Here is a 144,179-nt window from a genome sequence, read left to right as displayed (position 1 = left end):
TTAACCCATACTTAGAAGATAGGTTATTAAATAGATTTAGTTAACTGCATTGAACAAATCCTCTTATATTTATTGATTTAGATAACCCAGAAAAAAGAATTAATACTGTCTAATTTGTTAATCAAATATTTGAAACAACAGAGTAAGCTACACGTGTCCAGTATTAATATAGAAAGTTTATTCTTTAATTATTTTATGTATTCACTATGAAAATTTAAAAATCTTATTTCCAGAGTTCACCTTAATTTCAAGTTAATTTCTATCAACTCTCTAGTTCTTTCAGTGATTACCTGAGGTTTTTCTTTCTGAAAAGTAGTAAAATGACATATTGGAGTTTACTATTTCTCACTAAAGTGGAAGGTATTACTATAAATATGTTTTGGAGTTCCACGTTTGAACATAGGAAGAAGAAATGTTTCTCTCTCCTTACACTCTTCCATCTGGGCCACCCAACTTCTACACAGACCACAAACTGAGCAAAGTTGCATGTCCCGTGATAAAGAAGAAAAAATAAAATTACCTAGTAGTCATGATTCCTTGTTTCTTAGAGTGCCTGAAAATTGCCTCATGTCTTGGCACATTCACAACAAGCATAGACGCCCCACCCAAATTCCAGAAACCATACAATCAAGGCTTGGCTGCCAGCACTGATAAGAGTTTCTTCAATCTGGACCCTCAAAAGCCCAAAGTGGATTGGAGTATAGAAGTGCAGGCAGAAGGGCCCTTTTGGCCTCAGAAGTAAAAATTCATAGCCTGTGTGTCATCCCTCCTCCTCCCGCAACTGTACTGTAGTCTTATTTTCCAAGTGTTTTTCCTGTCCATGTACAGACATTGCTGTATATGTGTATTGAAAGGTGTGGTTGATTTGGACTTGAATAAACTTTTTCTTGGAATCTTCTAACTGTATGATATAATACCATGAACAACTTCCTTGTTATATGAAAGTACAATAACACACTAGTGGCCCCAAATGGAGATTGACTACAATTGCAAATTCTTGAGGGAGCAAAAACAAAAACAAACAAAAGATTTATATAGATTAAAACATGTTCTTGGCATAGCACCAAAGTTGAACAGAGATGAGGACATTTTCAGCAACAAATGAACAAAACATTTTGCCTAAAAGGAAAATGTGGATATCAAATTAAAGTAGCTAGAATGTCAACAATAAACCTTGTAGAACAGCTGTCCCAACAAAAAAACAGAATGTTGACTTCTTAAATATACATGTATTCAGAAGAATTATGGGAAAATTTTTATGTCCATTTCTAAATATCTCTAAGTATTGGAAATATGTAAAGTATTTTGGCATAGATTCAAAAAACAATGTGTAAGACATTAATTTGGAAGATATTTAAAAGATTAAATGTAGGTTGGTTATGCAAAGGATTGAAAAAGAATACTGTGCTCTTATTGCAGTTCTCCTTGCTGCATGAACCAGTGTGAACTGGCCAACTTAAATGACTTCTTTGTGCCCAGGATATAGCTCATCCCAAATAGCTTTTGCATTGCCTGGGGGCTCATGAAAAAGTGGGGGGTGGTCTCTCAAGGATTTCTAGGACTATGGAGTAGTTTGAGTGCACCGTGCTTTCTTTGTATATAGTATCCAGCAGAGTTCAAAGTACAAATAGACACATAATAAATAATGTTGACTTGAATGAATTAACTAGATTTTTTTTTTTTCCTGTAGCTTAAGGTTAATCTCCCCTGGGACAAATATCAAACCATCTTTCTTTAAATATTTATAATATGATATGCACTTTAAACCACAATGTAAAAGTGAATAATCATAATTTCATAGACATATACTATTTCAAAATTCTTTTCCCACTGAAAAGCAAATTCAGGGAGACCTTTAAACTTCCCCTTACCCAAGATACTAAATTTCATTGCTTCTGGCTAGAACAGATGAGCTAATACATTCTATTTATAATTGATTCATATTCCTCTCTGTCATAGAATGGGTTCCAGGAAAGAGGTGGGATATTGTGACTGTGTGCAGTACCATTTTATCATTCTTTAATTCATTAGAAGAACAGATGGAAAATTTCTTCCCTTCCTCATATTTTTACAAAAGGCTGAGTTGCAAGATTTTTAAGCTCGATGGTAAGAATACAACTACATATTATCACCCTTGACATTTGCAGACTGAAAAGAACTCTTTTTTCCACTTGGTTTCTGGCTTCACTCACTGACTCAATAAACAAGACTTACTTATTGTAGAAAGATTTAAAGACCAAACCCAGCATGGTGAAATGGCAAGAGGATAGATTTTGGAGTAACAGCCCTAGTCACAAATCCTGACTCTTCCCCTTCATAGCTGGATGACCTCAGCCTTCTGACCTTCTTCATTTGTAAAATGTGGAGGAAAAAAAAAATTCACCCCAGGGATGCTTAGTTTTGAAGAAGCAAATGTATGTGAAGCACTTAGCACATACCATTTATAACTGTCTATTCCCTTTTCTTTTGTCTCCTTGCCCTCTTCTTTCCTTGATGTTGTGATGCATAATAATGTTGCCAGAAGAAAAGATTAAGCCATACATTTCTCTATTCTTTATTTACATAAATTATACTTTTCTTTCTAATATGAATCATTATGCAGTTCTACCACATTAATATCAACATAAGAAAGTCTGATTAAAATATACTTCTAATAATGACATTTGTCATAAACATCACCTTCCCAGTTGTTTGAAGAACTTGCATCATAAACTCTAAAGGGTATGATTACCTTATATAACTGAGTCCAAGAGTAGAACTACCATTAGGCAAGGCTTGATCTAGATGCTCAACAGATCTCACCACGAACCAGGTTTTGTGGTTTTATCCACAGGCTAGGTTGTCTCCTAGTGGTCCTGATGATGCAGGAGGGAGGAAATTCTTTGAGGGAGAGATACTGGAAAAGGCAAGCAGGGATGAGTAGATATTTGAGCAGCTTATCTGAGGGAAAAACATTCCAGGCAGAGGTAAATCAGAAGCAGAAGTAATGGAGGAAGGAGTACACTTGGTATATTTGAGAAACAGCAAGAAGGCTAGTGTGGCTGAAGAAGAGTGAACCACACAGGGTGTGGTAAGAGATGTGATCAGAAAAGGAGCAAAAGGCCAATTAACATAGACAGGGCCTTATAGGGCATTGGCTATTGCCCTGAGTAAGATGGGCAGTCATTGGAGGATTTTGGACAAGGAGTCACATGATCTCCCACTTTATAAAGATTATCCTGGTTGCTGTGTTGAAGAGAGCAAAGGAAAACAGGAGAAAGCCAGGAGACTGGTTAGTATGTTTGTAATAGAGCAGGTGGAAGATATTTGTACCTTGGACAAGGATGTAGTAATGAAAGTATTGGGAAGAATTTGGATTCTGAACATATTTTGAAAGGATTTTCTCATAGACTAGATGGGGAACATGATAGGAAGCAATAGTTAAGTATGTGAGGGAAGTGTTCAGGAGGGGGAGCTTAAGGGAGAAAATTTGGAAATTTGGTTTTGAACTTGTGACATTTGAGATGCCTATTAGGCAGCTTGCAAGTTTATAGCTGATTATACAAAGTACTCTATTCCAGGCAGTTTTAAGTGCCTAATCAATATTAATTCACTTAATCCTCACTTCAACCCAGTAAATGAGGTATTTTGAATTGGTGTAGCCTCAGTTCTCGATAGTATTTAAAACACAAGACTGGATGAGATCACCAAGAAAGTTAAGCGTAAGCGGAGAAAAGAACATGTGGTGGTTGTTTTTTCATTCCTAAGATATACTACCTAGGATAATGGTCTCCAGTTCCATCCAAGTTGTTGCAAAAGACATTATTTTATTCCTTTTTATGACTGAGTAGTACTCCATGGTGTGTGTGTGTAATATATATATACACATATAGAAAGAGTGTGTGTGTGTGTGTGTGTGTGTGTGTATACACACACTACATTTTCTTTATTTATCCACTCCTGAATTGATGGGCACTTAGGTTGATTCCATATCTTTGCAATTGTGAATTGTGCTGCGATAAACATTCATCCCTCAACATTTTAAATATTTACTCCTCTCTCTTTGTTTGCATGGTTTTTGAGCAGTCAAATGTGATTCTTATCTTTTTGCTCCTTTATAGATAAGGTATTTTTTCCTCCGGCTTCCTTCAAGACTTCTTCTTTACCTTTGATTTTCTGTAGTTTGAATATATTACCAGTTGTAGTTTTGGATTTTGGATTTTTCTTTGCTTATTTGTTTTTTGACATTTAATCTACTGTGTTCTCTGGGTTTCTTAGGTCTGTGGTTTGGTGTCTGACATTAATTTAGAGACATTCTCACTCATTATTGCTTCAGCTATTTCTTCTGTTCCTTTCTTTCTTCTTCTTGTATTCCCATTACAAATATGTTACACCTTTTACAGTTGTCCCACGGTTCTTGAATATTCTGTTTGGTTTTTTCCAGTCCTTTTTTTTTCTTTGCTTTTCCATTTTAAAAGTTTCTATGGACAAATCCTCAAGCTCACAGTTTTTTTTCAGCCATGTCCAGTCTACTAAAGAGCTCATCCAAGGCATTCTTCAGTCCTGTTATTTTTGATCTCTTGCATTTTTTTATCCTTAGAATTTCCATCTCTCTGATTATATTGCCCATCTTTTTTAAAATACTGTCTACTTTATGCATTAGAGACCTTAGCATATTAATCATAGTTTCTTTAAATTCCTGATCTGATAATTTCAACATCTCTGCCATATCTGAGTCTAGTTCTGAGGCTTGCTTTGTCTCTTCAAATTGTTTTCTGTTTGTTTGTTTTGCCATTTAGTATATTCTGTGATTTTTTTCTTGATAGCCGTACAGGATGTACTGGGTTAAAGGAGCTGAAGTAAATAGGCCTTTAATAATGTGATGGTAAAGTGTGGGGGGAGGGGCAGCATTCAACAGCCCTATGATTAGGTCTTTCAGAGAGCCTGTGCCTCTGAACTGTAAATTTAAAAGGTGTGTCTCAGGTTTTCTCCCTTAGGTGGGATAGGATGCCTAGAGTTAGCTGCAGTTGAGTATTTCTCTCTCCCTAGGTGAATTATGCTCTGATTAAAACCCCCTGAGGTTAAACTCTGGTAATATAATTTCTCTTGCAGTCAGGCCTTGTTAAGAACAGAATGCTCTGGCATATTTAAAAATGGTTCCTTTTTTCTCCCCCCTGCTTGATGCATGAGGTAATTTTTCTTCAGTATTCACTAAAAGAACCAGGTTGAGCTCCTGGAGGTAAAACTACCAAAAGTGTGGGACCTTCCTATTACTGAGTCCCTTTGCATTTTTAAATTGTCTGCTGTACTGAGCCTCCAGCAATTCATCAGTGACAGTTCAGGTTCTCCTACACAGGCATTGCTTCCCTTCTAGGGGTCTGCTTTGGGAATTCTGCTCTGGTAAGTTGTGATTTTCTGTATTCACCTATCTCTCCAATTGTGCAGGTAGCAGTTGCCCTGAGACCACACTTCTCTGATGGATCTAAGAAGAGTTGTTTATTTTTCAGTTTGTGTGGCTTTCTGCTTGTTAGGACAGAGTGACAACTTTCAAGCCCCTTACACGCTGGACCAGAAACCAGACTCTGTTCTTACTTTTAAGATAAGAGATATTACAGTATATCTGTATACTGATGGGGAATGATTTATTAGGGGTAGGAAAACTGATAATATAGGAGAAAGGATAAGTGAGAGAGAGAGGAAGGGAGGGAAATATCCTGGAGAAGGTAAGGGGGTGGGATCCGGTGCATAAGATGCTGTTGGATTTAGACGGGAGCACAGACATTCATCCACGGTAAAAGGTCGGGCAGAGTATATGGGATATGGAACCCAGTGCAAGCAGGTTAGTAGACGTGGCTGTGGGAGCACGTGGAAGTTCTCTCCTAATTGCTTCCATTTTCTCGACAAAATGGGAAACAAGTCATCAGCAGGGTAAGGATGGGAGAAGTGGCAGCAAAGGTTTGAGGAGGGGAAAGGCATGAGATAATCAACAAATTAATTGACTTGGAAAGTACAGTAGGCTCTTAGGGCCACGCCTAGGCATGAATTTGAAGTGAGAACAATCAACATCTTTGTTTTTCTTTCGTTTCGTTCAGCTGCCCAGGTACAGGCAGGAGGAGGGACAGAGGTGAATTGGACCAGGGAGGAGTTTTGCAGCCGTGTGTGAAGGCTAAGAGCACAGACTCTGAAGGCAGACAGCCCAGGTTTAAATCCCGGTTCTGCCCGTAGCAGCTGCGTGGTCTTATGCAAACTTTATCCACTCTGTGCTTCAAATTCCTCTTCTGTGAAATGAGTACAGACTTGTTTCCAATTTACAGAGAGATTAGAAACATTTAAGAGAAAGTGCTTCCACTGCCCTCTCTCCAACCTTCCTGCATCTGGGCCCATGCACTCTGCCATACATTCATAGTGAGTCGTTGAGTTAATAGGTGTAACATGCCTAGACCAGTGGTTGGCATGTACAAAGTTCAGTAGAAGTGATTTGTTATCTGCTAAGAGAGTAAGATAGAGGAAGAAAGTTTCAGGAAAGTTGGAGGTAGATACAAAGGAGTGATTTGGGTGATGACTGATGAACTGAAATCCTTCTTCTTTAGATCACTGTAAAAGTAAAGGAAACTCCTTTTATTTTCAAGGAAACCCCTTCATCCAAAAAGAACACTGTGGAATTTGATTGGAATCCAAATGAGAGAGAGGCAGACTGGAAACACGTCATCTCTTATATGATTTTTCAAGGATGAAAAGAGAAACATATGCCAAGAAAATGACAAATACTTACTGCAAATCAGAAAAATTCTGCAACTTTGTTGAAATTGGTCTCTTTTTTTCCTGCTATAATTAGTTTAGTGTTGTAGGATTGACTCTAATCCCTGTTCAAAAGCAGCCTGAGAGCTGTTTTCATACTACTAGTTTCAGGAGTCTAGAGTTACATGGCAGTTTGCTGCATCTCTTAAGTGTTCTGTGTTCATTGGCCACAAAATTACTTCCATATTCTCACTCGCATTTTTTTTTTTTGTCAAAAGAAAGGCAGTCTCAGTGTTTATTGCCCTTACAGAGTTCCATCAGAGTTTCTCTATTTTCCTGTTAACTCAGTGACTGTCTCATGTTTGTCATGAAAATCTTTCTTTCGTACCATATCATAAGGTATTAATACTTTATTAGAGAAGGGAGAGGAGAATAGGTATGAGGTAAAAAGGCATTTACCAGGCACACAAATGAGCAAGTGAAGTCTACTGCTTAAAACATGGCCCCTGGAGCCAGACTGTCAGGATCAGCTCCCACTTCCCTTCACTGCTACTAGCTGTGCATTCTTGGATTTTTCTCTTGGTTTTCTCATTTGCAAAATAAGCTGAATAGGGTTGGGTGTGAGGATTCAATAAAGTAATATATAAACTGTCTGTGACAGTACTTGACATAATATGCACTCAATAAATATTATACAGCACAATTAAATAAATAACACATGAATGGATTGCATACCTCATCCTTTTTTTTTTTTTTTTGCTTACATGACCCTGGGCTTTTCCCTACAAAATCTCTCCACTATCTTAAGGGTAGGCAGTATGTGAGTGGTGGAAAAAAGGTGAAGCAGAGATGTCTCGAGGAGGATCATGAGTTCACATTCTCTGCTATATACTGGTTGGGTTGTTGTTGAGTTAATATGTGTAAAGTGCTTAAAACTATGCCTGGCTGAAGTGTTTCTTATCTGCTAGGGGAGAGGGGGCTGGGGGGAAGGAAGGGCAAGGAATCTGAGGAAGAACTATCTCTAGTTATCCAAATCATTACCAAGCCCTCCTAACTACCTTGGGTTGCATCACCCTGCCTCCAAGTTTCCTGGACACACTCTGCTCCCTACAGCTGCAGGAGTCCTGTGAATGCTTGTGGTTCTGCCTGGAAGGCTCTTATGCATGGCCAACACACCCACTGTTTTTTTTTTTAACCCCTCTTCCTCCTTCAGATCTCAATGAGATGTTGGTTCTTTCTGAGAAAAATTTTTTTGACTCCTAAATCAGGTCTTCAGTCCTGAAACTTCATAGCACTTAACTTTGTGTGATTGTATTTATGATTGTTTGGTTAGTCTGCCTACTTGTGGTTAGTCTGACACACAGTAAACAATCTGTAAATATATATTAAATGATAAATGAATATTGCTGCCATTCTTACACTTTGAAACTTTTCTCTTCTCCCTAACTTCTTCACAGTGAATGGTGGAACAGTGACTGAATGAAGTAGCCAGAAGAGAAAGAAGCTGGGGTTTATATCATTTAGTGGCTATATAACCAGGGCAGAACCAAAAAAAAAGGCATAAAGCTCATTTAAAACATTGCAGAATACAAAAATTGGAAGTGTTCTTAGAGATTATATAATCCAACATCTTTGGTATTGACAACACAAGAAAATCCATCATTTGGTGTTTTAGTTGAGGACTTTAGACAGCCACCTTCTAAGCAACTACTTCATGTACAAATAAAAAATGTGTTTCAAACTATAAGAGCTTACATGTGACTCATCAACATCTGCTTTCTTTAAATATTTTTCTCTCAGAGACTAGAACCACTTACAAAGATGGATAAATACTCGCAACTTAATACATGGAAAAGGACCAGCCTTTTATGCCACTTTCTTTGTAATTTCCTCATTTTTAACCTACTTGATGTTCTCTATCACAGGACTGTTTTATGAGGAATGTTCAAAAGGATCTATTGAATCACAGCTGTAGAACTGCTCATTTAAGCTTGCTTAATAAAGGAATAATCAAAGTAGCATCCTGTTTCAGTGGAAAACTACTACATTTTGATGTTGATATCATGTAACCCAAATATTAGAGGACTAAAAGAACTCTAGGTTAGGGGGTGGGAATCAAAGTTTGTTTTGATCATCTTCTCTTTTTGTCTTTCTTTTTCTTTCTTCATGAAAAAGGAAAAATTTTCCCTGAAATTGCTTCCTCACTGCCCAGAGCCCTCCATAAAATGTCTTCAATAACATGGACTCAAACATTCCTTACTGTACCTGTATATCTCATTCCTTCCACGTTCTTTCTCTATTCAGTAAAAAAGAATGGAAAAACACTTAATCAAAGAACATAATCACTGTTAATGTGTCAGTAGGCTCATATCCTCTCTCAACAAGATAATAACACCCTTTACCCAGTTAAAATCCAACTTCCCAGAAAGTCCTTCAGGAATGACTGTGCGGCATCAGACTCATGGGTTGGAATGTATTTGAGCAGCTGAGGATTTTTCTTCTCATCCTTTAAATGATACTGTTTAAAGAGCTTCATATAATTGACTTTGGGAAGAGTCAGCCCTGGAGATCAAACAAACCAGTTTGATCTACCAGTTAGGCCAGTAAAACAGCCTAAAAATCCAAAAGTGCAAAAAATTTTGTGCAAATAAAAGTTGTTTCCTACTATAGACATCTACCACAAAGCTAAAGACAAAGGATAGCTATAGATAACAATCAAAGGATTAGTGCTCAGACTCTGTGTGAAGAATTTCTACAAATTAAGAAAACATGAACAATCCAATCAAAAACAAGCAAAAGTTATGAGCAGGAAACAATAAAAATGTAAATTTTTAAAATTTACATTAAAAATTAAATGTAAATTATTCACAAACATTTGAAAAGATATTCAACTTCATTTGTAACCAGAAAAATGCACATTGAAAAAACAATGAGATTTTTCATCTGCCAGATTAAAAAATATTTAAAAGTTTGATATTATCAATATTTGGGTAGGAAGTTAGGAAATCCTTATTTTTTATATATATATATTGTTAATGAGAGTGTAAAGTGATAATGCCTTTTGAAAGTATCTATGATGTGTAAAATGTACACTATGTGGAAGCAGTTCTGCAATCTCCCTATTCGTCCCAGAAAATACTTCACATATGCATAATGAGGTACCTACAAGGGCACCTATTGTGGTATCATTTGTATGACAACATATGGAATAATACTTCTCTGCTGTCTTATTCCCCAAACTGAAATAAATATGTGCTAGTCTACTCACATTCTAGGGAGATCTACTAATGATCCTCCAAATTTGTTCCCTAAGGACACCTAAAACTTCAGGCACAACATTGGGGCCATGATGGGAAATAGCCTGAGAGGACAAGCCAACATGCAGAGAAGGAATCTGACATCTTTCAGGATATCATTCAGCCAATAGCAGTAAACTTTGGAGCAATTCTACCTGGGGATTCCTTTTTCCAAGATTACCAATGTCTGTTGTTACAGGTATTTTTATTAAGTTTTCTAACTTTCCTTACCCAGTCATCTGCTAACCTCTAAACCTGATATCTTCCTAGACGTTTGTAACCCATGCACAGTCTTCCCCTTCACCTTAACCCATATCACCCTCCCAAGGGTAAACACTGAGCTATGATTCATGAAGATACTGAAAATAACACTAAATATTAATAAAAACTATACTTTGAGCCCTTATTAGGTGTCGAATGCAAAGCACTTTACATATAATATCCCATTTAATCCTCACAACAGTTATAAAATATAGGAACTAATATGACCTCCATTTTGTGGATGAGAAAACAGACATGCAAAAATTTAGTAACTTACACAGGGTCACCCAACTAGAGAGAGTGGTAGAGCTGAGACTTGGAGCCAACTTTTTTTTTTTCAGCATATTATGGGGGTACAAAAGTTTAGATTATGTATATTGCCCTTGCCCCCCCCCGCTCCTCGAGTCAGAGCTTCAAGCATGCCCCAGACGGTGCGTACCGCACTCATTATGTATGTATACACCCATCTCCTCACCCCCCCCACATCTGCCCGACGCCCGATTAATGTCATTCCTAAATGTTCTCCTAGGTGATGATGAGTGAAACCAATTTGATGCTGAGTACATGTGGTGCTTATTTTTCCATTCTTGGGATACTTCACTTAGTAGAATGGGCTCCAGCTCCAACCAGGAAAATACAAGAGGTGCTATATCATCATTGTTTCTTATAGCTGAGTAGTACTCCATGGTATACATATACCACATTTTATTAATCCATTCATGTATTGATGGGCACTTGGGTTGTTTTCACATCTTTGCAATTATGAATTGTGCTGTTACAAACATTAGAGTGCAGATGTCTTTTTTATAGAATGTCTTTTGTTCTTTTGGGTAGATGCCCAGTAATGAGATTGCTGGATCAAGTGGTAGGTCTACTTGTATCTGTTTAAGGTATCTCCAGATTGCTTTCCACAGAAGTTGCACTAGTTTGCAGTCCCACCAGCAGTGTGTGAGTGTTCCTGTCTCTCCACATCCACGCCAACATTTATTGTTTTGGGACTTTTTGATAAAGGCCATTCTCACTGGAGATAAGTGATATCTCATTGTGGTTTTGATTTGCATTTCCCTGATGATTAGAGATGTTGAGCATTTTTTCATATGTTTGTTGGCTATTCTTCTGTCTTCTTTTGAAAAATTTCTGTTCATGTCCTTTGCCCACTTTTTGATAGGGTTGTTTAATTTTTTCTTGCTGATTTTCCTGAGTTCTAAATAGAGTCTAGTTATCAGTCCTTTATCTGATGTGTAGCATGTGAAAATGTTTTCCCATTCTGTAGGTTGTCTGTTTGCTCTCATGACTGTTTCTTTGGCTGTGCAGAAGCTTTTTAATTTGATCAGGTCCCATTTATTTATTTTTGTTGTTGCTGTGATTGCCTTTGGGGTCTTCTTCATAAATTCTTTGCCTAGGCCAATGTCTATAAGAGTTTTCCCCACATCTTCTTCTAGAATTCTAATAGTTTCACACCTGAGGGTTAAGTCTGTTATCCACCGTGATTTGATTTTTGCGAGACGTGAAAGGTGTGGGTCCTGTTTTAGTCTTCTACATGTGGCTATCCAGTTTTCCCAGCACCATTTATTGAATAAGGATTCTTTTCCCTAGTGTATGTTTTTGTCTGCCTTGTCAAAGATTAGATGGCTATATGAGGATGATTTTATATCTGGATTCTCAGTTCTGTTCCACTGGTCTGTGTCTCTGTTCTTGTGCCAATACCAAGCTGATTTGATAACCACAGCTTTGTAGTATAGTTTGAAGTCTAGTAAATTAATACCTCTCATTTTGTTCTTATTGCCTAAAATTGTTTTTGCTAAATGAGGTCTTCTCTGGTTCCATAAAAAGCATAAAATTGTTTTTTTTATATCTGTGAGAAATGATGTTGGTAATGTAATAGGGATTGCATTAAATCTGTAGATCACTTTGGGTAGTATAGACATTTTAACAATGTTGATTCTTCCGATCCAGGAGCATGGTATGGTTTTCCACCTGTTTATGTGGAGCCAACCTTCTGACTGCAAAGCTGATGTGGTAATACTGACTGGGTCGTGTTCCTACACAGCCTTTCCTCACTGCTTTCTGGACCTCCCAAAGCAGAAACTCCACTCTTCTAGGTTATTCCCTGGGAAGACCTCCTTAGACTGAAATTTTACTTGATGTGGGTTAACTTCAAAAATTTTGACCCCTGAAAATCTACATTCTGACCTCAACTTCAAATCCTCCATTTCCTTGTGGTCACTGAACTTACTTTTAATCCTAATGGTGTTCGTTTGTGTCTTGAACTCTCTTTTTTCTTCAGTGTATTCTCTTTTCTGAGCACATGTGTCAGGAATATTCTCTTCACCACCACACAGCATCTCTTGCCATTTTTCTCTTCTCTTGTTGTCTTAGCATTTTTAGGATCAATATAAAGAAAAATATGCTTTCTCTGCTCTTACTCCCTGGACACCTAACATTTCTAAATAAAATCAGTACATTGGGTTCTATAGCAATTTAATTTGTCTAATTTCAGCTCTCATTACTGCCCAGAAGTGATTATATTCAGCTACAGTCAACACTCAACCTTCCTTATGGCTCTCCTGTCCTTCAGCTCTTACCCTATTCCTAGTAGTCTCTCACAATATACTACTCACTTTCTCATTTGCCAGTAAGATCCAAGACATTTGATGTAGGCCTTGTGCAATTTCATTTTCTCTACATCAGTATCTCTTGATAATTTTAGTTTTGCTCACCCCTTTTCTTTACTCTTGCCTCCATGGTAAATGAGAGACTCTGCCTTTATGGGACTCAACCTGGGCTCTATTCCAATCTTCCTTGCTTCCTCTAGGATCTTATTCCATCAAGGACCTCCCTGGATGATGTTTTTATTTGGTCTGCCTGTTTGAGTTTCTACAAATATTCTTCCTCCTTATAATGATTCTTCTTTTGACCTTGCTGCCCTCTCAGCTTCTGCCCTGTTTTTTTTCTCTTCTTTGGAAAACAGCTTTAAAAAGTAGGCTACCATCATAGCTTCCATTTTTCCTACCACCCACTCATTCCTCAGATTCTTGGAATTTGATTCCACTCTTGGTTCTCTTTCTAAAACTGTTCTTTCAAAGGTCACGGATTACCTCATAATTGGCAAAGCCTACAATTCTTCTCAGGCCTTTATGTACCATTTAGCACTTTTGAACATTCCGCCCCCCCCCCTCGTTCTTATAATTTTCTCCTTCCTTGGTACTGTGACTAGTGTCATTCTACATCTACTTCTGGACCACTAATCTCTCCTTAGAATCAAACCCTGGAACTGAATCTCTACCCCAATTACTCTCATCCCTCAACCTCGAAATTGAATTAGCTTTTTTTTTTATGAATATTCGTTTTTGGGCTGTGTTTCCACACTTAATCTTTATCCTACCATTGTGCTGAACACTTGCAATTTTCAAAAAGAATCAGTTTTTCTTTTCTTTTTTTTTTTTTTTTGAGACAGAGTCTCACTTTCTTGCCTGGGCTACAGTGAGTGCCGTGGCATCAGCCTAGCTCACAGCAACCTCAGACTCCTGGGCTTAAGCGATCCTACTGCCTCAGCCTCCCGAGTAGCTGGGACTACAGGCATGAGCCACCATGCCCGGCTAATTTTTTTTTTTTTGTATATATATTTTTAGTTGGCCAGATAATTTCTTTCTATTTTTAGTAGAAACGGGGTCTCACTCTTGCTCAGGCTGGTCTCGAACTCCTGACCTCGAGCGATCCACCCGCCTCGGCCTCCCAGAGCTAGGATTACAGGCGTGAGCCACCGCGCCCGGCCAAGAATCAGTTTTTCTTCACATGTAACAATATGGTGTACAAATGGTTGGTTCGCCTTTATGTTGTGACAGCAAAGAAAGGCAAGCTTTGAGATGATTTCTCCTTCTGACACTCATTTAATTCATGCAGAACCCATCTATCTAACTTCTTTACCTTGCCAATTTGTTTGAAATGGTCCAGTATTGTTGGAATAGGAAAATCAAACATTGCTACTAATTCATGTGCAGGTTAAGATGGATTTGCTTCCACTATAGCTTTCAGCTCATCATTATCTCAGGTCACCCATGTGGCTCATTTTCAAGATTAAAATCATCAGAATGGAACTTCTACCACCATCGATGTACTATGCATTCATTAGCTACATCCTTCCCAAACACTTGGTTGATATTTCCAGCTGTCTGCATTGCGTTGATTCCACAACAGAACTTATATTCAAAAATAACACAAATTTTTGATTTACCCATGCTTTCACAAAAATTGCTCTAAAAAAACTGAAAGATAATCACAAGCCAAACCATGCATTTGAAAGACTGAGGATGTACCTTCACAACAAAAATGAAACAAGAAGCGTCAAAGTGAAATGTCAGAAATACCAACTGTCAAACTTAGTTCTTATGGAAATTGGACATTTCGTACTTAATAATCTAACAGTAACTCTCAGAACTTTACACAAAATAAGTTTTGAGAATTTGGGAATCTGATAAATAAAATATTATTTTTCTTGTAAGTCAAAACTAGTTGGAAAAAAAGCTATCAAAGTAAAATTTGTAGAGAAATATCAGCTTTATTACTGATAAAAACTAGGTTTGAAAATATGACCAAATGACTTGATAGTTTACCTCTAAAACAGTAGGCTTATCATCTACCCTGTCATGGAAGAACTAGACAAGCTAAAGTCTTCCTCAAGGGCCAGGTCTGACTGCCTGGTGGAGATCCACACCAGAACGTACTGCTCAGCACAATGACAGATCCACTGACCCAGTGTCTTTTCCCAAACCCATCAATCAAATAAGTCACCCTTCCTCCAGGAGAGAAGTAAGTGAAAGGGCAGACAGAGCTGAAGTGTTAGTCCAGCTGAAGCCCCTTCACGTGGGCACATGAGGATTGACCTTAAAGAAGATGATGAGAGCTGAAAGGATAGTCTGTCTTCAACTAACACTCAGCCAGATTTATGAAACAAAGAACAGATGGAAAGTAGACCGGGCGTGGTGGCTCATGCCTGTAATCCTCCTCTGGGAGGCTGAGGTGGGAAGATTGCTTGTGGTCAGGAGTTTGAGACCAGCCTGAGCAAAAGAGAGACCCCCATCTCTACCAAAAATAGAAAACTTAGCCAACCGCGGTGGTGCATGCCCACAATCCCAGCTACACAGGAAGCTAAAACAGGAGAATCCCTTGAACCCAGGAATTTGAGGTTGCAGTTAGCTGCGATGACACCACTACACACTAGTCAGGCGACAGAGTGAGACTCTGTCTCCAAAAAAATAAATAAATAAAATAAAATAAGAATAGATGGAAAGTGATTGAATATAGAGGAACTTAGAGACGCTCATGAATGTAATAATGATGGTTGTAGTAGTGACAACATATACTGAATTTTATAGTGAGTTAAAGCTTCATTCCAAGTCTTTTCACTGTTTTAACTTACCATCCCAATAACTCTATGAAGCATGTACTAATATTATCTCCACTTTACAGAAAAAAGAAAGTTAGATTAAAAGAGTTTAAAAATTTGTTCAAATTCACATAGCTAGTAAAGGTGAATTCAGAAGTAATCTTCCTCTAGAACTCAACTATTTGTAAGCCGAAAAATATTAATGACTCTTTTCATATTGCTGTGGTATATAAACCTTCCCAACCCATACTCCATTTCCCCGCTCGTAGCAATTTTGATAACTCAAGGTTTCTCTTTGTCATGAATAGGTTATTTTATTGTTACTTTGATAGCTTGGAAATGCAGAATATCTGTTATTGAGTGATTAAACCATTAGATAGCTGCATCACTTATGAAATCCCAGATTGCTTTCCTGAATCCAAATAGCTTTCTGCACGTAGCAAGCAGTATCCTCCAGATCTGTTTTTCATTGACTATTTTCCATAATAATGTTTATTTATTTTATGTAATAAACTCTCTTGTCTTTTCTCCCACTCCTATTCCTTAACCCATATATGTGTTGATTGTATTCTCTAAAAAGTTCGGTTTACTACAGTAAGACACTTTGCTTAGCTAAGAAAACATGGTAAAGGCTGTGTGGCATGAAGGTATTAACATGGGAGTAAAAAAAATTTCTTGCTGATTAAATGCAGGCCTGAAAGACAAAAATGATTGTCTCTTGGGACATGCTGAATTAGCACTAATCGATTAAGTGCAATGAGTTATGAAAAAAAGTAAGTACGTGCAACACTCAGTTATTGAGGTCAGTTGCCTCCTAAGCTGCTACTAGTATGAAACTCCAGAGGGTTAACCCCACACAAGTCTAACACCAGATAACAAAATCCACCCAGCATTGCTGCCAGTGGAGGAGATGTGATTGCATCCCCTTTAGGAGTCTCAGAATACCCCGGAATGCAGGGGAGGGGAGGGGAGGGGAAGCAGGATGAGGTAAGTAGAGCAACAGAAACAGACTGATTTTTGTCATGTCACAATCAGCTGTATTTTGATGGCTACTTTAATGAAAAGTTTAAATTATCTTTGGAACTTGGACAAAATCGGGTGGAGTCTGGCACACTTTAACAGTCCCTCCTCAGCCCCCACCAAGGCCTGGGGCACCCCCTGTGCAGGGTCAGCAGTTTCACCTGGCTGCTCAGGGAATATCTATCTGCCACCAACCCACCATCCCTTACCCCATCTGCTTTGTTTTAGCAAATCCAGTGTTGTCATTATTTAACAATCCTTACTGAGCAAGGGCTGTATATAAAATAAACACAGTTTCTACCCTTATTAAACCTGTCTAAGAAAGGAGAATACACTTTTCTGTATAAAGCACTTACATTATGCTTAGTGTATAGTAAGTGCTATATAGATATTAATAATAATATTTCCTATTATTTTACGTGCTATTGCCTCTTATCTAGAATCAGTCTTTCTGTCTATTCTTCTTAAATTCATACCTGATTTTGCTCCTTGACACTTTCTTGTATCACCTGAACTCCACGTTCCCCAGACAATTGGTCATTTTTTGTCATTCTCTGTCTGTCTCTCTCTTTCTCAACCCCCAGGCCTCCCTCCACACACACACCCTCCTGCCTTCAGGATCAGAGCTCAGGTTCACTGCCTCAGATTTGAATATGGAGGATACTTCTCAACATTTAAATTGGTGAATTTACACGTTAGTTACAACTGAAAGGGCAAAAAATTTCACTGTCCTGTTCTGAAAAAAATGTCTATGTTCAAAAGAGTAATAGTATAGGCCTACCTGCTAAATGATCAAACTTAATTACTTGGAATTCTATTTCCATTAAAAACGTTAAGTGTTGAATGAGCAATTGCTCCATCGGGGAATTATATACATCTTTCCAGTCAGCCAGCAGGATGTTGTTCAAAATGTGTTTCTAAAGAACATGAGTTATGATGATTTCACACTTGCCAAAAAGAATTATAATTCCTCTTTTGAAGCCAGTGGAAGCTCAAATGCTTCTGACTGTGTCCAATTTGACTGGAAACAAAGCCCTTAAGAGAATGAATCATTGAACAAAATCGTTTATTAATACTGACATTATGTAGAGAACTCAGCTAGACCCTTGCCTTGTAGCCTTGTAGCAGCTTGTAGCACAACGGGGACATAGGACAGATGTGTGTGTGTGTGTGTGTGTGTGTGTGTGTATAAAGATGACCACTAAAAAAAACAACCTGCATTATATAAGTAGTATAGCCAGTACTGCTAAGAATATCTGAACTGCTACCCTTTTAACCAGGGAATTTCACACCTAATGCTAAAGCAGAGTATGTTTTCTCAAGATTCCCACTGTGTATACTATAGTAGCATTTCAACAGTGGCTACAACACATGGCAAGATAAAATAATGGGAAATGTAGTAAACTTGTCCAACATCTACTTACCCCACTTCTGGTAAAAGCTCACAATTTATGCTTGAGGCTTGAACCTCTCCCCACTCTCAGCCTATATAGCGAATTTTATATCCTTCAGACTTCACATACCATCTCATACACACTTGGCCAAACAGAGCATCGTTTTAGATGGTGTCCATTACTAATTCGCAAGTAGATCATGCTAATGAGACTCTCAAAGGTGGCAGACTCCTTTCCTGCTGGACTTGAACCAGAAAGCTTGTGAAGATGAGGCTGTTGCAGTTCTCTTGTCACCACGAGGAGCCTTAGCAGGAAGCCTGAGCATATCTCATAGATCTTAGCATGGAGTTGAGCAAGAGATAAACAGAAGCCAAGAGGTTCCCACACCTGGAGTTTATACTATCAATATGTAAGCCAAGAAATTCATTTCTTATGCTTAATTGTGTTTGAAGGATTTTTGTTTGAGGGTTTGGTTTTGGCCTCATACAACTTGCAAGTGTAGTAAAATTTTTTATTTATTTAACTTCTTTTAGTAAAGTGTAGTAATTTTATCTTAGGCAAACAAAGGCTAATTCAGGAGCTAGACGTTAAGGAAATTCCCTCTCTCTAATCTGTTGAGTCAATGCTGTTTTTTCTCCAGAAGCTGTGACTCAGGTGGCTGCTGTCGGTCGGGGTTATTGCTTCTTCTCTGAGGAAATTCTCCTGTCAGATTTTCTGTACCACTCTCTTGACCCTGGAAGTACCCCAGGAGCCAGTGTGGCTGGGATTCATCAGTTACCCTCTCCCATCTTCCTTTCTTCCCACTTCATGGTACTGTCACTCACAGGCTGTGGAGACCTTGGAAAACCCACTCCCTGCCTCCACCCTCTCCTCTTCTTTCCCTACCACCACTACTGCAGTCCTTCCTCTCACCAGCTATCTTGTGTGGTCGTCATTGAGGACGGGTCTGGCCTAAGGGAAATGAGAGCATTAATCTCCTAGTGCTACATTCTGTGGGCAAGTAATAATTCCTAGCATTTTTTGAATGTACATTAGGAGACAGTTACTGCTAAGGGTTTTACATCAATTATCTTATATAATCCTTTCAACAACCCTGACATATAGGTTTAATATTATTCCCACTTTACAGATCAGGAAACTGAAGCATAGATTAGTTAAATAAATTTTCCAAGGTCACACAACCAGTAAATGACAGTATTATAAAGTAGGAAGAAATATTACATCCTCCTGTGAATCTTGGCTATGCTTTTTTGGACTCTAGCCAGATATTGATATTTGTCATGGGGTGAGGGGGCAGGGGAGAGGGAAGCCAGGGTCAGGCAGAGACCAGATGATTCAGTTAAGCGGAAATAAGGTAAAAGAATATGTGTAAGATCTTATCCAGTGTGGAAAAGATCAGAAAGATAATGTATAATTACAAGATAAGTGTGTTTTCCAATTTGCCCTTACTCATAGCAAAGACAATTCTGGAAAGATGTGATGACCCCCAAATCCATGTATCTTTTGACAGAGTCTTCCAGAAACCTTGTCTTGTTGTGTGTTCTATCAGCAGTCTTTTCCTATCAGTGTGCTCTATGTACTCATTAATTCAGCAAATTTTTATTGCTTGTTTATTATGTACCAGGCACTGTGCCAGGCATGGGGATACAATCACTGGCAAAAACGATCAGTGTGCCTGCCTCAATGGACCTTACACTATCAATCTATATAGTACAGAAAAAAGTGTTAACTTACAACTGAGATAAGTGTGTCAAAAGAGACGGATGATCCTCTCTGTGAGGGCCTGTGATAGGAGACGTGGCCCAGTGAGGGAGGCCAGGGCAGCCTTCCTTTAAGGGTAGACCTAGAAAACGAGGGGCGTTTACTGGATGAGGAGGGGACCTTGTGGGAGAAGAGGGAACAGGATAGAAGATGTTCTAAGAGAAGGAGAGTGCGACTGTAACACAGGTATCAAGGGTGTGGGGCTACATCACGTAGGACCTCGAAAACTATGTTAAGGATTTTAACCACATTTTTAAGAATGGGCTTGAGTTGATTTGATTTGTATTTTAAAGTGATGAGTCTCATTTATATATTCTGATCTTATTGTAACACCTCTGAGGCAAGGACTGTGTTGGTTTGGACTAAGATTATCCAGTTCTTTATTCTATATCCTAGTACAAAATAATGGGATAGAAGTCTCCTAGACAAAAAAAAAAAAAAAAAAAAAAGAAAAGAAAGAAAGAAAAGAAGGAAGGAAGGAGGGAAGGAAGGAAGAAAGAAAAGAAAGGAAGTAAAGAAAAGATACATTGGAACACAGTTATTTAGGCCTTTATTCTCTACATTTGTTTCTGTCCAGACACTCCCCTTCATCATTTTTTTTCTTATTCCTAAATTCTCAACCCCTTTATGCCCTGTATGTTGAATGCCCACACATACTGCCTAAGCCTGTCCTTCCTTACCCTTTGCTGAGCTCTATTATGACTTTAAGTCCCAATCAAAATGTATATGTTATTGCCTCATTTCTCAGACCTTGCTCTATTTTTCAATCATATAGTTGTGATCACACCGTATAGGTGTGGCAAAGATTGCCAGCCGCCTAGCCAACGTGCACTTCTTCCTACATATTAGAATCCTGTTTTATTTGATTTATTAAGGTGCCCAGCTAAAATACTCTATTTGTCAGGCTCCCTTGAAGGTAGGTGGGGGCCATAAGACTAAGTTTTGGCAAGTGAGATGTAAGCAGATGTGTCGTGCAGAAGCTTTCAGAAACCTTCTTGAAAAGGCAGTGAGTGTGGACTATTTGTCTCTTTTTCTTCTATATCTCTTTCTCTTTTCTACTGGCTAGATTATAGATGTGTTGGCTGGAGCTAGAACAGCTATTTTGATCCACGAGGTGATGTTGGGATGCAGGCTGCTAAGAGATATCCAGCAAGAAAGGAGCCTGAGTTCCTGAGGGTGTTGCAGAGCAGAGCTGCCATATCCACTCCAGCTCTGCGGAGAAATAAACTTTGATCATATTTAATCCACTATTGGCTTGAGCATCTGTTACTTTGTCTCCAACTTAATTTTAACTAAAACAGCCGGACTTCTAGGAAAACTCCCTGAAAATAGGACATGGCTTTAACATATATTTTCTTGTTCTTTTCTTCCTCCTGCTTCCTGCCTGGATCATGCACATGAGGGCCAGAGCTCCGGCAGCTATCTTAGCCAAGTTTGAAGATAATAGACAGAAAGAGACTGAGAGCCTATTGACTATGGCACTGCCCCTCCAGCTCTGGACCTATTTTTCTGTGAGAGAAATAGAAACTTCTCTCTTTTTCAAGCCATTATTACGTTAGGTCTTTAGTACTAGTAGCTGAACAAAACTTATAACTGATAAAATCTCTATCTCTACAAGGAATCTCTTTCATCCACTTAACATAGTGATATAGTTAGAATCTGTCTCCTCCAAAACTCAGGTGTTGGCAATGTGATTGTATTAAGAGGAGGGGCCTTTAAGAGGTGATTAGGCCATGAAAGCTCCTCTGGCATGAATAGGACTAAGACTCTTATAAAAGAGGTTTCATGCAGCCTCTGGCTAGCTCACTTCCCTTCTGCCTGCTGCCATGTGAGGACGCTGCATTCTTCCCCTCCAGAGGATGCAGCAGTCAAGGCACCATCTTGGAAGCAGAGACTGGACTCTCTCCAGACCCTAAATCTGCCAATGCCTAGATCTTAGACTTCCCAATCTCCAGAACTGTGAGGAAATAAATTTCTGTTCTTTATAAATTACCCAAAGTCGGGAATTTTGTTATAGCAGCAGAAAACAGACCAAGACACATGCCAAGAGCATTTTTAAGCTATTGACAACTCTTTGTGATTGTCATTGTTAATGCCAGAATTATATTTCATTGAATAGGTACACCATGATTTAACCATACAGGGCACAATTTTCAGAGGTTTACAACTTGTTCTTTGATTTAATTGCCATTCTAATTCATGATTAGAAAATTATTCCATATTAAAGTTTGATTATTATACATGTCATTTCCTGTGAAGGTTCATGGTTTTCATCTTTCCAGTTTTCTCATACCAGGCTGTCTTGTGAATAAAGTTAAACTGGATCTTAATAAAGTTAACATTTTTAGAGGCACTCTCTCTCCCTGCAAAGAGAAGAGAATCTGGGTAACTTATAAAACCTAACTCCATTCTATTCCAGCAGCAGCTCAGGGTATCTTTTCACAATCCACCACTGTGTGCTCTTTCAGCCCTCTGCTTAGGCATTCCTAACTCTAGGCTTTTGCTTGATGTCTACATTTTGCATCTTGCCTATTTGCCAGCTTCTTAGATTTACATCTCGGTTGCACCGTCTGTCTGGATTTCCATTTTCCCCGAGACACCATATCTCTGTCTACTGCATTTCCTATAGCTGGGTGCTGGCCCCAACCTACTCCTGTGCCCAACTCCAGGCACAGGCATACTTCGGAGATGTGTGGGTTTGGTGCCAGCCCACTGGAATAAAGCAAATATCGCAATAAATTAAGTCACATGAATTTTTTGGTTTACCAGTGCATATAAAAGTTATGTTTATATTAGACGGTAGCCTATTAGGTATGCAATAACATTATGTCTAAAAGATGTGCATGCCTTAATTAAAAAATACTTTACTATTAAAAAATGCTAATGATCATCTGAACGTTGAATGGATTTTAATCTTTTTGCTAGTGGAGCATGTTGCTTTGATGTTGATGGCCACTGACTGATCAGGGTGCTGGTTCCTGAAGGTTAGGGTGGCTGTGGCAATTTCTTAAAATAAGGCAGCAATGAAGCTTGTCACATCAATTGACTGTTCCTTTCATGAAAGATTTTTCTGTAGCGTGTGATGCTGTTTGACAACATTTTACCCACAGTAGAACTTCCTTCAAAATTGAAGTCAATCCTTTCAAAATTGAGGTCAACCCTCTCACACCCTGTCGCTGCATTATCAACTAAGTTTATGGAATATTCTAAATCCTTTGTTGTCATTTCAACATGTTCACAGTGTCATCACCAGAAGTAGATTTCATCTCAAGAAATCACTTTCTTTGCTCATTGTTAAGAAGCAACTCCTTATCTGTTAAAGTTTGATCACGAGATTGCAGCAATTCAGTCACATCTTCAGGCTCAGCTTGTAATTGTAGTTCTCTTGCTATTTCCACCACATCTGCACTTACTTCCTCCATTGAAATCTTAAACCCCTCAAAGTTATCCATGAGCGTTGTTGGGATTAACTTCTTTCAAATTCCTGTTAATGTTGATATTTTGATCTCCTCCCATGAATCATGAATGTTCTTAATGGCATCTAGAATGGTGAATCCGTCTGGGCGCGGTGGCTCACGCCTGTAATCGTAGCACTCTGGGAGGCCGAGGCGGGCAGATTGTTTGAGCTCAGGAGTTCGAGACCAGCCTGAGCAAGAGCGAGACCCCGTCTCTACTATAAATAGAAAGAAATTAGCCAAACAACTAAAAATAGAAAAAAAATTAGCCGGGCATGGTGGCGCATGCCTGTAGTCCCAGCTACTCTGGAGGCTGAGGCAGGAGGATCGCTTGAGCCCAGGAGTTTGAGGTTGCTGTGAGCTAGGCTGACGCCACGGCACTCTAGCCCAGGCAAGAGAGTGAGACTCTGTCTCAACAACAACAACAAAAAATAACATAGAATAGTGAATCCTTTCCAGGTTTTCAATTTACTTTGCCCAGATTTATAAGAATAATCACTATCTATGGCAGCTATAGCCTTATAAAATGTATTGATTAAATAATAAGACTTAAAAGTCAAAATTACTCCTTGATCCACAGGATACAGAATGGATGTTGTGTTAGCAGTCATGAAAACAACATTAATCTCCTTGTACATCTCCATTAGAGCTTTTGGGTGACTAGGTTCATTGTCAATGAGTAGTAATATTTTGAAAGAAATTCTTTTTTCTGAGCCATAGGTCTCAAAGGTGGGCTTAAAATATTTAGTAAACCATGTTGTAAACAAATGTGCTATCAACCAGGCTTTGTTGTTCCATTTATAGAGCACAAGCAGAGTAGATTTAGCAGCATTTTTAAGGGCCCTGGGATTTTTAAAATGGTAAACGAGCATTGGTTTCAACTTAAAGTCACTAGCTGCCATTAGTCCCTACAAGAAAATCTGCCTGTCCTTTGCAGCCAGGCATTAACTTCTCCTTTCTAGCTATTAATATTAAAGTCCTAGATAGCACCTTCTTAAAATATAAGGCTGTTTTGTCTAGATGGAAAATCTGTTGTTTAGTGTAGCCACTTGCGTCAATTATTTTATTACAGCTAGCTCTCCTGGATGACTTGCTACAGGTTTTACATTAGCACTTGTTGCTTCACCTTACAGTTTTCTGTTATGGAGAGGGCTTCTTTCCTTAAACCTCATGAACCAACTTCTGCTAGCTTCAGATTTTCTTCTACAGCTTCCTCACATCTCTCAGCCTTCATAGAATTGAAGAGCATTAAGATATTGTTCAAGATTAAGCTTTGTCTTAAGGGAACATTGTGGCTGTTTGATCTTCTATCCAAACCACTAAAATTTTCTTTATATCAGCAATAAGGATATCTCACTTTCTTATCACTCTTGTGTTCACTGGAGTAGCGCTTTTTAGTTCCTTTAAAACTTTTCCTTTGCATTCATGACTTGGCTAACTGGTGTGAGAGGCCTAGTTTTCAGCCTGTCTCAGCTTTTTTTTAAGAGACAAGGTTTCACTATGTTGCCCAGGCTAGTCTCAAACTCCTGGCCTCAAGAGATCCTCCTGCCTCAGCCTCCCAAAGCTCTGGGATTATAGGCTTGAGCCACCATACCTGGCTGCTATCTCGGCTTTCAGCATGCCTTCCTTACTAGGTTTAATTATTTATAGCTTTTGTTTTAAACTGAGAGGCATGAGACTCTTCCTTCTACTTGAACATTTAGAGGCCATTGTAGGGTTATTCACTGGCCTAATTTCAATATTGTTATGTCCTAGGGAATAGGGATGCCTGAGGAAAGGGAGAGAGTTAGTGGAATGACCAGTTGTGGAGCAGGCAGAACACATACATTTATTGATGAAGTTTGATATCTTATATGGGCATGGTCCTTAGTGCCCTAAAACAACGACAATAGTAACATCAAAGATCACTGATCACAGATCACCATAACAGATACAGTAATAATGAAAAAAGGTTTACAATGTTGTGAGAATTACTAAGATGTGACACAGGGACATGCAGTAAGCATATGCTGTTGGAAAAATGGCACCTATAGAGCTGCTTGGTACGAGATTGCCACAAATTTTCAACTTGTAAAAAACTCAGTATCTGTGAAGTGCAATGAAGTGAAGCACAATAACATGAAGAAGTATGCCTATATAATGTCAGGTAATCTCCCTAAGAATTCCTGTGGTGTGTTTTACTCACTTAATTTTGCCTGGGTGTCTCAGGTACCTGAAGTTCCTGGACTTCAAGGCATCCAGCGCTAGGGATGATCTTTCACAGGGAGCTTTCACTGTTGTCCTGTTGGCTGGAGATCCATATTTCACTTTTCATGCTTCATCAAAACTGCTTTCCAGGGGCTGGCCTCTTTCCGTGCTCTGCTTTACCTTGTTTCCAGAAGAAATTCCTGGAATATATAGGCTATGTGTCTTACTTGACCATCATTTATGCTCTGCATTTTGAAGGCTTCTTCCCATGCCTCCCAAATATGCCCCAGCTTTGATTCGGGACTTTGGATAACTAGCCTTCACTAGACTGAATTTGCAATATCCAAATTTCGCTTCTGATATTTGATCCTTTTTCCTGGAAACTGAAAACTAGCCCTAGTTTACCACTAATTTTGCTAGCTTCTTACTAACTGCCCTCCATCCCCTGGGATTAGTTTTCCTTACTCTCAATTTGTCACTCTTACAAGGGTGAGGTATATTGGTAGGTCCTAACCCTCCAGGTCTCTCTAGTTTACTACAAGCCAACCATGACAACAAAAACTGCTGTGGCATCTAGTAGAGAGATAACTGCCAAGTTAATTTTGTGAGTTATAACAGACCCACCAAATTGCTGATCTAATGAACTATTAACAGCCATGTCAGAGATCAATACCAAGAGAATTCTGACAATACCAGTGATAGCATCCAGACAATAAAGGCTGACATTTATTATGCATTTAACTATGTTCTGTGTCTGTCATGTTCTTAAGCATTTTAATCTTTGTCTTATTTAATCTTTACCAAAACCATGGGAGGTACATGCTATCGTTACCCATATTTCAGAGATACCCAAATTTCAAGAGATAAGAAAATGGTTCTGAGGGCATGATGGACTAATAAAGAACCCTTTCTGCCATTACCTAGAACTGTTAGATAAAATGAAATACGTTGTAAATCGCAATGTAAGCTCATAAAAAAGAATTGAAAACTTCCAGAAGAAACTAAAACTTGGTAGGTAAGTTTTACCCCTAGGTCGTTATATGTTTGAAATAGGCCAGCAAGTTTAGGGATTTGGACTTTAAAAACTTAAAAGAAGTGAGACACAAGCTAGAGATCTGAAACTGAGACCCGGATATGAACCATAACTCACAAAGGTCCCCACTCTCGGTGAAAAGAGAATTAGAGAAAGTCTGCCTATGAGCTCCCAGGAGAGTGCCAGGAAACATCTTTGCCTGGACAATTTTGTTGTGGACCAGTGATGGTCAGGAATGCATAGTAGAAAGGAGCACTCTGAAGGACATTTCCATAAATACGGCCGAAGGAAGTTCTTTTAAGAAAAGCAATCCCTGATGATGAATTCTAAGACATATAAGGAAACAATTTGTCATAAGCAATAGCCAAAAGATACTGTAATTTGGAAAAATTAGTACCTCCAAGAACTTGAGAAAACAGAATAATATGAAATAGGCTAGGCTACAAAATAATTATTTTGAAAATAAATAAACATATTGTTAGGTAGTTAGCAAGGGATTCTGGGTCTCCTAGGGACAAAAGTGGAAGCTATTGCCTTAGTGCAATTGCCCCACCTGGGAAGAAGGACAAGGGTGGGCCCCAGGCCCCCATCTTGGTCATGCCCCACCCTGATCCTGCCCTGAGCTACTGCCATACATGGGGAAGGAGAGAATACCCTATGAATCTGCCAATCAGAACTTAGCACACCAACTGCAAAAGAATGCAGAGGACTCTCTAGCCCATGGCCAAGCAGCATAGGTACCATAGAGTCTGGAAATTGACCTAAAATAATCTGCATGCATAGTAAGACAGGTCATGCAACCCCCAGCTGTCCAATCACAGTGGTTCTATGGTGACCTCTGAACCACGAGGGCAGTCCCAATCTGGGCACTATAAAACAAGATGCAGACCATAACCAATCCTGTTTTTTTTTGTTTTTTTTTTTTGCCCTTCCTTTTGCACTCCCTTTGCTAGGACAATCTGTGGCATATGTATTACACTCTGTAAACCTATATCTTGCTCTTGCTCTATAATCCTATTTTTCTCTCCTCAATAAACCTCATTTTCCTGCTTGCCCTACTTTGGTGTGTCTGGTCATTCTTTGGCCATCTCAGACTGACACCTGACAATATGAACAAAGGAGGAGAAACATATGGAAAAAAATCAAATTACAATGAAAAAGATCAGTGGATTTGAAAAAGGATTAGCTAGGATAACTGGAAAAGAAAAACATAGTCATTGAGAGGTTAAGTAACTTGCTTGAGGTCACTCAGCTAGAAAGTGACAGAAATGGAGCTCAAAACTCAGCTTTATCTGTCCCACACTGTGTTTTCTAAACATTGAGACACATTAGCTTTCTAAAGATCAAAATCTAAGCTGATGAATTCCCCAGGAAAATCTCACTCTTTTGACATGGTACAATCTCTTTGGAGTAAGCATATTACTAAAAATCACACATTGAGGAAAAACAACACTAATCCTTGGCTTTTCTATAGGGATTAACAAGTTATAACAAAAAATTTTTGAAACTGGTAATGATAACAGAAACCACAAACTCTGTAAAATACTTTAAAGAGGTTTATTCTGAGCCAAACATGAGTGACTGACAGTCCAGGGAATCCATAAACTCAAGAAGCCTTGAGTAAGTGGTCCCAAAGGTATAGGGTTACAGTTTGGTTTTGTACATTTTAGGGAGACAGAAATTAAGGATAAAATCATAAATCAATACATGGAAGGTATACCTTTGGTTTGGCCCAAAGAGGTTGGACCCCTCAAAATAGGGCTTATAAGTCATAGGTAGATTCAAAGATTCTTTGATTTTTAATTGGTTAAAGAAATAAAGCTTTGTCTAAATGCTTGGAATGTTTTAAGTTAAGATAAGGAAGCCTGTTAATTAGAGACAAGCCATGATATATGACTCAAGTGACCTGTTAAGCAAATTGATGACCTGCAGGTGTGATTTAACCTTTGCTTTGCTTGGGCCTTGGGTCCTGTTAATAATTTAGTATCTTAGTGTCACAAAGAGTCTGTTTAGTCAGTCTTACAATTTCTGTTTTAACATTAATGCTGGTCAATTGTCTCTAAACCCCAAAAGGGAGGGGGTACTAGGAGGCTTCATGCCTGAGAAACTCAGTTTTAAGGGTTTTTTTTTTTTTTGTCGGGGGGAGTCCCCTTGGGTAAGAGGGGGGTCTGTTCAGTCAGCAGGGGGCCTTGGAATTTTATTTTTAGTTTACAGTAAGGTCAACATTATTGTAAATTATAAATGTTTCCTGGCCCTCTCCTAGGAGCTCATAGGCAGACTTTTTCTTATTCTCATTTCACCAGGGATGGGGACCTTTTTGAGTCTTGGTTCATATAGAGGTCTCAGTTCAGATCTCTAATTTGTGTCTCGTTTCTTTTAAGTTTTTATAATGTTACAAATTTATTTGTTATAAATTACAAATTGCTATAATTTATAAAAATCTTTATAAAGTAAACAGACCCATGAGTGGCTGTGATAATGAGTGATACAAGTCTTCTGTTTTTCATTTAAACTTCTGCACTATTTGCCATTTGTTGTGTATGATTATTTGCATGAGTGGGGTAGGCATCCGAGTGAGATTATGGGTTGGAGATGGATTATTGAGTCACGGAGGTGAATTTAAACAGAGAGTTGAAGGGTATTTACTGCTTTAAAAAATAAGTGACTGAAGCAAAGATTTCAATCGACGGAGGTTTATTAAGCCACAGTTTGAGGATGTGCCCAGGAAACACAAACCACAGATGCATCTGTGACTGCTCTTCTGAAGGGGGATGTGGGAACTTCAGTATTTGAAGGAAGAAGATATACAGAAAAACAAAAAGGAAGGCGGATGAGGCGAATGGTTCCATTCTTGTGAGGTGCAGGAAATCTACATTTTACATAAGATAAGGTGAATGTATGATGAGAAAAAAGGAGTGAAGGAAGAATCAATTATGTAAGTGTTCTTGGGTAGATGGAGGAATGGTTGATCTTGCCTTGTCTCTGTTCTACACCTGGGAAACTTGTAATCAACATTATCGGTGTGGAATGGAACAGACTTTAGTTTCAGGAGGTAGACTTAGCCAGCAGACCCTAAGTACAATTTGCATGTCCTTGTCTATGGGAAGTGGGCAAAGAATTTCCTTATGAATGATCTGTGTGGGCAGTTTTTTGTAGATGCCTGAGACCTTTTACTTTTCTATAGGGATCTGGCTGATGCATAATGTTAGAAACAGCTATTCCTTTGGCAGCAGGTGTTGCATGACTCAGCCTCCAGGCTTGACCTTCCATTTTACATAAGAGTTAAAGGGAGAGGGGAGTCCTGAGATTTTTATTTTCCTATATATGTCCTAGTTAGCTCTCTTTGTCTCCTCCCTAACTATTCTATCAATTCTAACAAACAGGCAATTTATAGATCATTACTCCAAACCAAACAACTGTGGGGACTGAGAAAGAGTTTGCCTAGGTTTATTGCTCTACAGGACTGGCAATAACCATATATACACCACATCCAGGTCATGCAGCTAGATTTTTTATATCAAACTCTTCTGATGAGGTTTGCTATATTGGATATTTAACAAATACATCATTTTCAAGTAATATAGTCTCCAATGCAAGCACATACAAAGTGTTGTTAATGACAAATTTGTTATTGTTTTGCCCTTCTCATAGATTAGTGTTATTTTACAAGTACTTATCTCTCATTCACAGAATCTCAATGCAGTTAATGCCTCATGCTGTTCTTTCCACACTTTTCATTATATCCCATGATGCCTCGTGTATAAAATGCTCAAAACGTTAGTGAACATATAGAAGAATAAAATGTGGGAATTTTGTGGTTGATGCCAGGTAGTAACATGGGATCAAATGAATGTGATGTATCTCCCTTTTCAAGTCTTTCCTTATTACAGGGCAGATTATGTCTCCTCTCCTCCAAATAGGATACAGACTTCAAAGAGGTGTTTATTAAAACTGAATTATGAAACCAGGGTTTTAAATGATCTTATGCAGCAAATGAAGATTAGTCTTGTGTTTTCAGCTTTCTGTGTTTCACTGTGCAATTTGGTTTTAGTTTTTGTCAGGCAACCAGAATCTGATCATGCACATGCAGAGCTGATCATGCCCATGCAGTTCTGGAAAAGAGTCTCTGCAGATACAGTCACTCAGCAAGAGAAGGCAGTTTGGTCATCCTTTCAGGCTATAACTGCATTCTGGTCCAGTGAGCAGTGGTAATTAATTGTACTTTGTGCCCAGTGTAAAAATAAACAAACATGAGGGGGAAGGGCAGTGTCTGATAAATGCCACAGGCATTCTTGGAATTTAAGCTAGTTTCTTTGAATGGTGTAAAGGAAGTGAATGTCTCACTTTCTCCCAGAATAAAACCAGGTTGTAACAAGCAGCCAACCTGTAACAGCACCTTTACTCCAGCTCCAAAGGAAACCATGACAGCTTTTGATAACAAAAATAGCTTTATAAAATACAGCATTAATATTACTTAGATTCTCTCGAAAAACATAAGTTAACTGTACAGACCTATACAAAGCTTCTCCTAGATAAGCACTTTGGAAGAAAGGCAAGTAAATGGAAATATATACACATATATATATAATTTTTTTTTAATTTCAAAGGGAGAAGACTATCAGAGGAGATTTCACATACACATTTATTTGCTGTCCCAATGTAGCCCAGGAAAAAATATATAAACCATTGAAGATACGTTGAGTGTGGAATAATAGACTAAAAGACTGGAAGAAACAATTTAATTTGATCATTTATTTCTTAATAAAGAAACTGAATTCAAGGAAGCTATGAAAACCTGACTAGGGTTAGTTAGTGGCAGAGCTTGGATCCAACTTACAGGCTCTGAAAGAATATTATGTCAAGAGCTCTTTCTACAACACAATACTGAAGAAAGTAGGAGTAGCAGACTCGTTCAGGTTGTTATCGAATCTAAATTTTACAGGACAAATCCTTTTAGGGATTTGTCCTGTAAATTTGGATTCAGTCAAAAGGCCACATTCAAGGATCCAGAAGGCCACATGTAGCTCCAAGGCTGTAGGTTCCCCACCTCTGCAAATAAAAACACATAATGTTAAATAAATACTATCTTAGTTACTGTTTTGTTACCATATTGTACACTGCACTGCTGTGGTGTGGGCTGAGTTTTAAGAAACTGTGGATAAGCCTCTCATGGAAGGAAGAGTAAACTACATTGCTCAGAACAAAAACATTTTTAGGTGGCTGACTTTGTATGAAGGACCAAGAAAGTTAACTTCCTCCTCATTCTGGGAGACTTAAGAATTGCTTTCCACTTAGCCCTCTTTCAGCTCCAGGGCAAAAGTTTTCTGAAAGGGCACACTAAGTAGAGGACCCACAGTTAAAAGTTTGCAAAACAGTTAGCCTCCCACTCCCTGAAGGTCTTGTTGTACTTCTTCTGAGTCACCTTTTCAAGTTGGCAGCCTTTCAACCTGCTGTTGGGGCCACCCAGCATCAGTTGCACCTGTGGACTTAAGGTGGTTTCCCAGGGCGTGGTAGCTGCTGCTGGAGTTGTTGAGGGAGGCAGGTCAAGTTCTGGTCACAGGTTCTAGAATGTTTGGTCTCTAGGATAGAGGATTAAACAGAGAAGAGATGGAGGGTATAGGCTAGGCATAAAAAGAGAAGAGAATGTATGATGAATGAAGTGTCAAAGAAAAACCGAGATAAATAAAAAGGAAAGAAAAAATACTCCAAGGGGTACCACTTTAGCACAAAAAGCATTTCTCAACCTGAACAAATCTACAAAAAGAAAAGATTGTGATTTAAGGAAGATGGCATAAAAATGGATGACACCAAAGTGACAAAATTAGGAGACAAAAGAGTAAGGTGTTAGGTAAGGAAAGAAGGCTTTTATAGAAGGTTCTTCCAGCTAACTTTATGTCAGCAGCCATCTGTTTTGTGTAAGTCTCTGTTGTCTATATGCTATATTTGTATCGGTAGCTTTGAAAGCATACTTTTATGTTGTTGACACATGTATGTGAAAAGTAACAACAACTTAAAGATTTGATTTTCTTCCTTAAGTCACATTCCTTGACTCTAGTCAAGCCTCACCAAGAGTAACAGACCATAAATTCCAGGCTTTCCCAAGCCACTCTAACTCTGAGGTGGTGGCTGTTTGGTTTCTATTAGAAACATTAAGAGAAATAAATGATCTTAGACTCACGGAAAAAAATATTTCCAACAATCAGGATGTCACAGCTATAAAATTTTCAAATTTGGAAAATATTTATTATAACAGTTAAAATAATAAAAATTAACTGCTTTTCTCACTTGCTTAGAAAGCATAACTCAAAGTGGACACACTGAAAAGACCTTGATTGTGATTCTTCAAATTTCAGTCTCTAAAGATTATAGTTACTGTGTGGCAACCAGCATGCCAATTTTATTTTGAAGGGCTTGCCTCCCACCCAGATGATGACAATAATATTAAACAGTGTCCCAGTGACCTAGTCGCTAAAAGACAGCAGTCCTCAACATTGGCTGCATACAGGAAGCAACTGAGGAACTTAAAAAAATATATATATATATAAAATAATAAATATAAAAACACATACACCCGTACACATACACTGGCACCGGGTTCCCACTCCCAGAGATTTGGAGTCTATCTGGATGCGATGCAGCCTGGGCATCAAGAGTTTTAAAAGCTCCCCAGGTGACTTTAATATACAGCAAAATTTGAGAAACACTAAAAGCCTTGCTACTGACAAGCATGTTCCATGGACCAGCAGCATCGCTATTAGCTGTGAGCTTATTAGAAATGCAGAATGTCAGGCCCCACCTCAGGCTGCTGAATTAGAATCTGGATTTTCCTAAGATTCCCACACAGCTCATATGCACATTAAAGTCTGAGAATCACTGCTGTAAGGAATTCTTGTCACTGATTTTATTTTTCTCATGTTAGATGGTAATTACGTGGTTAATAAAAAGTGAAAGAAAGATAATTCAACTTTCATTCTCTAAAACTCAGGAAAACAGACTTTCATCTCTATGATATTCTGTGACATAAGGTGATATGAGATGACATCCATATATGTAGGGTTACGAGATAAAATATAGGATGCCCAAATAAATGTGAATTTCAAGTAAATGTTGTTTTTTTTTTAGTGAAAGTTTGTCCTAAAAGTCCCGAATATTACGTGGAATATATGTAATCTAAAAAAGTATTCACTGTTTATCTGAAATCCAAATTTAACTGGACATCCTGTATTTTTATCTGCTAAATTTGGCAGCCCTACATATATTCCCAGGAGCCTCTCTTTGCTCTCTAGGCTCTCCCAGTAGAAAGGGGAAATGATACCATAAATGGCCAAGTGGCTGCCCCCTAAGCTGTCTAGACTGATTGACTGTAATGTTGTTTCTCATCCAACCCAGACAGCGAGGACTGTGACTTCCCTAAGCCAGGCCGGTGACTCATCTAACTGGGAGAGTAGTGGGAAATTTACTTGCTGACTCAGGGAGACATAATTATTGGCAAACTTTTGCTTCAGTCTAAACCAAAATGAATAAAATTCCAAAGTGAATGATAAATATAGGAAAATACATAAATGCTTTAACTTGAGGCAGCAGGCATATTAATCACGTTTTCTTTTAGTTGATTAAAAGATATTTTCTTGATTTAACTGACTATTACACTCAGAGGCTGGTATTTTTCTTAAGAATTAACAGTTATTTAAGCCCCCTCAGGGATCACTTTTCAAGAATATATTTTGAATTTGTTTTCTCGATACTGCATGTAGTTTGTAAACACAGTGGCGAGTACTTGGAGCCAAGATGTGAATGTACATTGGGTGGCTGCCTTCCCTTTGCCATTGACTCCCAGCAGGCTTTGCAACCGTGGGCAAGTCTGCTATCTCAGTCCTTTCTCCTGAAATGAGCACTGATTTTATACTCTGTACCTAAGTTCTCAGGTTGACTCCAATCCTTCTTTATTCTTTCCACCATTTTCATGTTTAAATAAGACCTTTTGCCATTATCAAAAATCACTATAGGATCATCTATGGGAGAAGAGGAAACTAAGTTTAGCCAATTCTGACTCTTTTATATTTGGAAAGTTTTTAATGGAAAAAACCTGAATAAAGTAGTTGTGAAAAATATGCAATCCAGTAGTATGTAATGATTTTTTTTCTTAAGTAAATCCATAGTTGCTTTTGAGAGGTTCAAAATGGAAATCTAAATACCTTTTTTTTTTTTTTGAGCTTCTAGATCTTTTCTACTGAGGTTAAACCCTTATATTTAATGACTATTAGCCCTATTAACAATCCTGGTCTCAGGACTTGAAAGCAAACCAACCTCTTCCTAGCAAATACAGGAAGAAACTTCCATTTCAAAGCAAAGCCCATAAACACCATATTCCAGAAATTTCATAACCACTTCAATCCCTGCAGATGTGATCGAGAAAGCTCAAAGTATTAATTATAATACTATGGTGTGCGGGGAAAATAAATACAGCTACAAATGCTTTGCAGCTGACTCTATCAAGAAATGGAGTCTATTAATATATTCCCATATTTTGAACCTGGTCTGGTCTTCTCCCTTGCTTTGACACAGTAGAATGTGGCAGAAATGATGCTGTGCAAGCAAACCTAGGCGTCAGGAGAGCTTGCAGCTTCCACCTTTCCTGTCTTAGAACATTGCGCTGAGAAGCTGTCTCAGCCAACTGGAGAGTGAGAAGCCACAAGAAGAACTGAGGCACCCCGCCGACAGCACCACTGCCAAATACATGAACGAGGGAGGCCATTTCGAACCTTCCAACCTAGCCGTGCCTCTACCAGAATGACGCTGCCTGAATAAGCCTAAGAGAAACCAGGAGAGAAACTGCCAGTCAACCCACATAGAATCATGAGAAATGATAAATCATCGTCTAAAGCCACTAGGGTTGGCAGGGGCAGGGGTTATTATGTAGTAATAGGTAACTAAAAAGGTGGAATGCTCAAACTTTAGTGTGCATAAAACTCCCCCCCAAAAAATTGCTAAAAAAACCCCACAAAAACTCAGATCCATACTCCAGAAATTCTTATTTAGTAGACCTGGCATCACACACTTTATACAAGGACCCCAGGTGGTGGCAGCCCTCAGACTACCCTTTGAGAAACCCATCCTAGCAAGATTGCCTTCAGCACAGAGGAGGCCCGAGGCAGGAGCCACATAACCGTGCATTGCCCCTGCAGTCCGTCTCCCCGGAGTTGTACAATGCACATTGGCATCACCATCACCATAGGCAATAGCCCAGGTACAGACAGAAGCATTTTTTTTTGTTTATATATAATTACTTACAAAATAAAAATAGAAAAGGTTATTTCTACTCGAATTATTGGAGAGGAGGATGGATGGGGGAGCAGAAACAGCATAACCTCCTAGGGAAGTGGATTTGCTGGGAAACTTTGAAATTGATATGGGCTAAAGTCTTTTTTTTTTTTTTTGAAGCAGAGTCTCGCTCTGTTGCCCGGGCTAGAGTGCCATGGCATCAGCCTAGCTCACAGCAACCTCAGACTCCTGGGCTCAAGCGATCCTCCTGCCTCAGCCTCCCGAGTAGCTGGGACTACAGGCATGTGCCACCATGCCCGGCTAATTTTTCCTATATATATATTTAGTTGGCCAGATAATTTCTTTCTATTTTTAGTAGAGATGGGGTCTCACTCTTGCTCAGGCTGGTCTCAAACTCCTGACCTCGAGGGATCCACCCGCCTCGGCCTCGTAGGATTACAGGCGTGAGCCACCGCGCCTGGCCTGGGCTAAAGTCTTGAAGGAAGAGGCTACGTGTTAAAAATGCAGCAGAGTTGAGGCAAAAGTGGGGGGAAAAGTGTCCAGATTTTCTTGAGCATCATGAAAGGAGGGGAGAGAAGAATAGGAAAGGCAGATGTCTAGGAAGGTTTCTTTGAGTGGAGAACAGCGTAAACTGCAGGTGAATATTCTGAAACCACTATAGAAAGATGAAGGTGAGGCCAGGCGTGGTGGCTCACACCTATAGCCCTTTGGGCAGGAGGATTGCTTGAGGTCAGGAGTTTAAGACCAGCCTGAGGAACGTAGCAAGACCCCATCTCTACAAAAAATGGAAAAATTAGCTGGCTGTGGTGGTCTGCACCTATAGTCCCAGTTACCCAGGAGGCTGAGGCAGGAGGATCGCATGAGCAGCCTGGTACCTTACTGTCACATTTGCAGATGAGAGATGTATCCCAGAGGGGAAGAGCTATTGAAAACAGTGAGAAGGAAAGGGAGAAGGTCAGAAATGTTGATGCCAGAGCAGCTTCTGTTTTTTTCCATTGCATTTGGCACACTATTTCTGTGATGACTAAATTAATGAATGAATGAATTCCAAATATTAGAAACAGGGAAAAATTTGGTGCAGAATGGAACAGAAATGGAGATAAAATAAAGTTTTACCTCTAATTTTTTTGTAGCTATGGCAGTACAAAGTTGGAAGAGACTTTAGAATCTATCAAATCTGATTCTTTAACCTAACCTCTGTGTGAATGCCATCTATAAATATGCTGTCCAATTTGGGAGCCAATATTCACATGTGACCACAGAAATTTAAAAAAAAATTGAAATTTAATTTCTTAGTCACACTAGCCACATTTCAAGTGCTCAATAGCCACATGTGGGTGATGCAAGTATTCAGATATTATAGATATAGAATACCTCCATCACTGCAGAAAATTCTATTAGACAACACAGATCTATTACATCCCTATCAAATGATTATCCAGCCTTAGCTTTCATTCTTCTTAATGAATGTCATTCACTATTGCATTTGGGCCAGCCATAATTATTAGGTTGTCCTTCAAGTTTTCTTTTTTTCTTTTTCTTTTTCTTTTTTTTTGAGACAGAGTCTCACTTTGTTGCCCGGGCTAGAGTGAGTGCAGTGGCGTCAGCCTAGCTCACAGCAACCTCAAACTCCTGGGCTTAAGTGATCCTACTGCCTCAGCCTCCCCAGTAGCTGGGACTACAGGCATGCGCCACCATGCCCGGCTAATTTTTTCTATTTAGTTGGTCAGATAATTTCTTTCTAGTTTTAGTAGAGACGGGGTCTCGCTCTTGCTCAGGCTGGTCTCGAACTCCTGACCTGGAGCAATCCACCCGCCTCGGCCTCCCAGAGTGCTAGGATTACAGACGTGAGCCACCACGCCCGGCCTCAAATTTTCTTCCATATATTTATCCTAGATTCTTCAGATATATGAAAAGATTTATTCTCTATAGGGAGTATTTCATTCCAGTAACTGTTTAAATATTGTATTAATGATAAATATATTCTAAACTAAAATAGTTAGAATAACTAAACTTAAATAGTTAGAATAGAAAAGTTAATTCAACTTCTTAAAGAATCTCACTTATGCTTAAAGAGCAGAATTAATTTATGTAACCATCTCCATACTAGTAATTACTAGTTCAAAACTAAAAAAAAAAACTAATTGTAGAAATACAGTTATATTTCACAAAAATGCTGAACATGAACCAAACCTTTTATTTATTTTTTGTTTCTATGAGCTAAACCTAATGTAATTATGCAATTAAGAGTTCTGTCTCTAACTCCTTAGTGAACATAATCATTTTCTATCAAAACCAAATATTTAACATTTCATTAAAATCCCCTGACACATTTCCATAATGACTAAAAGGTAGAAATCCTTAATTAGTCTTCAAGTTTTAGAGGAAATAAGAGTGGAGAGTTTAGAAAAGTTACCAAATGAATCATTCAAAAGGAACAAAATTGGTGAAGGCATCAGCCCATCTAAAAATTAGGGCATTGCTCACAAAAACTGAATTCATACTTGTCTTACTAATATCAACAATTGGATGAGCTTCCATAGAGGATGTGAAACTCTCACAGGCCCTAAAAAGTGAACTGACTCTGCTTTCTGCAAGGGATATTAACCTCATATCATTAAGAAAACCGACAGACAATGCTTCTGATTTAGCCACTTAAAAAAGTAGGAAGAGTGGTCAATGTTTCCAGAGTAATTTCTATCAAAATAGATTAAGAATAAAAATTTTTGGCACTCAGAATTTAAATCTCTTGTCTGAGGAATTAAGGTGAGCATATCAGTTAAGATTAGGTTAGCCATGTATAGCTGAAAACCCAAATCATAACATCTTAAACAAGGATAGAGATATATTTTTCTCTTGCATAATACAGTCCAAGATTTACAGTCCAAGACTGGAATTATGGGTCCATGGTTAACAGAAACATAAACTTTCTGTTTTATAATTCTTAGATAGATCATGACCTCTATTACTAAGTATGTTTCTATGTTCACAATATGGCTGTTGCAGCTCCAACCATCACATCCATGTCCTATAAAGGAATTGCAGAGCAAAAAGGGTTCCTTATAAGATAGTCCCTCCTATAAGAGCTTTCCTATAAGCTACACCTGACAGCTTCTACTGACATCTCCTGGTTATCTATCAGGAGGCAGGAAATGCAGTTACTGCCACCATGATATAGTGGTTTTATTATCAAACCAAGGAGGGGACAATGAATATTGGGTAGGTAGCTAGCAGTCTCTATCAGAATAGTTGGATTATCCTTTCTCTGTACTAAACTTCCATTGTTGTACTGGCACATTTTATACACTTCTTTATATTGGAAACAGAACTGTGGAGTAGTAAAGAGCATCAGCTGTAATTAGCGTGAGCCTATGTTAGGGTTTTCCTTGGAGAGTACCAGTGTATAGCTGTTGTACCGATATAATTACTATGCGTGCTTCTGTTACTCTCTAAAGTGTTTCTGCTGGACAATAAATTGTATGGTCACCGTAGCTATAATAAACTGGTTAGAACATCTCTAACATTTCCTAGTGCTGTGACCTCAGCAAATTATTAACTTCTCTAAGCTCATTGTATTAGTTGTTTGTTGCTGAATAACAAATTGCTCCCAAAATGTACTTATTCAAAACAACAAACATTATCTCACAGTTTCTTTGGGTCAGTAATTAAAGAGCTGCTTAGATGGATAGTTCTGGCTCAGGGTTTCTATTGAGGTTAGATGTTGGCAAGAACCCCTATCACCTGAAGGCCCGACTGGGAAGGAGAATCCACTTTCAAAATGACTCACATGGCTCTTGGCAGAAGGCCTCAGGCCCTCACCACGTGGGCCTCTCTGTAGAGCAGCTTGTGTGTTCTCAAGACATGGCAGCTGGCTTCCCAGCCAAGAGAGAGCAAAAGGAAGCCTCAGTGCCTTTATGCCCTAGTCAACAAAGTCTCACGGTCACGTGCGCTTTAGTGTATTCATTAAAAGCAATTCACTAAGTCTAGCTCACTCTCCAGTGGTGGGGAATTAGGCTGTCCCTGAGGATAGCATAGTTTAGAATCACCACATTTATTTCTCTTATCTATAAAATGGGATAAAATTACCTATATACAATAATTGTATTGTTATCATGAGGCATAATTCATATAAAACATTTTAATAGAGTATTTGGCACGTAGCACATTTATTTATTTAAATAGTTGGCTAATCAGACTATATGTTCTTGACAGGGGTCGCATCTGATTTATTTAAGCAGTTCAAGCTGCAATCAGTGTTGGGCATATAAGGGGTACTAAATAAATATTTGATGATTAAGTCAATGATTAACATATTCTTTAATAAGACCAGTTAACCAGAATGTTTCTGTAAAAGGAAAGAAAAACAGTGTAATAGTCACGTGAACAAATTTGTTTTATTCATGTCAGATTTTCACAACTCCTTAAATAACAGGGCATGAAAAAATACATATTAATGTAATGTGTCATAAGTTACATAACTATTAACTCAAAATTTTCACTAGTATATAATGTTATTATAGGATCACCTTTTTATGTTCTTTTTATGTATTTTGTATTTAAAATTTCTCCTGCAAAATTGCATTTATGTAGACATATGTCTAGCTATGTCATTTTGAAACAGGAAGATTTTGTTTACTAACTAAACAGAGTATTTCAATAATCATTTAGATGACATTACTAAACAATGGTAGGATTAAAGCACGTATCTAAGGAGAAGAATTTCAGGAATGATGCATATCCAAAGTCTGTCTGGATACTTTCCAGAAAGTATCCAGCCATGTAGTATGAAAAATAGAGACATTTATTGAAGAAGATATAAGAAACATTGTACATAGGACAATGATGCCTGAATCCCCTTCAAAGTAGGCACATTGGGACCTCACACAGTTCTCCCAGTGTCTCTTAACCTAACCCGTACACATTCAACATTCTCAGGTGTTCTGCTTGTTGCAGGCCTTCCAGAATGTGAATCCCTTTCAACAGATTATTGACCATCTTTGAAGGGTTTGTGCCACACTTTTATTTGCACTGCACTCTTTGCATTGTCCCCAAAAGTCTTCTGAATCATCTGAATAATTTCCATGGAGGATTGTTTAAGCTAATGCAAAGCATGATGCAGAATCATTGCTCTACTCACTCAGACATTTTGAATGCAACAGCCACATAGTACACATGCTCACTCAATGGCCTCTAGCGTCCCACTGACTAGTACAGTGAAGGCGTCATTGTTCACACATGCACATCCCAGTCCACTCTCCTTGGCTGCCAGGTTACTCAATGTCATGCAAACCATTGTCATTATATTAACAATGGCTGGATACTTTCCAGACAGACCTTGTATATCATATACATAGTATGTTATGTCATTAATGATATATTTTCTTGCCACCTTTTCCAAGAAAAAAATAAACATATGTATAACTGTATAGAGGTCTTCTGGTTATGAGTGTTTATATTTATCATAAACCTGAAGAAATCAGGAGTTAGAAGTTTTGGTTTATAATCTCTAGTAACAGCAAGGTCAGAAACATTTTAAATTATCCCAGATGATTTTTTTTAATGATTCATGACATAATTAAAGCATAGTGATTTTTAAAAATTCTGTGTTCTTTTGATGTATTATTTTAAAAAAATGTTAGCAATTTTGAACATACCACAAATACTTTGCTCTCAATATCTGAGCCTGTAATTTGACTTTTCTGTAATAGAAGAGTAACTCAGACAGCATTACCCTCTTTCCAACATGAATCTTTCTTTTTTTAATTTTCCTTTTTTTAATTTTTTCATAGGTACCTATCCTATGATGGGTTTTTCTTGTAGTGCTGTATTGAGAAATGTGATTTATTTCTTGGTACACATCAGAAGCTTCAACACTTTAAGTGTTTAAAACAAATTAAATCACCTTAAGTAGTTATAATGTAAGAGGATGCTGTAATCTTTAATTAGTTTAAATGGAATAATATGCATGATCCTCCTTTTATAATACATTTTTACAACATGTTGGTCATTTGAAGGGAAATCCTGAAAACCATTTGGCATGTCCTTGAAGTTGAGAATGCCTACCTTGAGAGCACAGTATTTTTCTCAGTGAGATGCAGAGAATGCCAGGAGTAGGCAGGATATTTCTTGCTATTTATTATTAATTTTTGGCTCCTTCATGAGCCCCAAACCTTAATCCTAAATTGAGAAAAGTAATGAAAAACTGATACAACATTTTAGAAACATCATTCTAGGTGAAGTTCGTAGTTTAATCCCATTTCTTTGTTCGTTATGAAATAAATCTATTATATAGAGCTTTTCAACTTCTTGAAAAGTACATAGTCATTCATTCATTTATATAAGAATATTTGTTGAGTTATACCTGCATGTATTATAATGGTGCCAATCGCTTTGTTATTCATATATCCATTTACTTCTCCTTTAGCAAATACTCATTGGTTTCTTGCTATTCAGTAAAAATTGTGCTAGGCATTGTATATTTAATTATGGATAAGATCAACATGTTTTTTTCCCTCATGAAGTTTACAGATAATTCATCAAGTTCTTAGTGATTTTTAATATTATAAATCCAATCCCAGTCAGAATGGCCATTACTAAAAAGTCAAAAAACAGTAGATGTTGGTGCAGACACAGTGAAAAGGGAACACTTATACATTGTTGGTGGGAATGTAAATTAATACAACCTCTATGGAAACCAGTATAGAGATTTCTCAAAGAACTAAAAGTAGATCCACCATTTGATTCAGGAATCCCACTACTAGGTATCTACCCAAAGGAAAAGGAGTTATGATATCAAATGCACTCATACGTTTATTGCAGCACAATTCACTATTGCAAAGATATATTAATAGAATTATCCTAACTTCCCATCAATGAGTAAAGTGTTGTGTGTGTGTGTGTGTGTGTATATACATATATATATATATATACATATGTATATATATATATATATATACACACACACACATACATACCATGGAATACTACTCAACCATAAAAATGAATAAAATAATACCTTTTCTAGCAACTTAGATGGAACTGGAGGCCATTATTCTAAGTGAAGTAACTCAGGAACTGAAAAACAAATACTGCATGTTCTCACTTACAAATGAGAACTAAGCTATGAGTATTCAGGGTCATACAGAGTAATATAATGGACATTGGAGACTCAGAAGAGAGAGGATAGGGGAGGGGGTTAGGAATGAAAAATTACCTAGTGGGTCCAATGTACACTATTGGGATGAGAGTTACACTAAAAGCCCAGACTTTACCACCATACAATTCATCCATTTAACCAAAAACCACTTGTACCCCTAAATCTATTGAAATAAAAAAAAGACTAGCCCTTTGAAAGCAGAAACATAGATAATTAGAATAAAAACATGCCCATTTATGTGGAAAAAAATTTAAAAAATAAATTCAGCACTACATTCAATGTTAAGAAAACATTGCTCCTATTTTTAACGAACTGATAATTTCACTAGGAAGAAAATACTAAGATGCCTAAAAACATCAAGAATTAATATTAAATAGAATACATTCAGGCTAGTCACAGTGGCTCACGTTTGTAATCCCAGTACTTTGAGAGGCCAAGGTGGGAGGATCACTTGAGGCCAGGAGTTCACGACCAGCCTAGGCAACATAGCAAGACCCTGTCTCTACAAAAATTTAAAAAATTATCTGGGCATGGTGGCACTGGTGTGTAGTGCTAGCTCCTAGGGAGGCTGAGGTGGAAGGGTCGCTTGAGCCCAGGAGGTAGAGGCTTCATTGAGCTATGATCACGCCATTGTGCTCCAGCCTGGGCAACAGAGCAAGACCCTGACTCAAATAAATAAATAAATAAATAATATTTCAAATGCTGTCAAAAACACCAGGATGTAAATACAAGAAAGTAATTAGATGCTAAATTGTGAGTGAATTAGACTTGGAAATACAAGCCAAAGAGAAGGGAGAAAATGAAACCACGTAAAGTTCCCTGGAGAAGGTGAGTGTTGAGCTGAAAGCTGAAGTTAGGGTGAATTAAGATAGAAGAGCAGGTAAAAGAATGGTATTCCGAGTTGAGGAGAAAATAACCTTAGGAACAGAGGCACTAAGGAAGTGATGAGCATGGCATATTTGTGACCTGAGGAGACCTGTACAGATTCACAGCCTACAGAAGCTTCCTCCCCAAGATGCTCTGCTCAGCCTCAGCCACAGAATTCCAAGAGTTTGTTCATAGGTATGAAAGTTACCTCGTGTTGTGATTTCTATTTTGATACTTTGAATCTCAGTTTTCTAGGGTATCTTCTACCATAGGTTGTTACAAACCTGGAAAGATAAGTTTGTAAAAGGACTCTTATGGCAATAGGAACACAAGGAAGTCACTCAATAAATGTACATCTCCAGGAGGAAATATGGCTGGATATTTAAAATGTAAGTTTGACCCCAATAGAAAGAAGTTTTAATGCATATTTTCTTAATCCACTCATTAAATTTCTCTTCACATTTGAAGTTATGTAGTGATGTCCTTATTAATTTTCAATTTTGGCATTTGTACATGTTACCTTCTTAGGAGTTTTATTCATAAGTAATCAACATGGTCTTTTCAAATTGGTCCTTAAGCCCCATGATGTTAAAAAGAAAAGATGAAAATATTACAACCATGTTTTATAAGTGAAATAAGTAAACTGAATGCATTCTGGAGAGAAAAGAGACATTCAGATGGTGAAATATTAGCTATTACTCAAACTACAGATAAAAGGCAGTACATATTTTGACTTATCAACATATTTAGTCTTGAGAGGAAAAATCAAAAGAGGTGTCCTGGATAGATATTTCAAATTAAGCAATAGTCCATTTAAGTTAAAACCACTTAAAAAAAATGTTCTGAGAGAAGAGTTGCATTTTTGTTTTTGAAACTTCAAAAGATTAGTTATCTGTGTCTTGTTCTTTCAACAAGGGAACTAATATATTTCTACATGTCCCCCAACATTTATCTGAAACTTCTTAAGTTTGTAACTAACTTTTCCTAGTATATGGAAGAAGTGTTTGATTTAAAAGCAATAAATAATTGATTTCTTACTGCTATAAAAACATAAAGGTATTACCTATAGAGGAAGATAAGGAACATTTTTCCTTTTCATTCCTGATACTCATGAGCACAGGCCATTTTATCCTCAGTGAACATTATTATTCTGCCTAATGTGGGGAAAATATATTTGTTTTATTTTATTTTATTTTATTTTTTTATTTTATTTATTTATTTTTTTGAGACAGAGTCTCTCTTTGTTGCCTGGGCTAGAGTGAGTGCCGTGGCGTCAGCCTAGCTCACAGCAACCTCAAACTCCTGGGCTTAAGGGATCCTACTGCCTCAGCCTCCCGAGTAGCTGGGACTACAGGCATGCGCCACCATGCCCGGCTAATTTTTTCTATATGTATATTTTAGTTGGGCCAGATAATTTCTTTCTATTTTTAGTAGAGACAGGGTCTTGCTCTTGCTCAGGCTGGTCTTGAACTCCTGACCTCGAGGGATCCTCCTGCCTCGGCTGGGAAAGATATTTGAATGAGGCCAGGTAATTTTTCACTTCATGGGGGCTATGAACAACCACCCTAGTTACTCTGGGTAAGTGTTCAGATCCCAGGCTCTTGGGGTGAAGAAGACCTGGGAGATCATCACCAGCTCCTTTCATTGCCCACAAGAATATAAAGGTCAGGAGATGTGAAGAGATTAGCAGAAGAAATATCCACACAAATTTCTCTTCTCTGTCATATTAGCCCCATAAAATATTCACTTAAAACTATTTTATTGATAGCAATACTTCAGTAAACGAAGAGCATTTTTAGTCTTTAATAAAACCATTGCTCAGGTATAGTTTTATAATTTTTTTTGGACAAACTTTGCCATGGTAGAATTTATTTGATGAATACAAACAATGATAAAATTTGATTAAAATCTTTTATAGGCAAACAATATGCTGTAAAAAATTTAGATGGAATTAGGGTAAAGATACTTTGTTAAGCAAATTTTCAGGTCACTTTGAATATATTGTATCCCTTTTATCTTTGTTGGTTCTGTATTGTTATGTGTTTCAATGATGTTGATACGTACGTTCTGAGAAATGTGTCCTTTGACAATTTTGATGTTGTGCAAATGTTATAAAGTGTACTTCCACAAACCTAGATGGTATAGCTACTACATACTTATTGCTCCTAGGCTACAAACCTGTACAGCATGTTATTGTACTGAATACTGTAGGCAACTGTAACACAATGGTAACTATTTGTATATGTAAACATATCTAATCATAGAAAAGGTACAGTAAAAAATACAGTATTATAATCTTATGGGACCACAGTCATATATGCAGTCTACTGTTGATCTAAATGTTGTTATGCAGCTTATGACTGTATTGTATATTTTTTCTCTTTTTTTGACATAATATCTTGCTCTTTTGCCTGGGCTAGTGTGCAGTGGTATGATCATAGTTCACTGTAACGTCAAGCTTCTGGGCTCAAACAATCCTCCTGCTTCAGCCCCCCAAGTAGCTGAGAACACGTGCATGTCACCATGCCTGGCTAATTTTTCTATTAATATTTTTTTATAGAGATGAGGTCTCTCTATGTTGCCCAGGCTGTAACTCCTGGCCTCAAGCAATCCTCTGGCCTCAGCCTCCCAAAGTATTGGTATTGCAGGTGTGAGCCACTGTGCCTGGCCTGTTTTGTGTATTTTTATATGGTAAAGGCAATCTAGGTGTAATGAGCCTAAGCTTGGAGTCAGATCTTCTCATGTTCAAAATCTGTCTCTGTCACACAAGCTTTGTGACCTTGGAAAATCATTCAATCTTATGCAAAATCAGTAATAGACCCTACCTGACACAGTTTTGTGACTAATAAGTAACTTAATATATACATATATATATATAATGCTTAGTATAACACACAGCATATAATGAGTAAGCTCAATAAAAATTTCAGTTATTAAATCTCTGGATACTGGAATTAATTCCTAAGGCCCTATGTTGAGCTCAGAAGATACAAAGATAATAATGTATGGTTCCTGAGAGAAGTCTTCCTGGAAGACATGATGATGCCTGTTATAAGTCTTAAAAGAAGAGGAGGAAATAGCGAGGTCGGGGACACCATGTGGGTTTGTAAGGAATGGGGCTTGGGGAAGTGGTTACGGAGGAGGGCTGATGTTGCCCAGGAAGATGGAGCCCTGTGTACAAAGATGGCACACTGGGGAAAAGTAAGTAATTTCATGTGGCCAGAGCTCCTTTGTGAGGTGGGAAGGGGTGAGAGGGAGAGTTGAGACCATGACCGTGAGTAAGATCACCCTGAGGATGTGTAGAATAAGAAATGAGAAATGCAGTGAATCAAGGACAGAGCCTTGGGGAACCCTCGCATTCAAGGGGGTAGTTTAGGAAACAAAGCCCAGAAAGGAGATGAGTTTCCTGCTTGCCTTCTCTTCTTTCCGCCTCACCCAAGGAGCATTGATGCTGGCTGGGATCTTTTCTGATACAGATGAGATAGGAAAGGCTGGAGGTGGCTGTGGGCATGAAGCCAGAGAGGCCAAGTCAATGTCCCTAATAAATAGCTGGGAGAGGAGTGGGAAAAGAGTTAGAAAAACAAACAGCAACAAAAACCTCTAGCGCTGGGTTTCATGGATTGAAGTCTCTGGAAAAATGGAGAGTAGAAGAAAGGGATTTCAGGAGGGTGTCCCTTGGGTTATGAACTGAATCCCCCTTGATGTTCTTTGAAAGATAAAAGTAGAAATTGTTCTTATTTTGGCGTAACTGGACTAAGCTTCTTTGTGTGCAGAGACAGAGCCACGTTGGAGGCCTGGTTTGATTATGGTTTTTGAAGAAACCGTTGGATAGGAAATAGGAGACGTAAGAGAGTGTAATTAGAGTCATAAAACTTTACTATTATTGCTGTGCTAAACTAATAGTAGTATAAGTACTAATGGCAACCAGGACCGTTCAATTCTACAAGATAGGTACTAGTATTCTTTCTATTTTATAGATAAGAAAATTGAGGCACAGAATAGTTGGATTGATTTGCCCAGGGTCATACAACTAGTACCTGATGAAGCCAGGAATTGAACCTAGGCACCTGAATCTATAGAAACCACTAGATTCAAGATTTTAACTAAAGGATAGAGTGGTAGAGGGTAAAATTCCAAGTCAAAATTCTATTTACTATCTAATATTTTATTTTCTCTGTAAGAAAGGGATTATATTAAATACATAATGGATATTTAACGTACATGGCAGTTCTCCTTTAAGTTGGAAAATTGTTATAATGTAATTTAAAGAGTAGTGCCACGAGGTGGAACATCGCTTTTCTTCTATAGAATAAAACATGCTTTTCCCCTCTCCCATGCGCACAAGTACGAAGCACAATGTGCATTCTGAATAAGTGCTGGCTGAATCGATAGGTTCTATAATACAATTTGCAAGGCACTATCTGGATAGCTGCTCAAGCATGGTCATACTTACAAAGATGCCTGCATTTATAACCCCAAGTTTCTAAAGGCACTGGGTTTGTCAGCTTCATTGTCTCTTAACAGAAATGTATGTTTTGTTTTTTTTTTTAAACAAATTCTTTGATTTACAAGACTGCTTTTTTGAAATAAACTCAAAAAATGGCACAAGAATAAGTGAGATTAGTAGCTGTTTGCAGGACTCTTTAGGGCTGAGTTTTGGTGAGCACACATTGTGTTGTCATTCCTTTGGCTTCTTCCTTTCCCTGATCCTCTCACAAGGCTTCCCTCCTTTCCTCTGGTCTGTCACACCTCTGTCCTGGAATCAGAAGTTGAGTAGGAGGCTTACTGGGTCTAGCCAGAGTTTAAATGCTTCTGTTCTCCTTATCTGGATGGATTTCCACACGGATTGGTTCTCATTTTTTTAAGGTATAAAAGACCCTTTGGGCTTATGTGTACTAATCCAAGGCCTCTTTGGTGTATGAGGGAACATAGTGAGGAGAAAGGTGTATTTGCATTCATGTATAAGTATTTGTGTAGGATTTTCTCTCCCAGTCAGTAATTTCTTTTAGGCAGATGGTGGACCATGGCTTGTAAAACATGCCAAAGGTTTTGCTGCCTATCTTTTACTCAAATTTAAAATATAAATATTTAATGCAATGAAGTATTATAAATTCAAATTAGGCATTTCATTTTAATTTATATACATACCCCTACAGAGGATTATTTAATAGTTATTAGATTAATGTAAAATGTGATTGAGTTTTAATAGTTACTTTGGGAAAATAGTCCGAATTTACTGTTGTAGTACTTGTAAGTTGTTAAGGTCCACACCATACACGTATACTTTATCTTGTTCATCAAATTATTTAGTGCATAATACACAGTATAGGAGAGTCACTTCTCTGAGCAAAGTTTACTCACCATTTTACCTGCTATTCATTCATTGATTCAACACTTTATTGACTGGTCACTGCTTGGCAAGGTGCTAAGAAACGGAAATACAAAAAGGTCAAGGTTCCTTGTCCTCAAGGACCTCTCTCACTTGGCTCAGCGCTGTCAGGGCTTCGTGGCACACACCGACAGCGAGCAGGCGCAAGGGGCCCTGTTTCAATGCTGCATGCACATTTCTTCTTCCAACTCTAAAATTATATATCTCCCCACATCTCCTAAATCAACGAATTAGTTTTCCGAAGTCATACAACTCCAGCTAACTAGGAATAAGGCTTCGACTATTCTGATTTGATTTAAAACGATTACTGCTGATTCTTTGCCTCGCCTGTCCTTTCTTCAACTTTAACACAGCCCGCTTGGAAGAGGCTGCGCTGGCATTCTGGAAGTTTATAATTAAGTTCAGCGTTTGTGTGTGGGGAGGAAAACAACCATTAATTACAGAGTTTCGTGGGTGAGAGTCTGCCAGGCTAAGTAGCAGAAACACGAGAAGCGGATAAAGCTTTCCTCACTGTTAAACAAAAGTCGCTCAAGATCCCGGCCGGGCCAGGGAACCTGGGCTGCCCTCGCCACTCGAGTGGCCGCCGGCGCATTGGGACGCTGGACCCTCTGCCCGCCCCCGGCTCCCGGCGCCCGGGCTGCGGGCTCTCGTCCAGGGGCGCAGCCGCCCGCCCGGCCTCTGAGCGCCCGGGGCCCCGGCGCAGGTTCCCCGGCTCGGGACAGGCGGCGACAGCGCGCACGGAAGTGCGCCCGGCTCTGCCCGGTGGAAGGACGGCTCTCCTCCCCCACTTCCTCCTTCGGCTGGGCGGCACGGCCTCCAGGGGCGGCTCCTCCCCTGCCTCCTCCCCCGGCTCCGGCTGCTCTCGGGCCGGAGGCGCGGCGCGCACCGCTGCGGTCCCCGGGCTCAGACGCGGCGTCGCGCAGCCGAGCGAGCGGGGAGCGAGGGGCCGCCCGCGCTGCTGTCCCCGCCCGCGCCCCGCGCCTCCGGCGGCCGCTCGGAAGCTCAGCCCTCCCGCCTGCCCCGGCGCCGTCCCGGGCTCGCCGGGAAGCCAGCGGCCGGCAAGTCTGGGCGCGCAGGCGGCGGCCGCGGGCTCCGTGCGCCCCGGGGGGAGGGGGGTGGCCGCCGCTCCGGCCCGGCGTCCCGCGCGCTCTTCGGCGATGGCTCCTCCGCGGGGGCGGCGGCTGCGCTTTCGCCCCTGCCGCCTCCTGCTGCTGCTCCACGGACTCCTGCTACCTCTGTGCGGCGCCTTCAACCTAGACGTGGACAGTCCTGCCGAGTACTCCGGCCCGGAGGGAAGTTACTTCGGCTTCGCGGTGGATTTCTTCGTACCCAGCGCGTCTTCGTAAGTGGCCGCACTCGGAGCAGGACTCGGGCCTCCCCCGCCGCGCGCACCCACCCTGCGTTCCCCCACCGGGGCTGATCTCTGGGGACATTCCGGCGTCCGTCTGTCCCATCCATCCCACCCGCCGGTGGGTTGCGTCCTGGGTGGAGGGAATATTTGGGGAAATGAACTCCCCTAGGCACCCATCGCCCGGTTCCACTCCGCTCCTCACCTCTTAAAGTTGGTTGGGGGCAGAGGGAGAGCTTTGAAGCTGACCTGTGCTTAACATTCGGGAAAAGTGGGAAATCAACAAAGGCTGGTTCTGCTGGACCCCTTGCTGCCTCTGCTAGTGTCCAGGACTTGGTCGCTTTCGTCTCTGAACTTCTTTTTCTCCGCTACCGGTTAGCCTTCCCAGTAGTCTTTTTCTGCTTCCCAGACTTAATGCCCGTCCTTCTCGTTTTCCTAAGCAAGCCCTCCCCCACTCTTTCCGCCTCTCTGATTCTGTTTCTTCTCACTTACTCCTGTTCCAGGCATTCTCATGACTTAAAATGACCATATTGTATTAATTTCATTGTGCCTTATCTCTGGGACTCTCAGACCTTTGCACATTTGAGGTTGAACAGATGAATTGAATGTGTCATCTGTTCTTTTTATAGTGATTCACTATTTAGGTCATTGTTCAGAAAGAACAAGGGTGTTTGCTGAGTTTTCACTCACTGCAGGCCATTAGAATACTGCAGTATTTAATAATTCAGTTATGTTTTCGAATTGCCAGCGTTCTATGTTTCAGGGGCTGTCAGGCAGGATTTGTAATAGTTATTGTCATTATTGGATTAAAAGTTGTTTCTGACTCTGCTGAACGCTGACATCATTCTCACCACCCCACCCCCAAATTAGCATTAGAAATACTGATTTAATGACAGTTCACTGGATGTTTTATGATGTTTTAATCTTGTTTTCAAAAAGAAGCCCTTCTTAGGGTTCCTTCTAAGCTCTTAAAATTGTTTAACAACATATTTTTGTTTCTATATTTTCTCTACAAGATATCCTTTTGGAGGAGCCGAGAATAATTTTGATAGTCTGTACTTGGATAAGACTACTTTTCCACTACAAAAATGTCTACTTTGGGAAAAATATCTAAATATTTTTGTATTACTGTTAGAACATACAGCAGAATTTAGTCCTCACAGCATTTTTCTGAATGTTGCTGAATATGATTCATTTTGGTAACAACCTTTGTGGCAATACATAAATTGGATGCCGTTAGTGGAAACTAGACATTGTTTTATACAGCAAATTCGGTTTTGTTTGTTGTTTCCAGTTACGTACTTTTGGCGAGACCAGAGCACAGCTTTTCCAAAATGATAAAAATAATCATTAATTTTAGGCTACAATTACCACCTTCACATTTGATTTGATTTTAGTCAGCATTATCTTTTAAAAATATTTTGTTCCAGATATTTTTAAGTGTTTGCCTTTAAGATACAGAGCATTTTAGTTGCTCCCAAGGGTGCACTTTTAGATTTAATTTGTACAGTAATTCTAATGATTTTTTTTTTTTTTTTTTTGAGACAGAGTCTCGCTTTGTTGCCCGGGCTAGAGTGAGTGCCATGGCGTCAGCCTAGCTCACAGCAACCTCAAACTCCTGGGCTTAAGCGATCCTACTGCCTCAGCCTCCTGAGTAGCTGGGACTACAGGCATGTGCCACCATGCCTGGCTAATTTTTTCTACATATATTTTTAGCTGTCCAGATAATTTTTATTTCTATTTTTAGTAGAGACGGGGTCTCGCTCAGGCTGGTCTCGAACTCCTGACCTCGAGCGATCCACCCGCCTCGGCCTCCCAGAGTGCTAGGATTACAGGCGTGAGCCACTGCGCCCCGCGATGATTTTGAAAATATGTATCTTTTGTCAAGAGTTAGCATTTACTCTTGATGCCAACTCCATCAAAGTTGATGGAGTGTTTTGCAAATGTTGATGTTAATTCTTTGCCACCCCTCTTAGTTTAGTGTAAAGATACATGGAAAACTGATAAACTTTAAATGTTTTTACATGGCAAATTGAGTAATGTTGAACTATTGATGATACTGTTGTTGGTTACAAGGCATGGTGGCTAATCTTATTACTATGATTATTGAAAGTACTCTAAGTTCACACATTTACATGTGCTGACATGTTTACATGGCCTCATCCATGAACTTTCAATGGTAAGGTAAAATTGAACTTGGGTTTGGTTTCCTATAATATTTTGAAATCTTTTTTACTTTGTTACTTCAGCTTTGTTACTGATAGACTAGGGAGCTCTCTAGGTATAGCCTAACTTAAAAAATGGAAACCAAGATTTTTTTTTTAAAAAACCAAAATAATATATATAAACAAAGGTTTCTATTAACTAAGCTTTTCAGATTTAACAAAGATTAATGTAAAATTATGCTGAATTTTGAAAAAGGGCACTTTTAAATTTAACAAGCATTGGAATCCAAGGTGCATGGGATACCATTTATAATATTACCAGCTGGAATTATTGTTTATTTGGTGTTATCATAAACTTCTAAAGGAAAAAAAAATCCACACAATAAAAAAGTTTTTCCTAATTAAAGAGTTCCTTCCTTCTGAGGGAAAGATTAGTGAGGAAGCAATGAATGGTTATGAAGTCTGCTCCTGCCATTTCTTCAGTTTAGGAGTCCACGTACCTCAGGCAAGGTGTAGGATTGTTTTATGTCTCATTTTTTTGTTCTAAAAAATTATTATTGAATTATGTCTGTATTATGAAAATTAATAAATCAATATTTATTAAAGAGAAGAAAAAATAAAGTATTAAAGCAAAAATGTTAAGGTGCTCCCTCAAAAAAAAAATCCCCCCAGTTTGAAGTGAAAATTCACAAGAAGAGTGATTTTTAAAAATTATGAATAATAAAAATTAGCATTCCATATTTCTTTTGTAAGCATTAATTTATGGTGACTATATTGTTAAACTCACATAAAATTTAAAGATCATATACAGGCCAAGAATTAAAATCATGTTTTTCTTGTGGAGACTAATTGGAGAAATTAAAAATTACATCCTAGGTTTAATTATAATAATGATATCTTACATTCATAAACCTATTTACTTTTACTTATATCTCCTTTCATGCTATAGCCCAAACCAGCAGGGGAAGTAGGGAGGGAGAAGCAGATAAACTCATTCTTATAGATGAGGAAACTGAGGCAGAAGAGTTTGCAGTCTTTAGTTGTTTGAGCAGGTTGGTGTGGGTAGAAGGCAAGAGAGGGATCAAAGGACAGGATGTGAAATTCAAATCCCGCACCATATTCAGCTGATTTCTTTTATTTTTCTAGAGACGGGGTCTTGCTATGTAGCCCAGGCTGATCTCAAACTCCTGGCCCCAGGCAGTCCTTCCCCCTCAGCCTCCCAAACTGCTGAGGTTACAGCAATGAGCCACCATGCCTGGCCAAGAAAGCTTTTTAAATAAAACTCTGCCCAGGCTATATATTAGATCTAGAAGTGGAGCTCTAACTTGATATTCCAGTGGCTGGCCTGTGGATAGTTTCTACTTGACTAGCCCATCTTAACTCAGTTTGACTAAAAATGAATTCTTTTTTCACCAAGAAATGTCACTTATACCTCTGTGTCTATTAATAGTGGCATCATTTTCTCTGTTGCCCTGGAAATAATTTCATATTCCTCCTTCTCATTTTATGTTTTTCTTTGTCTCTTCTACTTTGCTCCCCCAGTATTAGTCAGTGATTAGTCACAGGCTGAAGGTCCTAGAAATTCTTCCTCGTTAAGGGTTTCTTGAATCCATTTCTGTTTTCTGCTACACCCTCGTATTTCAGCCCACTCATCACAAGTGTGGTCTGTGGCACTCAGGTTCTTCTCCATCCCTCTGCCCATCATTTGGCTCTTAGACCTGCAACACATCTTATTTGTTTCTACTAGATTTATTTTTCTGAAACATCCTTTTTGATCTTGGTACTCTGCTTGAAAATTCCCTCAATAATGCTTCTGTTGCCAGAGAGAAAGTCCAAACTGCTTAATCTGGATTAAGTTCCCTATGCTGTCGGTCCCAACCTGTATGTACTTCTTAAATTTCCTGTATCTTTCTCCCCTCAACATTGTAACCATCTTCACAACTTTACAAAATGCTGCCAGCTCATTTTCATAAACTTCAGTGTTGCTCTAGCTATACTGGTTGATTTTTCTCATCATAAATAATATACATGTATAGACTATAGTCTTATTATTTAGAAAGCAAGTCCTATGTTGATTACCTGATAAAGACCGTAGGTTTATAGGGCATTATAAAAGAGAAGAGAAAAAGTATGGAGTTTTTAGTTACTGTTTCTCTTTTACATCATGTAAGTGTTGACTGTGGCATATTTATTTTTAATGAAAAAGAAATCTGAAACTGGAATTATAGCTTTGAAATAACATTCAGCACTATTTTATACACATTTCTTTCCTTATACATGTATGGTAGTTTTTAGAAGTTCCTTTTGGTGAAGCCTCATTAGTCAACCCAGAGTCAACTAAATATGTTAAACAAGCTCTGCTGTGGAAAGGTCAGTGCTGAAAGCAGCAAACAACTGAGTTCATTTGAAGGGTTTGAAAAATGGACTTGTCATTGATTGGCAAGTTGCCTCTGCTTGGTAGTCAAGGTCACGTTCCCTGAAGCAACTGCCCTCCCTGGACACTTTGGATAGGAAGTACATCCAAAGGACATCCTGGTTGGTTTCTCTGATCCTCTTGTCTGTCTTTCTGCCACTTCCTCTTACTATACCTCTCCCTCCCTAGCCCTTTTTTTCTTTTTTCATCTCTTATCCTGCCTCTCTCTTTCCTTTCCTCCTCTATCTCCCTCCCTCGATGTCCAACATTCTGCCCCCACCTTTTATATTTCAGCAGTTCTTGGCGTGGATGTAAATCTTAACTCTGGAGTGCTAAATAGTCATTTAATGGAATTGTCTTCAGTCATTTAAAAAGAATGGTGAGAATGGGGATCCTGAGAATGTCCTTGGACACACTTTTTGGAGAAAAATGGAGTCCATAAGCAGAAAGTTGCAGGCATATGAAACTAAGTTGCCTAGCTTCAGATTTTCACTGCTAATCAGTGAACTCTCTTGTCAGCCTCACCTAACCCTCTCCACCATTGTCAGGAAATGTTGAGCCAACTTTCCTTCCCTTCTTTTTCTTCTCCATTTGAGTTAATTACTTGACCATTAATAGCCCTTTGAGAACATGGAAGAAAGAAAAGCCCTTTTAAAAACAGATTTTAAGTTTTGTTTCCTGCTTTGTTAGGGGATTAGCTTATTAATTGTACTAATTGTTGTTTTTAGTTCCAATACCATCTTGTGTTTTTACTGATGCTTTCAGATTTTCTAAGTTTGCATTTATCTACTCCCGCTTTCAGAAAATTTCTTTTTAAAGTAATTACAGTGGGCATTGTTATTTCCATTCAGTAGAGAAGGGAACAGAGACTCAGAGGTATAAAGTGACTTCCTCAATTAATTTGCAGTGTTTGTGACTTTTAGTCCCAAACTGTTCCCAGTAGACAGTGCTTATACTGCAAACATTACTTTCTGGTCTGTCAGTTCTCATACCCCAGTTAAGCTGTTTTAGACATTCATTAGACATTCTTAGATGAACTTCAAGTAACAATTTTTTTGTAAAGCATTTTATTAAGTCTTTTTTTTTGGTAGTATGTGTTGCTTTTTAAATTCCTTAATTTTCTCATATATAATAGAATCTTTTACCACCCTGAACCCTTTATTCTATGCATGCAAATATTAATTTTTTCACTTAACTCTCTGTTAAGACTTTAACATGTCTAAGGTCATTTTACTTTCTCCATCTCTCCGTTTTTCTCTTTTAACAACTTAAATGTCATAAAAGTGACTTAAATACCATGATGACATTTTGGACAAAAGACTTTATTCCTTAACTTTTTCCCCTACACATTTAGCATGTAGATACTGACACATTCCTTTTATATTATTCTACGATTTCTGTGGCGTTTCACCAGTGTACAAGACTGCACATGAAGGTATGTTTAGGAAAACTTGAACATCCGTATTTGTACATCTAATTACCATCATTTTATGCCTATAATGTGTAACTGTTCTGATGAAAAGCAGCAGCCTTGTTACTTGGTTTTAACCAAGGAATTCAAGCTATGTGCTGCCAATGGAGTGCAGTTTTCATTCAGAGAACTCTCCTACTGTGTCCTTTTTTCTGTCTTTGCTGAAGGCCGTCCCCTAATAACTTCCCAGCTCTCTCTGTCTTATAAAGAAAGCATCTGAAACCCCAAATTAAGTAGAGATGTTACATAAGGAAATTATTTTAAGGATAATTTAAATAATTGAGTGTTTAATAGAAGATGATTTCTGCATTCTTGCATGGTTGAGGCATAGTGGAAATGATCTATTTCTGTATGGCTGATTGAAGATTGCGACCCATAGCTATCGAATTTACTTGCTCCTCCACTGTCAACTTAAACTTTTCTTGAGTTCTTATTATGTGGCAGGCACAAGGATGAATTAGAGTCCCCTACATTCAAAGAAGCAATTTATCATAAAGTGGGAAGACTAGTTTTGACAAAACATTATAAAAGATTCTATAAAGTGCTCTGCGATGACAGTCTAGAAATGAGTTTTGCTTGTAGGTTTCTAGGCAGATTCTGGGAACCAGCTCTCCTGTCTTAACCTCTTGGAACCTGGCATTATCTACAACAATAAAAACATGTGCATACCTTTGCTTGTACTACCCTTCTTAGAACTACTGTGGGAATTTACCTAAGCCCTTTTCAAGGTATAGACCTTTAAAAAGTACCCTTGCTAGAAATGTTCTTTTTCTCCAGCATGCACTGAAAAATCATTTAATTCAGATGAAGAGGGGCAGTTTTGTGATTTTTGTGGCCAATTTTTTGACCTATTGAAAGGAAAAAGAAATCATATGTATAATTTTTATATATTTACCTATATAAAATTTATATATTTATAATTTACATATATATAAAATATAGCTGTGTTAACTAACTCTGATTTAGAAAAAGGGAGAAGTTGCTTTCCCACTCATAACCTTATTTTTTTCTATGAAAGATTGTTGCTGAATGAAAACTAAGATAATTTCCTACCCAGAATCATTTTGCTGTGATGGGAATGAGCCAGAAGTGGTGTTTTACTGATGCCAAATATGACTGCATAAAGCTTTATTAAACAGGGCGTGGTTTGGTTGGGAGTTTCGTCTTTATTTTGAATTTGTGGGTTTTAAGATATGTGTCAGAAAGCAGGATTCCTGTAACTGAGCAATTTACACTGCCAGCTTTGGTGTAGTCTAGATGAGATTATATTTAAGATGTAGGTTTGTTTGGAATTTCACAAAAAGGTGAAAAGCAATTGTGAATGTTTTCTTTGTCAGGAGAATTTAGTGTTTAACCAAATGAAATGATAATAGTGATAGGATTTATCTAGAGCTGTTTGTATCAGTCTGTATTCTGGTTTTTTTCCCCCATATTTCAATTAGTTTCTTGAGAAGAAAGACTGAGTGTCTCTTTTATTATATCTTCTTTCTCTTCCTGACTCTTAAATTACCATTGTCCCTCAGAGCTCATTCTTTGGCCCTCTTTTCTCTGAGCTTCTCCTGGGTGAACAACTCCATCTGTGTTCTGATACTCTCCACCCATTATCTCTCAGGCGGAGCTCTCCTTAGAGCTCTAGAATAGCAAGGTATCTCACAGATGTCTTAAACAAATTAAAAACTGAATTCGGGCTGGGCACGGTGGCTTATGCCTATAATTCTAGCACTTTGGAAGGTTGAGGTGGGGGGATCACTTGAGGCCAGAAGTTCAAGACCAGCCTGAGCAACATAGTGAGACCCTGTAAAAAAATAGAAAAATTAGCATGTGCCCGTAGTTCCAGGTACTTGGGAGGCTGAGGCAGGAGGATCACTTGAGCCCAGGAGTTTGAGGTTGCCGTGAGCTATGATGATGCCACTGCACTCCGGCCTGGGTGACAGAGTGAGACCCTGTCTCAAAAAAAGAAAAAAAAAGAAGAAAGAAAAGAAAAAGAAAAAAAGAAACTGAATTCATGATTTTCCTATAAATACTTAATCTGCCTTCTACTTTCCTACTGTCTAGGCTTTTGTCCCATCTGTGCATTCAAGAAGGAAACCTAGTTGATATTCTTTAATCTTCCCTTTCTCTCGTTTTCAGGCGCCTGGCTATTCCTGTTCATTTTACTTTAGATGTTTCTCAAATCTGCCACCTATCTTGCCACGTGCTTGCAGACTGCAGGTCCCTATCAGCCCCTCCCTGAGCTGCTGCTGCTCTCTTGCTTTCCTTGTTCCATTTTTGTCTCCCTGTCCCATAATGCTTTCCCCATGAGACATGACATTTAGTTTTCTTTATTAGATGATTCTTCTGCCTAAAAAACATTCAGAGGCTTCAAATGGACCCAAGGATATAATCCAAAGTTTAACCATGGCTAAAACACCCTGCTTGACTTGGCTTTTACTGGGCCCTCTGACTTTGTCTTTGCCATTTCTGGCTTGCTCTCTAGGTTCAGCCACACTTCTTTTAAATCCTGGAGACTAAATTCTTTTCTGCCCAGGATTATGCTACTTTTGCTTAGGGTGCACCCACCTCTTCATCTCACTTCCCTCATCTCACCTCTACCTCCTTCCCCTCAACTCCCCAACACAAAAGCTCCTGGGTGCCCTCCTGTACATCTTAATTTTCTGGTGAGTTCCTTAGAGATAACATCTCTGACTACTTAATCTAAAAAAAAATCTCTCCTCCCCATTCTTTAAAATTAATTTCCTTAGACTTCCTTTGTCTCTCTCCTCCAGTTCCTTAGCGATAATTTTTGTTTATCTGAAAGTCTCTCTTCCCTTTTCCTAAATAATCTTTCAGCTAATTGTTTGCTGCAATTGTAACAGTAATTTGTTTCTTTGCACTTGTAACAGTAATTTGTTTCTCTGTTGGCTAATTTCTTGCGTCCAAGAATGTAAACTGCACTAAGATAAGGAACCAAGATTGTTTTGTTCTTCCTGGTATCTCTAGTGCCAAGCACTGTGCTTTATATAGAGGAAACACTCAATTCATACCTCTTTTTGAATTAATAGAAAACAGCTAAAGAATAGAAAAATTAGCCAGGTGTGGTGGTGCGTGCCTATAGTCCCAGCTACTTCAGAGGCTGAGGCAGGAGGACGGCTTGAGCCCAGGATCTGGAGGTTGCTATGAGTTATGATGATGCCACTGCCCTCTAGCCTGGGCGACAGAAAAAGAAGTGATATTGACTCCTGATTATTTTGTCTTCAGTTAATTTTACCCTGATAGAAAATTGAATAGTAGTCCTAATATTTGACAAGGAATTGATTAGATTAATATTACGAAGAGAAATTTGTTAGTCACTACTAAAAAAAAAAAATGAAGTACAGTAGTAGTTCTAATATAAGATTTTTCCAAAAGGGGAAATAATATTTAGAATTACCATACTTTGAGATCATTTATTTAGAATCATTTATTTTATTTTATTTATTTTTTGCTCATCATTCAGGATATAGAAAATGCATGGCAAATCACAAACACAACCCAAAACAAAACTTCCCTGACACTAGCCAGCATACATTTTTTTAAACAGCTTTATTGACATATGTGACATACAATAAACTGTACATATTTAAAGTGTAGTTTGACCCACAAATATTTTTAAATAAATATAACACTGACGTGTCCTTATAAAGTTATCAGGAAAAATAAACTATACCAAATAGCGTATGTATGTCAGAGAGTACCAAAAGAATAATGAAGATTATGCCCTCAGTGAATGGTTTTGAAAAATATTTGTGGATAATATCAAGAGAATGATTGCTTTTCATAAATCACGAGATACTGCTTGTGCTTCATGTCATTTAAAATCTTGTCTACCTCTTTTGTATTTTAGCAGGATGTTTCTTTTGGTGGGAGCTCCCAAGGCAAACACTACCCAGCCTGGGATTGTGGAAGGAGGGCAAGTCCTCAAATGTGACTGGTCTTCTACTCGCCGGTGCCAGCCAATTGAATTTGATGCAACAGGTAAATGTTACTTCTCAGTGGTCCTTTCCCTTAGTTTATATCATTTGAATTTTTTAAAGCAGTTACTTTAGTTTAAATGAAACAATGTAATAAAGTAATGTATATAAGCACCTCAGATCCACAGGGAAAGTTATATAAAGACAAATTATTTGTTATATGATTTTCTCCTACAATTTTGTGGTGTATGAAAGCATTAAAAATACATTGTGTTTCTGTTGGTTTGATGTCTTCTGCTTTAAACTGATGGTGTCAACCTACAGAAATTTGGGGAAGATCTATTAAAATGTTTCTGCATCTCTTCTGAGAAGAGGGAGCTCATAGGCACAGAAAGGCCTTTTGTTGTTTTTCTGTCAGCCAAATTGAAGCATGACTCACTCACTGATTCTCGTAGAAGACCAACTCTCTAATCACGAATGTATTTAAGCCTCGGGTTGTGTTATGAAAACCAGTTCAGCCATTTCTTTGTAGTCAAGTAGATTTAGGTGATTAAAAAACTCTTATTCAAAATTTATGGGGAAAGTTATGTGTTATGATTCTGATAACAGAATTTTATTTTAGGTACAAATTTCAGTGTCAGGATTGTGGCACTAAGGAGAAAAATAGTATAAGGAAAATGAGAAATAACTTAAGTTTTACCTTTTTGTTAGTGAAAAAATATACATAATCCTGTACACATTTATATTGATATATTTATTTGTATACATTTGTGAAATCTTAGAGATTCCTCAAAGAAATAGTGTCACATTATTCTAGTACAATAGTCTTACAAATTTTTTAATGATCCTTATTTTGCTGGCTTTGACAGAGTGCTTTACAATAAACTTGAATAAAATTAATCCTTTTTTCCATATTGTTATTTCCTGTTTTAAAGTATATTGATTCTGGGAATTATATCAGTGAAACAGGAATCATGATGTGGACTGTTCCATTTGACATTGTCATCAGTGCCAAAATGATTGTTAGTCATTAAGCCAGATGTTAATGGGAACCAGATCACATGTTTTTGGGTTTTTTCCATTGAAACCATCTACATTAAACATTGTTGTTGTTTTTTTTCCCCGTACATGGCTAATATTTGGAAAACTCCAAAGTTGGTAAATAGGCTCAATTTTACCACAAATGAGAAATACCTGTGATTCAGAATATTAAGGTTTGGGGCATTTATTTTCTAACAAAATATGAATACTAATAAAATGAAACCTAAGTTCAGTTTTGTTAGGTTGAACTGTTCAGATAGGTTTTTGTGTATTGCAAGCTAATTCATTACTGGTGTTTTTTTTTTTTTTTTGAAATTTCGCTTTAGGTAGTTTTTTGTTTACTGGAAAGATAATACATGCACATGCTAAAACAAATTTTAAACCTTCCAAAAGTGTGTATAATGAGAAAATAGGACTAGCTCTTATCAGTCCGCTCAGGGGCAATCACTTTTACTAATTTCTTTTATCCTTCTAGAATTTTCTCATTCCTATATATATATATATGCATCCTTTACAAAAAAAAAAAGAGGCAACTCACAATTAGCCATAGTGGTATATGCCTGTAGTCCCAGCTACTTGGGAGGCTGAGACAGGAGGATCTCTTGAGCTCAGGAGTTCGAGGCTGCAGTGAGCTGTGATCATGCCACTGCACTCTAGTCTGGGTGATGGACTGACACCCCATCTCCTAAAAAAAAAAAAAATCAACTCACAAGTAGAAACTTACTAAATATACTGTTAGGTACCTGGCATACCACCCCACCCCTATCTAACAATAGATATCTCTTGTAGATCTTTCCATGTTGACATATGTGGATTTCCCTCATATTTTGTAAATCACTGATAGTATTCTATTCTATATGTGTATATATGTATATCCTAATTTATTTAACTTGCATTTCCTATTGACAGATAGATTGTTTCCAGTATTTTGTTATAAACACTGATATAGTGAAAATCCTATGCACAAGTATTTGTACAAATCTGAGAGTGTGTCTGTAGGATAAAGGGGATTTTTTGATCAAAGTATATGTATATTTAAATTACACATTATTCCTCAGAGAGGTTTACACTCTCCCAGTTATGTTTTCTGCAACCCGTGCCAGTGCCATTTATCACCATGTTTTATCTTTGTCAATTTTATAGGAGAAAGTATCTGTTCTATTAATTTGCTTTAATTAACAGTAAGACCGAGTCTCATTGCATTTGTTTGTAAGCCATAAATATCCCTTTTCCTGTGAGCAAGTATCAGTACATTTGCACATATTTTCTATTGATTTAATTTGTAAAAATGAATCCCTGTTGAGGTCACTCCATCCTTTCAGTGCTTAGGCCAGAATATGTACTCAAACTTGACATTAAATCTGTCAAGTCAAAATCTCACTGATTCTCGTCATTCCACTGCCTACATTCAGATCCCAGCCACTATTGTCTCTCACCTGGACTATTGCCCTAGACTTTTGAATTAGTCGGGGCATTGCCAGGAATGAGACGGCACACTTAAATTGGGGCAGTTTGAGGAGCTTGACTATTTACAGAGGATTGTGCAGGGTATCGGGATTGGTAGTACATTGGTAGCAGCTCTAGTTAAAATTTGGCCTGTAGGCCTTAAGGGAGTAGTTACCAGAATCCAAAGACGGAGGGCTCCATAGAGAGAGCCACGTGACAGGAGCCAGCCCAAAATGACAGAAGGGAGGAGCAGGGGGTTAAAACCCTAAGCTCACTCTTCTCCTTCCCTTTTATTCTCTGGGTGTCTTTGTTGTGCCTCAGAAACAGTAGGCACATTTCCACCTCATGCTTGCCTGGACTGTTTCCTCTGCCTGGAACATTCTTTCCCTGAATGTCCACTGAGTCCCCCCTTCACCACCATCTTTGAGAATTGTTCAAATATTATCTTCTCAGTAATGCCCTGACCATCTTATTTAAAATTGCAACTCCCCTCTTCCCACTCTGTACTTTCATTGAACTCTTCTCAGCTTTATTTTTCCCTGTAGTACTCACATTGGTATATAGGTTATTTATTTATTGTTAATGAATGTCTCTTTCTCTCAATTAGGATATAAGTTTCCTGCAGACAGTTTTTTATCTGTTTTGTTCACTGCTAAAACCCCAGCATCTAGAACAATGCCTGGTACAAGTCAGTGCCTAATAAATTGTATAGATGAATGAATGAGTGAATCATAAGAGCTTTTTGTATAGTGAGGAAATAAAGTTCTTTAGTTATCATAGGTGTATGTAAATATATGTATTAATTTTGATCTGTTTTCTTTTGTCCCTGCTTATGATATTGCTGTAATCTTTCCATATAACTTCTGGGATTTCTCTCATGAAAAAAATATACAAATTAAGATTTCATGTTTTTACATTAGAATTTTTATCCAAATGGTGTTTGAATTTAAGAGGACAATATGGAGTTCAATAATCTAGTCAAGAAAATGTATATCTAGAAACAGCACCATTAGACTGAAATATATTGACTTTCATGGAGGAAGTACTCACAACTTACAGTATCCTCCTAAACTTTCCATACACCTTTCTTCAAACCACCTCTCACTCCATCCTAGCCCAAACACATAAACATCCCTGCACCACAATGTCTTCTAATTTTCTGGCATCTCAAGGGAGTTAGAGGCTGAGTGATTTGTGTTTCTGGAGGCAAACTGTCCAGGGCTCTGGACGGTGTCTGTCATTTACCAGCTGTTGATTTTGCACAGGTCGCTGTCAGGTTACCCTCAACTCCCCTGGTACAGTGTTCTCATCAAACCTGCTCCAGAGGTGTGGATTAAACCAAAGGAATTAATTTATATATAAGTAAAGACATACAAAGTGCGTAGTACAGGGATTGGCATGTTAAAACGGCTCAGTAAACATGGGTGTGTTATGTTGTTGTTCCTCCCTTCTGCCTTCTTGGGGACCCTGCCTATTTCTTCATTTACGCCTATATCCCTACAATATTTGCCCTTTTCCTTTTTCCTTTCCCCTGAAACTTTCAAGTATTTTTAAATCTTTTCTACCTGAAAAAACTAATCAAAAACAGCTTATCTTTGAACATGTATCTTCTCTTGGTCATTTCCCTTTCTGTCTCCATTCTTTTACATCCCTGATTTTTGAATACTGTTTCTCTCTTCATTACTTCCCATGCTTTGACCACTTCAATCTGGCACCTGCCCCACCCAGCCATGGTTCTGACTGAGATCGTTAGCAGCAGCCTGGTGCCAACTTCGGAGGACACTTTTCACTCTTCATCTTATTGCACCGCTCTTTTACAGTTCACCCCGTTAAGCCATTCCCTCTTTATTTAAAAGTTGCTGCTCTTTGTCTGCCTGAAACTGTCCTTGTCCTCTTTTTCCTCCTAACCTTCTTGATATTCCTGTAGACTTTCCTCTTTGGCTGTTCTTTCATCACTTACTCCATTATTTGTTATACATCATGGTGTCATGAAAAGGAAATAGACCTTGCAGTCAGAGAGACTTGGGTTCAGATCCAGGATCTGTCAGTTTTTCCAGTGTTACCTTGGGAAAATTACCTACTGTATTAGTCCATTTTGCATTGCTGTAAAGAAAATAGCTGAGGCTGGATATATGACAAAGAAAAGAGGTTTATTTGGCTCACAGTTCTGCAGGCTGTACAAGAAGCATCGTGCCAGTATCTGCTTCTGGTGAGGATTTCAGGGAGCTTCCAATCAGTGTGGAAGGTGACAGGAGAGCAGATGTGTCACGTGGCGAGAGCAGGACCAAGAGAGGGAGGAGGTGGTGCCAGGCCCTTTAAACAACCAGCTTTCTCATGAACTAATAATAAAGCAAGAACCCACTTGTTGTGGCAGGGAGGGCACCAAGCCATTCATGAGGGATCCGCCCCCATGACCCAAACACCTCCCACCAGGCCCCACCTCCAATACTGGAGATCAAATCTCAACATGAGATTTGGAGGGGCCAAACATCCAACCACATCGCCGACTTTTCTACATTATCTAATACATCCCTGGGGTAATCATAAGGAGTTTAAATTAGTTTATTTACTTTATTGTGTTTCTGTGTCCAGAACAGATTTTAAGGCTTAAAAAGACTTTATTCTCATGTTTTTAATGTTTGGGAAATAATTTATAAAATAGTCATAGGAAGATTAGCACTGATTATATGATGTGGTAGAACTCTTCATCAGTATTCATATTTCTAAAACTTCTGGGAAGACCCTTGGTATGCCCATGTGACTTTTTCTGACCAACAAAACATGAGCAGAAGTGCATAATTTGTGGGTAGAGGGCTTAAAAGCCAGGGCATCTTTCCATCTCCCACCAGATGCCATCGTGAGTAGTGAGAGTTTGAATGGTAGAGCTTATGTCAGCCTGAGTCCCAGAGTGAGGAGGACATGAAACCTAGACTTTTACCCACATGTGTGCATACAAAAGAAATCCTGTGTTATTTTTAATTACTTGAGATGTTGAGGATGCTTGCTACTATAGCATAATGCAGCCTAAACTGAATAGTATGTATAGGGACATTAAAATTGAATATTATCAGTAATCAATTGTGGGAAAATGGTTATCAAAATCCTTTTCTATGCTGCATGCCAATTTGATCTTCCTTTAGGTTTCTTATTCTGTTTCATCGAATATCTGAGTGACTGACTAGGGTATCACTGCTTATGTTAAAAATAACCCCTGAATGATAAATTGCATTTGGACTGAGAGAATCTATAATAGACTAAGTTCCTGATGGAGATGTCATGGCTTTGAGATTCCCTGTGTACAGTAACTCTTATAATTGGCATGTCCTCTATGGGGACTCTGGAAGCTTTGGCTATGAACTTGTTGCAAGAGAAACCATTTCTATGGGGCAAAAGGCTTTGCAGCCAGGGTAGCTCCTGTGCCTACCAGATCTTGTTTCTTCATATCTCGGCTGTCACCTGGTGGGGCAAAGAAAAGAGCTCCAGGCAGCTGTGTAGACTGCTGTACAGGAAAGTTCATGTAAGGGGCTTTTACCGAAGAGTATGTCTGGTCCTGTCCTGCTGGCAAGCGGTGGTCCTGTTCTACATCCTTCTAAATAGACTGGTGCTATATGCCTTTGGTAGTTTTGTGAGTCTGAAAGTTTAGTTGAGCCTTAAGAAGTCCCAGATGGTTGTTGCATCAACATTTGAAGTTTGTAACTATATGAAGTACTCTAGGCTCGGTTGTTTCACTGTCTGTTTCTCCTCTTTGAAAAAACAGAATGGTAATTTTATTCCTTCCTGCAAAAAGAACAAACCTCAGCTAGCTCCAGAATCACAATAAAATTTTTAGAGTAAGGTGCTTTATGGAGATACTATAAATGCTTGGCATTAAATAATATATTGTAAAATGGTCCTTTCCTCTCCCCCTTCTTTTAGTTCAGGTTCTGACATATTGGTGGTAGTCTCAGTGTACTAAGTACAGTTCTTTTTCTTCATTAAACTGAAATTTACATTGGTGTTTTTTCTGATGATCTTATAATATGTTTGTTTTCCTGACTAGGTTATAAGCTCTCCAAAAACAGAGAACAAATTTATTTCCACTCACCATTGTATGCCAGTATATAGAGAAATGCTGGGCATATGGTAGGTTGCAAATGTATGTATTGCATGCAAGTGTTGGGTTCTTCATGAAAAGCAATAGAAATAGACTCTGGCTAAATTTAGCAGAACAGAAATTTATTAAAAGGATAATAGTAACTTAACAATTTTCTGAAAAATGGATAGGAACTAAGAAAAGCTAACAAAGGAGCCACTAATGCTAGATTTTATTACTGCTGTAACTGCCATTCCTGAGTGTGGAACACTGTGAGAATAATTTCTTACCCATTCTGGCTCTTTGCATCATTTGCTAGAGATTCAAAGCTTTTATAGTAGTGTCTGATTGACTAAGTCTAAGTCTCATGTTTATGAAAGACAGGGAAAGCTTGTCCTGTCTCACACAACTAAGATTATCAGCTTGTAGAGGGGACTAAAAACTTAGGGTCCTTCAAAAGAAGAAAAAGAAGATAGCTTTTTTTCTTTTTGGTTGGAAAGGTAATAGAAAACATTTTTTGCAAATACACTGTTTATCTGTTAGGCTAGTTAATAATTCATGGACTCATTTTACTTTGTGTTTACCAAAGAGGTATCTGGATATTAGATAGTGTATAATTTATTAGAAGGCCATTTAACTGTGTGTCTTGTCACATGCATTAAGACATGCACCAGTGGCTATGGAAGACAGTCTGGATTTTGGTTTTATTGTAAGATAGTATAACACTAAGTCTCTTAGCTTTTAAAGAAGAAAGATGGACACTTTTGATGTGCTTTGCTTCCTACGCCACAGCATGATTTTGGTGGTGTGGGGGCTATGGGGGAGGCTTTCAAAAATACGTTTGAAAGATCAGTCTAAATCTATTTTACTTAAGCTGTTAACAGTAAACACAAATAGATTTATACCAAAATAAAGGGAGGCATAACTGGAAAGTATCTCACGTTGCCCGGACACTTTGAAGAAGGCTTCCTAGATTAGTTGGTGACATTTGAGCTAGCTAATGAAAAATGAGGTGAAATTCACTGGATTTGGAAGAGGGTTCCAGGTGGAGGAAAACAGTATGTGCATACTTAGTAAGAGATGTTAATGAAAGAAAATCAAATAATTGCATGTGAGCTACATATATTTGTATGTGGACATAAGGTTTATATGTGTGTGGTAGGGGTGTTGAGGGCATGATGAGAAATGAAGCTGGAAGTAAAATGAGGAAGGATCTAAGTGAGTTTTAAAAATATATTCCAAACTAGCAGCCTAACCAAATGACTTCACCATTAAAGCCTAGGGCATATAGAGTGTTATATTAATATTAAAAGTAGAAGAATCCAGATAGAACTCAGTGTGGAGATCCTGGATCCTTGGTTTCTTGTCATGCTAAGTAGATTCAACATGAAAATTACAGAGGAACTAACACTTTCAGTATCTACTCTGTTAATTTTCCTAGTAATTTTTTGGTAAAATTATACAAGTTGTAGGAAATAATAGTAACATATGGATATCTTCAAAATATTATAGATATACCTTTTAAAAAGATGGGGTTCTGTGATGAAAATTTAATTTTGTAGAAAGATCAATCCAATATTGAGACTATTCATGTAACAAGCTAGGGGCAGTCTGTTATATCAATTTTGTCTTCATGTGGCATTAATTTCCTGTTGCTGCTGTCATAAGTCACTATAAACTTGGTGGCTTGAAACAACACAAATTTGTTATCTTTAGTTCTGGAGATCAGATGTCCAAAAAGAGTTATCACTGGGCTGAAATCAAAATGTTGATAATGCTGCATTTCTTCTGGAGCCTCTAGGGGGAGAAGCTGTTTGCCTTTGCCAGCTTCTGGGGGACACTGGCATTCCTTGGCTTGTGGCCACTGCCTCCATCTTCAAAGCCAGAAATGGCTGCTGGAGTCTTTCTCATGCTGCATCACTCTGTCATTGACTCTTCTGCCACTCTTGTGTTTACAGTGTGTCTGCCCAGATAATCCAGAATAATAAATATCCCATTTCAAAGTCCTTAATTTGATCACATCTGCAAAGTCCTTTTTTTGTAAGATTCTGGGAATTAGGACTTGGATATCTCAGGGGCCATTATTGTATCTACCACGGTGCCCTTTCATATATTTTGTTAATTGACATTGGTCATACTACAGGCTACTTCCAGGCAAGAACTATGCTTATATAAGTAGGCATTATTCCCTCTCTTGTTCTTTTTCCACTGGCAGCTGTGGTTTTGAGGAATGCAAACTGGATTTAGAAACTGGCTCAGATTCTGGCTCTGATACTTAGTAGGTGTGACCTTGAGCAAGTGACTAAAGTTTGTGATCCTCAGTTTTCCCATTGTCAAATAGGCATAATACTTACCTGTCAGGGTTGTCATGTAGATCAAATGACATAATGTTTGTGAAAGTACTTTGTAAACAAGGAAGTGCTATACAAGTGAAGAAAGGATCATTTATATCCCATCTGTACTAAAACTGTGGGAAAGTGAATAATTATGGAACAGGAAAGAAATAAAGATAGTTGGGAATATTCTTAAATGGATTATATCCTGGTTTGCATTTTAACCTGTGTTATTGTGACAGTTGGGAAAAAACCCTCCTTGCAACATGTTTTCCTTTTCCAGGGAAACAGATGTGACTAACAGACTGATCATTGCCCAGTTTTCTCAATAATATGTCTTTTTTAAAAAAGATAGACTGCAAGTCTGCATAGAGAAAGGAGAACATGTATCAGCTGGCTTAGAAAAGTCTCTTTGCATAGAAACATAGGCTTACCTGCATGCTTGTTAAATATGCTCTTAAGAATAAAAAAAAAGAACCTCCTACCTTTATATTCCAAACACAGTAAGTAGATATCACCTCCTGCCAACCATCTCCTGTCCTTAGAAGTCACATTACTCTCCTTTCCCCTCAAACGGCTTGCTGGAACACTTAACCACTTGTTCTCAGAAGGGCTTGGTGGTAGACTGTAGGCAAACCCTGGTAATGCCAATTCTCTGGTCAAGAAAAATCCCGTGTAGTATTTTCTGGATATTACTAGGCTTTGTGTTTAATAGAGAATATAGATGCTTTCTGGCCTCTGTGCCATACAATTATTTTCATCTCATTGCAATTAGAACACTCAGACAGACTCTAGAATAGCCTTCTTCTATAAATTTTACTCCCTTCTCTTGGTGAACCTTCTGTCTTCCAGAGTTGTTTAGACATTTCTACAGTTGCAATGGTCCTGTAAATTAAAAAGTTAAAAACAAAAATAGTTCCTTCCCTTGTTAGTAGAAAATAAATTTATATTAAGGAGTTTTTTTTAATGAAAATGTTCTCCTGATATAGTCTGTCACCCTCTGGTACAGAATTACACAAATCGAGACCTAGTATGCACCTTAGAAATCATTTAGTTCAATTCCTTTATTACTAACTGACTAACAATCATGCAAATTAATCAGTATTTTAATGTTTTCAGTGTTTTACTGAAACTAAATTCACATGATCTTTTAAAGTGTATCCCCTTCCCTGCTCCCTTTGACCTGACTCATACCCGTTCTAAGACTTAACATTGGATTGGCTTTTTTTTTTGTTTTTTATCTCCAGTAAAGAGTTTTTGTTTTAAAATGTTAGATGCTTTCAGGATCATTTCCTTCTCATCACCAGGAGGAAACAAACCAGCATTGATAAAACAGTGGGTGTTTTCAAAAGGCCTGTATTCTTTGAGCTGGGTTCCAGCACAACCATCGGAATTGCTCATAGAAGGAGAGGGAGGTTTTGATTCTCTGTTCACTGTGGTAGTCATAATAAATAAATAAATACCAATCCCAGTGAAATGAGCTTCATCCTGTTTTCTTCTGGATCTACTTTGCTGACTCTTCTTCTTTATTTTTAGAAAACAGTGGTATTTTGTTTTATGTAAAAGATGTTTCTGGATAGTTCTATGTAAATTAATAGTACTTTCTCATATTTGTGGATTATGAGTCAGAACTTATTCTATATATAAATGATTAATTTTTCAGTAGCCTGTGACTCCAAACACTTTGGCTTTTGGGATCTTTGTCTCTTGCCATTTTAAGTCAATACAGATTAGCTTTTAGAGACATATAAAGACACTTTGGAAGTTTACAAAGAAAATTGTCCCTTCATTGATGTACTAGTACTAATATCTTACCACTGCTGTATTGTCTATCAGTTTCTTAAATAAATTAAGAGACTGCATTGTCTTACTAAATCAAAGAAATCATTAACTTTCATTTTGGTCTTCAGTAATATCTAGGATTTTGATTTTTTAAATGAGTTTTTTTTTTAAATTTATTCTACAGTAATAGTTTGATTCTAGGATATGGAATGGAGGTTCTCAGGAAAGTTAATGCTTAACAAATGCTAGGAAGAGCTTACTTAATTGAATTGTTCTTGAATTTTATGAGCTAAAATTCTGTTACGTGTATGAGATGAAAATGTAAACATTAAGTTAATTAAAAGGGATGTGGGAGCTCCTAACTAAGCTTTCATATATGAAGATGAATGGATATTTATTCACACTACTTTTTTTTAAGCCTTCTAAAACATTATGTAAATAATGCATGCATGTCCATTGATGAAAATGTGAGAAAACAGAAGGGCAAAAAGAAAATAAGAATCACCCAAATCCCACCACCCAGGAAACCATAGGATATATATTTGTACCTGTGTGTATTTGTATATGTACCTTGTGGCCTGTGTATATACCGTGTATGTGCATGTGTATATATGTGTGTAAATACATAAAATCATAATTTACCTCAATCCTATCTCCTATTGTATTGGGCATTTTGTTATTTTACTGTTGTAATGGAATTTTGAACATGCTTATTAGTTCTAGTTCATATTTTAAAATTTTGAGGGGGTTAATTTCTAAAAATAAAATTTAGAAGTCAAAGGAATGTGTATTTTCTGGATTTTTGATAAATATTTGCCATATAGGAAACTACTGATACAAGCAATCTTTGAACCAAATTTGATACTATCTTTCTTAGTCTGATGGGAGAAACATACATCTTGTTTTAATCTGTATTTCTGTCATTTTTGCTGAAGTTGAGTCATTTTTCATATGCTTAATAGGTCATTCTGGTTTTTTTTTGTTTTGCATTAACTGTAATATTTTAGTTCCTGGTCTGTTACTCTTCTAACAGATCATTTATTTTTAATTAATTTTGAAAAATAGCTTTATAATATACATAAATTTCTGTTCATTGTTGCAGCTGCCTTTCCACCAGACAAGTTTGTCATTTTTAAAACAGCTTTATAGAGGTATAATTTACCATAACATTTCACCTGTTTTATGTGTACAATTCAATAAATTTTACTGTATTTATAGAGCTTAACAGTAATTTATAGAATTACTGCACTCTAATTCCAGAACATTTCCATCGCTCTAAAAAGAAACCTCACAGCCATCATCAGCCATTTGTGCCTTTCTAAGCCACCCTTAATCTACGTTCTGTGTCTTTATATTTCCTTTTTTTGGATATTTTATATAAATAGAATTATGAAGCAGATGGCCATCTGTGTTGTAGCATTCATCAGTGCTACACTCCTTTTTATTGCTAAATAGTATTCCATTGAATGGATAAACATTTTGTCTATATATTCACCAGTAGGTGCACATTTGGGTTGTTTCTACTTATTGACTATTATGAATACTGCTATTATGAACATTTATGTACAAGTCTTTGTGTGGGCAAATGTTTTCATTTCTCTTGGATAGATACCTAGGAGTGGAACTGCTGAGTCATATGGTAATCTATGTTTCAATTTTTTTAAAAACTACTGAACTATTTTCTAAAGTGGCTGTACCATTTTATATTTCCATTAGCAATATATGAGAGTTTCAGTTTCTCTATATCCTTATAGATGCTAGTTTTTTGTCTTTTTTATAATAGCTATCCTAGTGAGTGTGAAGTCATGAATAAATATATATGTATTTATATATAATTTTTTTTTCTTTTTTTTAAGACATAGGGCCTCACTGTGTTACCCAGGCTGAAGTACTGCAGCCTCAAACTCCCGGGCTCAAGCAACCCTCTTTCCTCAGCCTCCTGAGTAACTGGTACTACAGATGTATGCTACCATGCCCTGCTAATTTTTAAAACATTTTTGTAGAGATGAGGTCTCGCTATATTGCCCAGGCTGATCTTGAACTCCTGGCCTCAATCAGTCCTCCCACTTCGGCCTCCCAAAGTGCAGGGATTGCAGGAGTGAGCCACTGCACATGGCCTGAAGTCATATTTTATCGTATCTTTGATTTGAATTTACCTGATGACTAATGATGTTGAGCATCTTTTCTTGTGCTTATTGGCCATTATATCTCCTTTGGAGAAATGTTTTTCTCATAACTCTTTACACATTCCTCTACCAATCCTCCACAGTAATTGCTTATTCCTATGACTGTCTCTTATGTTATATATTTTTTTAAAAGGCAGTCTACCATTTCATTATGAGTTAGGGTCATGAATGGACAATTACAACTGAATTTTCAGATGGGGTTTGAATCCAAAATGGAAGGAATAAAGTTTTCCAGGCAAGAAGGCCTTGGGTACAAAGGCATATGGATGCGAATGAGCATGACTTGTTTAAGAGACTGGAAACTAACGATCAGGAAACTTTACTGATAAAAATAAGTATCTCTTAGAGCCTTAATAGCAGATTGTATCCATCAGAATAAAGTATTATATTATATATCATATTCTGGAGGGTTTATCGCCTTAATTTAACAGGGAACCTCTGTGTCAGACCCCAGTGATATGCTTTGCTGAGATTCTTGTGTATATTGGAGAAGAAAGTAGATGTGGCTTTGATGGAATATGTAGGTCTCTTAAGTTAAACTAGAAATATTCCTAAATTTGAAACTGAAGGACATGTAGGGAATTGATGAAATAAACTATTGTATGGCTCTATAATGGGGTACAATACAATAATGAAAATGATAATTGTAGGTCTATATTTACTGACTTATCGTTAGAGGGAAAAGGTACATATAGTTATATATAACAATAATTTTAATGTTATCTTAAATGGTGACTTAAAACATCTATTTTGGATATAAAAAAGGATATGAATATATTCATGAAGCAAGTCTTTTGGATAGATAACAAAATGTTAGCAGAGGTCATTTCTTTATGGTAGGGTTGTGGTGTTTAGATTCATATAGCTTTATTTTATGTTTTATATAATGAGTAAGACTTTTATAATTAGAGTAAATACAATAAAGGGTTGAAATAAAAAAGAAACAGAAGGTATCCTGTTACTAGTCTCGTAGTACATACAGTGTGTACTTGTTGCTTGCTATTTTTTTTAAATTATTTTGAAAATTTACAGACCTATAGAAAATTTGAAACAGTAATAAAGTGAACAATACACCATTCACTTAGCTTCACTTATTGCTGCAGACATTGTGACAATTTAGTCTTAAATACTTCAGCATATATCACCTAAAAATTAGGACGTTCCCTTACATAAACCATAGTATGATCATCATGCATTAGAAATGCATCATTATTATGATACTCTTATCTAATGTACAGTCATATTCAAGTTTCTACAATTATCCTAGTAAAGTCCTTTGTAACAAAAAAAAAAAATGTTTGGACAAAAGATTCAATCAAAGATTCCATCTTACGTTCGGTTGCTCTGCCTCATTGGTCTCTTTAAATCAAGAACAACTTTCTATTTCTGTCTATCATGATTTTGACATTTTTGAGGAATCTATCCCAGGTGTCTTATAGTCAGGAATACCTGTGTTGGCAAGAATGTAGTGATTTGGGTCTGTTCCACGGCACCGGTTTGTTTTGACACTGGAGGTTTTAGACTATGGGCATAATTTTCTCAATAGTGGGGCTAATAAAAATAAGCGTTTGAATGTAGTGTGCCAAATCTAACTCTTTTTTCTACTTGCCAAATCATGGCTCCATTCCTCACTCATCATTGGCATACATCTTATTTTTGTCTTTTACTACCAGTGTTATACAAAAGTGTTTCATAGCCTTTAATTTTCATAAAAATCTTTATGCCACAGAAAGAACTTCTGGGAATATGGTTAGGCAATCATAAATATTGGTTGTATAATTAATTATCAACAATTTAGCTACTGGAAAATTTCATTTACAATTGCTTTTCACATGTGTATTATGATAATGGGGTTAATAACAACCCTGATATACTTCTAAGTCATTGTATGTTCTATTTTTCTGATTAGTTGAAAGTCTCTAATATATATGAGATAAACAGAATATAACAATATAGTATTTGATTAACCAATTTGGTATTTGGTTAATCAAAGATATACTATTTTTGGGTAGAAATAAGCTTTCTTATATTAAGAACAATATGTTTTGTTTCTTACCCCTTACAATATTATTTTTTAGGCAATAGAGATTATGCCAAGGATGATCCATTGGAGTTTAAGTCTCACCAGTGGTTTGGAGCATCTGTGAGGTCAAAACAGGATAAAATTTTGGTAAGTCTTTTGGGTGTTTACTGACAGGTGGGTTTAGTCAATTTATGTGGAAACACAGAAAGTTTTATGTTTTCAAGCTGATAGTAGAATTCAGTACGCTCAAGGGTACAGGGCGTAACAAAGTAAGATAGCTCTGATCAAGGGCCACCCCATCTAAGGAGGCCTCTCTCTCGTCCTTCTCAAACTGGGCTTTAGTACCTTTCCTCTTTAAAAATGCAACTAACAACTGTCTCTGTACCTCATCTTCCCCTCTTCCACTGCTCTAGTCCTCTGCTCCTCCCCTCAAACACTTTTCGAAAATGTTTTCTGTAGTAACCATCTCCATTTCACTTCACATTCTCTTTCCAGCAGCTCCAATCAGGCAAGGCCAAGGTCACCATGGACTTTCAGGCTGTTAAAATCCACAAGTATTTATATCTATCTATCTCCATAAATCCATGATGTTTTATTTTTTCCACTGGTACTTATTTGTATTTTTCGTGCCCTCTTAGCATCATTCGAAATGGTCATTCAGCCCCCTCTTTTAAAAAAGTACTTTTGTTCCCTTGGTTTCTGTGATACTATACTTCCCTGGTTTTTCTTTTATCTTGCTGGCTGCTCCTTTGCAGTCTTCTTTAATGGCTCCTCTTCTGCTCAATTGCTAAGTATTAATATTAGGATGTCCTTGAGCTCTATTCTGGGCCCCTTTGTTTTCTCTAGCTACATCTTCTACCTAGGGGCTCCTATCCTGCCCCATGGCTGTAAGTACAATCTGTATGTCATAACCTCCAGATCTATATCACTAGATCATAATTCTCCCTGGATCCTTAAATGCATATTTCCAAACTACCTATTTGATATTTCCATTTGGATATCTAGTAGATTACTCAAAGAGAACATGGCCAAAAGAGGACTCTTGTTACCCTCTGTCAAAGAACCAAAACAAAAAAATAACTCAAATCTTCCTTAACTTATTAGGAGGCATCGCTCTTCATAATGTGTACCAGAGTGAGCCCTGTCAATTCTGCCTCCAAAATGCATCCCAAATCTATCTATAGACTCCATCTCCGCTATTTCAACCCTGCATCAAGCCACTGTCATTACTCACAGGGGCCAATGCAATGACTCTTGTCATCTCTCTGCTTTCTCTCTTGGCCCAACTACAATCTGTTCTCCATAGAGGGACCAGAATGAACCCCAGAATGTTTTATCTTCTTGATTAAAACAGTCAAGTGGCCCTCCGTCACTCTTTGAATAAATAGCAGAAGCTTATAAGCATGTCCATAATCAGGTCACTGGCTGTGTCTCTTTGGTACCATCTCACTCCATCTTACATGCTTCAACCACACCAGTCTTTTTATTCCACATACCAAATCATTTCAGTTAGTACCTTAGTGTTTGTGTTCCCTCTGCTTGTATTAGTTGTCTTGTTGGTTTTCACTCTGCTAGCCCATCGTCATTTAGATTTCAGCTTTACTTTCATTTCCTCAGAGAGCCCTTCCCTATTTTAATTACTTACATAGGATTTATTATTGCCTTTATTTTTTATCTGGTTCTGAAAACTAAGGCAGGCTTTGTTTAGGAGGTGAAATATCTGCGGGACTTTAAAGGATGTGTTACATTGTATTATAGCAATTGAAGGTGAAGGATGGGGTTGAGAGTGGCTGTTTTCTAGGCAGAAAAAGGTACAAAGAAGCAGAAGTAAGCAGGAGGAGCAAATCATCCCCTCCTGAGCATCAAGAACAGTGTAAAGTAGCAAGATTACCTACTTTCACCTTTTTTAGGGTCGATATAAAATAACTCAGTGTTGATGTCTGTAGTGTTTCAAAAAGTATCATCGAAAATCTTTTGAACTTTTTTTCTAGTAAATTAAATTGTTACACGTTTGGTAGATTACTATGCTATTTAAACACCCATTATTCTACTCCTTCTACATGGTATTAAAATCTAGAACTCTGAAAACAAAAAGGTCACAGTTTATTTGGAAGGTAAATAAGATAAGCACTAGAAATTTTTTTACTTGCTTCTTAATTATTTGCTGTATAATATAGGGGTATATTCTACCTGAGTGAATGTTATTTAGTTCAAAAGTTGACTGGTCTGTGACATTCAGCTTATCATATGACATGAGGAAATATGCTACCAGAAGTAATAATTTTGCTAAATATTTTGGAAAAAAAATGAGCTACAAACATGGCCTTCAGAACAATGTGAGAAAAATACTTCTTTTAAAATCCTTATCCACTACTGTGATAAGGAATTTAAGGTATAGAGTAGATTTGATTAATTTTTATTAATGCTTAGAAAAGGATGTTAGATTCTGAAGTAGTATAGATTGTTTGAAACACTGATTTTTCAGATAATTTTTATGTCATGGACTAACCCTTTGATTTTAGGCCTGTGCCCCCCTGTACCACTGGAGGACTGAGATGAAACAGGAGAGAGAGCCTGTTGGAACATGCTTTCTTCAAGATGGAGCAAAGACTGTTGAGTATGCTCCATGCAGATCAAGTATGTATAGGAAGTTGTACCAGAGTTTAAGAAGAGGGATGGGAAGCCTAGTTTATTAAAAATGTGTGTGTGTGTGTGTGTGTGTGTGTGTGAGAGAGAGAGAGAGACAGAGAAAGAGAGAGAGAGACAGAGAGAGAGAGAGAGAGAATATGTAGACATATTGTCATGTTGATAAGAGCAAAATGAAAACAATCCTACTAATGTAAAGAATTTACAAATGTGAAGTAAACAGACTTACCTTTCCTCCCTAAGAGTTCATTTTTATCTTCCTTGATTAGTAATAATTAATATCTGATTTTGGAAACCAGTATTTTTAATCACTATTAGTCAAAAGATGCTTGCTTAGTTGAGCTTTTCTAACAGACAAGATGTGGGCCCTCACAACTAAAGGTTCTGATTCAGTAGGTCTAGGTCAGGCCTGGGTACCTGCATTTTTAGCAAGCTCTACAAGATAATTCTAATGCATACCAAAGTTTAAGAACCACTGCTTTATGATAATGATGATACTAAAAATAAAAAAAAAGTTATGTCTGTTATGTCTTAAAGAGCTGGAGTTTTTATAGGAAGGTGAACGTTGAATTCAGGAGTCTTGAGTCTAAATTTCCCTGCTATTAATGAGAATTTCTTTGTTAATCTGCTACCAAGCCCACTTCTCTGTTGGTGATCCAGAAGGTGTCATGCCCTAATACTATTTGAAATTTTAAAAGAAATTAATATTGTGGCTAACGAGGATGTCAGGCACTTTTTTCCAAACTCTGTACATTCTTTTCCCCTTGGAGATTCCAATCCTTTGGCACCCCTACCCTCTGTTGAATTGACCACAACTCCAGATCTTCCTTATACCAGATACATTATTGAAATGCAGTGTAGTGTTTATACCTGGAGGGCTTTTTAAGCCATTACTTTTATGTTCCACTAATCACCAAATAGTTTAGTAGAGAGAATTAGTAACAAAAGTACGCGATACAAGACTCTTAGCTACTATATTCTCATTTTCCATGTTAGGCAACACGTGACAACGGGAACTACCCTGGTCTCAAAATTCTGAGAAGTTGAACCTCTGGGAGACCGCACATTATTTCATGAAACCTTTAATTTTTTAGCCCACCACCTTCATCCTATCTGTTGTTAGTGGGAAGTAAACATTGAAAGAATGATACCTACTCAGGTCCATATTGTTTATCAGGATAGAGTAAAAATTAGGTCGGAAAGCATACTCTGCACAGGATGGGGGAAGTTGGTGCTTTGATGCCGTCTGTATTGCTACCGTTATGTTGCCGTTTGGGTCATGGTCCTGTCATCTTCGGTGGTGTGTAGAAAACCTGAGGACTGAATTTGTATTTTTAATTTCTATATTGCAAAATTGTTCCTATTGTGAGAAGATAATTTTATATCTATGAAGAATGAGCTAATCTTTGTATGCCAGGTTTATAACTTGCAAGTCATATGATGTATACACACAAAAAATTACTCTTGTTCTCATTTGATAGATGTGGGAACTTTGATTCAGACAATTGAAGCAATTTTTTTTTTAACATCTTATGGTATCAAGTGGTCAGAGGAGGATTTGAACCCAGGCCTATCTATTCCAAAGGAACCTTTTCCCTGCATTACTAACAATAGAAAATGCTCCCATCTCAATTACTTCTACATTAAGCACAGCTCTTCTACAAAGAATACATCTGCTTTCATGATTATAGGTTTGGATAACTCTTGATGTGTAAGAGCACATGGAAACCTCCTAAAAACATACATTCTAATGATGTTCTTTTGTGTATCTGTCACATTATGCTCTTATTTATTTGGTTTAGGCACAGAAATTATGAGGTCATTTTAAACCATATCCAAATCAGGTCATCAAACTGTGGCCTGTGGACTTGTTTTTGTAAATAAAATTTTATTGGAGCACAGCCATACCCATTTGTTCGCTTCTTTAATGGGAAAGTTGAGTTGTGAGAGTTGAGTACTTGCCACACTATTTGGCCTCTAAGCCTAAAATATTTACTATATGGCCCTCTACTGGAAAAGTTTGCTGAACCCTGATCTAAATAATAAATAAAACCTCAAATCTTAGGAAGGCCTCAGAGTACAACTTTAAAAAACAAAAAGACAAAGTGAATGCCTTTCTTCCTAACAGGCTTGACTTTCAGTAACCCTTGATTATGATATATGTGTTTTTATTCAGCGTTTGAAATCTTAAGGTTTCTATAGCCTTTAATTATGAGGGACAACCTGTCTAGAGAAAACTCAGGAGTGGGAGTCTGAGAACCTGGGTTATATTCTCAACACTGTGCTGACAGTCCACTTACAGCTGTGAGTAATTCAGTTAACCACTCTGGGCCTTTGTTTCATTATTGGTAAAACACTAATTCACGTAAAAAACTTCAGAGATACAAATTTATTATTTTTGTATCTTTTTCATACTTCAGTAAATTATGCAACCCGATGATTGATTTTTTATGATGATGCTAGTTTTGTAGGGGGCTACATTAGTAACTTCTTGATAATTTTGCTTGTCTTTGTGGGTTATTTTGGGGGGCTTTTTTTTTTTTTTTGGTGTGTTTGGTTGGTTGGTTTTGTTTTTAGCATGACCTATGTGGATACCCTAGACAAGGAACTTTACTGTCTCACCAACTTACCTTATTACTGATTACATTTGTTTTTGGCTTTTTATAACTGCATCTATGACCATTTTTGGTATTATGCAATGGGCCAGATATTCTTCTGTTGAAAAAGTGCCTGAACCACAAATCGTATGATGTATAATAAAAACCTTTTTAACCTCATGCTCAGACTGAATCTTTTGTGCCTTCTGTCTACTTTCTAATAATATTATTTGGACATAGATTTTCTTAGTTATGATTTAGTTGGCTTTTCCTTCCCCTTTTTCATTACTTAGGGAATGATAAATATTAATACATTGAGATATTTGAGATAATGTAGTGAAATGGTATAGACAGGCATGGGTTCAGGTCTGTACTCTCTTTCTAGCTGGTTGACCATGGTCAAGTTAGTTACTTTCCCTAAGCATCAGTTTTCTTGTGTGTATAGATTGTGAATAATAATAATAGTAATGTCTCTCATAGGATTTTTATAAATATTTAAAGAGATAATGCCACTATGCTTAGTGGCTCACGCCTATAATCCCAGTGCTTTAGGAGGCAGAGGCAAGATGATTGCTTGAGGCCAGGAATTCAAGACCAGCCTACGCAATATAGCAAGACTCTGTCTTTAAAAATAAATAAGTAAATAAAATACAAAGTAATGCCACATAAAATAAAAAAATACCTGGGTGTGGTGGTGTGCACCTGTAGTGCTGGCTACTGGGCAAGCTGAGGCAGGACCATTGCTGGAGCCCAGGAGTTCAAAGATGCAGTGAACTATGATTATGTCACTACACACCAGCCTGGGTAACAGAGTGAGACTCTGTCTTTATTTACTTATTTATATATATTTATTCATTTAAATAAATATTTATTTATTTAAATAAATTTTTTAAAATGCCACATAAAATGCTTTAGTATAGTACCTGGCTCACAGTAAGGGCTTAATAAACACTAACTGATCTTGCTGTCAGAATCAATAATATTACTATTTATATTATCATTGCCAGAGTTAACAAATGGGAGAAGTATTGATCATCTGTAAAAATAAATGTCATAGCCTTCACTGGAATAGGTTATATTCAACACGAAAGTCTTCAAAATGGCAGAAACATTCAGTTTAACATGTACCTGTTAAGAACATTTTAAGGGATAGTCATGTTTTTTAGCTGGATGTTCTAGGAATCCAAATAAAGCAGAGAATTATACAGTATGCTAATCAAAAGAGGATGTCTTTATAAATAGCCCGAAATACTTCCCCAGATGCAACTTGAATAAGGGAAATAAATGGCTGCCTTGAGGTTAGAGCAGAATTCTTTGATATGATTCACTAGATGCTGGAAACCCCACCCCACATTTTCCCACTCCCTCTTGGTTAGAAAAATTTGCATTGGTGTAGCATTATACTCTTGAGGCTATTTTCTTAAAAAAAAAATTAAATTTAGATATTAAGTATGTAATGTTGGGGCAGTTGTCAGGTTTTAAAAATGGGCTAAAAATTTTTGATGAGATTTGACAAAAATTCCTGGAAGTTTTTCCTTATGACTGAAAATAAATATTTTTGGTTCCTGTACTTGGGTAGCAAATACAGTAATAATATAAGATTTTATATATTCGTAGCATTGCTTACAAGAATTCTTTCATAACTGAAGAATGGTGTTTTTCATTGTTCCTTGTTATCCTCAAAATAAAGGGAGAGTCTTGAGGTTCATCCTTGCCTCTGTTCTAGGTACAATATTGCTTATGATTAAAGTTAATTTGGATTAATTGGCTAATTGTTCAGAATGAGTCCCTTTTTGTGAGAACTACAGAAAGGGGGTCACTTCAAAAGAGCAAAACTATTGAGTCTATTAGGGTTGGAAAATACTTGAAAGTGTCATGTTTGAAGATGTTCGCTTTAATTAGACCCCAGTACTAAATGTTTTGTGAAGATAGGATCATATTTTGCTCTTCACAGAACATTAAGTTCTGGTCTTACCATTTCCTAAAAATTATGAACTATATTATTTATAGTTTTTTATTTTTGTTGTTGGCTATAAAATATAGGTATAGGAAATGTATGTGTTAGGAATGTATATATCTCTTTGCTATTATTCATGATAACTTAGAGAAATCCCACCAATAGTAGGGTAATAGAGAGAAAGAGGAATTTCGATTGGAGTTTTTAACTTACAGATCACAGCTCATTAGTGTTTTATGAAATCAGTATAGTGGGTCATAACTAGTAATTTTTTAAAAAATAGAATGAAATAAAATTGAAAAGATTAGAATATATTATATATAATAATAGTAATATTGTTTGGTGAAATTTTGTTTCAGTGATATGTATATTTTACACATACAATGTGTGTTGGGTTGTAATGTAAATTATAGTCTCGTGGGTTGTGGCTAAAAAAAAAAAAAAGATTTGAAATCTACCATTTTAGTTGGTTTTTTTGTTCCCTGGTGTCTGGCCCAGGTACTTTAATATCTCTGTTTCCATATCTGAGGAAATGATGCTGATGAACATGCATACTAACTTTTTTAGAATGTGATAATAATTGACCACTCCGAGAAACTACTACATTATTTTAAGGTTATAGTGATATCAGATTTTCTCATGTTGTGTTTTGTGTTATTTGTTTGTTTTTGGGTTTGTGTATATTTCCAATCTTTTTATTTTAGAAAATATTGATGCTGATGGACAGGGATTTTGTCAAGGAGGATTCAGCATTGATTTTACTAAAGTAAGTTCTCATTTAAGACTGAATGAGATTCAGATCTATCTTACTGACTAAACTATGATTGAAAATAAACTGGTCAATATTTCAGCTTCATTATAACTATTATTTAATGAAAACAACTAATAAAATGACCCATTCAATTTGACATTCTTTGTCTTATATTATTCCCTCCCTAGTAAACATTGCTTATTTGAAATAGGGAAACATCACATTGGGAGTGGAGGAAAGTAGAGAATCTCCTCAGTAAATGATAGGTAACTATTATATTATGTCTTAATATTAAATTTTCAGTTACATGAATTTATAGAATATTAGTTTTCTATTTTCAACTGAAATTATTTATTTTATAAAAGCTATCAATGGGAACTTTTATTACAGAATTAGAGTTTAGTTATATAAAAGCTGAGAAGCATGTATGTTTGCCTCTTATGTGCCTGTGGGCACCAAGTGAAGCTGAAGCTACTTAATAATTGTAAGAAATCGCAAATGCAGGCCTCTATGTATTTTTATCTAAACTAATGTGCTATTCAGGGTTTATAGTTTTTACCTATTTTTCTAAAATAAGAATTCCATTTATATTTTCAAAGGTAAATTTTGTTAAGTACTTTCCTTTATATACTTTGTGTATTTATTTATTCATTTGTGGGACATATGAACATTTTGAATATCAAATTGAGAATATTAATTCCTTCTACAGAAGTCTCAAAAATATATTGTTTGATTAAAAGTAGAGTTTCCTTAGAAAGCTTACTATGGCTTTCTTAGAAATGTGACCAAAGAGAAATGCCTTAAATTTATAAAAACAACTGAAACTAAAATCATGTGATGTGGTAAAATTAATAAAGCATTTTCTTACTTTTTAAAAATTTGTGTTTTACCTTTATTTTTACTAGACTAGGTACTGATAATTATAGTTAACTCTGTTTTTACTAGGTAATTGAGTTTTAATACACTCAACTTCATAGTACATTAGTCATAATTCAAAATTTAAGGAAGCCAGAGATAAAGTATATTAATAAAATTAGGCTTAAACTTGCATGACAAATTTCCAAATTGGTGTTTTTTTTTAAAGAAAAGTATCTGTACATGTTTTCTATACTTAAGCCCATACAGCTGTCACCCCACAAGTAATCTCATATTGTGAAAGTCTTGTTAAACTGTTGACTTTCTTAAACCCATTTCTGGGAAAATAATGTTATTTTAAGGTAGACAACTTAGAAGTATTTTTTTTTATATAGCCAAGGCGAGATTTTTGAAATCTTGAAATGGCTGTATGTACATTTAGAGGGGAAAAATTTTTTCTTACCTCCAGCAAGAAGGAATTTCCAAAATATTGTCCTGAAACACAAAAACTGTCCTTGAATTAGACAGTTTCAGTTTGTTATGGATATAAGAAATGCTAGTCAAGCATAATTTGGATATATAATCCACCCTGACAGTTTTACTCTCCAGCTTCATTCCTGTTTAGATCTGCAAGGCATTAAAACAGTTTTCCTTTAGTAGAAAATTCTTCCATGATTATTAGAAAGAAATTATGCATTATATAGTTACAAATCTAATATACAAAATTAAGAAGTGACTTGTTTTTAATTGTAACTTGGTAATACTTTGCACTAGTACTTTGTTCTGGATATATGAAACAGCCAAGATCCACAGGAAAAAAATATATGTTTTTGTATTCTCATATATTAAATGAACGTATTGTAATTTTTTAAAAATTTTATTTTAGAAAAGGTACAGTGGAGACCACTGAAACTGAGTTAGATGAATTTGTGATTTTGTTTGCTTTAATGTATGTGTGTATGTATATATCTTGTATATAGATACGTAAATATATACTATATATATATATATCTCCTTTATGTTTATTACCTTGATTTCTGTTCTTAAAGCTAGTTGTTTTTAAGTATATAGTTTTTTGTTGTTTGGTTCCTTCTAGGCTGACAGAGTACTTCTTGGAGGTCCTGGTAGCTTTTATTGGCAAGGTAGGTTAATAATTTTTAAATTACTCAGTGTTAGCTATGTGTCTCTGACCACCTGGTTTATCTTGTGCCTGTGACATTTTTCAAATTATTTTAAAGAAAACAATGGAAAATATAATTTAAATGTATAAACACTCTGTTACACAATATTTTTAAAAAGTATAATATATATTTAATACATATTAAATATGTATATATTCCCAGTAAAAATAAACTAAATATTTTAAAAGTAATATATAAAGTAATTTAAAATAATTTATTTTTATTTGTGTGTGATATATACTTCTTCATGTGTATACTCTAGAAGCTATGACATAATCATTAGGAAGTGTGTGGAACCAATCAATATAGGCAAATTGTGGCATTCTGAAAGCTCAGGGTTTTAAAAGTATTTTGAAGTTGCTCATTAGAATATTTAAATGGTTATTTTCTTGTTAATCACTGACATCAAGAATGATCTCTTTAAATATTTGGGGATTTTTAAAAAATAGAGGCTCTTATTAAGTTTTTTAAAAATATAATTAAACTGGCATTGATATAAAGATACGATACTATATTCTTCAGTCATTCTGGGAGGCCTAATTAAGTTACCATTTGAACAAATGTATAACAGATCATTATTGCTGACAGTTTGAAAATAGATAACTAAAACTGTTTCACTTACCATTAGAGATATACAATCATTTATTTCATTAATATATTGACATGTTTAGTTTCTGCTAAAAAGCGCTGTTTATAAGATGAACTCTTGTTTATTAGCATTATGATATTCAAGCATTGTCAGTACTTGAAAGAATTGGAAAACCTATGAGTATATTGATTTTTGAAAGTACTTTCTTTAATTTCAATTTTTACTTCTATATTCTACACTATGCTTTATTACCTGCTTCTTTGTAGAAAAACCCATGCTTGCTTTTGCTTTATAGAAAGGGAAAGTAAAGAAAGATATTTGCTGAAGGGAAATAGGATAGAAGGAGAATAAGAAGGAATAAGAAATAGGAATAAGTGAAAAGTTGAAAGGGAAGGCAAAGGAAGGAATGAAGAAAGAAGACAAATCAGGTGTCAAAGACAGATCCGTTTGTGAGACATACTAAAACTGGAAAATTTGCATTTCTACAAATTATACATCTGTTGGGAAATGAAATGACTTAGAAAAATTGCAACTGAGTTTTACTGTTTTAAAAATAGCAATTCTAAAGTGCAAAATAGAAAACGGGATATTAATACTTCCCAGTTAAATAAAAAAATGTGGATTTATTTATTTTGCTTCTTTATGGCTGATTATTCAGTGGAGGGGAAGGAAGGAAGTAGCTTCCTGGAAACCAAAACTGTCAAGAAAGTTAGATTTTGTGATTCTTGGTTAGGACTGCTTGTTAACTCTTGTCTTTTTAATTGACACAGCTCTGAACCTGTTAAAATGACTTATTCTTTTAATAGTAATACCTTGAGTATTATGTAATGTCTGTGTGCATTCCTGTTTATTATAAGTTAGGACAGATAGGTACTACTAATATATTTATTGGCATTTTGTCGTAAGTCATCTATAATATGTAACTAAAAGACTCAAGTGAATTGGCAGAAAATATTTTGTTTCAGTAAGATTAAAATCAGCAGGTTTTACCCCTGGATAAGTAAATATATTAGAATGAATTTTTCTATAAATCTCAGAATTGTCTCTGTGAGAATGGAGAAAATGATTATTTTGTTTTATGCAAAAGAGATAATAAATTTTCCAGTGTTCTTTGAGTCAGGAAATATTTTTTGAACTCGTCTTATGTTTTCAGTACTGTCTAGTCACAGAAGATAAAGTAGTGTCCCAGAAAGAAAGTATTTCTGCCCTGTAGATACATCCCATTGATTTGGATAGATTGGAACAGAACTGAAAACTGTAGCCTTTATAATTTTTTTCTAAAACATCAGAAGTGAGAAGAAATTATTTTCTCTATGTTATGGAGATGACATTTGATAAATCAGCCAATCTTTTTTGGGGTGGAAGGCAGTCTGATTTTTGTGTAGTCATCTAGATTTTTTGCCTACTTAATAGCATAAGGTTGTGAACAAAAGTGAACTCACCCTTTCAAGTTGCCTCATAAAGGTGTCCAGATAACCAGTTTAAAAAAATCAACTGAACCAATTATTCTGATTATAATGGTAACAGTATTTAATTGTTTCAGTAAAATTTTCAACTTTAATGGATTTTTTTTGGGGGGGAAATAGTCTTTGGTTTTCTTATTCCATTTATTTAACATTGATGTTTAGTGAGTTTAGACAAATCCTGTTTTTTAAAATTTTTATTAGCAGAGACTAATTTTAAGTACTGGCTTAAATAGAAATAATCATAAGTTAAAAAAGAATATCAAATTTCAGATTTAGCATTATCAAGGAGAGTTATTTAAGACTAATAATTAGAAATACTAATATACTGTTTTCATTCATGCAGGAGCCATCTTTGTCTGCATCATAAAGTTACCATTAGAAAGTTACTTATTATATATATATATGTCTTTTAGGTCAGCTCATTTCAGATCAAGTGGCAGAAATTGTATCTAAATATGACCCCAATGTTTACAGCATCAAGTATAATAACCAATTAGCAACTCGGACTGCACAAGCTATATTTGATGACAGTTACTTGGGTAGGTAAAACCAAATTTTATGCAGTTGTGGTATATTTGTCCTATATTTGCATATGTTGTATAAAATCTTTTATGTGAAATAGATTAAGATTTTTTAAAATATAAGAAATGTACAATTTGAAATTATTGAGTACTTAGATTATGTTACATTTCAGTAGTTGAAGTTCAAGAGTGATTATTTATACAATGATAATAATAGCTAACCTTTAAGATATGCTATCTATGTTCTAGGCATTGTTCTAGATACTGTATTTACTCATTTAGTCCTCACAACAAGGCTGTGAAAACATACTGTTACTACCCCCATTTTGTAGGTACAAACACTGAGGCACAGAGAGGCAAAATAATTTGCCCAAAGTCACTGTCTTATAACTTGCTGTTCTGAGATTTGGACCCAGGCAGTCTAACTCTTGAACTTGTATGCACTGTGTTAAACTACAGTTTTGGTCTTTAGGATTTATTAACATTTGTTCTTTCTCTTTAAATTTATTTATCAAAACAAGTCATACACAACAGAAATATTAAATAGTACTTGCTGATTAAAAGAATCTATTCATTTCTTCTTTTTGATGAATTGTAAATTTTCCCTGTTTTTAACAGACTTCTTTGTAAAGTTAATAAAACAATCTTATTTTCTCTAATAGTGATATCCTATTGGACTACTTAACTCAATTATTTCTTTTAAAATTCATTTATTATAGACATGAATCTGTTACCCTTAGAGGACAAAATGTTGCATAATTAAAGTAGTTACTTGAAAATGTTTTTAAGGAAAGCGTACTCAACAAGTATGCTGAAGGTAGCTGTTCCTTGCCCTAATGGTGTCTCATCTTTGGTTCCCCATTTAGGTTATTCAGTGGCTGTAGGAGATTTCAATGGTGATGGCATAGACGGTATGAAGTACTTGAACTATATTTAATCCTTTTGAAAATATTTAGATTAAGCCTTGGATTCATGTGGTATTGAAATTTTTCAGAAATTTAAAGCATTGTTATAGAATATAGCAGGAGAAATAAGGGTGATGTCAGCACACTGAGAAGAATCCAAGCTTGGTCTGTGCTAAACTTCCTCTAGTGTCCACTGAAATTGAGACGGCCACTGTCAGCCTCAGCCTCTTTCTCTTCTGCTCCTTTCTAGTCCCCAGCACTATTGGGGATTTCTTCAGCTTCCTCCTTGCTTTCAGCAAATTCAGTCCCTGGGAGAGGCTTAGTTTCTTCTTTCTTTAGGCAGGATTTGTTAGCTTATGGACTGTGTCTATAAGGTTATTACCGCATCCTGTCTTTGTCCGTCCGTCTTCCTTTGGGCTCAATTTAGGAATCATAGACTTTACCTGATTTTGATCACATTTCTGTGCCACAGCAACTTCTACATTTCAGTTTGCTCTATATTATTTTTCATTACTGTAAATACAGCTTTTCTTCATTCTTAGGTCACTTTATTTTGTCTGTTCTTGTTTAACAAGATTATAAATGACTTAAGGGCTTATTTGCATATGTTTGAAAATCTTCAAGAATCTTCCTATATTTTGTAAATTTTAATTTTGTAGTTAACAAATGCTGGGATTATTATGGAATATCAGTTTTTATAAATCTATTATTTATTTTCTACTCAAGTAATAAAGGAAAACTGAAAGCTTTCTGACTTAGCCACTTTCTTCTGTAATTTCCAATGTTGGTCTTAAAAATGAACAATTTGTTTTATTTTGTTTTCTTCCCAGACTTTGTTTCAGGAGTTCCAAGAGCAGCGAGGACTTTGGGAATGGTAGGAAAGTTAAAAGGTGTTTTTAAAAAAATCTCGGAGTTATCTTTTATTTTACTGTATTTCATATACTTTTGTTTTTCTTGCACAGGTTTATATTTATGATGGGAAGAACATGTCCTCCTTATACAATTTTACTGGTGAGCAGGTATGCTTTTAAAATGTTATTCCATGCCCTCTAGCATGTTAAATAAAAGCAGTATATATTCATAGGAGAAAATTTGGGAAATGAAGAAAAGTATACAAGTCACTTATAATCCAGTCAAGCAGATAATCTATCAAATTATTATTATTTTGGTGTATTTCTGTGTGTGTGTAAAAATTGATTTACTGTGTGGTTTTATGTCTTGCTTTTTACATTGATTTACTCTGTGTTTTTAATTTTATGTCTTGCTTTTTACACTCAACATTTTATCAGTATTTTCTGATATCTTAAAACTTTTCTTGCCAGTACCAGATGGTTTAATGATTCCACAATATTCAGTATTGTAGATACAAGTTAGGCTTTAAATATTTCACCTTTGCTTTAACCAAAGTAGTTTGTGTAAACAAAGCCTTTTGTATGGCTCATTTTTAGTTTTTGTTTGTTTGTTTTTAGGAAATACAAAATCAAATTACTCACAAACAAAACCACAAAAACTTAATTTTTCTTTGATGATGACATTAAATTTTCCTTTAGGCAATAATCTATACCTTTTAATTTTATTATATGTAAAAAAAGAAAGCATGGCACAGATGTGTAAATTATGTATATTACAAGCAAACTTCATTTGTACTCCATGAAATAAACTGTTCTTCAGTTAAAATAGTACTTTTTGTAGCCCCTAACTATCCCCACCATATGGGTACAAAATATGGTTAGCTAGAATGAACAATATTTGATAACACAACAAAGTGTAATCAACAGTAAGCTAGAATATACTTTAAAATAACTAAGAGTGGAATTAGAATGTTCCTAACACAAAGAAATGGTAAATGTCTGAGGTGATAGATACTCCAATTACCCTGATTTGATTAATTCACATTATATGCCTGTATCAAAACATCATATGTACCCTATAAAGATATACAACTATTATGTACCCATAATAATTAAAAACAATAAAAGAAAAGAAAGATCTGAATTGTCAAACTAGAAAAAAAGTAGTACTTTTAAGTATTAGACATTCTCTGCAAGTATAGGTGTATTATAATACTCTGTATTGTAAATCTCAAAGAATTAAATACTAAGTTGGTAGTGATAAAGGAAAAATTAAGCAGTAATAGAGGAAAAAAGCCTCATAGTGTGCGTATCTGGGATTCAAGCCCAAGTTTTGTTTGGTTGAGATTGTTGGGCTTTGGAAGAGGATTGATTGGATGAGTGACTAGATTCAGGGTCCCCAGAAACCTCGTCCCATTTGTGTGGCAGCCAGGGCTGATGCTGAACACGGAGAGGCTTGTAACTGAAGGGCAGCTAGAGTTGCTACAGGGCTGGTGATCTCTTTGTGCTGCTGTGACTGCTGCAGCTCAAGCAGCTTCTCCTGTCTGATGTCCATGTTTGTCTCTGGACCCTGTTGCATGTGTTCAGCGATACTTGCTTTATTGCTCCTTAGCAATGGGGAGCAGGGGGAGGAGAATGGGTTCCGGATGAAGGGAGACCTGAGCTGTCCATGCTCAGTCTGTTATTGCATTAGACAAAGTATTTACCACTGTAAATCTGGTTCCTCATTCATAAGAACATGGGTGCTGGTAATTTCTTCATGGGGTAGTTGTAAGAATCCATTGAAAACATTTCAATCGTAGTGTACAGGGCAAAACTTGTCTCAGTAAGTGCCGTCTTTTATACCGTCAGGCCAAACACCCTGAGAGAGTAAGGCCATGAGTAATTATTCTGTTACATTCTAGTCAGCACATCAACATGGTACCCCAGACACAGACACCATTCCATAAGCTCTCATCTTGTCATTGAATACAGAGCACACCTTTTATTTTCTCAATTATACCGTTATCAACTCCATATTTGGTAATGTAGGAATCTCCCTTAACATTCCCTCCTGGTATCTGAGCTAATCAAATTTTGGAAGCACTGTTAATGTTTTTTTTTTTTTGGTTGGTGACTCATTCTTCACCTTAGTTTGTATTTAATCTGTTATCTCTTTTAGTTTTGTTTTGCATGTTGGGCTGTCTTTAGAACTTTCATGTTTCACATTTATTTCCAGCTAGGCTGCTCGGTCTGTGATGGCCAGTGGGCTCCTATGGTTCTCAGACATTCCTTCTCCGTATGCAGAATAAGCTCATGATAAACCCAAACACTTTTGTATTATATGTAATTCAAAAGCAAAGCCATCTGGCAAGTGATTGAGATGTGAGATAAAAATGAGCTCTTTCCATGTTTTTCCAAACAGCAATTTCTTTAGTAGTTATTTCACATAGGGAGAGTCAATTGTTATCTATTACTAATAATTATTGTCTATTATTCTCACTGCATAGGCATTCACATATAACTTGTTGGGTTCAATTAAAACATCTATCTGACTGTATGTCTTTCTGTTAGTGTGCCTGAGTCTGTTGTGCTTTGGGAAGTGGGGAGAAAGGGAGATGATAGGATAGACCTGGGAAAGAATTGATTGTACTGGGACTTAAGTGGCATGTGTTGATGACATTGGGATGATATATGTAGAATATGTTTTGCCTGTACTCTAGGAAAATAAATAAGCCTCATTACCTGATTGTCGTTGCATTGTCAGAATAAACAAAAGAGAAGACATTTAGATTGAAGCACTATGTGCAGAGAAGAAAAACAACCCTTCCTATTGGTTACATATCCTACAAATGTTAATTGCCTAAACTAGTTGCATGAAATACAAACATTTCATTTTCATCTCGTTTTCCAGATGGCTGCATATTTCGGATTTTCTGTAGCTGCCACTGACATTAATGGGGATGAGTAAGTTTAAAACAATGTTTCCAGAAACAGTTTTTCTCTCGTGTTTATGAACGCTTTACTAAAACTGAAGATTTTTTCTTCTGTTTTTCTGTCCCCTTCCTGCTAATCTTTCTATTAAGGAAGCAATTTGAAGCAACTTTAATCATGCATGCTAGAAAACCTCTGTGTTGGTCATAATTATTTTCAATAGCTTTTATAACATGAAAAAATAAAGTAATTTTATGAATTACTCATAGTTTCTTAAAAGAGTTAAAGGAAGGTTTGAATTTAAAATGACTGCTATGATAATCCTTTTTTGCTTCAGTGTGGCTGTGAGAGAGGTAGAAAGAGGAGAACAGTTTTAATATGTCTGCTAATAGGTGGAATCTGATCTTGCCTTTGGTGAGAAGATTCTGTTCTTTTAGTTATGCAGATGTGTTTATTGGAGCACCTCTCTTCATGGATCGTGGCTCTGACGGCAAACTCCAAGAGGTGGGGCAGGTCTCAGTGTCTCTGCAGAGAGCTTCAGGAGACTTCCAGACGACAAAGCTGAATGGGTTTGAGGTGTTTGCACGGTTTGGCAGTGCCATAGCTCCTCTGGGAGATCTGGACCAGGACGGCTTCAATGGTGAGATCAAAGCTCAGCAACTGGGGATCCCTGATTATCTGTGTCCACCTGGAAAAGTCCCATGGCCCCATCTGTAGAAGTTCACATGAGCAAACCCTCTTCCTGGAAAGGTGGATTGGGTGTGACATACCAAGTTTAAAGATAGGCTGCTTTTTTTCCCTTAAAAGTCAGAAAAGTTTTTAAAAATTGACTGTATGAGTTTTTATTCGTGGGTCCTCAAATTAGAGTGTTAGAACAGTTAATTTCTAAAAGGAGATTCATCCCCAGTGGAGCCCAGTGCTAGGTGGTGGTTAGCGTGTGTCTCTGCGTTCTGCTTGGCAGCAGTGCCCTCTACTGTCCATGTGGTTACAATTGTACAAAATGCTCCCAGGCACACTGCCAAGGCAATGCGGACTCTAATGCAAACCTCACGCATACCTGAAAGGTATGATTTGCCATTAATACATGTGTTTTTTAGTGTTCTTTTTTTTTTTTTATTTCACCAGTCAACTAGCAGACAACAAGCCATTAATATTTTTAAAGCCATAACTTTGCTCTGGCTGCCTGAAATGTTCTGAGGGTGGTTATATCTCCCTTCATTGGTCCTTTAAAAGGCTTAAGCCCATTGCTTTATAATAGTCCCATTTCAATAGCTGTCAATATCTTTGAAAAATAAAGTTGGCTTTTACTATAGCACTCTTTTCAGAAACATGAACTATCAATGCCAAATGACCAAGATTTGTTTTTTAAAGAACACTATTTGTTTTTTAAAGAACACTATTTTTTAAGAACACTAAGAAACCTTTGTGGAGATCACATAATGGAGAATTTGAACTATTAGTTTATTTATGTAAGCAACAATATAGTAGGCATTAGCCCCCTTGAAATGTAAAGAAAAGTTGTATATTAAGAAGAAAACTTTAAAGATACAATGACTTAGTATGTCTTAAATAGTAGTGGAAAAGAAAATGGCCTCAAGATTCCACACCTGCCTCTTGAGTAGGTGTATGTCACGTACTAAAAATGTCATCTCTAAGATTAACCCAAGAAGTTTCCATGTTAGTGAAGAACTACTCAAAGGTACATTTTGCTTCCTAAAATAGAGTATTAAAGATTTTTACCACCAAGAGAGCTTAACATAAATCAAATGGCGCTATGGTATAAACTTCATAATAAAACATGAAAAGAAAACCACAGAATAGACTTAATCATTACTTTTTGGCAACAAAAACTACCTAGTAAATACAGGGCCAAGTCTGAAGTTCTACCTTGAATAAAGTTAAGGAGTTCTTTGCTGTTAATATATAGCGGGGCCTCTGACTCCGAGGTTTTCTGGGAAGGCCTGGCCATGTTTGCTGTCACCTTGTCTTGAGCATATTCCAGCATATTGCATATTCCACTTTAAAGAAAGTTTTCTCAATATCATGATCCAGACAATATCTCATCCTGCTTTCTATATTTTTATTAAAATATATTATCTGTCAACACAACAAATATAAACAAGAGCTAAAAACATTGAAGCTTTACAAAGATTTTACAGAGAGGTTTTACTTTTATAAATCAATGCCATAGAGGATGGTTATGGTCTTCCAGAGTTTCTCCTTGGGTCTTACTGCCCCCAGTAGTAGATTGTGAAGAATAATGCCTTTGGTAGAAAATTATCTGTGCTGTATTTATGTCCATTTTATCTATATCTATGATATATAGTTATATATGTATGTTATTAGTTATAACCTGGATCTTTTTTTTGTTCATACCTGGTGACATGAAGTGCTATTACTCCTATATTCCTCCTTTCCCACCTACCCTTACCAGGAAAACCCTGGGCATTATCAAGAGGGATATTGAAAACAAAACAATAAAGCTATGTTCCATAATTTTATATAGCCCCAGGGTAATTATATGTAGTTTTTGTCTGTACTTCTCCAGAAAGGCAGAGGAAAAAAGAAAAAAGCAACTAAAATGATGAGAGGAAGAAATTGATTGTATGAAAATGTAATACTTTCCAGACTAGACAGATGACAGCTAAGAGAGAAAAATAATTAAAATGTATAAAATAATGAAGGATTTAGAAAAGTTACAGGTAATTTTGATTAGTTTCTGAATATTAGAGCCATCTTTGGTAAGAAATTATATTTTAGTAAATTCTTAATGCTTATGTCAATTTAGAAGTTATACTTTTAAAGTTTAAAAGGGATAAAAGGAGGACACTTATTGACATAATTTAAATACTTAATTTTTAAGGATAACAAATTCTTAGTTGTTGTTTACTGCAAGCCAACCACTCTTATAGATGCTGAAAATGGGAGGATAAATGAGGGCCTACCCATATCCTTAAGGAACTTAGTATCCAATGGGGGCGACATATATGAAAACAAATAAACCCTGCAAACACATCACAGTGTTTGAGATATTTCTGGGCATAATGGTCTCATATATAGAGATGAGTGATCAAGGTATTTTTGGTGTGTCAGGAGATGTGTCATTGAGGAGGCATAAGACAATTTGGGTGCATTAAGGAAACTGAACAATGTGGTATGGCTGGTCCATAGGGGCTGGTAGAGGCAAGATGGACTTGCTCTTGTTCAGTGGAGAGCCATACAGTAAGTAAACAATGGGAAATCCAGACAGTGATAAACACTATGGGTTTTAAAAAACAAAAGCAAGGTCATGTGATAGAGACTACCTGGATAAAGGGTCTGATAGAGAGATTAGAGGCGAGTGCACTGCTGATAGTGGTCGGAGAGGATCTCTCTGTCAGAATGACTTCTGATCTATTTAGACAAACGGAAGGAAAAAGGCTTGGAAAACCCAGGGGCTCTTAGGACAGAGAGAACAGCAAGTGTAAGCCCAGAGTTGGGAACTAGATCGATGTATTTAAGAAACAGAAAAATAAAAGGCCAGGATTACTGGGAAGAGTGAACCAGGGTAAGAAGTTGGGGGCTGGGGATGGAAGAGGAATGAAATTTGCAAGATAAGCAGTGAACAAGCCAGGTAGGGTTTAGAGCTTAGTCTAAATGCTTTGGCAAATAATTGAAGGATTTTACGAAGGGGGTGGGTGTGACATGATATGGTGAATATTTGGCTGTTTTGAAGAGAATAGGTTATAGGGGCAGGAGTGGAAGGCTGCCTAGAAGTCCAGGCAAAGGGCAGCAACGGCTTGTCTAGGGTGGTAGCAGCAGAGAGAGAGAGAGAAGTGTACATATGTGTAGTATATTTTAGAGTTAGAAAAGGTCATTTGGTGTCTGTTTTTTTTAAAATTTAAAACATTATTTGTTTATGTTATTTCAATATAAGTTGAATAAGATCAAGATGAAATCCTAACTTTCAAATTCCTGAGCCAGATTGACTTCTTTTCAGAAAAAAGCAAAAACTATACATAAACAAAATAACTGGAATTTTGAGAACCAAAATAAACTTTAGATGAATCTTTTGATGTCCCCCTCCCACCCCTGCACCCCTCTCATTTTAAAGATGAAGCATTTGAAGTCCAGAAAGGTTAAGTGATCTGTCTAAGGTCAGACCCATAATATCTGGCTCTAAATTAGTGTCATTTCTACGCAGTTTTGCTTAAATTTCCTTGATTTAGATTGTTGCTTGTGAATAAAGAGTATCCTACCAAACTTTGAATCAATATTTGTCATGATAAATGGGTTCTATAAATATTAAGATCTTCATATAAATAATTGTGAGTACTAAGGCTTTCTTCCTTCCATCCTGTCCTCTTTCCTGTTTTCTTTCCATCTTTCCTCATCCTTCTCCTTCTTCTCCTCTTTATTACTTCTCTCATTCTCCTCCTCTTCCCCTTCCTCATTTTGCCTCACAGATATTGCGATTGCTGCTCCATATGGGGGTGAAGATAAAAAAGGAATCGTTTATGTCTTCAATGGAAGATCAACGGGCTTGAATGCGGTACCATCTCAAATCCTGGAAGGGCAGTGGGCTGCTCGAAGCATGCCACCAAGCTTTGGCTACTCCATGAAAGGAGCCACAGATATAGACAAAAATGGATATCCAGGTGCTTTCCTATAAATACATAGAGCTCTTAGATTTTCCAGTCCTAATTGCAGATAGTATTAGTTACTATTCTCTTGATTTATATTTTAAATCATTTCAATTCAATATTTCAAGTATTGATCAAGCCTCTACTATATTCAAGGCATTGTTTTCTTCACTGAAAGGGGTGTGAAAAAAAGATAGCTGTACTTCCTGGAAGTGTACGATATGAAACACATACTCTGAGTTTCTTTTATTGCCCTGAAGTCTATAATAAAGTGTCAGAGAAAAATGTTATAGAAGTTATAAAGAAAAGCTAAATGCTCATTCAATTTTTTTTTTTTACTTTAACTGGAAATATATTTTATTTATTGATATATTCAGAGCTTCTTTTTATCTATTTATTTATTTTTATTGATATATGACAGTTATACACATTTTGGGGGCACATGTGATATTTTGATACCTATATTTAGGTATAAAATGTTAGCCATCATGATTTCTTTTTAATTATCTAGCATTTTTATGGATTTGACTAATCATTGTGATTTTTAAGAAATGTGTTATTTTATTCTCCCAATAAGCCTTGTGAGGAATATAGGCTAGATTAGCTCACTATTATACCATTTTCTCGATGTGAAGAGACTGAGAATGGTAATTTGCCCCAGGTTGTCCACTAGGTTAATCCAGTAGAGTAAGTAAGGCCTTTTTCTAGTTCTTATACACTTTGGAGTATTATAATAGATCTAGGGTCAAAATGGATCTTTTCTTTAGATGAAATATAATGTAGAAAATTTAAATGACTTTTGTTATTGGAACAGTTAATATGAGATCAATATATAAGCATGTTGAACTGCTTCTGGAAATAATAACTGAAGTTGATTCTTATCTATAAATTAGCACTATTTCAAAGAGTTTTTTGTTATAAATTCAATACATTATAGAACTTTTAGAAAAATAGCAACGCATATCCTATCAATTTTTTCCTATGTATTCACATACTTTTTATTTAACAAAATGGAATCATAGTTTATGTGCCATTCATAGTATATTTTATTCATTTAAAGAATCAGAAACATTGCCTCATTTTATTATGCTTCTAAAACATGAATCTTCTATTTCCCATTGTAACAAATAACTGTACCATACTGTATTCTACCTTATTTTTGGGCTTTTACATTTTTGTTTATAAATCTGTTGCATACTTCTGACTATGTCCTTTGGACAAAATTCTAGAATTGCTATGTCAAGGGTGTACAGTTTTTTTTAAGGGTGTTAATACACATTGTCAGTTACAATTCCACTCCCTCCACAGGAAAGTTTTTATCACCTTTTTTTGAGCACTCACCAGCAGCAAACGAGTGATCATTCTCTTATACTTGTGCCTCTTTTAAAATAATTTTTTACTATGTAACAAGTAGATAGTGTTATTTTGCTTTAATTAACAGTTTTTGATTATTAGTAAAGGTAAGCATTTTTGTTTAATTGTATATTTACATTTACTTTCTTGAATTTCCTTTTTATGTCTTTTTCCTCCTATTGAGATGTGTTTCTTTTCTTTTTTTTCATTCTTTTTTTTTTTTTTTTTTTGAGACAGAGTCTCTGTTGCCCAGGCTAGAGTGCTGTGGCGTCAGCCTGGCTCACAGCAACCTCAAACTCCTGGGCTCAAGCAATCCTCCTGCCTCAGCCTCCCCAGTAGCTGGGACTACAGACATGCGCCACCATGCCCGGCTAATGTTTTCTCTATATATTTTTAGTTGTCCATATAATTTCTTTCTTTTTTTTTTTTTTTTTTTTTTTTTAGTAGAGACGGGGTCTGGCTTTTGCTCAGTCTGGTCTCGAACTCCTGAGCTCAAACGATCCACCTGCCTCGGCCTCCCAGAGTGTTAGGATTACAGGCGTGAGCCACCTTGCCCGGCTTTTTTTTTTTTTTTAATTTGCACAATGCCTTAAATATTGAGAACATTTACTCCTTAATTCTTATATATGTTTTCTAGTTTGTCAATTAGCATTTCGAGCATAAGGAAGTTTTAAATTTTTATGTAATCCAACTACTATTTTTATGTTTTGTCATGTGCTTTTCTGCTTAGGAAGGACTTCCTCAAATTTAGCTTGGGTATACTGTGAGATATAGCTCTGATTTCACTTTTTCTGAATCATGAACCAGTTGAACCAGTGCCGTATAGAAACTAATGCATTCTGTTTTTGCTGATTTGAATGCCATCTGGTATCCTATTCAGCATATATGTAATGTGCTTTTGGGGTTTGTTTGCATTGTTTTGAAATGAGAAATAGAAAGAAAAAGAAATTTTACAATGAATTTGTAAAATCCAATCCATAGGCATTTTTAAAGGTTTTTCCTTTGAGGGTATGTATGTTTGGGGGGTATGCACTTTCTTATTGTTGCAATTTTTACTAATACTCATTAAAAATATTTATATCCATCTAGATCAAAGACTAGTCTGTGATGAGCTTTTGCCACCGATGATAACTTATTCATAGTAATTTATTTTATTTTATATATTTTTTGTCTTTTGTCTTTTTTATTTACTGTTGTAGCCCCAAGGGCCTAGACTGTATCTGAAATAGTTGGAGCTCAAAAAATATTCCTTGAATAAAAGAATCCTCACAAATTCACTAGTTTTCATATATTTTAGCCTTGTAGGTATTACCGTACAACCTCTTAATGAATAGTTTTGAGGATATATTTAAATCTTTTTATGTGCATTTAAAGTTTTATAGAATGGTATATAAATTTTAAAAACCATTATTGTTATTAACATGTTTTTTCACTCTCTTAAGACTTAATTGTAGGAGCATTTGGTGTAGATAGAGCTGTCTTATACAGGTGAGCATGTTTAATATCTTGTAATATAGAAATATTCTGAATTATTTGAAAGTTTTTTAGTGAAGTGCCAGTGTTTGAATTTCAGTTTAATTTTCTTGAAGCAATGATAAAATTTGTTCTTATTCAAGATTTGCTACAGGCAAATAGTACTTTTTAAATGATATATAATAGTACATATTCATGGAGTACAAATGACACTTCAATACATACATACAATGTTTAATGATCAAATCAGAGTAATTAGGATATCCATCACTTCAAGCATTTATCATTTCTTTGTGTTGGAACATTCGCAATTCTCTCTTCTAGATATTTTGAAATATACAATAAATTATTTTTAACCATAGTCAACCCTACTGTGCTATTGAACACTAGAACTTATTCCATTTAACTATATAAATAGTATTTATACAAGGAGGTTCCAAAGAAGAGAAATCTGTAGACTTTTTTATTTAGAAAAGCATTCAGAATTTTCCCTTTGTCTTTTAAATTATGTTCAAAGGTATTCTCCTGTGTTTTTTTAAATCTCTTTTTAAAAATTACACGGGTTTACATTTTCCTGTAAGAGGCATGAAATTAACTTGGTGCTTGTGCCTCTGTATTCTGTGACCACAAGGGCAGTCTGTAATGAATCTCAAAATGAAAATTTTTATTAGAGCAACATGTATGAATTCAAATATCTCTATTTCCCAGCTTCATACATGTTCTCAGTTATTCTCTGTATTTCATCAATTCCTCATGCCTTAGAATATCAGCTGGCATCCCAAGAAGAGTAAGATGTTTACACTTCTACGGGCTGAGTTTATACACGGCAGTAAAGCTAACATTGGTGCTGTGTAATACAGTTTATGATAGATCAATTTAATTACAGCTGTGGAGCAACATGTGCACTTAACGGATTTCAGGGATTTATCATTTTTGAGACAGGCACATTGATGTAAACCTCCTGTATTTTTGTACAGGATTTAAACCTGTGTATCTGAACTTTGGAAAGCTATATTTATTTTAATTTATTGTTTTAGTTTCTTAAAACTGCTGTTAAGGAAATAATACATGCATGTGGTAAACATTCAAACAATACAAAAGGAGCATACAATAAAAAATATATTTTTTCTCATACCAATTACTAATTTATTGCTATATTCTAACAGAAATATTCTGTGCATTAAAAAATTATGTGTATGTCTGTCTGTCTACAGGCATTCTTTGTACGTAGTGGGCTTTTTTTCTCTCCTGCTAAAATTGTATTTTGTATATATTTTAGAGATCATCCCATATCAGCACAGATGGATTTATGGCTCACATTTTCCCCACTGTACTACACTGCATTGGGTAGATATCCCATAACTTATGGGACCATTCTGCTTTGATGCACTGAATTCAGATAAGCTGGCCAATTGTCCCACTTTGCCTGGAACTGAGCAATTTCCCAGGATGCAGGACTTTCAGTGCTAAAATTAGGACAGTTCTGGGCAAATTGAGACAGTTGGTCATCTCCATTTAGTTTGTTCCTGTTCTTTTTACTATTACAGACAGTGCTTTAGTAGACACTGTACTGTGTGTGAAGTGAATGTGAACCTAAAATGCTTAGAATCAATCTAACTTTTTAAATAACTTTCTTCTTCTTCTTCTTCTTCTTTTTTTTCCCTAGGGCCAGACCAGTTATCACTGTAAATGCTGGCCTTGAAGTGTACCCTAGCATTTTAAATCAAGACAATAAAACCTGCCCACTGCCTGGGACAGCTCTCAAAGTTTCCTGGTAAGGGTATTTGTTTAGTAATAGTTATTATTGTGATTATTTGTTCAATCATTATAAGAATAATTGGAAGTGAAGGCAGTAGGGCTGAAATATTGCTAAAACAGTTTCTAGGGGTACACTCTATTTTCATGTTATAGGATGGATTGTTGAAATAGTGCTCCAAAGAAGATATGTAGTAGGATCTAGAAATACTCTATAAACTAGTATAAAATTAATTTTTAAAGAATTATGCATGGTTAATGAATATTTCTAAAAAGAAGGAAAAGCTAATAAGGTCTCAGAATTCATTTATATTTAATTCAAAACAGGCTCATGATCATTTAAATTTTTAAAAGATGTGTTTTCAGATTTAGTATCTGTGAATACCTGTATGAAAAAAATTATTTTGCTCTAATTTATTGGTCTTCTACTTGTTCCTTTAGTTTCCAAGGAAAAATATAATATTTTTTCACAAATTCAATATTGGAATTCTTCTCTAGTCCATTCTTTCTCTAGTCTTCATCATTTGTATGCTTATTTCATGATTTTTGCTCTATTTTCATTCTAACTGTATTATAATTTTCTTAAGATTTTCTTTAAATTGACTCTTTTCCTTCAAAATATTTAAAAATAAAATGTAAAAACCAATATCTTTCTCATACATGTCAAAATAAATATCAAAATAATGAAAAATCTTGACCCATAATATACTACTAAAATCACCATGAGTAGCCAGCCCACTTTGGGAAACACACAGCAAAATTGCAAAGAACTTACAGTTGCAGGTTGGAATGATTGGTAGCTAGGAAAATTTTATTTCAAAAGAGCTAATCAGATAGTTTTCCTAATTTATTTTTGCATTATTTTTGAATTGTTTTAAAATTATTATAGTTATTAAAATTGTGAAATTTTAATTTTTTATTAGGTCACGTTAAAATTCAGTAATATTTCTTTGTTTTTATTGATTGGTAATAAAGTTGTTTTCAAGATTTTGGTTTTAAGTTTTACTGCCTTTCTACTCTTCACTCACCCTGCATGTCTCTGCGAGGTTGCCAATAGTATGCTTATAATTATGCTAATAATTCAAAGGCTTCAAATGGACTAACTGCAGCATATGAAAGCATAGAACTAGCTTTCATATGATTTTCGACTATGGCATATAGTAAGAAATACATTTTGCATTATAATTCCAGTAAACACATATATGTAATTAAAATAAAAGTTTTGTGAAATCATACTTACCCTTGATGCTTAAGTCAATTTATTTAGTTTTTTTTTAAGATGCTAGACACAACTTATTGAACTGATTTCATAACTTGTTAATAAATTATGAAAAACACTTCTCTAGAGGAGCTTGCTAATTAAAGGAAGCTTTGGTGGATCCTTTATTAAATGAAACAGTATTTTAAATCTGAACTGTCATTTTCCTCATTTAGATTTATCAATGGGTTCTATAAACTTGAGAGGAGTTATAGAAATTCTTTTTCTTTTTCTCATTAAGGTACCATGAAAGGAACTGTGCTTAAATTACTGAAGGATGAATTAGATTAGTCTGTATAATTTCATGTTTTAAAAATAATATTAAGACACGAGGAAAGATACAAGACTTTACAATATAAACTATGTATTAGAAAAGTATTCAAAAATATGTCTAAACTGGATTATAGAATTTATGTATTTTTTTATTTTCCCACAGTTTTAATGTCAGGTTCTGCTTAAAGGCAGATGGCAAAGGAGCACTTCCCAGGAAACTTAGTAAGTGTTCTATGGAAAATCATGTTATTTTCATGATGCTGCATATACAGCACCTAAAAAAACATTTTAGGATAGTTGAATAGTTACTCAGATTGTTGTTGTTTTTTATTTGAATGTTTACGCTTAAAGACATTTAAGATTGCAACATAATTACTTTGGTAATTCTTAAGCCAATTTAGAAACAATACACTTATTTTATGGACATTGTAAGTGAAATAACCCACAAAATGTTAAACATATGACCTTTATAAGGTTAAATGGTTACCAGTGGTGAGATAAATGACCTCTACAAGAAAAATGAGGATCATTATTTATAAGTAGATGATCTACTGAGAAGTTTATATTTCATGTCTTGGGGAAGCCCCCAGCAATCTCAGGAGTAGAGGCAGTTTAGAAATAGTGAGAAGAAGGAGAAAAAGTTTAGTCACTAAATTTAATCGACACAGCAAACTGTACTCTTCCTTTCTTAAAATGGTTGATGTGGTCCTGAGAGCAAGGTAGGAGTGTTAAATAATTATTGCCCAGATCTGTCAGTGTGTTAGATAGTTGCAAGTACTTATGAGTAATAATAAAGTGGAGAAGATAACTTAAAACTGTTGGGTGTGTGTGTATGTATGTGAGTTTACACAGGGTAGCCGAGCAAGGTCTCATGGAAAGATAACTTTTCAGTAGAGGCCAGAAGGAAATGAGGGAGCTATGGGGTGTATGGAGGAATGTTTCACACAGAAGAGGCGGAGTTCAGGAGGCCTGAAGCAGGATGTGCACAGTGTTTGAGAAACTGCAAGGAGGGCGTTGTGGCCGGATAGAACAGAATGTGAAGCAAAATCACCCTGGCTTTTCACCTAAATTTGAAATGAAGGTCAATATTTAGAGAAACTTGTGGTTATAAAGATTTGTACTCTTACCTCTTTTTAAGAAACGATTTAAAGAACTGAATCTTGGAAGGCAATAATCCTAATAACTATGCTTTGTACTGTTGGCTGCATATTCATTTTAAGATGATTCTTGACCTATTTAAGAATTATTTGGTCACTTATGATAGCTGCATTAGAAGCAAGAGTTGCAAGTGATGCACACCGTTCATTCAGCACAGTATTTAATAGGATGGGTGCATATTAGTATATACTTCTTAATCAAAATCAGCAAGAGTCTTGCTACTTGGATTAATGGTGGAAATCTTAATTCACATGTTTCACCTCTGGACTTTCTCCTCTTGGCTTAAAAGATAAAATTTCTCCTCTGCCTAATTATTGTTTTACTTATATCATTATTTGGATTATGCATGATATTCCTTTGGGAATTGTGAGATTAATTTTTTAATTATGATTAAATATTTATTCATACTACAATGTATAGACATTTTTAATGAATTAGATGCAAATTACTTCTTAAGGAATAAATATCTCTGTTTACATGAAAACTCTAGGACGGATAGGGGTCCATAAAGAATATGTTGGTTATAAATCCTTTGGTTTTTATAGACTTCCAGGTGGAGCTTCTTTTGGATAAACTCAAGCAAAAGGGAGCAATTCGACGAGCACTGTTTCTCCATAACAGGTCCCCGGGTCACTCCAAGAACATGACTATTTCAAGGGGGGGACAGATGCAGTGTGAGGAACTGATAGCATATCTGCGGGTAAGAAATACTTTTCTGCTCCAATATTGTTTGCTTTTCATCACTGTTTTTTCTTTTTCATCTAAATGATTTTCACTGTCTGTAAATTGGTATTAAATCAGAAAAATGCACTTGAAGAAATTCAACTTTTTAAAGCTGAATAATGGACTTCTGCCGGCAGACTGGGTATTCCGAATAGCTTTTCTACAATACTACTGAATGAATTATGACCAACATATTTCTTAAATAATGCTGAACTCTCAAGACATTAAGAGAAATCTCCAGGGTCCAAAAAAAAATAAGCAGTCAACTAAAAAACACCAGTGGCTAAATCTGAATTGTGAGTTGTAAGCAATTGTGTGTGAACCAGAGTTGCTGGCAAAGGATAGAGCCTGGGGAGAGGGTGAGCAGTAATTGCAGACACCAGCACAGGGATGCAGACTCACCTTCTTCAAGCCAGTGGTCTCAACCTGAGACTCCTCTTGCATTAGGCCCAGACATTTGCATGAGGCTAATGTGTTCTCAGGACAGAAGTGCACCCTGATTCTAGCAAGAGGGAGTGCAAAGCCTCTCTGGAGGAGAGCAATCCAGTATAGGCTCCATGATTTCCACAAGTTAAGTTCAATGAAATATAAATTCATTTTAAAAAAGAAAAAAAGCACCAAACATACAAGGAAACAAGCCACCAGATGAAAAAACAGATTTTAGACCTGCAGAGGCTTAAGATAATGCAATTTTCAGTTACAAAGTATAAATTTATATAAAATGTTTAAAGACATAAAGAATGAAATTTTTTGAAAGACAAAAACATCAATAAAGATTTAGAAAACACACCATAGTTAACAAACTTGAACCCAGCACCCAACAGTTAGAGAATGTGAAAATTGACCACACATAGTCTATAAAGAAATTCTAAACAAATTTCAAAAAAGTGTTATAAATATGCTATCTAATCACAGTGCAGTTGTTAGAAATCCATAACAAAAAGATCAATTGGGCATTGGAAAATATGATTTTAAATAACTTATGGATCTAAAATGAGATCATAATGGATATTTACTTAAAACTGAATCATAAGGAAAATATATCAAAGTACATGGGTGTCACAGAAGCGGAATGTAAAGGTAAATGTATATCCTTAAATGGTATTTAACTTAAATGAAAGATAAGAAAAAATGAAGTAAAGAACAAAAACCCCACAAAATTAGGAATTGAAAAAGGACATAACTATAGATAAGGGAGGGATTAAAGGAACAGAATATTATGAATAACCTTGTACCAGTACATAGGAAAACTTAGACAAAACAGAAAAATTCTTAGAAAAACATAACACAATAAGAAGAAATAGAAAGCCTGAATAATTCTCTAACCACTTAAAAAATTGAATTGGCAATTTTAATCTTAACACATAGGAAACATAAGACCCAAATGGTTTTATAGGCAGTATCTACCAAACATTCAAGAACAAAGCATTCCAATTTTAAACAAACTCTTTGAAAAAAATAGAAAACCAGAAAACATTTCAAAGTCATTATGTGAAGCTAGTGTAATTGATACCTGGACTGGAGAAGGATAGTACCAGAAGGGAGAATTTCATTCCAGTCTTACAATTAATGCAAAATTACTGAACCATTATAAGCAAACTAAATCCTAGCAGTTTATTTAAAAAGATAAATAGGCCAGGTGTGGTGGCTCACGCCTGTAATCCCAGCACTTTGGGGAGTGGAATTGGGAGGATCACTTGAACCTAGGAGTTTGAGACCAGACTGAGCAACATAATGAGATTCCATCTCTACAAAAAAATAGAAAAATTAGCCAGGCATGATGATGTGCACCTGCAGTCCCAGCAACTCTCCAGGCTGAGGCAGGAGGATTGCTTGAGCCAAGGAATTTGAGGTTGCAGTGAGCTATGATGACACCACTGTACTTCACCCCAAGTGACAGAGTGAGACCCTGTCTCAAAAAAGGAAAAAAAAAAAAAAAAAAAAGACCAAGTTGGATTTATCCTAGGGTAGGTTAACATTGAAAGTCTGGAAATATAACTTACCATATCAGTAGACTAAATAAGAAGAAACAAGCAACTCTCTTTTGTACTTAAGTACAAAAAGTGCTTTTGGTTAAGTTAAATAACTTTATGATTTGAGAAACAAACAAGACAAATACCTCAAGTTATGACTATGAAGAAATAGAATCTATCATTTAAACGAAGTCTTCCAATACCTATTAATTGGTCAAGATGGCAATTATTGGGAACTCTTATATGTTGCTGATGGCAGTGTGAATTCTTATGAAGACTTTACAAAATAGTATGGAACATAGAGCTGAAAAATATACTTGTCATTATGTATAAGAATAATTATAGTAACAATTTTTATAATACTGAAAACAAAAAATCCCCAAATAGCCAAGTAACCCCTGACAGGAGAATGGATAAATAAATTGTGGTATATTTATATAATGAAATATTACTCAACAGTAAAAATTAATGTAGGGTATATGCAGTAGTATAGGTGAATCTTATAAGAGTGTTAGAAAAATCATGGAAGACTACATATGATCCCATTTTTAAATAAAAAAGGAAATAGTGAAAAACATTGTTTAGGGATATATACAATATATTATAGTAGAACTATTGAAAGCAAGCAAGAGAATGACAGACCTAAAATTCAGGATAGTGGTTATCTCTGAGAAGGAAGGCAGAGGGAAGGAAACAGAAAGGAGCGTTTAGGTAACTTAAAAAATATTGGTAATATTTTTGTTATGGTGGGTGTGTGAGTGCTGATTGTATTAGCATGCCTTGTATATTTTTGTGTGCATGAAATAGTACATTGTAAAAGAAAACCACGATTAAGGGATTGAGAACTCTGGATAATAATAATTTTCCATAGAGTTTTGGTAGAATTGAAGGGTCAAGGGATGAACACATCTGGCTTTGTGATGTGCATTTATGGATTTCTCCAGATAGTGTAGGTGATGTCATCATTAATTCAGAGCTTTTCCATTTCTAGGATGAATCTGAATTTAGAGACAAACTCACTCCAATTACCATTTTTATGGAGTATCGATTGGATTACAGAACAGCTGCCGATGCAACAGGCTTGCAGCCCATTCTTAACCAGTTCACTCCTGCCAATGTTAGCCGACAGGTACTATGTTTTCTCAATTTATCACTAATTTCATACTTTGATCTTTTTTTAAGATCTTACAATTCATGTTTTTAAATGTTATTCGAGATTGCTTTTATAATGTTGGTAAATGTTTAGTCAAAGTCAGGGGGAAAGGAATCTGAATTTTCAGGTCAGAGATATCTGTTATGCAGAGAAAGACAGGGCCACATTTCATATACATAAAATAGTAAAATAATGCAAGGAAAACAACAAAGCACCAGTTTATTTATATAATGTTTTAGTATTTTGCTAAATGTCTTTGATATTGAGATTATCTTTGATATGCATTATAATTGTAAAAAAAGTATATACACAATTGTGTATGTATAGTACGTAAATCATTCTTTTCATAAAATCAAATAAAGCAACTTAAAATTTCATAAAAACTATAATTTAGAAAATCCTATGTAAAGCCTATGTATTTAAATATTGTTATTTTATTTCCTATTTCTCCTTTTTTTAACGTGTTCATATTTTTAGATTCATATTTCTTCTCTCATAGAACTCTACCCTAAATTTAATTGTCATTTCTTTTTCTTCCTAAGATTTCATAAGGTTTTTTTTGTAATTTTTGACTATATGTGACAGTAGCATAAAGCAAATTAAAATATTTTTATAGGCTTTTATAAGTTTTATATTTTAACAATTCATTTTTATATTTCATTTTGCACATTAATAATCATAATATGTATGCCATTTTTATTATCCATTAATGTAGAACTTATAACCATAATTTTGTGTTAGTTTATATTCTTTATATTTTTTATTTTTAGTGGCAGTAACTTAATTACCACTTTAAAGGTAAATTATCATAATATGTTGATTAATAATTTAATAATGGCCACCTGAGCCTCTTAAGGTCTGTCATTCAATATTATACTTTCTTTAAAAGTTAATTGTTACTTGTCCCTTTATATTATATGCTTTGATATATGGGTTATGATTACTTTCTCTTTTTAGGTTTAGATTTTTTTAGAGAAATCTTTTGTTATTATTGTTACCTTTACTTTTGATTAACTTTCTGAACTCATCAATCTCTTTCATACCAATACCATTTTAAAATCAGCTAATCAGGTAGGTTAACTTTTGCAAACCCTTGGAGGACAAAAATTACTGCAGTAATATTTGGCTTCCCTTTTCCCCCACCAATTCTTATTCTTCATTATTTGAATTTTTTTTTTTTTTTGGTCTCCTTTGTGTCCTATATTTATCACAACAGTGATGTTATTTACTCTTAAGCATCTTTCTTTCTGCGTTCTTAGCTTTATTATTTACTTTTGTTTCTATGTTACTTACCCACTCCACTCTTTTTATTATTTTCTCTAAAATGAGTTCTTCATTTCACTGGTTATATTACAAACTCGTCTACTGCACTCTCTCTCTGCTGCCTAATAGAAATATTATGTAATTTTAAATTTACTGGTTAGCAACATTTTAAAAAGGTAGAAAAGATATAGGTGAAATTAATTTTAATAATATATCTGTATTAATTTGCTAGGGCTGCTATAACAAAGTACCACAGACTGGGTGGCTTAAACAAAAGAAATTTATTCTCTCACAATTCTGGAGGCTAAAAGTTTGAGATGAAGGTGTCAGCAGCACTGGTGTCTTCTGAGGTCTCTCTCCTTGGCTTGTAGATGGTCACCTTCTTGTGTCTTCACATGGTCTTCCCTTTGTGTGTGTGTCTGTGGCCTAATCTCCTCTTACCATGTTTAAGAAGAGCTTGGGATGCAGACACATACACAAAGGGAAGGTTAGGGCCCATCCTAAAGATTTTGTTGTGACTTAATTACCTCTTTAAACACCGTATTGCCAAATACAGTTGCATCCTAAGATACCAGGGATTAAGGCTTCCACATACAAATTTTGAGGGGCTACAATAGCTAAAATATTATCATTTCTACATGTAATCAATTTAAAATTATCAGTGAAATATTTTACATTCTATTTCTTACTATCTTCAAAATCCAGAGTATATTATACACTTGCAACACATCTAAATTCAAATATTAAAGTTTCATTAGAAATATTTTTTTGTATTTGGAATTCCTATAATTTACAGTTGAAAAAGTAGATTCACATACTCAAGTTGTTCTAAACATACTAAAAATTTGCTGTAACAGAATTCAGTATCAATTTTGAACTTTAATTAAAATTAAATAAAATTTAAAAATCAGTTCCTTAGTCACACCAGGCCCATTTCAAGTGCTCAAAAGCCACATGGGGCTTAAATTTGGACAGTACAGCCCTAGAGTTTCTCTTTCTGTACCCTAATCCTTTGGAGTTAGAGATTTAGTGCTTTCTGCAGAAAGAATTTGTTTTTTTTTCCCATCCATTTTTTCTTTCAAATACATATTAAGTTTTTATTCTGTGCGGGATATAAAGCACATAACCGTCGAGATTTGGTTCTCTGGGCATGGGATACATTGCTGTGTGCTTTTCCATTTCTGAAACCATCTTCCCTCATAGCATATTTTAATACTGTAGCTGTTCCAATGCTAGCTAAGTCCTTTTTCTTCCTTGTAGAATGGTAGTTAGTCAAATATTCTCTCATCACAGTTTTATTAATATTTTACATATATTTCTCATTCCAAACTTCAGATACTCATCCAACATTCTGAGAATTATATACACCTTATCATTAGTTCATTTATTTGCAAAAGCCATGATTTTCCTGATTACATTGAGCGGTGATTTGTACTTGGCATGATGTTAAGAATCACCATAAAGTTCTTCTAATAGTCTTGACTTTTTTTTTTTTTTTTTTGAGGATTATAGTAACTGCTTATGTCTAGGTAATTGAATAAATTCATATACATTTTGGGGTTTCCTCTCAATTAAATTGACAGTTAAGATTTCTATCACATAATTTTATTCTGGACATCCCTTGTGACTTAGAGGTATACAATCATCATATTCTTAAAGAATTCTGTTCATTTTTCTTCCCCTTTAAATCTTTTTCTTTCTTTTTGTTTGCCTCCGGGCCTGAAGGCCTTTGTATGTTAACATTAGACAAAGCAAGAATGGCTTCATCTTTATTTTCCCTTTTTCTTTTCTTAATTTTTATATTTCTTCTTTTATATCCTATTCAAACTCTTCTGTTTCCTTCCACTAATTCTCTTTTTTGGGTTTTTCTATACTACTTTAGCTGGAATATTCTTCTGGCCAGATCTAGAGTTTCTGGAAAAAAGTTCAGGTTTTTGCTTGTTTCACCTACTCTGGTAAGCCAGCTGTAATACTCCTAGTTCCTTTTCCTCATCTCCTTCCAAACGGACATGCACACACTAAACACATTTTGTGCAGTTTCTGTTCCCTTTGTTCTGCCTGCCTGTCTGAATTGTTGCTGCATACCTACAGCTCCATGATATTGGCAGAGGCACAGTCCATAATGAGAAACTCTAGAAAGGAGTTTATTTTTCTCAAGATCACACAACTTAGAAGCAGTCAAAATGAACCCTCATCTCCTGACTACTACTTTCTCTCTACCTAGACTTCATTCCAAAATGATAACAGCTTAATTTGAGATGGAGCTAAAAAGGTTCCAAGCAAATGTATTACATCCTATGAATCTTCTTCTTTCTCATTCTTGACTAGTTACACTGACGTGTTTAAAAATAAGTGGCCATGATCTTTTGCTTTCAGGTATACAAATAAGCTAATGAGTGTAAGTGAATATATGCATGTGTACATATATGTCTATCCACATATATATTGATATGAAAAAATAAAATGTTTGTTCTAGGCTCATATTCTGCTTGACTGTGGTGAAGACAATGTCTGTAAACCCAAACTGGAAGTTTCTGTAGATAGGTAAGTTTTGCCCTAAACAACAAATAATATAATAAGAAATATAAACAAAAGAGTACATTTTTCTATTCAAAGTGCTAACATATTTTAATAAGAATTAGTTATATTGGAAGATAATGCATGATTTTCCATAATAATAAAACTATCAGTATTGAGCTTCAAAAAAATATCCGCTGTATTTTCACTAGTTATCTAGGTTGACAGATTTATTACCATTCAGCTTTAGATAGTATCACAAAGTAATATTATATCATCTTCAAACTCCATTTCATTGTAGGCATACTCTTTGCTCAAGGAATATTTTTACCATTTTTATATGGTCTATAAATTATAAAGAATAATTGTGAGACTCATGACAAATGGGTAATTCAGCTTTTAGGAAGAAATATCAGGGAATTAAAACGTATATACAGAGATATAAAACTACTTTAGTAATAGATATGAACGATAGTGATATATTAGTAGTGTCAGTACTTTCTTTTACTGAGAGAAGTATTGGATTTGCACCCAGTGTGCTATTTTTTGTTTTCTATCGAGCTGTCAATAGAAGTACTCTTAAGATATCTTGAGACACTGTTGAACATGTCGGTGGTGTCTGTTTATCTCGTTTCTTTCGACAGTCATATGCTCCCCATGTAGTCTTTTTTCTTAGTCTAGATTTGTATTAACTTGTAGTGATCAAAAGAAGATCTACATTGGGGACGACAACCCCCTGACATTGATTGTCAAGGCTCAGAATCAAGGAGAAGGTGCCTACGAAGCTGAGCTCATCGTTTCCATACCACCGCAGGCTGATTTCATCGGGGTTGTCCGAAACAGTGAAGTAAGCAAGCTGCCTCTTTAAAAGTCGAAGTGCACTCACAGGTCTTATTAACATTAATGAGCTGCTCCCCTATGTAGTGAAGCACAAGCTTAGCCATTCCACCTAAGGCTAGATTACTAGACAATAGAGTGCCTATCGTACATAATTCCTTTCAAGCCTAATATAATGCATGGGTATGGCATTTTTAGAGTTGCTAGCTAAGTGCCTGAAAAGGAGGTCAAATAGATAACGTGTCTAAGCCTGTCCATCAAATTTGTCAGAGGCAGTATGGTTATATATCTAAGTCCTCTAGGGATCTTTGAGAAACACTTTTATGTTTCTGTATGGCAACTGTATACAATTCTGACTTCTCCCTTACTCCCAGTTTGCTCAAATAGATTTATTTGCTTTGTAGAAAAAGAAACTTAAATATCTAATGGCATGATATTTTATTTCTTTTCACATCCTTTTTCTTTGTCTATCAAAGGCCTTGGCAAGACTTTCCTGTGCATTTAAGACAGAAAACCAAACCCGCCAGGTGGTATGTGACCTTGGAAACCCAATGAAGGCTGGAACTCAAGTAAGACATTTTAATTAAATGGCTCCTTTTGGCCACAAATAGAATAGCATATTTTTCTCTGGGTTTGTTCATGGTAATTTTTCTTAATAAACACTTCAAAATAGTGTCTTTAAAAGTTTAATGATTAGCAGAGTTTTGTTTAGTTTTAACTAAGTAGTAAAATAATGGGTTATGCTGTTACACTGTATTCGATAAGCTGCTCTCGGCACTGCCTTCGGTTTGGTAAATGGGTGAGAACATGGTTTAAACTAAAAACTAAAATTACAATTTTGATATTTTCAACTCATGCTTTAATGGGTCCTCAGAAGCCACTCTGGAAAATAACAAGACTGTCATTCTTAGGTGAGACAGAGTTACCTCATTAACCTGAGATGCTGTAGGTCCCATACAGAGGATCAAAAAGAAGCTTAGTTGGATCAGGCTCCCTTTCAGATCATAGAGCAGGGAGCCCAGAATCTTGAAAAGAAGCATCCAGTTGTTTTCTTTACAGAGCCTCTAAAAAGTAAACAAAACATACCTTGTAGAATTCCTAATATCAAAGGAAATACGGCAGTATATGTTGTGTGACTTTTTAAGTAGAACTTATTTTATATAATGGCACATTGATATTGGTAATTTGAAGATCTGTGTTAATATGGGGCCAAATATTCCATGTTTCTTTAAGTATATTTTCTATTAAAAGTCATTATTATTTCTATATGTAGTATCTTAGGAAAGAGAGCTTGAACAAAGTATCCTAAGTTTCACTTTTTCTCATGTATTCAATGTTTCATTAACAAGTGAGCATGCTTTTTATTTTCTCATATCTCATTTTCTCCAGCTTTCTTGCTGATGCCTCATTCAGTGTGGATAGTTCCTGGTTATTCCAAATGGCCAGCTCCAGGCTTTGTAAAGTAGGAGCCAGTTCTCAAGAAGGACTATTTTTATTTATGTGATCCTGTAGAAGCCTGCTTTCTTGTACCTTGTGGTTCATTTGTTTTCTTTAAAACTCATCAATTTCCCAGCTGGAGGAGTTAAGGTGTTTGGTATTGGGGAGGGTTGTGAGAGATGTAAGAGGAGAAATTCTGGTTCTGGCCTTACTTATGCCTTCTTTAGCCAGATTCTCTTACTCTTATAAACCATCCATCTCCTCCTTCCTGGCCCATAAACACAGCACAGTTCATTTGTTATCTTCCTGTTACCAAATCATTGTGCCTAGTTGCTGTACTTTCATTGGATCAACAAACATTTTCTTTTGCATTTTTTGGGAAGATAGATAATATTATAAGAAAGTTATATTTATTAATAATTATTAAATAGGCTCCCTTATGGATTGGCCCAAGTATCTTAAATAAAAGATTTGATAGAAAATCAGATTTAATTATCTTTGTTCAGTTTTATTATAAGCTCGGAAAAACTCTATTTTATAACATTCTTTTTTCTTTTGACATTGGATTTGAAATTTCACTAATTAGACAATGACTAAGATTACCATCTTTTCCTCTCTTCTTCAGCTCTTAGCTGGCCTTCGTTTCAGTGTGCACCAGCAATCAGAGATGGATACTTCTGTGAAATTTGATTTACAAATTCAAAGGTATGAAAACAACTTGTATTATCTTATAATAACTGAGTAGTTATTTACTTTTTGTAAACATATTATGTAATATACTTTAAATATTATAGACTAGCACAGATTAAAATTTCAGTACTTGAGCTGGGTGCAGTGGCTCTCGCCTGTTGTCCCTGCTACTCAGCAGGATGAGGTGGGAGTATCCCTTGAGGCCAGGAGTTCTAGACCAGCCTGGGCAACATAGTGAGACCACCTCTCTTAAAAATAAAAATTCAGTACTTGATTATAGCACTTGTAAAATCAATATTTACATTATAAGAATAATTTTGTTGTCACTTTTGAGTTTGTAAAACAAAATTAAAAGAAAACTTGATCATTTTGTTGGAATTAAATGCTAAAGAAAATAATTTAAAATTTTTCACTTGTTACTTTTGATTCGTTCATTTTTAGCTTCAGTAGGCTTACCTCTGTATGATTTTGATGGTAGTTATGCTTAATTTAGTCCTAAATACATTTTTTTTCTTTTTCAGCTCTAATCTTTTTGACAGAGTAAGCCCAGTTGTATCTCACAAAGCTGATCTTGCTGTTTTAGCTGCTGTTGAAATAAGAGGGTCAGTATGATTACTAAGTTGAGTATCTCATAGTCATGATTGCTTTTTAAAAGTAGCTACTAGGCCCTAGCTTCTTTTGGATATTTGGTGGTGGTTTTACTAGGGCAGTAGCTTATGTAGAGATGAGGTCCTAGGTGTGTTCTAAAGCTCCAAATACTTATTGGGTGATCCTCTGAAAAGGAACAAGACATACCAACAAGACATACCAACTAAGGTTATTGAATTTTTATGTAGATTAACTTAGCAATTCACCTGTTACATGTAGATTTAATAAAAGTATTTTTTTGTGTATGTGCATTAACTGGTTTTTTTCTTTCAAATTTTTTTTATTGAATCTAATTTTATTCATTTGAATACAGGGTACTTTTGAAAATGAACTGACTATATCATTTTGATATTCATGGTAGGTTTTCTTTGGTCATTGTTTAGAGTTTCAAGTCCTGATCATATCTTTCTTCCGATTCCAAATTGGGAGTACAAGGAGAACCCTGAGACTGAAGAAGACGTTGGGCCAGTTGTTCAGCACATCTATGAGGTTTGGAGCTGTTGGATTTAACTGAAACTTAGTGAGAGAGACAACGAAGAGAGGAACAGCTAAGCTACTTTTTAAAAATAATTCTATGTAATTTTTATGTAAACTCTGCATAGATAAGTGTGTATCAGATTTCTTTGGATATTTTCCTATTCATAAGTTCATTTTTAGCTGACAAATAGCTTCATGTGCTTAAAGAAAGCAATTTATGTAATTTGTCATTTAAAGCTGATTAGTTCTACTTGAATAAAAGAAATCATTGGGTGTTTTTCCATGGGCATTTTGTAGTTCTGATTAAAAATTGAAAATGCCTATATCAAATAATGAAAATTTTGTTCCTGTAGAAAGAGTTTTCTTTGTCATTGTTCATCAATAATTTTTTAATGTTTTCCTCTTGTTTATATTTTCATCCTGACACATATTACTCTACTTTAGAGACAAATGTTGAGCTTGATCTCTTTTGTGTAAACATGGTCACTTTGTAATAATGGAATCTAACTGTGGAAACTCTATTGTTATTCAAACTGTGTTGCTAGTATGATTTCTAAAGTTGATGTAGGGGAAGATTATAGAATAAATTTTTGCCCAAAGTATATACATTTTATTTATTTATTTAATTTTCATTAGCTGAGAAACAATGGTCCAAGTTCATTCAGCAAGGCAATGCTACATCTTCAGTGGCCTTACAAATATAACAATAACACTTTGTTGTACATCCTTCATTATGATATTGATGGGCCAATGAACTGTACTTCAGATATGGAGATCAACCCTTTGAGAATTAAGGTAATGTGCTTAATAGGAGATCTTCATTATGATGATTTTATTGTGTTCATTCTAAGTCTATAAAAGAAATATATGAAAGAAAATAACTATTTTAATATAAAACCCACTCTGCAAAAATATGTTTGCTCATAACCAGTACACCAAAGATTAGATTATTTGTATAATGGGTAAGAATTAATTCTGTGAAGTCATAGTGAACCATGTATCAATGGAGTGTTTAGTGAGTCTCAGTAGATATTCTTAAGTGACTCAAGTTGACCTTGCTCCATTGCATCATGGTTTATCTAATGTATAATATTGTGTCAAGGGTGTTATGTTGTTGGAATTTCCATCTTTGGGATAAGATATACCATTTTATTCATGACTTGACTTACATGACCTAGAAAAATGTCATTTTATGGAATTATGTATACTTTTGGATGCAGTCATCTTCATTCTAGCACATAAAATTTGTGTAAGAAGCTATTGCACAATATGGTCTGAAGAAAGTTAAAAAACAAAAAATATACTCATAATTGACATTCATCCCAGATATACTGTGGAATTTCAGGCTGTTCCTGTGTGTTTTATCAATTTCTCCTCCAGCTATGCCAGAGGAGAAAGTAATGGCTAGGGAGAGCTAATTTTTTTGGTACATATTAAGGACTCTAATCTTTATTTTTCTATCCTTACTGTTCATCATACATTAAGTGGTGAATTTTGTGTCATACTAAATTCTCATTTACCGTTTTTCAGTCATATGTAAGAGCTTAAGTCAAATTGTCAATGTAAAATGTTTTCCATTATTGCTTACCACCATTTTATTCACATAATCCTAGATCTCATCTTCGCAAACAACTGAAAAGAATGACACAATTGCTGGGCAAGGCGACCGCAACCATCTCATCACCAAGCGGGATCTCGCCCTCAGTGAAGGAGATGTTCACACTTTGGTAAGTGCCATTTCAATTACAGGCACTATAAACATTTTAAAATATGTGATTATAGGACTGATGCCAAAGAACATTTCAAAATAACAACAGCTGTGCTTGAAAGAACTATATATATTTTTATACCATTCAGTCTTTTTACTTTCATTTTTCCTAGTCAAATTAATGTCAAATTTTCTTGAAATGATCTTTGAAGATTGCTAATAAAAATATTTTATGTTGCAGCTTAGTTTTATGACTGTACTCCTTCAACTGATCTCTTTCTTGGCCTCCCCCTAGTCTTTAAGACTTTAGTGCAATACTGCAGGAAAACCCAGAAGGCCCCAACAAAAATATATTAGAAGAATAATTAGCATTATGGTTAACTTATGTTGAGTTAGCCTATATTAATGACTATTATGTTTTATTTAAAGGGGCTTATTGTTTAAGTTTTTGAAAATTAGCAGATCTGCAAATCATCACCTAGTAGAGAACCCGGTGTAGTGTTTATGTTCAATAGCGATCACCAGTTACTTTTACTTCGCCAAATTCTGTGGTCCTTCTTAGTCCTCATCCAGTTCAACTGCTCAGTGACTTCTGGCTAACTTTCACTTCCTCCATGAAACATTTTTCAATCACTTCTAGGGCACCACTCTCTGCTGGTTCTCTACCTACCACCAACTACTTCTTAATCTCCGTGTTCAGGCCTTTAAACTCGGGAGAATACCATGCTCAGATCGCAGGTTTCTTCTCTGTTCCACCTACATTCATTCACTAGATCTGTGCTGTCCAATATTGTAGACACCAGCCATATTTCAAGTCTTCAGTAGCCACATGAGTCTAGTAGTTACCCTATCAGGAAGTATAGATATCTTCCATACTGATGATTCCCATCATCACACAAAGTTCTAGTGGACAGTGCTGCACTAGATGATCTTACTAACTCTTATGGCTATAAATATCATCTGATGTGGATGCCCTTAATTCGTATTTCTGGTCTGATCCTCTGCATTGAACTCCAGACTCCAATATATAACTACCTATTAGATCTCCTACCTACCCTCTAACAGGAATTTCAAACTTAATTCTAAAAATACACCCTTGAGTTTTCCCAACTTTGCTCTTTCCACACTGTTTTACATTTTCATAAATATCAACTCCATTCTCTGTCTAACACCTGGGCCTCGTGCTTGATTCCTCTCTTTCTCTCAGATTTCACATTCTGTATTGCAGCGAATTCTATCAGTTTCTACCTTCGAAATTTCCAGGATCTGGCTCCTTCCACCAGTGCCACAACCTAACCCAGGTCGCCTTCCTCTCATACGTGGACTATTGAAATCCCGTTGGTCTCTGTATTTCTGCCTTCTCCGCACTGTGGTTTATTTGCCACACAGAAGCCAGAATGATCCTTTTAAATGCAGGTTGGGTCATGTCACTCCAGTGCCTTCCATCTAATGCAGAGAGGGAGCCAGAGCCCACGATACCCTTTAAGCCCAACATGATCGAGACCCTTCCTGCCTCTCTGCCTGCGTCTCCTCTCCTTACTTACTCTGTTCCTCCCATTTTCCACCCTGCTTTTCATTGAACAGACAGCCCCAAGCATGTTTCTTCCTCCACGCTTTGAATATTGCTCTTCCATTTGCCTGGAATACTCTTTGTCTAGATGTCCCTGTGGCTTACTTTCCCATCTCCTTCTGGTGTCCTTAAATGTCAAATTATGACAGAGGACTGCCTGCCCAAGCCATGTGAAATAGAAACTGCCTCCCAACTCCCCACCCCACTTTGAATTCTATATTCTCTATCCCCCTAGAATTATGGGTGTTTTTAATTGAAACAAAACTTATGTAACATAAAGTGTACCATTTTTAACCATTTTAAAGTATATTATTTAGTGGTTTTTATTATATTCACTACATTGTTTAACCATTACCACTATAATTCCAAATCACCCCCCCAAAAGAAATGCTGTACCTGTTAAGCAGTCTCTCCCCATTCTCTGCTATCACCAGCCTCTGGGAACCACTAATCTGCTTTCCTATTTTGGACATTTCATAGATAGAGCGTTATATAATATGTGGCTTTTTGTGCCTGGCTTCCTTTACTTATCATGTTTTCAAGATCTATCCATGTTGTAGCATGTATTAGCACTTCATTTTTATGGCTGAATAATACTTCATTGTGTGTACAAAACACCTTTTGTTCATTCAGTTGATGGACATTTATTTGGATTGTTTCCACTTTTTGTCTATTTTGAATAGTGCCACTATGAATATTCACACACAAGTTTTTGTGCAAACACGGTTTTTAATTCTCTTGGGAATAAACCTAGAAATGGAATTGCTGGGTCATATGAAAACCCTATATTTAACTTTTGGGGAACTGCCAAACTGCTATCCATAGTGCCTGTACCGTTTTACAGTACCAGCCAGCAGTGTATGAGGGTTCCATTTTTTCCACATCCTTGTCAACACTGTTATTGTCTTTATATTTGTTTTAAAATTTTCATAGTCATCCTAGTCGGTATGAAGAGGTATCTCACTGTGGTTTTGATTTGCATTTCCCTATTGACTGATGATGTTCAGCATCTTTTTCATTTGCATATCTTGTTTGGAGAAAAGTCTATTCAAATCCTTTGCCCATTTTTAAATTCGGTTGTTTGCCTTTCATTGTTGAATTGTAAAGGATTCTTTATATATTCTAGATACTACCCTCATCAGATACGTGATTGTACATATTTTCTCTCACTTTGTATGAATTATCTTTTCACTTTCTTGATAGTATCTTGATGTACAAAAGTGTGGGTTTATTTTTGTTTTTTGTTTTTTTTTTAGGTAGGGTCTCACTCTGTTGCTCAGGCTAGAGTGCAGTGGCTTCACTGTAGCTCACTTAGCCTCAAACTCCTGGGCTAAAGTGATCCTGCTGCCTGAGCCTCCTGAGTAGCTGGGACTACAAGCATGTGCCATCACACCCAGCTAATTTTTCTGTTTTTTGTGTATATAGAGTCTCACTCTTGCTCAGGCTGGTCTCAAACTCCTGGCCTCAAGCAATCCTTCTGCCTTGGCTTCCCAAAGTGCTAGCATTACAGGAGTGAGCCACCGCACCCGGCTTCGATACACAGAAGTTTTTAAATTTGAAGAAATCTAATGTCATCTTTTGTTGCTTATAATTTTGTTGTCATATTTTAAAAAACATTGGCTAAACTAAGGCCATGAAGATTTATACCTATGTTTTCTGATTTTATAAGTTTTATACTTAAAGCTCTTATATTTACATCTCTGATTCATTTTGAGTTAATTTTAAGTATATTATAAGGTAGGAGTTGAAATCAATTCTTTTGTATGTCGCTGTCCAATTGTCCCAGCAACATTTGTTGAAAAGACTATTCTTTACCCCTTAAATTGTCTTGGCAGTCTTGTTGAAAATGAATTGACCACAGATACATGGGTTTATTTCTGGACTCTCAGTTCTATGCCATTGACCTATGTGTGTGAATTCTTACTGCTAGTATCAAATTGTTTTGATTACTGTCGCTGTGTGTAAGTAAGTTTTGAACTTGGGAAGTCTGAATACCTTTTCTTCTTTTTAAAGACTATTTTGGCTATTTGGAGTCCCTTGCAATTCCATGTGAATTTTAGGATTAGCTTGCCCTTTTCTGCAGAAAAGGTAGTGGGAATTTTGACAGTAATTTATTGAGTCTGTCAATTTAAGGAGTATTGCCATCTTAACAACATACATCTTTCAGGGCATGAACACACATGTCTTTCTATTTATTTAGTCTTTAATTTCTTTCAATAATATTTTGTAGTTTTCAGTACTAGTCTTGCACTGCCTTGGTTAAATTATTTGTTTGTATTTTATTTTTTCAATGCTGTTTTAAATGGAATTGTTTTCTTAATTTCCTTTTTGGATTCCTCATTGGTATTGTACTGAAATATAACTCATATTTGTATATTGATTTTGTATCTTGCACCTTTTCTGTACTTGTTTATTAGCTCCAATAGTTTTAGTGTGGATTATTTACTTTTTTCCTATGTTTAAGATCCTGTCATCTGTGAAGGGATAGCTTTACTTCATTTTAATCTGGATGCCTTTTATTATCTTTTTTCTTGCTTAATTGCACTGGCTAAAACCTTCTGTACACTGTTGAATAGAAGCAGCATGAGTGGGCATCCTTGTCTTGTTCCTAATCTTAGGGGGAAAGTAGAAGTATTCAGCCTTTCACTATTATGTATGATATTAGCTGTGGGATGCCTTTTATCAGATCAAAGAAGCTCTCTTTTATTCTAATCACCAACAGGTGGTACCACTTACTGGATAGCATTGTTGTGAGGTATATGCATGTGACATGTGTAACACAGTATGATCAGCACATAGAAGGTGGTTAATATTTGTTTCCTTTGACTGCCAACCTTCAATGTGCTGATCAAAACACTAAATATGGCAAAGGCAATCAGCATCCCATTTGATTTCTACAAATCCAACATGGAATAACCATTAGAAATTCACTCTGTTTCCTTTTCTCTTCCACAGGCATATTGTGATCTGATTTTCATATCTTACCATTTTTACCATGGTTTGCCTAAAGAATGTTCAGTTCTAGCTGTAAAATGAATCTTTTAATATTATAGATCTTATCCTTCTATAAAAGAAATTACATTAAAACCAACCCCTTTATAACAAAAAGCATTCATAGACTCAACTATTAGCCTGCTTATTTTATTTTATTCTATCAATATTTTAAGATTTTAATGTGTCAAAAGATTGCTTCTGGCCGGGCGCGGTGGCTCACGCCTGTAATCCTAGCTCTCTGGGAGACCGAGGCAGGTGGATCGCTCGAGGTCAAGAGTTCGAGACCAGCCTGAGCAAGAGCAAGACCACTGTCTCTACTAAAAATAGAAAGAAATGATCTGGACAGCTAAAAATATATAGAAAAAAATTAGCCGGGCATGGTGGCACATGCCTGTAGTCCCAGCTACTCAGGAGGCTGAGGCGGAAGGATCGCTTGAGCCCAGGAGTTTGAGGTTGCTGTGAGCTAGGCTGACGCCATGGCACTCTAGCCTGGGCAACAGAGGGAGACTCTGTCTCAAAAAAACAAACAAACAAACAAAAAAAAAAACCAAAAAAAGATTGCTTCTTTTTCTTTTTTTAAATTTTAAATCACCTTTATTAAAAACAAAAAACTACAGAAAATGGGTAACGGTATATGCATTTCATATAAAACATGTAGGGAAAAACACCTTCATTTTAGAGTTAAATAACTCATATTCATACAGTAGAGTTAGCTCTCTAATAATCTAATGATCATCTCTGAAAACTTAGCCTGCTTATTTTAAGCATTATTCCCACAAGACAGGAATCCATATAATCTCTTTTTGGCCTTCACATAAAAAGAAAAGAAAAAACCTACATCTAATTTTCAAATGTCGAAGAGATGATAGAAGGACCTTTTTCTGTAAGTAAAGAATTCGTTTTGGCAGGGTTGTGGAATCGCTCAGTGCTTGAAGATTGTCTGCCAGGTGGGACGACTAGACAGAGGAAAGAGTGCAATCCTGTATGTAAAGTCTCTGCTGTGGACTGAGACCTTTATGAATGTAAGTAGACAGATACAGCATTTAGCAAACATATCCATTTTTTTTCAAAGAAATAAAAAAGACCTGATATCTGGGAAATCATCTCACTGTTGCTTCCATACAGAAGGAAAACCAGAATCATTCATATTCTCTGAAGTCATCTGCTTCATTTAATGTCATAGAGTTTCCATATAAGAACCTTCCAATTGAGGATATCATCAACTCCACATTAGTAAGTCATAGATTTACAGAAATGAATTAAATGCACTCAGTTCAAATGCCATAGATGTTTTTATTTTGTTTTTTTAAAAATGGTAGTTTAAGTATTTCGATAAAGTAATGAAGTTATTTGGTAAGATTATAGCCTAGTTTAATATTATTATTTTACTCCTCCACCCCAGAATTATTAAAGCTAGAACTTTTACTTTAGCATCTTGTCCTTTGTAAGAGATTTCTTGGTATATACTAAATTAGAAAGTTAAAAAGTTGGAAATTAACTGCAACAAGTGAGGCATTGTGAAGATCTTTAAAGATTAAAACTGGGATCAGCACATCATAAACTGGGTTGGATTATTTAAAAATCATTTCAGATGCAATCAGAAGTTAACCTGTCATTTGGAGTTTTATGCACATATGTGCATGCTATAGATACCAAACATGAGATCACTAAATTATCATATGCAGGAAAAGAACATAATGTGAATACCATTAAAATAAAAATATAACAGTCACTCAAATATTTGTTGATTAAGTCAGTGAACTCTTTTTAAAGCTAAAAAACTTTTTTCCTCACTAGGTTACCACTAATGTCACCTGGGGCATTCAGCCAGCACCCATGCCTGTACCTGTGTGGGTGATCATTTTAGCAGTTCTAGCAGGATTGTTGTTACTGGCTCTTTTGGTATTTGTAATGTACAGGGTAAGTAATGGACTTCGAAAGAGAGGGAAAGAGGGAGAGAGGGAAAGCTGAAGAAAAGAAGAAGGGAGGGAGGGAAAGAAGAATAAAAAAGTAAGAGAAGAAAGAAAGGGACCCATAATGATGATATATGACGAGCATTACTTACTATTTGAGGGATGAGAAAATGTATGAAGTGCCATTTAAATTTTCTTGGTGATAATATAGTCACTCAAAAAATATTTTTATAATTCTACACTGATGTGACAATACGTTGGTTTTTCTTCAACTGACAGATGGGCTTTTTTAAACGTGTCCGGCCGCCTCAAGAAGAACAAGAAAGGGAACAGCTTCAACCTCATGAAAATGGTGAAGGAAACTCAGAAACTTAACTGATTTCATGCCAGATACCATCAGAATTACCAACTTCATTATAGATTTAAATCTCCTTCATGAGGAATAAAATACCCAGACTGTATTGCTGATCATGCCCATTGGCATTAACCACAAAATGAGAACAATATTTGTCAATCTGATCATTATAAATAAGTTCAGACATACATTTAATACACATACAGCAACTTGTGTTTTTAGGTATTTAAATAATAAAATTTTAAGTGATAGTTCTTATTCAATGTACATAAGACAGGTAGTGCCTGAGTTACTACTTTATATAGAATAGTACCTCCTACAATTACTGTTTCTGCTTTAGTATGTTGGATTTTGCTGTTTGTTGTTGTTGTTTTAAAGCAACCCAAATTTGGACATTAGCATCCACATCTTTTGTTCAGGTACTTAATACACATTACACTACAGTTGACTTTTCAAGCTACTAAAGACTTTATGACTGCATGAACTTGGATTTTGATATCACTTATATGGTAGAACTTAAAAAAAAACATGCATGATGCCATCAGAATTCTTGCCTGTGATAATAAAGGTACAATATTTTGTTTTAATATGAAAATTGGGTAGATGCTATTAAATTTTTATTTATATTTAATCCTCAGTTTATTTTATTACATTTTACCTTGTATAGTTTGTTTTATGTCAAATCCTTTAAGCCAATCTATACTAAAAATTAATTCTAGAATCACAAATGCCTCATTTGTGTAATTTTCCCTAAGTATTACTGAAAGCCATACAGAGTTAGAAATCATTTCCAAAGTATATTTATTCCATTGTTTTAGTTTGGCTATTTGCAATACAAAAAAGAACATTTTAATTAAAGTACTGTGTTTGTAGTTCTTTGAGATAGTTGCTTATTAATATAGTAGTACATTCTGAAGAGTAGAACAGAATTTTAGTTGGTATTAATTTATTTTCCTCCTATCCATGTATTTTTCCTTATATTTCTAAACTTTACTGAGAATGGGTCAAGATCAACGAGGAATCTTTACAGTTTATGTGAACCTGGATCCCTCACCCCTGCCCCATGAGAAATGCTTAGAATCAAAACTCTTAAGGTAGCTCACTGGTTTACTTCTAGCAATAGCATGATGCTACTTACATAAATATTACCTCACTTTAAGCAAGGTAATGTGTAAAACCAGTCTCAGCTATCAGAATAACTTTTAAAAGGTATTTTTATAAGTAGTTCAAGTTATTGAAAACCTTTCTTAGGTTTGTTAACATAAATTACTTTTCTAGGATTTTTAATAAAAGCTGCATAGGTGGCAAGTTGTAGTTTTATATGCCTGTAAGGTGATGAATCTTCTAGTAGAATAAGCAATTTATTCACAGTTCCTCAAGGCCTGGGGATGACTATCAATTAAACCTATTTTTGTGCAATTACATCATGTTATGCATTAGAAATTGAGAGTAATAGCTTTTTAACTATTGTCCTTATTAGGCAATGATAAATATTTCCCTTAAATCATTGACTGTTTTTCTATGTTTTAAAAATAATTGAAATTTATCTTGTCATGTTTAGTGTTATCATTCCATGTACAGTGACTGTGCTAATCTTGAGAATATATTCATAAAATAGAAGCACATTTAGTTGAGTAATACAAGATAGACAAGACCCTATATTTAGCCTCAGTGAATTTCAAAATCAATGGCTTTTGGAGTATAAATTTTATTAGTAGCTTAAAAGAGTTTAGTCATATGCAATAAGTATTTTTATTACCATAAACTTAAAATTCCTTGAGAAAAAAAATATTTTTATCTTAGAGCCAAGTGTTGCCTGCCACCAGTCACTAAGCTAGTCTGTAACAAATTTTACCTTGTCTTTTTTCCCACCTGATAGTAGTCATTCCCGAAAATATGTTGGCTAGAAATTCACTCTTTGCTAAAAGTGTTAGTGTTTGCTTTTGCATCATCTGTTCCTTTAATGGCCTCTATCTCAAGGCATAATCTTCTATTGGAAATTGAAAGATGCTGTAATTGGAAATTAATATGTGCTTAATTTCCTTTGTGAAGTGTAGTTTTAAGCAATAGTGTAGATTTTCTTTCAAAAGATGAAAATTTATATCTCTACAAAAATATGGAGAAGTATAATTTGAAAGCCTTTTCTCTGAAAAAATGTTAGGATTCTTTTTACTCTAAAGTATCATGTGAATGTATTTGATTAAATATCAAAAATGTATTATGAAAACAATTTTAATCTCCCAGCATTTTAAATACTACTCTATTTGGTATTTATTGAGAATTAAAATCCATTTTGAAGGATAAACTTCTTATAATCTGATTTGGTTTTTAAAAAATGTGAATGAGCTGGAGGATATTTAAAGCATTTGAAAATGGTAAGAAATATTGAGGCTGATACTAATTTGTTATATGGGTATTTATTTCAGAATTGATATTTTCAGAAACATTTGCGTGAGGATCATTCCTCCCTTTACCTTTCTTTTATGATTAATTATCAATATAATTCTGATTAAGTTCTCAATGATTCTGAAAAGCAAAACAATTAGTCAAAATATTATTGCCACAATTCTACCTGTGTTATGAAACTACTTCATAGTTAATTCTCATTAACACATAATATTTATATTTCTATAAAAAGAAAATTCAAGAATTAGTAAAAGATACTTTACTGGCTTAAGAGGGCTGTGAAAGATTTTTAATAGTAAATCATGACCCTAGAGAGAGATTTGTGTGGCGAAAGTATAATATGTAATAGATCAGTTGGTTTTTGTAAGGCAAACAGAGTTTGTAAATTAGTAGATGTTCCTATGTTGCAGAATGTGGAGAAGAAGTAAGTTGTTCATGGAGTACCCATGTATAGCCATTGCCCATTTCAGTGTCACTTTGTATTCTTGGATAGCTTGTATATGTAGTAGTTTGATAAATAATAATTTGAAAAAAAAACTCAGAAAATTGATTAGAGGATCAAAAATGGTGAATGAAATTTCTTAATACTCAGTGTTTTGAAGTATCCCTTTTAACTTGTTGGTTGGCTAGTTTGAACAGTGAATTTGTGGACATGCAACATTCAATATATGCTTGTATTTCATTTTAATTTCTGATGCATAATGGACATCTTGGGGAAGGTACTGAATCTTTGATTTTTATTGTCATTATTCTCAAGTGCAATATAACAATGTAATCAAACCTAGATAATTTCAAAGTCATCATTAATTTAGTAAGCCTAATCTAAACAGAGATTTATTATTTTTTTTGTTAGCAGGAGAGAGTGATTCTACTAGGGATAAACAAATGAAGTTGTTTATTTCTAAATGGTCCATCTACATTTTATTTCAGGATGGACATGAACTATTCCCTCCCAGTTTTAAAACACTTTGAAATATCTTAAGGTAACTTGGAAGCTGTGTAGTATATCAAATTAATTTGCTACCTAATAACATAGAAAATAAATATTTTTGTGATCACCCACATTGGGTGAGACATAAAATGAGTCTGTTCTAAAATTTGTCGTTTGCTAACTTGATTTGAGTTAGTGAAAACTGGTACAGTGTTCTGTTTAGTTTCCAACTTTTAACTTGTGACTGTACAATAAACTTGAGCATATGGTGCCACTTTTGTGTGTGGACTTTATCCTTTTTTCCTATGATGTTGTTTTGTTTTTTAATCACATGAGTCAGCAATAATACACTAAAAGGATGACCTCAAAGAGGTGACACACTTCTTTAAAAGTTCAAATTCTTAGGCCTGGAGTGGTGGCTTGCACCTGTAATCCTAACACTCTGGGAGGCCAAGGTGGAGGATTGCTGGAGATGAGGAATTCAAGACCATCCTGAGCAAGAGTGAGAGCCCGTCTCTGTGAAAAATAGAAAAATTAGCCAGGTGAGGTTGGTATGTGCCTGTAGTCCCAGCTACTTGGGACACTGAGGTAGGAGGATCATTTGAGCCCAGTGAGCTATGTGAGGTCCAATGAGGTTGCAGTGAGCTATGATGAGGCCACTGCACTCTATTCTGGGCAACAGTAAGACCCTGTCTCAAAAAAAAAAAAAAAGCTCAGATTCTTAAGAGTGTCAGTTATTTGAAGAAAGGAAACAGAAAAAGAGCAAAGAGAACCAAACACTAAAATATATTCTTAGAAACGCAAACATGTATTTGCCTGAAATATAAAAGTTCTTTGATTTTTAAGCAGAGTTATTTTTAAATTTCATTACACTGACCTTTATTACTTTTAGCTTACCAGATTGCTTTTGAAATGTTCATTTATTTGCCTCTTTATTTCATAATATTTCACACATCTTCAGTTCTGGTATGAAAATTTCTAATAGTCATACCTTTAGTAATGTAAGATAGCAGAAAAATATTATATATTCCTCTTATGTTTTATTAAAATGAATTCATAGATAAAATATTTGTTCAAAGAAACCATCTCATAACTTTCTACCAGTATATTGGTGAATTATATTAATAGTATCATTTTGAATAAGATATTACAAATAGATTTTCTTTCTCCCAAGTCTGTTTTATCCAAAGAAAGCTCTTGTTCTCAAAAGTGAGACCGTTTATTGAAAAGCACTCTGATTTTGGTTACAAATACAATTTTAAATTAATTATGTGATGTAATATAATATTATTACAGAAACCTATTTTTACTCATTAAATTTTGCAGTAAAAGCCTTTCATACAACATCTTCTGTTTAGCTTTCCACTGAGTGGAGAGTGACTGATTTGGTGTTGTTAAAAGAAGAGGTAATTCACTACCAGCAGTCTCGATAAAAGCTACCCAGGAAGGTATAGATTAACATTATTATGACATTTTACTAATATTTGTTTTCTGCAAAATGCAGTTATCCTTGTCCATTGGTCTTTTGAGAGTTTTGTTCTTATACCCTGCTTTTCCACTCTCAAGTTGTGAAGGCATACTATTCTTTGCTGTTGCTGAAAAAAAAAATTATGTGCCTGCATAATCTACACTTAGGTACAAATTAAGGGTGTTAGGGTTCATTTGATGGCAAGACATGTTTTGCTATCACAGAGTGGTCATCTCAGAGGCAAAAGACAGGTGGGTTAGTTTTAGCAGCAACAGCATCTTTGTATGGCAATAGTTGTTTCATTTATTTTTCAAATTTAGTGACTTTTGCCACTAAAAAATGAAAATGGAAAAATGACAGTGTTGAGTGTGGTAATAAGATTGAAATTATTAGGTAAGACAAAAGTGGCAAAAATTTGGTTTTAATCAGTTAATGGATCTAAAAATTGGCTATTTCCGTGGTTGGGCAATAGATAAGAACAAATTAAAGAACTAGTAAAAAAAAATGCTGATAAGGTAATGTTTAAAATTTTTCTAAAAGGCATGGAATTTTAAAGGATATTACCATTTTTAGTTCAATAGTAAAGGAAAGCTCTGTAGCATTGAAACTTTCAGAAATTGAACCTTCGTATATTTTTAGAATCCTTAAAAACAAATGAAGACAACTGCCTGAAACCATATGGCAAGAGGTGTTTGATTAAAGAGAAAGGTGTTGATTAAATGTGTCTGAACTAACCATATCCAGTTGTCAGCACTGGAACAGTGGCATTTTGGCACTGTTGCCTAGCCAGTCACAGTGGAAAGTTTTTGGACTTTCCAAAATGCAGCTGAGGAAGATTGGAAGTCAGGTGTTTACCAATTAGCAAACAGGTGGACCATAGACCTTGAATTTGGTAATACCAAAAATTTATTTTTACATACCCTGCTTAATAAATGCAGCTGAATGTGGGCTGCCTTCAGATGGTCACTTCTTGGCAGATACTCTTCCAATAACCAGAAAGAAGGTAGTGGTGGTTAGCTCTGTGGTTGTCATGGGTGCGTTCACTGTCTAAGTGCAGCAAGTTATGGTCTGGCTGCTGTTGTAAAACTGATAGTGGAAGTATCAGAAAGATGTCATGGCCAAAAGAACTAATGTGGGCCTGGAGACCAATCTGGCAGAAATGAGAAAGAAAAAGGCAAAGCTGTGTGTGTGTGTGTGTGTGTGTGTGTGTGTAAGCTTTTTAAAACAAGCATTTTGATCTCTAAAGTTCATAAACATTGAGAAGGAATTGGTGGACAGGATGTTCTAATAAGTATAATAAGTAGTACTTTATGGGTAACTGGGCTTATATAAATTCTGAAGTTCCAAGAAACATGTTTTACAAAATAATAGGTTATACATTTTAAGTGGATTTACAAGTTTGTGCCTGGGAACGATTGGAGTAATTAGAAATAATACGTTAAATTTAAAGAAGCCATAAGAAAATGTTAATACAAGTTTCTTAGATAATAGGATAAGCCTAAATTGGGAGACAAACTTAGATTGGGAGTTCAATGAATTGTTTCCCCTACAACAAAATGTCTATTTTTATAAATGAAAAGCACAGAAAAAAATGAAGATGTGTTAAGATGCTGAGGAAACTACAGTGAAATAGCATAATACCCTGCCATAGTTTCCTACAGAAATAAAACGGCTTCAGAAGTAAAGCTTTGCCAGCATCCGAGAGCCCCCTCCTGCCTCTTTCCAGTCAGACTCGCTCCATTGTACAAAAGTCACCACTGTCCTTGCTTCTAACACCACATGCTTAGTTAGATGCAATATTTCCCATACTTGATATTAATACTTTGGCTCTAATTAAGAAGTAACATTTACAGCACCTACACGTGGTAATAATGCAAGTATTCCTTCTGAATGTGAGAATTATAAAATGGGCAGAGCCTTTTCTGTCCTAGCTAACATACTGGTTACTCTTTAGGATCAAATAGGATAACACATGGGAAATCATTTTGAAGACTTCAAACCGCTTGGGTTCAAAGCTCTTCCCAGTCACCTCCAAGCTTACCATCTCTAGACCGTGAACCATGTATGTCAAGCTTGTGAGAATTTTTTGAGAAAATGCAAGAAAGAGGGTTATCAAAGGCATACGTTAAGTGCCTATCAAAATGATAGTCTTAGGTTGGGTGTGGTGGTTCACACCTGTACTCCCAGTGCTTTGGGGGGCTGAGGCAGAAGAATCTCTTGAGGCCAGGAGTTCAAGACTAGCCTGGGTAACATGATGAGACCCCATATCTCTACAAAAAAGTTAAAAATTAGATGGGTATGGTGGCACATGCCTATAGTCCCTGCCACTCTGGAGGCTGAGGCAGGAGGATCACTGGAGCCCAGGAGTTTGAGGCTGCAGTGAGCTACAATGACATCACTATACTCCAGCCTGGGTGACACAGTGAGACCCTGTCTGAAAATAAACAAATAAGCAGTCATCATCATCCACTTTTATTGGTCTAAAAAGAGAACTTTGAATTGAACTGTGGACTTCTTTTTGCAGCTTAATTTTAAGCATTCCCTGAACCTTACAATGGTGATAAGTCATTTATTAGGCAAGCTTTTAATTAGAGAGTCTTTCTTGAGCAGGCCTGAAATACCACAAAATTCAACTACCTGCAGCCATGTAGGTAAGAAATGACAGGACTGTATGTATTTTAGAAGGAAAAATTACAGTACTTATTTCTAAGAAGTAGCTTGGGGTGTAATAAAGGCCTACTTTGTTTTTTGGTTTGGTTTTTTAGCTTTGGTTAGATTTCATTTTTCTTTTTTCTTTCTTTCTTCTTCTTCTTTTTTTTTTTTTTTAAGGGATAGGATCTCTGTGGCCCAGGCTGGAGTGCAGTGGCACAATCATAACTCACTGTAACCTCAAACTCCCAAGCTCAAGCAATCCTGTGCCTCAGCCTCCAGAGTGGCTGGGACTATATGCATGTGGCACCATACCCATCTAATTTTTTAATGTTTTGTACTGATTGGGTCTCACTATGTTGCCCAGGCTGGTCTTGAACTCCTCAATTGATCCTCTTGCCTTGGCCTGCCAAAGTGCTGGGAGTACAGGCATTAGTCACTATATTTTGGCCATACTTTTGTGAGATTTCTGTTTACTTTCTCTTTTATGAATAATGTCTATAATAATAACAGCTAATATTGTAGATACTATTTTGATACCCATTTTGTTGATTTGAAAATCATCTCAGAGTGGGTGATTAGCTAAGATCTACCACAGCTAAGATCTACCACAGCTAGCAAGTGGTAGAGCTTGGGTATGTATCCAGGCTGTTCTCTCTTAATCAATGTGATCTACAGTTGTGTCTTTCCTTGCACAAGCCACCTAACCCCTCTATATCTCTTTTTGTTATACCTTGTGTAATGGGTATCACGATAGTAACCTCATTATGCAGTGTTATCTTTGGGAATGTTAAATGTATGCAAACTGCTTATATATAATATGTTAACATATGTAGAAGACTTAGATAGTGGTTAGGAGGGGAAAAGGTACAGTAAGTTTAAGGTATTTATAACCCATCCAGATGGAAATTTCCAGGTTCTTGGGGAAACAAATTTCAGAATTGTAATATGGTTAACAGTGGAAGCTATTAGTCATGAATGAGTCTGTTCAGGAGAAATGTGTAAAATAAGGAGACAAAAAGAAGACAGTGCACAGAATTTTTACATTTAAAAGGAGGATAGTTAATGGGGACAATGTACATTATTCAAGTGATTGTTACTCTAAAAGCCTAGACTTTGACAATACACAATATATCTATGTAACAAAGCTACGCTTGTACCTCTTAAATTTATATTAATTAATTAATTAATGGAGGACAGGATGGCAAGGAGCCTCTGGGAGTACTGGTTATACAAGTAAAAAGAAACTCGAGGGAGAACATGACACAAGCATCATAAGGAGACCAAGTAATATGATTGGAGAAGAGGAGGTTTTTGGTGACCTTACAGAGCAGTGGCAGTGGTGTGATGAAGCACTGAACCTAGATTACCGCGGGTCAACTCGTGGAAAGGAAGTAAACAAGTGAGTTAGGTTTGAAGAGAAAGGGCTATAGTTTGATAAGAAAACAAAGATGGGAAAGTTTATTTACAGAAGGAAAATAATTGAGCAATTTTATGCATGGAGGGGAAAACATTTTAAAAGAATATGATGTTGGTAAGGAAAGAAGGAAAAGTTGAGGAAGGCAGATCTAGGACATGCTGTGGGGAGAAGGAGGGAGAGGCAGGTAGAACAATCCCAGGGAACATCTTGAATCAGGAAAAGAGTCACAAGTTGCAAGCAACAGCCTGATGTTTTGTTTGGCCTGCAAGGTGTATTAAAAATAAATAAGCTAGTTGGCAACATTAATATATTATGAAAGTTTACCCAAAAGGCTGAGATTCCAACTTCTCCTAAAATCTGCAACATTCTGGAGCATGGGAGCCTACATTCTTGCTTGGATATAGCATTAGAGTTAGGTAAGTTCTGCTTTAAGATGGTCAAGGGATTTTTAAGGTATCCAGAATGCCCTCTGTATTTGTTTAGTCTTTACATAAGCTAGATCTAAAAACAAGGCAACTTGATCACAGACATTTTGACATACTTGATTGGAAAAAAGATTATAAATAATTTATATGCCCTAGGATAGAACTATAGACATTTAAAATTTAAAAGGAGTTTCCAATTCCAATAATGGTAGAATAGCTTATATCAGATACCAATCATAAATTTGGAACAAAACAGGGAAGACAAAAAGACCCTTGGAAGACACTCCAGTTACTGAAAGCAGGCAGAAACTGGAGGGGGACTGGCTCTTACAAAAGGGAACTACACTTTTCCCTTGCGGTTACTCCCTGTGGTGTCGACAGAACACAAACAGAAAGCTGTCCTTGTTTCCTGGAATGATGAGACTGACATTATGGCTAGAAATTGGGCAGGGAAATCCAGAAAAGGAAGCAGCCACAAGGTGAGAGAAGGAAAACATTTCCCCCAATTCCTCAGTGGACCTTTCAACTGTGTATACTCAAGTGAGGCCCCAATGGGCCCAAAAGAAAAACAACATTTGCAAGGCTGAAAGAGTAGAGCAGTTATTCCAGCCACTGTCCACAGCAGGAGAAACAAGAGATTGGAGTTCAACTCTTACCCAGTTACAGGGGCTTGGAAAAAACCCAGTCTTGCCATTGAAACCCCATAGGATCTATGCCTTAAAATAAGTACCACATCCCAAAATTAAACAATTGACCCTAGGAGTAAAGGCAAAACCAAAGTGAGCCCACACTAACAAAGCATGAATCCAAGCTTCAAGTTTATGATCCACCTGTAATTTAGCTCACTGCTAGTAAAGGTTGTTACTTTCAGAGGAAGATAACACGACCTAAAGACTCTGCAATGTGTCATCCACAGTGTTTTTTTTATTTTTTTATTTTTTGAGACAGAGTCTCGCTCTATTGCCCAGGCTAGAGTGAGTGCCGTGGCGTCAGCCTAGCTCACAGCAACCTCAAACTCCTGGGCTTAAGTGATCCTACTGCCTCAGCCTCCCGAGTAGCTGGGACTACAGGCATGTGCCACCATGCCCGGCTAATTTTTTCTACATATATTTTTAGTTGGCCAGATACTTTCTTTCTATTTTTAGTAGAGACGGGGTCTTGCTCTTGCTCAGGCTGGTCTCGAACTCCTGAGCTCCAGCGATCCACCCACCTCGGCCTCCCAGAGTGCTAGGATTACAGGCGTGAGCCACTGCGCCCGGCCTTGTCATCCACATGTTGTACACATGCATGTGTGTGCGTGTGTGTGTGTGTGTGGTGTGTGAGATTGGGAATAAATGGGAAAATGTGAGAAAATTTGAGAAAGATCAGTCAGTAGAAATAGACCCACAAACAATTTTGCAAATATGACTTTTAGTAACTATGATGAATATGTCAAAGAATCTATAGGAAAACATGAATATTATGGGTGAAGAGATGGACATTTCAGGAGAGATTTGGAAACTAATAAAAGATACCCAAATGGAAATTTTAGGATTAAAAATGATATCTGAAATCAGAAATCCATTGGAAGGGGATTAAAAGTAGAATGGATAGCATAGCAGAGAGGATCAATGAACTTAAATCAATAGAATTTATCCAAATAGAAAGCACAGAGGGGGAAAAATGATTTAAAATATAAGTAGCCTCAATGGCTTGTGGGACAATGTATTTATTTCTTTTCTCAAAAGCTGGTGTCATTGGGTTCTATGTGTATTGGGCAGCAATCTCATTGCTTGCTTGGTAACGTATGTGTCTGGTTTTGTGCCAATATCGTGCTGATTTGGTTACTGTACCTTTTTAGTAAATTTTGAAGTCAGGTAGTGTGATGCCTTCAGGGAAGTATTTTCATTTTATCAATATTAATTCTTCCAATCCATGAGCATGGAATATCTTTCCATTTGTAGTGTCCTGCTCAATTTCTTTCATCAGTATTTCATAGTTTTTCTTGTGTAGATCTTTCACTCCTTGGTTAAATTGATTCCTAAGTAATTTATATTCTTGTAGCTATTGTAAATGACATTGCTTTCTTGATTTCTTTTTCAGATTATTTACTGTTGGTATATATAAGTGCTACTGATTTTTATATGTTGATTTTGTTTTTCTTTTCTTTTCTTTTCTTTTTTTTTTTTGAGACAGAGTCTCACTCTGTTGCCCGGGCTAGAGCGCTGTGGCATCAGCCTAGCTCACAGCAAGCTCAAACTCCTGGGCTCAAGCAATCCTCCTGCCTCAGCCTCCCGAGTAGCTGGGACTACAGGCATGTGCCACCATGTCCGGCTAACTTTTTCTATATATTTTTATAGTTGTCTGGTTAATTTCTTTCTAATTTTTTTTTTTTTTTAGTAGAGATGGGGTCTTGCTCTTGCTCAGGCTGGTCTTGAACGCCTGACCTCGAGTGATCCTCCCGCCTTGGCCTCCCAGAGTGCTAGGATTACAGGCATGAGCCACTGCGCCCGACCTATATGTTGATTTTGTATCCTGCTGAATACTTTGTGGAATTTGTTTTTCAGTTCTAACAGGTGTTTTTGGATATAATTTTTTTCTTGTTTATTTATTTTTTTATTTCAGAATTTTATGGGGGTGCAAATGTTTTGGTTACATCAATTACTTTTATACAGTTTGAGTCAAAGTTATAAGTGTGTCCATCACCCAGATAGTGTGCATTGTGTCTGTTAGGTGTAGCTCTCTAACAGTTTTTTGGTGGAGTCTTTAGTTTTTTTATGTATAAAATCATATTGTCTGAGAATAAGGATAATTTGACTTTTTTCCCAATTTGGATACTCTTTATTTCTTTCTCTTGCCTAAATGCTCCAGCCAGGACTTCCAGTACTATGTTGAATAAAAGTGTTGAAAGTGGGCATCCTTGTCTTATTCCAGATCTTAGAGGGAAAATCTTCAATTTTTCCCCATTTACTATGACATGAGCTGTGGATGTGTCATATATGGCTTTATTATTTTGAAGTATGTTCCTTCTATACCCATTTTGATGAGGGTTTTTCTTTTTCACAAAGGGATGTTGAATTTTATTGAATGCTTTTTCTGCATCTGTTGAGATTATCATATGGTTTTTGTTCTTGGTTATGTAAATGTGATGTTTCATTTGTTGATTTACATATGTTGAACCATCCTTGCATCCCTGGGATGAATCTCACTTGATCATGGTGAATGGTCTTTTTAATATTTTGAATTCGGTTTCCTAGTATTTTGTTGAAGATTTTTCCATCTAGTTCATCAGTGATATTGGTCTGTACTTTTCTTTTTTATTGTGTCATTGTCTGGTTTTGGTATTAGGGTAATGCCAGCCACAGAGAATACAATTGGAATTGTTTCTTCCTCTTCAATTTTTGAAGAGTTTGAGTAGAACTGGTATTAGTTCTTCTTTAAATGTTTGGTAGAATTCAGCAGTGAAGCCATCAGGTCCTGGGCTTTTTCTTTGACGGGAGACTTTTTATTATGGATTTGATCTCATTACTGATTGATTTATTGAGTGTTTCCATTTCTTCATGGTTCAGTCTTAGTAGGTTGTATGTGCCCAGGAATTTATTCATTTCTTCTAAGTTTTCTAATTTGTTCATATATAGTTGTTCATAATAGTGCCTCATAATTCCCTGTATTTCTATGGTCTCAGTTGTTATGTCTCCTTTTTTGTTTCTGATTTTATTTGGTTTTTGTCTCTTTTTTCCTTAATCTAGCTAAAAGTTTATCTATGTTATCTTTTTTTAAAAAACAACTTCTTGTTTTGTTGATCTTCTATATATTTTTAGTCTCAATTTCATTTATTTCTGCTCTGATCTTTATTATTTCTTTCCTTCTACTAATTTTGGGTTTGGTTTGTTCTTGGCTTTCTAGTTTCTTGAGGTACATGCATCATTAGGTTGTTTATTTAATGTCTTTCTATTTTTTTGATATCAGTGTTTATTGCTATAGACTTCCCTCTTCGTACTCTACTTTTGCTGTATCCAACTGATTTTGGTAAGTTTTATTTCCAATTTAATTTGTTTCAAGAAATTTTTTCATTTCCCTCTTTAGTTCTTCGTTGACTCATTGGTCATTCAGGAGCATATTGTTTAATTGTAATGCATTTGTGAAGTTTCTGAGATTCCTCTTATTATTGATTTCTAGTTTTATTCCATTGTGGTCAAAAAAGATAATTGATATGCTTTCTACTTTTTTGAATTTGTTGAGACTTGTTTTGTGGCTTAAGATATGGTCTGTTCTGGAAAATGTTCCATGTGCTGATGAAAAATTGTGTTCTGCAGCAGTTGGGTAAAATGTTTTTGTAAATGTCTGTTGGCCTAATAGGTCTAGTGTATAGTTTAACTCAGATGATTCTTTGTTGATTTTCTGTCTGGATGATCTGTCCATTACTGAGAGTGGGATCTCTCAGTAAAGTCTCCTATTATTGTTGTATTACAGTCTTTTTCTCCCTTTAGAGCTATTAATGTTTGCTTTATATACTTGGAAGCTCTGGTGTTGGGTGCATAGATATTTATAATTGTTATATCCACTTGCTGAATTGACCCCTTTATCATTATATAGTGACCTTTTTTTCCTCTGTTTATAGTCTTTGATTTGTATCATATTTTATCTAAGTGTAGCTACTCTTGCTCTTTTTTGATTTCCAATTACATGGAATATCTTTTTTTCACCCCTTTATTTTCAGTCTGTGTGTCCTTATAGGTAAAGTCGGTTTCTTATAGACAGCATATAAGTGGGCCTTGTTTATGCATCCATTAAGCTACTCTATGCCTTTTAGTTGAAGAATTGAGTCCCTTTACATTCAGTGTTGTTATTCATAAGTAAGAACTTATTACTGTCATTTTTGTTCCCTGTTTTCTGGTTGTTTTGTAACTCCTTTTCTTTCTTACTGTCTTCCTTTGTGGTTAAGTGATTTTCTTGGGTAGTATGTTTTAATTTATTTCATTTAAGTTTTAGTTAGTCTATTATAGGTTTTGCATTGTGGTTACCATGAGACTTACAAAAAACATCTTATAAAACAAGATATTTTAAAGAGATGACAATTTAGATCACACAGAAAAGAATAGAAAAAAAGAAAAAACAAAAAAAATTCTAGACTTTAACTCTGTCCTTCCCATTTTACATATTTTTATATTCCCTATCTCTTAGGTTGCTGTAGCTATTATTGTTTTTGACAGATTTGTCTTTTGGGCTTCATACTAGAGTTATGAGTGGACTATGCACCACAATTACAGTATTAGAGTATTCTGAGTTTGTTCATGTATTGAATTTTACCAGTGAGTTTTATACCTTCAACTGTTTTTTGTTTTTTGTTTCTTTTTTCTCATTAGTGTTTTTTCCCCCTCAGATTGAAGAACTCTCTTTAACATTTCTTGTAAGACTGATCTGGTGGTGATGAATTCTCTCAGCTTTTGTTTGGGAAAGACTTCATCTCTCCTTCATATTTGAAGGATAACTTTGCTGTCTACAGTATTCTAGATAGCAGGTTTTTCTTTAAACAGTTTGAAAATTTTGTCCCACTTCCTTCTGGCCTGCATGGTTTCTGTTGAGAAATCTGTTGCCAGATGAATTGGAGTACCTTTAAATGTTATGATTCTTTTCACTTGATGCTTTCAGTATCTTCTCCTTGTCCTTGACCTTTGAGAGTTTGGTTATTATATCTTTTAGGGCAGTCTTATTTGGATTGAATCTGTTTGGTGTTCTCTGACCTTCCAGTGTCTGGATATTTATGTCTTTCTCAAATTTGGGGAAATTTTCTGTTGATATTCCTTTGAATAAGCTTTCTATCCCTGGCTCTTTTGCTCAACTCTCTCATGAACAGCAATATATCTTAGATTTGGTCTTTTGAGGTAATTTCCTACATCTTGTTAGTGATCATTGTTCCTTTTTATACTTTTGTCTTTTTTCTCCTCTGAATGTGTATTTTCAAATAGGCTTTCTTTACTCTCAGTTTCTTTCCTTTACTTGATCCATTATGTTGTCGAGAGGTTCTAATTAATTGCTTAGTTCAGCAAATGTATTTCTCATTTCCAAGATTTCTGTTTGATTTTTTAAAATTTCAATCTCTTTGTTAAATTTACCTGATAAATTTCTGAATTGATTTTCTGTGTTATCTTGGAGACCACTGAGTTTACTTAAAACTGTAGTTTTGAATTCTTGGTCAGAGAGCTCACATATTGCTATCTCCTTTGGGTCAGTCACTGGTTCCTTGCTTTGTCCATTTGGGGATATGGTGGTTCCCTGTTTGCTGTTGTTTTTTGTGGATGTGTGTCTATGTCTTTGCATTGAAGGGATAGTCATTAATATCAGTCTTCTTTGTCTGGCTTGTTTTGGTTTTTATTGGATATATTTGCTTAGAGGTTTTTTACCACTAGGTCACTGCCTCCTTTTTGGTTCTAGGTGGTGCGTTAAGCCCAGGTTTGCCTCAGCTCTAGTAACAGATTGGATGCTGCCCTTTCTGAACGAAGGAGGTCCCAAAGAGGCTATCCAGGCAGTGTGGGAAGGCTGCTTAGGAGTTGGTACCCAGGGGGCCTGTGCAACGAACCTCCTACAGCATGGTGCTCCTAAACAGCCACTCTGACTTAGTGTCTCCTTTGGCTGAGTGACACAGCAAAGTTTCCACTGCTGGGCTGATAGTCATGTCTTTCCCCTTTGTCTCTGCCTGTTCTGAGGGATATTTCTCCCTTCAGGCACTCACAATGCCCCCTGTGGGTTAAGACAGGGACAGGTCTCCTGCTAGGGAACCCAAGATGGGGGGAAGCTTGTTGTCCACCTCGATCTCTCTTTTTCCTGTGTAGAAACAGTGAGTTGGGGGAAGATTTTCCCCATGCTTGGTGCTGGACAGAATCGTGAATGTGGAAGTTTGATTCTCTTACCATCTGCTCAAAGTTTTTTCACTTCTCTGGCCCCAGGAACTGTTTCATCTTCATATTTCAGTTCTGGAATATAGCTGGTGATAATCTCAGTGCTGTATATTTGTGTTTTGTTTTCTGCGGTGGAGAGGGAAGCCAGCTTGCTTCTAGGCCACCATTTTGGATCCAGAAATTTTTTTTTAAACTGCTTTCTTGATCTGCAATTCACATACCACACAATTCATCCATTTAAAGTGTACAATTTAATGGCTTGGGTATAGTCATAGATATATGCAACCACTTCTATAGTCAATTTTAGAATATTTTTATCACAGCAAAGAGAACCCCTACATCCTTTAGCTACATTCTTCTATTCTGCTATCCCCTATCCCCATTCCTAAGCAACCACTAATCTACTTTCTATCTCTATAAATGTACCTGTTCTGGGTGTTTAATGTAAATAGGATCATATAATATGTGGTCTTTTGTGACTGGTTTCTTTCTCTTAGCATAATGTTTTCAGGGTCCATTCATGTTGCAGTATGTATCAGTACCTTATTCTTTTTTATGGCTCACTAATATTCCATTGTAAAGACATACTGAATTTTGTTTATCCAATCCTCTGTTGCTGAACATTTGGGATGTTTCCACCTTTTGACTATTGTGAATACTGTTGCTATGAACACTTTATACAAGTTTTTGTTCAACGCTTGTTTTCAGTTCTTTTGGTATATACATAGGTGTGGAATTTCTGGGTTAATAATTCTATATTTAACTTTTTGAGGAACTGCCAAACTTTTTTCTACAGCAGCCACACCAGTTTACATTCCTACCAGCAATGTATGAGGGTTCCAATTTCTCCACATCCTTGGCAACACTTATTTTCCATTAAAAAATATTATAGACATCCTAGTATGTGTAAAGTTGTATACCATTGTAGTTGATTTACATTTTGATAATGACTGTTGATGGCAAGCATCTTTTCACATGCTTATTGGACATTTGCATATCTTTGGAAAAATGACTATTCAAGTACTTTGCACATTTTAAAAATTGCATTTGTGTTTTGTTGTTGACTTGTTAAGAGTTCTTTTTATATTCAGGCTACTAGACCCTTATCAGATATATGATTAGCAAATATTCTCCCCTCTTTTGTCAGTTGTCTTTTGCTTTCTTGATAGTGTCCTTTGATGCATGAAAGTTTTAATTTTGATGAAAACCAATTTATCTATTTTTTTTTCCTTTTCTTGCTTATGCTTTTGTTGTCATGCTTAAGAAGGAACCATTGCTGAATCCAAGGTCATGAAAATTTATCCCTATGTTTCTTTTAGGAGTTTTATAATTTTAGCTCTTACATTTATGTCTTTGATCCAATTTTAGCCAATTTCAATAAATGGTATAAAGTAAGGGTCCACCTTCATTCTTTTGTGTGTGGCTATCCAGTTGTCCCAGCATCATAAGTTGAAAAGACTATTCTCTCTCATTAATGGTTTTGGTGCTCTTGTTGAAAATCAGTTGGCCACAGACAAATGGATATATTTCTGCATTCTAAATTGTTTGTCATTGATCTACAGGTATATCCTCAAGCTAGTACCACAATGTTTTAATTGTCATTATTACAGTAAGTTTTGAAATCTAGTAGGTCCATTTGGGGAGCATTACCATATTAACAATATTAAATTTTTCAATCCATGAACATGAGATTTTCCCATTAATTCAATCTTCTTTAATTTCTTTGAACAATATTTTGTAGCTTTTAGAGTATAAGTTGATTCCTAAGTGTTTTATTACCTTTGATGCTATTGTAAATGGAATAGTTCTATTGGTTTCATTTTTGGATTGTTCACCATAAACATATGGAATTACAATTGATTTTGTGATTAGATTAGGCCCACCTAGGTAATCTAGGGTAATCTCCCCATTTCAAAGTTCTTATACTTAGTCACATTTGCAAAATGCTTCTTTTCATGTAAGTAATACATTCACAGGTTCTAGAGATTAGGACATGAACATACTTGAGCAGCCATTATTCTGCCTACTACAGACCATCTTATTGTAATTAACAGGTTCACCCATACCCCCATAATATGCTGAAAGAAAAAAAAACAGGTTCACCCAGAGATTTCTTCCCACAGGAGGTAGAGGGATAGGGTGTGTAGACAAATTTCCTGTTGGGCCTTTTGCCTAATCCACTATTATGCAGCGCACTTTGGAGCATCTCTAGCAGCAATGTCTTAATTCTTGGTACCATTTCTATTTTGCCCAGGATTATTTGGCTTCCCTATAATTTCTTTTATCTAATGTTTTTTACACCAAAAGAAATACATGTTTATATTACACACACACATACATGTACACACATGTGCTGTCTATCCTTACTTTTACAATTCCATATTTCTGAATTTGCCTAGTTGCTAAAATGTGTTTGTGACCCCAAAATCTATACCACTTTTGTGGGTGTTCATGAAAACAGAGCAGTGAAAATTTTGAGTTGCCCAACATGGCATGTTCCCCAGCTGAGGTCAAAGAAAGTGATGCTCTTCATTCTTGTTTTAGCTCTCATACTGGAAACAAGTGTCCTTTCTGTGGTCTATTTAGTGCCATCTTTTTCACAGTTGTGTGCTTTTTTTCTTAATGATTTGTTGTTTAAAATGGCTGTCAAGCATAAGTGCTGAAGTGGCATTCAGTGTTCCTAAGCACAAGAAGGCTGTGATGTGCCTTACAGAGAAAATACAAGTGTTAGATAAGCTTTTTTCAGGCATGAGTTAGAGTGCTGTCGGCCAAGAGTTCAATGTTATTGAACCAATAATATATAATAAATAGTCTTTAAACAGAAATGCACATAGGACAAAGTTATATAGTGACCTATTGACAAAAATGTTGTGACCAGAGGTTCATGGGAACCAAACTTTGCATTTCCCCTAGGAGCAAGGGTTCAGTATTTGCTAATTCAGTATTTGTGCTGACTTTATAGAACATTACCAAGAAAAATATGAAGCAACTGTATGTAACATGAAATTTAATATACATATAAAAATACATAAACAAAACAGAACAATCATATATTACTTCAACAAAAAAAATAATGGGTGATATTTACTAAAGAGTTTCTATGGCCAAAACTCTACGTATTTTACACATTAATTCATTTTGTTACTTCTGTTATATTCTATTATTTCTCCCATTGTACAGTTGAGGAAAGTGACTCCTGGACTCTTA

At 36.1% G+C, this 144,179-nt stretch overlaps 1 protein-coding gene and 1 long non-coding RNA gene across 3 annotated transcripts; one reads left to right on the top strand and one right to left on the bottom strand.

The window, feature by feature from the left end:
* Positions 1–31,493: 31,493 nt before the first annotated feature.
* Positions 31,494–39,646, bottom strand: LOC123643913. The gene is made up of 3 exons (XR_006736950.1): positions 39,580–39,646; positions 31,933–32,089; positions 31,494–31,559 (listed from the first exon to the last, which is right to left on the bottom strand). It is a non-coding gene; the product is annotated as an uncharacterized LOC123643913 (long non-coding RNA).
* A 10,451-nt stretch (positions 39,647–50,097) lies between these two features.
* On the top strand, positions 50,098–128,406 carry ITGAV (integrin subunit alpha V). Of its 2 annotated transcripts, none has more exons than XM_045559991.1 (30): positions 50,098–50,546; positions 60,464–60,594; positions 75,469–75,560; positions 77,936–78,050; positions 83,318–83,379; positions 85,316–85,361; positions 87,869–87,994; positions 88,843–88,887; positions 89,712–89,755; positions 89,844–89,900; positions 92,626–92,678; positions 93,083–93,285; positions 97,091–97,282; positions 100,063–100,108; positions 101,760–101,867; positions 103,543–103,601; positions 105,083–105,237; positions 108,225–108,362; positions 112,126–112,193; positions 112,866–113,013; positions 113,480–113,572; positions 115,066–115,145; positions 115,652–115,732; positions 116,162–116,267; positions 116,892–117,050; positions 117,869–117,982; positions 123,436–123,549; positions 123,653–123,760; positions 124,325–124,447; positions 124,720–128,406. In XM_045559991.1, exons 1-30 carry the CDS (start codon positions 50,362–50,364, stop codon positions 124,813–124,815), a joined length of 3,147 nt encoding a protein of 1,048 aa, XP_045415947.1. In that variant the 5' UTR covers positions 50,098–50,361; the 3' UTR covers positions 124,816–128,406. The 2 variants fall into 2 exon arrangements, with proteins under 2 accessions (XP_045415947.1, XP_045415948.1); XM_045559992.1 differs by having other exon boundaries at positions 50,294–50,546; positions 60,467–60,594; positions 124,720–126,691.
* Positions 128,407–144,179: the final 15,773 nt, after the last annotated feature.

The sequence above is a fragment of the Lemur catta genome, chromosome 8 (genome assembly GCF_020740605.2).
Source record: "Lemur catta isolate mLemCat1 chromosome 8, mLemCat1.pri, whole genome shotgun sequence".
Taxonomy (NCBI): Eukaryota; Metazoa; Chordata; class Mammalia; order Primates; family Lemuridae; genus Lemur; species Lemur catta.
Note: the sequence above shows the minus strand (reverse complement) of the source record. Positions and strands in the feature narration are given on the sequence as shown.

Coding starts and splice junctions, on each gene's coding strand:
- ITGAV (XM_045559991.1), top strand. CDS start 50,362: ATGGCTCCTCCGCGGGGGCGGCGGCTGCGCTTTCGCCCCTGCCGCCTC. Junction 83,380..85,315: donor TCAGCATTGATTTTACTAAA/GTAAGTTCTCAT, acceptor GGTTCCTTCTAG/GCTGACAGAGTACTTCTTGG. Junction 89,901..92,625: donor ACAATTTTACTGGTGAGCAG/GTATGCTTTTAA, acceptor CTCGTTTTCCAG/ATGGCTGCATATTTCGGATT.